This window comes from Python bivittatus, unplaced genomic scaffold, assembly GCF_059951505.1.
Source record: "Python bivittatus isolate LINGU-HERP-01145 unplaced genomic scaffold, Pbiv_v1 ctg000700_np1212, whole genome shotgun sequence".
NCBI lineage: Eukaryota > Metazoa > Chordata > Lepidosauria > Squamata > Pythonidae > Python > Python bivittatus.
Window position 1 is genome coordinate 103,872,143 of NW_028277098.1, and position 128,698 is coordinate 104,000,840.

At 53.8% G+C, this 128,698-nt stretch overlaps 3 protein-coding genes across 4 annotated transcripts; 1 reads left to right on the forward strand and 2 right to left on the reverse strand.

Moving 5' to 3' along the window:
* Positions 1 to 7,172: 7,172 nt before the first annotated feature.
* On the reverse strand, positions 7,173 to 30,934 carry RPRD1B (regulation of nuclear pre-mRNA domain containing 1B). Its single transcript, XM_088153902.1, has 7 exons — positions 30,538 to 30,934; positions 23,751 to 23,880; positions 21,663 to 21,796; positions 18,269 to 18,381; positions 15,972 to 16,098; positions 14,771 to 14,946; positions 7,173 to 8,843 (listed from the first exon to the last, which is right to left on the reverse strand). The coding sequence occupies exons 1-7, from the start codon at positions 30,686 to 30,688 to the stop codon at positions 8,694 to 8,696; spliced, it is 981 nt and encodes a 326-aa protein (XP_088010028.1). The 5' UTR covers positions 30,689 to 30,934; the 3' UTR covers positions 7,173 to 8,693.
* Positions 30,935 to 31,200: 266 nt separating this feature from the next.
* TTI1 (TELO2 interacting protein 1) lies at positions 31,201 to 50,234 on the forward strand. Of its 2 annotated transcripts, none has more exons than XM_088153899.1 (8): positions 31,201 to 33,607; positions 36,217 to 36,399; positions 36,611 to 36,753; positions 37,301 to 37,441; positions 39,567 to 39,771; positions 40,347 to 40,434; positions 46,902 to 47,130; positions 49,584 to 50,234. In XM_088153899.1, the coding sequence occupies exons 1-7, from the start codon at positions 31,348 to 31,350 to the stop codon at positions 47,086 to 47,088; spliced, it is 3,207 nt and encodes a 1,068-aa protein (XP_088010025.1). In that variant the 5' UTR covers positions 31,201 to 31,347; the 3' UTR covers positions 47,089 to 47,130; positions 49,584 to 50,234. The 2 variants fall into 2 exon arrangements, with proteins under 2 accessions (XP_088010025.1, XP_007433450.2); XM_007433388.3 differs by having other exon boundaries at positions 31,333 to 33,607; positions 49,566 to 50,234.
* A 6,865-nt stretch (positions 50,235 to 57,099) lies between these two features.
* Positions 57,100 to 107,480, reverse strand: VSTM2L (V-set and transmembrane domain containing 2 like). Its single transcript, XM_088153903.1, has 4 exons — positions 107,218 to 107,480; positions 69,519 to 69,688; positions 66,034 to 66,084; positions 57,100 to 57,815 (listed from the first exon to the last, which is right to left on the reverse strand). Exons 1-4 carry the CDS (start codon positions 107,327 to 107,329, stop codon positions 57,477 to 57,479), a joined length of 672 nt encoding a protein of 223 aa, XP_088010029.1. The 5' UTR covers positions 107,330 to 107,480; the 3' UTR covers positions 57,100 to 57,476.
* Positions 107,481 to 128,698: the final 21,218 nt, after the last annotated feature.

Genomic DNA, 128,698 nt, shown 5'->3' on the forward strand with positions numbered 1-128,698 from the left:
GCGTCTCGCCCCTGCTCTCAAACCTCCCAAGGTCACCGCCAGCCCTGCATTGGGAATGGGGAGGGAGGAGCAGAAGAAACCAGCCTGGCGCAAGGTGGAGGGGCGGGTGGGCGGGCCAGGCAGCGGTAAGCAGGCCCCGCTTGTCCCCGCGGGATCTGGCCCTGAGCTGCCTCACCCTGCCCAAAGGGGCGAGAAATGTTCTCTGCCTTTTTGCTTGGAAGGGGAAGGAAATACGGCACGCGCAAGCTGGAGCAAAGGCAGAAACAAAAAAACCAAGGTTCAGTTCTTCACACACCTCGTGCACTCCCTTGACAGAATTTGATGGAATTGTGTTTGTGTGAGTGTTGTGGGGGGGTGCACTTATTTTGGCTACCGAAGGGGATCGGGGCAGAGGAAGACAGTCCCCAGCGCCAAGCCCCGAGAGCAGCCTGTTGAATGCCCGGGCAGAGTGGGGAGGAATAGCAAGAAAAGGCTTTCGCTTCTAGGAAGATCACAGGCAGGAGTCGGCAGCAAGTGGGGACCCTGCCTGAAAAGGGGGTGCTGGATCCAACAGGCCTCGCTGACCGTCCAGCACCACCTCTGTTGCTCTACTGCAGTGCTCCGGAACCTTGGCGGCTGGAAGGTGTGCACCTGAGGGCCCCACAGGGAAGGCTGCAGGCCTGGATCTGCCAGTCTCCAATGCAGAGGAGGAGAGAGGCTAAAGAGGCCGCAGACCAGCCTCAAATAGGTCTTGGCATGTCATGGGAACCAACCTGGGTACTTGGTCCCAGGCACCTCAGCCACCACGGAAATACATCTATTGCTTTGGATACAGCCTGTGCGACTACAACAGTGTTTTGTTAACCTGGGTTGAAACTTCTTCGTGCAGCTGGCCAGAATTGTGCAAGCTTTCCAGGCCCGTGCAAAGGGGCATTCCCATGGAGAGGCAGGCCTGCCAAGGCCGTTGCACACAAAAGCCTTTCCCATGAGGAAGCATCAGTGCTGGGGCTGCCTTTCAGCAGGGCTGGAAGCTTCTTCTGATGCAAAACGGGGCCCTGGTGCAACCCACGGACTCAGGCTCCTCTCCGTGCAACGGGGCCGTGCCTGCTGGTTTCTGTGCTCAGTTCTAGAATCTGCCGCATCGAGTCCAAAGGTGCTTCCTTGGGGCCTTCGGAGGTAGGAGCTGATCTGACCCGGATTCTTTCTTCCGCGGATGGGACCGCTGCCTGTATCCGCTGCATTCAAGGGCCTTTGGAGAGGTTCCCAACCTGCAGGCGCTTGAAAGTGGAAAGCCGCCTTTCTCATACTGTACTATACAAAATGTTGTGCTTGACGTTACATCGCCAGCCCTGAGACAGCATAAAAGCTCAACACGGGAGCCGCTGGTTTGGAATCAGCCAAGGGAAAAAGGGGAACAGGCCAGTTCGTTCAAAGCAAAAAGACAAGCAGGGATGGATTTTGCTTGGCACTTGATGGCAGGCAGTTTCACGCCGCCAGCCAAAAACCAGTCATGTTTCACGTTTCTGCAAACAACTTTTTAGCTCTCGAGCAAAGGGCTCACGGCTCCTAGAAATGAGAAAAGATAGCAGAAACTGGCAGAACTAGCACAGCCCGTTGGTTGGAAAACCGGCTCCTGGATATGTAACTGATGTGCCTTCATTAGCACTGCTGCGTGCAGAGGGCATCTGTGGGCTCTCATGCCAAGGGGGGCCTCCTGGGGTCCCCAGTGGGCTGCTCTGGGCAACGAGAGGTAGAGAAAGCAATGCTAAGTGAGCTGGCAAAACCACGTATTGCACGTGCTACTTCTTTGAGTTGGGTATCACAAGAACATGAAGGAGGCCCAGAAGTATCAGGGTGGCCTACTGCAACTCAGCAAAACGCCAGATTTCATTCCAGAAAGAACTGCACGCGTGGGGACCAAGAGGCACGCTGGGCTGTTCGCCTGCAAATACCTCCCTTCTTCTCTCAAAGCACATCACTGTGGGAACAGGCATGTTTTAGGGGAAACGTACCAGGCTTGTGCTGCTAGGGTTTCACTTGCGAAGATTTCTTCCACGGCCAAGTGACAGAGCAGACGCCTTGGCTGTGGAATGACAGCAGCACGCCCAGGCGTTGCCGCTGCCAGGGGTCCTGGGCTGGCCAACCCCTTCCACACGCACCCTTCGCAGGGCGGCAGAGCTCCATTGACACAAAGCCTTAACCCAGGACGGGCACCTAACTGTGAGCGGGTTGCAGGGACATCAGCAGCTCAGCCTCAGCTGTGACCGGCCCCAACCCTTCACCCTCCAGCTGTGGCCACTCAGAGTAGCCCCCCCCCACCAGCAAGTCCAATCCTGCCCTTCTAGCACCTCAGCCAGCCAGCAGCAACGCTCCGCAGCTCCTTGCCCAAAGTCTCATCACTTCTGGAGCATGTTAACAAGGAAAGCAACTCTGAACATAGTTTCCCCTCGCCCCAGGGGAATGCGGATACCTCCGGGGTCAAAACCGCCCTGCCCTTTCTTAAAACAATGGAGGCAGCCTTTGGGGTTTGCGTGTGTGGAACGCCACCTCTCCGTTTCGGCCCCCAGAAGCCGCAAAAGGCCCGTCCAGCAGAAGAGCAGCAGCAGCAGCGCAGACCAGGAGCCCTGGGGCCGGGGCTCTGGGGGAACGGGACAGGATTTTTAAGGAGGGGGAGGGAGGCTCTGGTTTTCAGAGGCCTACCGCAACCAATTCCATCCTTGGCGTCCAGGGACATATCGAAGCTCCGAATGTCAATCATTTTGCCATGGTATTTCAGCAGCTCAATCTTGGGGCTTTGGGGGAGTTTGGAATTTGGGCCCAGGGGTGCTGTAGGTGCTTGTGGGCCAGAGATGGCCCACCAGTTTTAAGATCTCAAAGAGCAGCCCACCATTCCCAACAGACCGTAGCATTACTTTCCGATGTTCTCACGGCAAAGGTTTAGTGCTCCAATTCCCTGTCTCCCCACAGGGTTTCAGCTTTCGGATAGCCCTCTCCCACGAGCCTGGGGCCCTGCTCCTGGAGCTCTTCAAACCCACCAGGTTGCGTTGAAGCACTTTGGTAAGCATCAGGAACACCCCTCACCTTCATTTAAAGCACTCTGATTGTGCCCTTCCGTCAAAAAGCGTCTCGGTCTGCGATCAGCTGCTGGACTTGCTTGATTAGTTTCCTGGAACACGAGAGTTGGCTGGGTTTGCCCACACAAAGCCACCAAGCGGGGTTTCCAAGCCACAGTGGCTTGGGTGCACACAGCGTGGTAAGCCAAAAGTATTTTGCTCAGCCTTTGCATCCAACCGGCCGCCTCTGCTAGCACAAGACCCACGGCATCTCAAAGACCCAAGACCGAGTGGGAAGGGATGGCAGAGGAAGGACGCGAAGCCAGGCACCGATCCTTAAGTAGTCCTCAGTCGTTCTGGGAAGCAAGTGCCAGCTAGTCGATGCCCGAACCCAGTTCTTTCTCCATCCGCTGCAGGCCCTGGAATGGGGATGGAGGAAGATCTGTATCTGCTCTGCGTGGACGTGCCTTTATGTCCGTCATATGCACGTGGCAGAATATTATAGAGGGCTGTCAAGTCCTGCTCCGGCTTTGCTTCACACACACACCCCAGCAGGGAGAGCTCGGCGCAAAGTGTGCTGCTTCACCTGCTCCTTATTGCCTGGCATTGACCTTGCCACAGCTAGTTCACCCACCCAGCGTCTCTGGAATTGCATCGGCGCCTCCTGGCCTAATTAAGAGGGAGTATAAAGGATGGGAAAGCGGCCCCAGGGTTAAAATCTATGTGCATGCCCACGGGGAAAGGGCAGGGATTTCCGCGCACCTGAATCTGTTGAGAGGGCAAGTTACAAAGGGCAGCGTGTGAGGCCAATGCGTTGTGCCCAATAGCTTGACGCATTGTCACTGGCCAAACAAACCAACAAACCACATCTTCAGGACATGCTTCCAAATACTGGGGCCATCCTCCAAGCTCGGGCGTGGTTCTTCCTGGAATGAGGGTACTGATCCCCAAGGGATCCATTGAGGGCAAGAAGAATAAGGGCCTTTCCCCCGGTGATCTCTCCATGGCTTGGCCTGGGACGATGGGGATCATGACCACACACGCCTAGAGGGAACCAGGTTAGAGTGTTTTGATCTACGCTGCCCCGCAGCAGGATGGTCCAGAGGATCGCTGCTTCCCTGCCTTTGACGCTTTGAAGAAAAGTCACGGGGGCTTTAGGGACTTCCACCACCACCACGTTCTAAACCACCGTGCGTCAACCTCAGCAACTTTGAGGTGGGTGGATGTCAACGCCCAGAATTCCCCAGCCAGCACAAAGTCCACACATCTTAAAGTGAGCAAGGTTGAGAGACACCGGTCTGGGACTTAACTAAAGTACCTGGTGGCCAACAGGGACGAGGTTAGCGGGGGGTTAGCGCTCCCTTTGCGCACCTGGCTTCTGCTGGCCTGGGACCGTAATAAAGGTGGATGTGTCTGATTCTGCAGGTCCTGCAAAGCCAAAACCCCCACAGAAGCAGGTATCCCCATCTTACTCCCTCGACATTCCTCACAACCACATGGGGGAGTAAAAGAGGGTGAGGAGACCCTCTAGCGATTGCTGTGATCCGGCCAGGATTATTAGATGAGATAGGCGGCCATGCAAGTCCCCTAAAGTGAATAAATAAATAAATCCAGTCCACAGCAGTCTCGCCAGACCACATGCAGTTGTTTTCTTTCCCCCCAAAAATGGCTTCAGGACCCAAGTGGCAGGAAATGACCATCCTCCAGCCTCTCCCCCCTCCTGTGCCGAAGACCATCTTCCCTGATCGTGGGAGGGCTTCTCCCTGGGTCAATCGCGCCCTGCAAACCAGGAGGAGGCCTGGAGCAAACGCTCGCTGGAGGGAGCCGAGGTCGAAGCGGTCCATTCCAGGGTCCAGAGCCCCACTTCTCAATCCCCCTGGAAATGCTTGGCTTGAAGTAAAATCATTACTTTAAAAGACCCGCGGATTTCTTCGGACTCCCTGAAGAAAACAAAAACGCAGGAAAGCCAATGGAATTTTGGGAGAAATCAAAGACAAACGAATCAACAAGTTCAGTGCAGCCATTCAAAACTCCTCCTTTAAGTGGTGCTGATGGGCAAACAGGATGGGGGAGCACAGAAATCAGGGGCCTTACCTTTGTCTTCTTCAAGAGACATCACCGTTCCAGCTTTCTCTCTGGAGAAAGCTGTGATTTCTAAAATAGGCTCTCCCCAGGACAGGCCCTTCTTTCCGTTAGAAACTTGTCCTCCCAGGGAACCAGCAGCCCCCTCCCACTTCCAGCTCCCCACAGCTAAATGCAAAGCCTATGGGATTCCAGCAGAGCAGCTGAGCCACAGACTCTCCGTGCATGCTCAAGGAACACCTTATTTCGCATATCCCAAGCTCCAAATCGCCACCTTTGAAGTTCTAGAGGAAATGTAGTAGAAAAAAATTAGGAATAACAATGCCACGCTGAGATAAGCTTATAAACGACTGTTAAAATGATGGCTGGTTTTTTGGACTTTGGCTGGAGTTTTGACGCCAGAGCCCCCCACATGGAGCACGTTAAGGAATACAAACAGTGTCTGGACAGATGTGGCACCTGCTATTTCTGTGCAAGATCAGAAGCCAAAATCCTGGGTTTTCTGACCAAGCTTCCCAGAATCGTGTCTGTGGCCGTGGTGGGAGACCTGCTTCGAGATCGGAAGACACGCTGCGATCATGAAGCCCAGCCCAGACAAGGCCAGAACAAAGTTGGGGCGTGTTTGTGGAACAACCAGCACATGCGTCGCCCCCTCCAGCGCATCTGAGAAGCCGTCAAGCAGCTGGGCTGACCCCACAGGTGCAAAAGAAGGCTGAAAGCAGAAGAAAAGTCCACGCTCTTCGCGAGGTAGAGACTTCAGAGGAAGCAACAGGCCATTTGGAGCCTCTCGGGCAAGGCTGCAGGACGTTTTCTGGTGCGAGGGCTGGGGTCTCGGCCCTTGGCTAAGGAAACTGGGCCTCTGGGCAGCCAGGGCTGTGGTTTCTGGTCAGGGTCATGGAAGAAAGGAAAACAACTCCTGGTTCTGGGCAGCTCCTCCCTAATAAAATAAGCATTTCATAAACACTGGGATCAAAAGGGTCACGTCATCCTGGGCACAGAGAGAACTGCTCCTGTCTGTGCTCCTGCCCTCTGAAGATGCCGATCACAGATGCTGGAGAAACATTAGGAACCAAAACTTCCGGAATACAGCCACACAGCCCAGAAGACCCACACCAGCCACTGGGATTTCTTTGGAGATGGGAAGGCCAAGTTCAAATCCCCACCACACACGGAAGCTGTAACTGCTAGTGTGAAAGTGAGAAGATCTGGTGGAAGTTGGGAGGTCATCTCCCTTGACCCACCTCCTCCTTCAGATTTACAACTGACATCACGTGGAGATCAGGTGGACCCCACCGCTCTGGCCTACCAGCAGCTTCTGAAAACCGAGTTGTCCCGCAGGGTCCAGAGGGAATGTCAGGACATCCAACTCAATTTAGTTTATATTGTCTACAGTTAAAACATTTTCTGTTTCAGTCCTACAATGGCTGGCTTACTTTAATGCTGGTTGGCTCATAATTACTGTAAACCATTGAGGGTTTTGCAATTGCAGTGGCTAATTATGTGATAAATAAATGTCCCCTCTTCCCCCCCGCCCAAGCTTTGTATAAAACACTAAGAAATGGGGCTGGCCTTTCTGTCCAGTTTGGCCCCAGATGGAGAGAGGGGACATTCTTACTCTCGCCACCCATGGCAGCCGAGGGCTACTGGACACTCTTCCACTAGTGGGAGGAAGCTAATCTCAGCAATGCAGCGGCCGTGGGTGCATCTGCTCCTGGGAGAGGACAAGGTAGGCCCCTGAACCATGGGCAGCACAGGGCTTTGAGGCTGAGGAAAGATGAGCCACATCGAGTATCAGTCAACCTTTTAGGACGGGGTTTCTAAATCCTAGCAAATTTAAGAGGTGTGGACTTCAACCCCCAGAATTTTCTAGCCAGCATCTTAAAGTTACCAAGTTTGAAAAACACTGGAGGAAATGCTCCAGACAAAGAGCATCCAGTTGCTGAACTTCAAATACAAAACACCGTTTAGATTCAAACCTGTATTATTTCACCTCCAGGGTCTGCTTTGCCCAAGGAGAAAATAGCCCTCTACCACACAAATAAGGAGCAACGCACCCACTGAATGACACCCTCTTTATTCAAAAATATATTTATGAGACATTTCAGAATATACTGCTGCTAAAATGACAGCCTATACCTCTAAATTTCTAGAGTGATTCATATACAGATTTAAGAAAATGCCTCAGGGGAGGAAATGGACTGGATCTTAGCAGAAAGACCACACAGTGCGTGAGGCGGCTCATCACAGGTCCTGCCTCAATCCAACCTCTGAAAGCAAAGCAGATTTCAATTTCATTAAACAAAAAATGGAATACACGGGCGGCCAGAGTTGTGCTGCTGTGACTTGAACACACACTTTGTCTCACACCCACACTCATGAGAAGAGGTTCCTCACTGCCTGTGGTCTGTGAAGGAGAAAAGGCCGTCACTTAGAGGCTCAGCCTTCTCCGCCTGGCACCGCCAGATGTCTGGGGTCATGTCTGCCAGCGCGGGGTTAGGGTGAGGGACGCTGGGGCTGGCAACGTTGGGACTGGCAGCCCAAACCATCCGCAAGAGGCTAGCCTGAGAGGGGATTCCTGTGGCTGGATCTGGGCACGAAGCAGGAAGCCAAACCCTTCCACGTGAGGAAAGCAAAGGAATTCCGGGGGGGGAGCAAAGGGAAGGGCAACTCCTCTAAAAAAGGGGCAGGGGGATGTCCCATATGGCCACCAAAAACGCAGCAGCAGTAGATTTGGTAACTAGGGTTTTCTTTCGAAAAACAGCAGGGAAGCCCACACCGTCAGCAGTATCAGTGCAAAGTGAACGTTTGTTTGCACTGCTAAGAACAAAGCCTGCAATGCTGCGCCTGAAGGGCAGAGTGCCAATGAGCAGGGGTTAGTCCAACCTGGGTGTAGATCCACGGGCACCTCCTCGGGTGGGGCTCTGTTCATGTGAAGGGAGCAACTTTGCTGCCCTTCAGAGAATGTACCCATTTACAATCCCCATCCCTCCCACTGATTCGGGGCCAAAAAGAAAATTAACTGACAAAGTTTCACAGCTTTGGAGATTAAGGGAAGGATAGGGAGGAAAAACCCTTACTAAAACCCACTGACTTGAACCTTCAGTGCTTTCCATTTTCAATGCTGTGGAATGAGAGGCCCAAACAAAAGAGATGGGGGAGCAGGAATGGCTTCCACTGATCCCAGGTCACAGGGCTGAAAACACCTCGAGCTGAACCCCCAAACAATCCAGTTCTTTTTTGTAGGAGGGAAAAAAGCAACACAGGAATCAAAACTCTTCGGAGGCTCTCGGCACACATGATTTGCATCAGCTGGAAGTGCCACCAGGAAGCAAAGTCAGTGTGGACTTTCATCAAGAAAGACGCCTTCTGCCTTCCTCCGAAACAGAAGCGATGCCCTTCCGTGCCCGTCCCAACCCCCCAGTCACCAGACTGGGCAGCAGGCCCAGCGGAGATGGTCCCTGGCGGGTCTCTGCACATCGCTTCCAAGGTCAGCTTCCCGCGAGAATCGCCCATCCTTACGAAGTGGTCTGCTGCTATTGCTGGAACTGGGGGAGGTGGGAATGCAGACCCCCTCGGGTCCTAGTCAGTTGAGAAAAGGTCCCCAGCAGACGGGAGAGGCGCCAGCCCTCCAGTGACGTTGGGCAGCAGCGACAAATCTGGCAGGCTCTGGATGTGGGACTTGAGCTCTTTGCGGACCTGAGTTACTCGAGCAAGTTTCTGCTTGTATTCCTGGAGGAACAACCAGAGAGAGGAATGGGAAGCTGAGGCCACCTCTTCCCCACCATCCCCTCCTCCTTGGGGGAACCGGGGTGTTGGCTTGCAGCCTTCCACCCCCAAGGACAGGTGGAGGCCCACAGGAAGCAGAATGTTCCACCCCAGCACAGAGCAATCCCTGCAGGGCCAAGACCGGCTTCACAGATCGAGGAGACGAGGGAGTTCTCTCCCTGGGGCCTACAGTACGCGTTCATCCAGCCACCTGCCCTCTTGCCAGGACCACAGAGCCCAGATACCGAGGCACTACAGTGCTCTTCAATGCCTTTCCCCCCCAACTAGCCCTCGCCTTGCCCCAAAGAAAATAAGTGGCATCGAGCCACTTTCAATTTTAAAGGCTTCCTAGGGGCAGTGCCTCCTCAGCAGGTGGCACTGCGAAGCAGAGCCAACTCCTCCATCAGGCAGAAGCCCTTGGCTCCACTTTTCTTTTGCATCCTACAGGAATCCTTCAAACACCATGGATCGGGCTGCCATGCCCCCCCTCCCCCCCCGCTACTTCCCACAATGTGTTCACCAACTGCAGCCAATGCACAAACGCAGATGTCCTTTAACATCCAATTTCAGTCTAGGCTGCTTGGCGTGACGGAGGAACACAACAAGCCACCCCTTCACAAAGGCCCATGAAAAACCACGCAGCCCCAAACGGATACAGTCACTGCAGAAAAGGCTCCCTGCTGGTTTCAAACATAAACAGCCTTGAAGGGGGGCTGCAGAGGACCAGCCCAGGAGTGTCATCTTGCAGGGTTACAGCCTGCATATCGACTGGGCCAAGACCCTGCTTTATTTCCTATGGGTACCACAGCACCCAGTTTGGGCTGAAGGACAAGAGCTACAGACCCCTGGGGCGAATCGCCAGCCAGGCCTGTGGAAGAACAAAAGCAAGTTCCTCTCCTTTGCCAGCAAGAGTTGGTGCTATTTTAGATCCAGCTATCTGGACCGCTGCTAATTTGCATTCAGGGCGCTCCGCTCTCCACTGACAGAGACTGGGAGGGGAGAGGAGGAGGAAATGAATGGCCACCCCTTCAAGCCACACACGCTGTCCTTTCTGTGGACTAAAGGCCCCCTCCGATCATGTGGCTGGAGGGCCAGCGGAGAAAGAGCACACGGCTAGAGCGCGGCCCAAACGCAGCACAGCCAAGCTACGCTAAGGATGGGAGCGCCCCTCAGAAGAGCAGTGAGGTTCTCCCCAGCTTTCTGAAGGAAGGCCTCACGCCAGCCAGGAGGGAGCCAGGGCTCCAGAAAGGGAAGACCGGAGCTCTTGGCCCAGAGACGAGGCCGAGGAGCAGCAAGAGGCACACACCGGCCACTTCCGCAGGTCTGGAAAGGAAGGGAGAGGATCTGGGGTGCTTCCACTCGTTGACGGATGGGAAACCTTCATTTCCAGTCGCTGTTTAGGACTAGTGATACAAAGTGGAAGAAACTCACCGGTTTCTTAAAACTAGCGGCAAAATATACAAATACACTTCCAATTACATTGGGTGGTTTAAAGTGACTGAAGGTTGGTTTGGTTAAGTAACTAATTCCTAAGAAGCATTTAACCTTCAGACATACACCGGCCAAAATAAGTATTTTAATGACAGGTCTTAAACTATTTATAACCACTGCAACATATACAGTTCCCAAGTAATTTGTCCAGTTCTATTTTGGCTACTGCAAAGAAACTTGAAGGAAAGGTAGGGGGAGAATGTGGGGAGCATTGTTCAGAGTCAATACTTTCAGATAATGCATCGCCCTGCCTTTGAATCACTTCCCATTATCCTGCCCTTCTACTTCTATCAGCCACTGACTCTGACCGACGGTGGGCCAAAAACAGCTGCTCCTGGCACAGAACGGCTTATGCGCAGGCGGAACAGGAACGAGTTAAGAGTTGAATCAGGAGTTTTTCTTGGGAGAGAGAGAGAGAGAGAGACAAAAAGAGAAACTTCTTGCTCTTCCTTGTCCAAAATTCGGAGATTAAGAGAGGATGAGGAATAAATCAGACACAACGGATCTAAAACAACAGCAAGGATTTTACTTTTATGTGTTGGTTAAATTTGCGTTCTGTCTTTTCTCCAAGAGCTCCCTGCCCCTGCTTCTCCTCACAATAGCCACCATGCAGCGATTTCACCCAGGGTAAGAGAGGGTGACCTACTGCGAGTTACCCAGAGAGTGTCCAGGGCTAAGATTGGACCCGAATGGGTCAGCCTCTTCCTCCTCATCTCGTAGAGTGTAAATGGTTGGGGAGTGCAGGGCAGGAGCTGGTGGGCTGACTCAAGGGGGAGGAGAAGGCAGGTCGTGAAAGGCCTGTTTTAAGCTCCTCTCTGCTCACCACCCAGTCCGAGGAGCTCCTCCCAGGAGAAGACACTTTAAACACCCATCCCTACTCGGAAAACTGGAGGCTGCTTTGCCTTGTCTTTTGGCTTAAGCCAACTGCCAACTCCCCTCCACCTGAATATTTCAAGGTCCCAGAGGGTTTCGGCCTACTGCTTAAGTAGTCCCTCATTCCAAGGCTGAAAAGGAGATTTCAGCTAAACCGTACAAGAAACTTTCAAAGGGTTTGATAATGGGCCAGCCTCCTCTGGGGTGGTGGGCTCTCCTTTACCCTAGATAGATATCTCAACAGAGGCTGGACCACCCTATCCAAGTGACGACTCTCCTATCCTGAGCAGATGACCTCAAGATCCCGTTCAATTCTGCGCTATTCTTAAGGGGTGCCCCAGAAGCAGGGCCACGCTGAGGGTCCGGGAAGGCTGCTCTGGATCCAGCCTCAATCAAGAGGCTCTTGTGAGGTTGGAGCAGAGGAGCGTCACTCCATTTTGACCGAGGGAGCAGAGCTAGTGAGTGCAGAAAGTCACACTAAAGCACGGCACCATCAGCTCTACGGTGCTTCTGCGATTTCCCCTCCTGAGCTGGGTTGCTGCCATGCCATTACAAGAGACTGAAGGGGAAAAGAAAAAAATTAAGGTGCGTCCACACATCACAGGCGTTATTTAAGTATTTACCCTCAAGAAAAACGTGTTACATGCTCTTGTGCAATTCTTCAACTAGATATGGAAATGATTGCGGGACACACGTTAAGTGCACAGCCATATTCTGAGGGCCTCTCTTCCCCCAGATTCAGTTGATAGCCAGCAACACACAGGAAAAGCGGTTGTCAGACCCGAGTCTTTCAGTGTATCAGCAAAATTTCCAACTACAGAAAACACAGAGATCACTAGAAACCACATTGGCATCAATCCACCAACCAACGACTGATTCCTTGCCCTGACTCCCAGACTGCTAAAATAGTTGGTCTCCATCCACAGAAGATGCACAATCCCCTTAAAAGGAAGCAACTTAAAGGGAAGATTCAGCTGAAGCAAGAAATTAAGCGCCGCTAATAAAGGCAACACGTACCACGTGTCTGACAAACACTGCAAACACAGGTGTTACACCCAGGCTCCGTTCCAACATAACCGAAAGGAGAATTTTGACTTTTTAAAGACCCAGCTATAAATATAACCCACTCCTTTAAACAATCAGACCACCATACGGATTTGACACTCCACTCAGAGCTGTTATCTTTCTCAAACTAACAGGGGTGGAGCAGCTATCAGCAGTTGCTGGCGCAGTGACTTTATGTTCAGTTACCCAAAGCCCCTTCATCTAGAACATGTGCCTTCTTGTCCCTTTTAATTTCCCTCCTGTCATTTCTATCTCCCACTCCCACCCTGTCGCAGTGCCTCAGCCTCCTCCTTGCTCGGTATTCTCTATCCTCCAGTCACCCTGGCTCTGTTCTCACCCAACTCCTGCAGAAAATAAAGCACTGTGGTTAACTTTTGCAGAGTTTCATGGCAGACTAGCTAAGCCTAATATTTTAAACACTTCTCTGAAGATGCAGATTAAAAGATGCACTTTGGGTTGTCTTGCATCCTGCACTACAAAAAGGGCGTAGGAAGCCAACAAATATTATTGCTAAAGGGGGAGTTGCACGGCACACACATGAATCAATCAACTGACATTATCTCTTACTCCTTCTGGTGAGTGCCTACAGCGGGGTGTGCTATCTCACATTCTTCCTGATCTGCTTGTGCTGTTTGCACAAACAGCAAACTAGAGCTCAGCCTTTCCAGCATGTCCTGAACATGCCCTTTTCAACCCAGAGCCACTCAAAAGACAAAACATGCCTCTTCACTCCCTCTGTAGTGCATCACAGGACGCTCCCTTCTGCAGCAGTGAAAATGGCTGGAGTTCCTGAACTGCTCTTTGGCAGCCCCCCACCAAGCTGGGGGTGAGCTCGGGCAGGATCATGCCTTGGGAAAGGGACCCCAGCCAGGGGCTCAGCATTCAGGGGCAGCGCTATTTCAGGCCTCCGTGGTCAACAGGACACGATGCGTCCACGTGGGCCCTTTATGGGAATAACACCGATTCGCACTCTGCCACGGCCAATGAACAATCATGTCAATAGCCTCTAAATTTGAATTTTAGCATTTAGATCGCCAGCTCTGGTCCCAGAGACAAGAATTTACTATTTTAATAACTGGAGCGCTGAAAAGTTACTTGGAAGATCTGGAACAATCACAAGATATCCAGCCGCTGACCTTATTTGGTCAGGTCTTAACCAGCCTGACAAAATAAATCCTGGTCTGCTAATGCCTGCAGCGCACCCATCCCATAACAGACGCGTCCTGGTACCTTCACCGGTTCTACAGGCTGAGGACCAAAGGGTTAGGATGGCAAGTGGGCCTTTGGGCCTCGCCAAAACCACCAGGTGCCCTGGGGAAGATGGCGGTTCCATCTCCAGCACGGAGCATCCGTTCCACAACTGTGCCAGAGCTGTGACTTTCCAAACCCAGGAACCGCTTTGCCCAGTTTGAACAAGCCAACTACGGAAAAACAAGCCCACTGAAATTGCGGCCACAGAATACAATTTTCCAACTCTCAACCAGGGCCAAAATGAACGCACCTGTCTATCTGCAAAGCTCTGTGCAAGGCCTGGACGAGGAAGGAGGAAAGAGGACTGAACAACAAGAGCAAACGGCGGCTTCTAGGAAGCATTTGCATCTCCTCCTGGTCAACTCTTGCCATCTGTCATCGCGCCATGTCCCTCAAGAACATCTGCTCCAAACAGTCAACGCCTGACAGCAAGGGGCGGCTCTGACCACTTTGCCAAGGGACAACACAACAGATGGCAGAGGGACATGCAAGCAGAATCATTAATTATTCTCCCGTATCAGCCCCAAAGTGCAATGCAGACCAGGCTCCCTGACTGGAAGTGGCCCGTTTCAGACAAATGACTTGGTGATGCCCTATCCCGCTTGCCTCTACCTTCCGCCCACAGCAGAATTCCGTTCCCAGCCAAAGTCTATTCATAGCAGCTCCTTCCAGTTTAAGCCGCTTCTAGAAAAGGCAGCTGTGCTACCACCCACACGGACAGGTCCGGTCAATCAAGCACAATCAGGGCTTCAATCTTGTGGGCAACCCATCGACCCAAAAAGGGGCAGCAAGCCCTCTTATCTAGTTCATAAACAGCTTCCCTGTCCATAAGCCAAGGGGCCCGAAGAGACAGCCTTTAGGACTCCCTTCTTGCCAAAGGAAGTGTCCTTGAACATTAAGTTGGCCCCACCCCAATCAGAAACAACCCTGTGGATTGCTGGATTTTAGCCCCATTATGCTGCTGGGATTCTGACTCCAGCTCTTCCCTGTGGGATGGTGGGGCTTAGATCCTAGAAGTGTCTCACAGAATGTGGCCCACCCGCACTTCAAGCAGCCAGAGTTTCACCACACCCACGTGCTCCTAGGAGGAGTGGGGACGCTCTGCTCTCCTACAGCGCAGATACAGCTGCTCCAGGCAGGACCCGGCCCCGAGGCAACCCTCGCCTTGAGCGTTAAGGAGGCAAGAAGGGTGGATGCTGAGCAATGCTCACCTCCAGCTTCTTCTCCTTTTCCGTCAGCACATCCTTCTGGTTCTGTGTGTATTCGATCAACATGCGTGCCAGCTGGCGCCGGTCTTCCAGTTCCGCTGCTAGTCGCCCATTGTACTCCGCGAGTAGCAAACACGCCTCATCCACAGTCTTCGAAAGGCGCTCTGCTGCCTCTTTGTCTGTGTACAAAATTAGTAAACAATTTACAATGAGGCCGCACAACACCTTTTGTGTCGCCGACAAGCAGCAGCTACCCGCTAGCAGCCATTCATCTCGGGTGAATGACTCCAACCAAGGGAAGGCTTTGCAGTCCTGGTCAAGGATTCTCTACTTTAAGCAAAGCCTGAGAAATAAAACCATGGGCACCTCCCAACACAAATGAAATAGTTGAAGTGGGGGTGGTTTCCTTTCCACACGAAGCCAAGTGCTCAAATGCCTGAGGGCAGAGATGCAGGACTAGGGGCCCCAGGGCAGCTCCGTCTCCATCGGGAATGGGAAGCCAGGGCCGGGCATGGCCTGGGGGAACCCGCCTGGCCCTTTGTGCCTGCTGGCCCACGCTAAGCTACCTGCTGCAGTGCTGTACACAGAGACACCACCAAAGTACAATGGTCTGGAGCCCGGCAGAAGGGCTTTCTGAAACGCCGTCAGAATGGACTCAACTGCTAAAATGGCTCCAGAGAAAGGTGGGGGGGGGGGGGAGGTGTCTATAGACTGCAGCACTTCTTGCAGCTTCCTCTGCCTTGGTACTGTTACAAGCACCGCGGTCCTCCTCCCACTTGTAAAGACCAAGCAGAAGAGAACAGGGCTCTGGAGGTCAGAAAAGCCTCCAGTCAGATGATGCCCAGGGCCCCAGGCGCATTCACCTGACACAGCAGCTCAGCACCCCTTGTGGGGCTCCCTTTATGGGGTAACTCCTTGTTATTCTGGGATGGGATGGGATGGGAAACTGGGTCTCAGTGCACAAAGGTTCTCCCAAAAGGGGGAAGTGAGGCACACAGAACAAGGAGTGAAGGTACAAGCTGGCGGCCTCCAAATTATCCTGAACCAAACCAACAGAAAAGCTCTGTGAACACACACACTACTGTTCATCTCCCAGCTAAAAATCTCACACTCAGAATCCATCAGCCCAGCCTGATTTCTCTTAGCGCCCACCGAGTATGTTTGGGCTTCTCAGCCGACCGGTTCTGGCCCTTCAGAGACTCACCTGTAATCTTCTCCAACAGTGACACATCCTGAACCTCCTGGGGAAGAGAAGCAATTTTCTGCCGCACCGTGGCATCTCCTGATGCTGCGTTTTCCAAATCTTGCAGGGCTTTGATCAAGTCCTCTGCCTGCCCGGTTGAGACAGAAAAAGACAGCCATTGTTGTTTCTCAGAGCCTCCCCCCGCCACTTCTGATGCCTATCCAAAAGCTCTCCTGGGCTCCCAACCCGCGGGGGCCTCTGAGTGTAACATTCAGCTAGGATTGTGCTGCCAGGAGGAACAAAGGTACCAAGGCCTCTGATGGCAGATTGCTTTGCTGGCATCCCCAAGAATCCCCCTGGCTGCCTGGGCAGAATAAACCACAGGAGCACCAACTCTCTCTGATTGCACAGAACACCAGCCCAGGTGACCCTCAGCCAAGCTTTATGTGCTTGGAACTGGAACAGGTGCCTAGCTCAACGCTTGCTAAAACCTTCATCTGAGGAACCAGGGAAGCAGCTATGTTTAAGAATTCAGTTTAGGTTTTCTTGATCAGCTCTTTGAGGCTTATAATTTCGCTAGTATTAGTCCATAAAACACTAGCAGTGCTGAGCATGTGCTCAGGAGTCTTTAGAAATGGTTTCACATCTCACAATCAGATCATGAGTCCCTGCACAAGGCAGTACTGGCACCGCCTTGGGCAGCAGAAACGGGGCTGCTGTGTCCAGGGCCAGCAACCCCTGGGGCAAGTGTGGCCTTCCTAGAAACTTATGGCAGATCAGAGACGGGGCGGACCTAGACTGTCCCCAACTGGCAGGGCCCAAGTAGAATGTGCCCTCTGTCAGGACAGCTCTGCCCAAGTCCTGCTGACACAAAGGGGAGATCGAACCAGATGCTCATTCTGAATTCGGTGAACTTTCGCTCCACTGATAGCTTGCTTATAAGAATACATTAGAGAGACGGGGGGGGGGGGAAGTACCATTCTAATATTTAAACAAGAAAGGGTGATCAAAGACCCGGTTGGCCTGCTCAACTCCTTTGTCCAAAGGTCTTTATATCCAACGTTTTGCAAGCAATAGCAGAGCTTCCCCTGCCTGCTGTTCAGGAGTGCTGATTTCCGCTCCAATAACGCAAAGGCCACGTTTCCACAGGTGGAAAGCCAGCACTTCTGAGGGTACCAGGCTGGGAAATGCCAGATGCATGCGTTGACAATTCAAGGCAGAACTTATGCTTCTCAAAATCTTCTCCTACAAACAGATCCCTAATTTGAATGGCATCCCTTTGAAGTCCAAAATCTGCAAAATGAGTCCTCCTCCATGAAGAAAAAAGGATCTAAGGCCGCAGCACCAGCCTGGGAAGCCTAAGAGACCCGTCCAAGAGCTGCAGCAAAACTTGTAGAGCAAAATAAAGCTGCTCTTCTACTTCAAAGAAACACCTGTGGCCTTTCAAGCGCTTTGCCCTTTTACAGGGAGGCGGTGCCACAAGACCGTGGTGGGTTAAAGGCTTTGCTGCAGCAAGATACAGATGCACCAGGAACCGTGGAGCAGCCAGCCAGACAAGCAACCGGCAGACAGCTGTGCTTCTCCCGCCTGTTCCTGAAACTCTGCCCTCTGTTATTTCTGAGAAATCCCAGGACAGGGCTCTGCTGCCCTCACTCCTCACCCACCCAGGCTGCAGCTTTCCACAGCTTGCCTTCTATCACAAGTTCAGCCCTTGCAAAACACCCCTCTTCCCTCCACAGAGTGATTGGGGCCAACCTGCCCAGAGTTATCTACTCTGTCAAACGTCCCCTGAAAGCAAACTGCAGTTGCCAAAGGACCTCAGAGCAGGCAGCCCAGGGGCTTAGCAGGAGAAGAAAATGGAGTAGGACGTGCTTCCCAGAATCCGCTGCTCCTGCCCAAAGCAAATCACACCCTGCTGCTTGTAACAGAGCCCTATCTTGGGCTAGCTAGCTATTTATTTATTTATTTATTTATTTAACTTGGAGCATGGAGTGGAGCAATGCCATGAAACAGCCCTTCAGTTAAGGGCCAATTGTTTTCAGCGAACAAAGCACCTTCTCCTTGTTCCACTGCCCTCCAGGTGTCTTCAGCCAACTCCTATTACTCCCTGTCAGCGTCAGGGCCCAACACTGGCTGAGAATTAAGGGCGTTGAAGTCCAATCATCTGGAGGGCACCAGACAGAAGAAGGTGGAAAGAAAGGAAGGCGACGACGTTATCGGCCCTACTGCACTTGCTAATGGCGCCACCTCGTGGCTTGTGGCTGTTTCTCCAAGGGGGGGCTTATGCACTGCTCCGGGCTCCCATCTTCCCAGCATACCAGGAGGGGCCCAGCATTGGGGTCCGGTGGGGAGTAACTTCCAGGATAATCATCATCTTCCTCTTCTTGCATCTGCTGAAACGTCCGCTTCAAGGACTTCTTCTCCTCTGTAACTGAGAACAAAACATGCCTTTCATGCCCAGAAGCCATATTCTGCTCAGCAGATCCAGAGCAAAGAGGGGCTCTAACATTTTCTTTGGAAAATGAAAAATGCGCAGATTTGAAAACGAAGCAAAATATTGTGAGCCCCCCCCCCCCCAAAGATGTACGCCAAGTCAACCTCACACAGTTCAGTGGCCATGGATCTGATTGAGTTGCTAGGTTCCTTTCTTAAGAAAGGAGAAAAATATGCTGTTTCTTTTTCTCCATGCTCACTTCAACACTGCGTTAAAAAAAACCACCAGCAAACGTACAGCTGCAAGGAGCACAGGCTCTCCTTATCCAGAAACATCAGAAACTCAGTTTTGTGCCATGGAACTTTCCAATGCAAGCCTGGCACTGGTGTCTTGCCCATTATTTGAGCAGATTTCAGGCATAATATGCTCAAGGCAAAGCATGGATGATATTTACTTCTCTCATGAAAGCACTTGAAAGAGAAATCAGAGATCAGAAGGATGTACCTGCTGTGCTCCACTTGAAAACCAGCCAGCTTGAGAGCATCCACGCACTGCACAACATGATTTTCAAACCATAGTTTCAGTAAGCCACAACTGGCTGGGTTTATACAGAGTCCCCAACCAAAATCAAACCTTATTAGGGCTACGTAAACCCTGCAATAAGACATTGCAAAGCTCTCATGGCCAAGAGTCAAGACCAAGTAAGATCAAAGAGATCTCTGCACAACTGCGTCAAATCAACTGTTGGACTTCAGCTCCATAACCCAGTGTTGGGTTCACCTGCATAAGATAACAGGACACAGCAGGTAGGAAGGTATTCCTTGAGGGATGGGTGGCAGGGAGCGGGGGAGACAAAAAGAGGGAGGAATTGCTTCAGCCCAGTACCAACTCTAGAGAGAAAGAGCAGAAGAACCTCTTGATTCCTCCTGCTGAAACTGCTATACAACCATGCTTGGAGTAATCTTGAGGTAGCAACTTCAGCTACCTGCAATTTTCCCCATTGTCGAAAACACAAAGAGACACACAGGGAGCTGGAAATTCCAGAGAAATGAGCAGGTGAGTCTTCCCGTCATTATTTTAAGCCTCAGGATCACCCAGAACACAACACCCGCCCCCCCAAAACTGCATGAGAATTTGGATGTTTTTGCAGGTGTAAATGTGGATGCAGATGGCTAACAGCTGCAGGACAAGGGATGTCAGAAACCACGCCTAGAAGGGAAGCAGCAGCTGGCAGCACCAGGGGAAGACAAAGCACAAGCTGGCCACAGAGCATCTGCTGCCACCATCTACAAAAAGGTTTGGTGTTCCTGGCTGACTTCCAGAGCACAAACGGAAGGCCTCCTGAAACAGGCAGCTTCGCCTTTCACCAACAGAACAGGGAAAGCCAGATGTTCTAACACCATTCTCTCTCAAGCATTACTGGACTGACAGATGTACTGCAGAGGATAGCACATCTGGAAAGTGCTCTCTCACATCTCACTTTTTGGAAACAAAGAGCCTCAGCACCATAGCAGGTATCCTTCTAGACCAACCTTTCCCAGCCTGGTGCCTCCATAGCTCCAAAGCTGCACTAGATGGCAAAGGCGATCCACACACATACACACGCCAGACTTTAAATTTGCGACCTCCCACTCCTGTCTTAGGAGGGAGACTCAGTGAACGTCACATGACAGCTTATAAGTTATCACTGTCAAGTGTCCATCACCAATCCATTCACATCCCAAAAGCCACTATCAGTTCTTCATCATCTGCAAAGATTTTGGTTCCTATCTATGGTTGAAATGATGTTGGGGGGCAGGCAAATGCAATTGAGGACCATCAGATATTTCATTACTAGATCCCCAGACATACTGAAAGCTGTTTAAGCAGATTACAGCAGGAGCCAGTGGTTCTGATGTCTAATTTAAGTCCCAGGGTCAATTTGCTGCTAAAAAGTAGAAGGTAGCATGAAAAATTTGGCCTGCAATGCTCATTCAGAGTGGCCAGAATTCCCATTTGTTCTATAGCAACTTCCTCTGCTCTTAGAATTCTACCTGGCTTATAGGCATGTTTGGGATTTGTGTTTTCATTTTACTCTCCCAAGAACCATCAGCAGATGAAGAAGACATATAGCAGAGTAGTTGTATGTTACAGAACCATGGATGAACATGATGGGGTCCATGTGCCTCAGCCACTCTCACTTGGCTCTTCTGGCAGTGGGAACAGCTAAACAAAGCATACAAGATTCTCCTAAATTTGGTATAACCCTTAAACTAACCACAGGAAGTTTCCAAGGTTCATTGTGCAAACATAAAACCAGGTTCGTTCCTTTCTCAACCAACCAGAGTGGGTTTTCTTAGAGTCATGCCTTCTCATGAGGGGCCAGCACCCGAGCACATTCTGGCCTAGGACACAATTAAACTCACAGTTCCTTTCACATGAAAATTATTGTAAATTTTCGATTCTTTATTTCCACCTAAATTTGGTGGAAAAAACATTTTGTTGCTTTGTTCAACAATTCAGAATTTAACCCTTGGAATCCATCACCAATTGATCTCTAGTTTACCGCTTGGCCGTGACAGTCTTAGGTGCTGCCTGTCAGGACCTAGAAATCCACCCAGGATGACATACACTATCCAAAAGGAGACTGGGTTCCACATTCAGAACCACTATACAGTTCATTGGAACCTAAGCAGAGAGGATGCAAAACTGAACTGCTTAAGTTGTATATTCAATAATACTGCCAATTCACAGAAATCCATTACAGGTAGTCCTCGCTTAACATCAACAGGGACCAGAAAATTGGTCGTTAAGGAAGTCACCACATGACCAGACCCAATTTTGCGACCATTTTACAATGTCATTAAGTGAATCACATGGTCATTAAACAAATCACGCAGTCGTTAAGCGAATCCAACTTCCCCAATGGACATTTTTTGCCAGAATTTGTTTAAAACCAAGTGGTTTTAAACAAATTCTTAACAACCGTGGTGATTCGCTTAATGACCACAGTGATTCGCTTAACAAGAGTTGTAAAAAAGGCCGCAAATCACGATCACATGACCGTGAGGGCAATGGTTTGCAATGGTTGTAAGTGCGATTACAGGTCATAAAGCACTTTTTCCAAGGCCACTGTAACTTTGAACCATCGTTAAACAAACAGTCATTAAGTGAGGACTACCTGTAATGTGTTCGAAGTCCACTGGCACAGACCATATTTTGTTAAGGAGCAAGCTCTTACTTCATGATAGTTCAGAGTGGTAATCAAAACAGTTTTGAAAAATGAGCATATAATTTACCTTTGGGTTGGGGGCTATTGGAGTCCTCCATGGACAGTTTCAACTGCTGTATGAACTCGCTGCCATACACACTCCTCTCTTGCCAGATGTTCAGCAATCGTTCCAAGGGCTTCTTGCAGCCCTCATCTGCCTCCCTTGAAGGTCAAAGGGTTAAAAAGGTCAGCAGCTGGTTAAAAAGCAGGGCAAGGAACAAGCACTGGGATGTCAGTGGCAATGAGAACTTGGGCCTGCCCTGCTCCTCATCTTCCATAAAGGTGTGAGAGGCACCGTAGCCATGCAACCTGAACCAGCCAAGAGATATGGCCATTTGTACACCTGCTATGAATAACAGACACCTATCCCCCTTTTTTTTTAAGTGCTTTCAAAGTTACAAGCGTATCTAATCAACTGAAAAAGAAATCAAACACAGAGCAATCTTCCCCAACCCCATCTTCCTGATGCATTGGACAACATCTGTCGTCCCCAAGGGGCCTGATAGTCAAACACATCTGGAGGGCACCAGCTTGGGAAGGAGCTCCCCAGAACACGCTTTCCTATTCTTTTCCCTCTTGTTCTAGATAGAATCCCTCTGCAGGCATCAGGTCTTCTCTAAATAACGTCACAGCCTTTAACTAGCTAGTAATATATTAGATGCCAGGAAATGACACGGAGCTGCTCATTTATAGCTTGCCCCACAGTGAGAGAACAGTCACCCAATGACAGATGGAACAAGCCAAGCAGAAAGACAATCTGGAAAGGGAAAAAAATCTGATAAATCCCCAGCACTTGAGACGCTGACCTCACTTAAAATCGTGTTCAGATAGAGCCAAGGCATGTGGAATAACTAACAACTGCGCAAAACTGCCAACTGGGATCTGAAGGAAGCATATGGATATTTGTAAAGGGAATACTTGCACTGGTAATCTGTTTGCCACTCTTATAACTCTCCAAACATATCAAGGGGGAGGTAAATTTGCTGAAATCCAAAAACATTTTATGATGTACGGAAAGGTAAAATTCCAGGAAGCAAAAGTGAGGTTGTATAAAGCAAGCTCTTTCATGGCTTATGGCATCTGTGTAAAAATAAGAGACTTTACCAGCTGTGTGTTAACTGGTCTGTTCCAGTGGATCCCCCTCTCTCCCCCACTCTTCCCCAACATTTCACATGGATTTCTTCCCATCATAAAGAATGCAACTACAGATCCTTCATGACATCACCTGAACACGCAGCGGTCCACTGCTCCCCTCCCTGGAAAAGAATTGCAACTGGGACACAATCACGCTTTTGCCAAAGGGAAGACTGACTGGATGCCAAAGAAGAAATGAAACAATTAAAGGAATTAGGGATTGCTCCCCAAAACATATCTGTGATTTTATGGCAAACAGCAGCAAATTTACATGGTTGATAGTCAAAAAGATTCTTGTGATTATTTTTGGTTATTTTGTTGTACTGTTTTGTGTTTTTAACTTTGTACACCGCTCAGAGTCACATACGTATGTGAGATGGGAGGCTATATAAATATACCGAATGAATGAATGAATGAATGAATGAATGAATGAATGAATGAATGAATGAATGCCAATATATACGAATCATTGAGGGGAGGAAGGAAAAGGGTTTAATCAGGGCCTAGCTCTAGTCAAGTGCACCTTGTGATCCTGGAGAGAGATGTACCCTCTCCCTCCCTAAAACCTGCACCTTACAGTGTCAACCTGGTCTGCCAGAATATGGGAAATGCAATGAGAGCAAAAGCAAATGCACACACAGACATGCACGTTCAGCAAGCCTGTCCCCCTTCCCACGTCTACTGTAGCGTGGACAAAAGAGCATTTCAGAGAAAGCTCAAACAGAACAGGCCATCGACATTTCAGCAGGAAGAGAAGACCCCGCAACCTCCACCCACCTCCCTTTGGATTCCTTCCTTCAAAACAGCAACACGGCTATTCGCATGGAAAGAAGCAGTAATGCAGACTGTGTTTCTGGTAGCCGGCACAGCTTGTATAGAGAGCCCCCCAAATTAAACTAAAAATCTCTTCAATCTGTGGAAAGAGAAAGAGAAAGATATACATATCTGTATATATAAGCGAGGGAGGTGCTACAATACCTACCTGGCAACGTGTGAAAAAGCATCCACGAGCACAGATTCGAATTCCTTTGTAAATTCAGGTCCCTTCTTCTTACTGTTCTGGATAACATCATTAGCCAAGTATAGGAAAGTAAGTTTCCTACTTGATTTGGCTGGTAAAGAAAAGGAGAAACATCTACATAGCACGGCATTCAAATCACATCTCAGACTTTCATACTCGCTCACTTTACTAAGCTAGGATTTTTTAAAACCATAGTTTATTGAATTTATCTACTGCCTAGAATCCACCCACACTGAGGTGACAGATAAATCTCATTTAAAAACCACATTCTGTTTGTTTGATTTAAACAAGGTTTCAGAACGAACAGCAAGTCTATATCTGAACGTGACCTGTAGTTTCCATTGCAGGGTGTCAAGTACTTTGTACAACCTTCTTTAAAACAGCAAAGTTTAAAAGGCCTAGGAAAATGAAAACGCTAACCTAATGCCATAAGGGCATGCATGTATGTATACGTGTGTGTGTGTGTGTGTGTGTGTATGTATATGTATATGCGTATGTATAAATATTCATATATATAAAATTTAAAAATTTATATTCTGCCCAAATCTGCAAGGACTTTAGGTGGCTAAAAAGAAAGAATTTAAACCGTAAATATAAGAACTATTGTATACAAAAGAAAAAACCAACCAACCATATAAACCGTAATACCTCTGATGACCATTTGTAATGAACCAAGACCAAGGGCCACTGGAACAGTACTGATTTTGTTTCTGAACACAAGCAGTATAGGAGCCATGCGGACCTCTGCGGAGAGGGTGTTTCAAAGGGTGGGGGCTACCACAAAGAAGCCCCGCCATCCAGGCTGGGCCCATAACACTTTTTTGGAGATGGGGGAATGACTCTCAACAGGCCTTCTCTTGAGATCTTAACCAGACACAGATTTGATTGTGGCACCAATACAGCTCTCCAGGAAACAGGCAACACGTAAATTGCCCTGCCTGCACAGGTACACCCCTACTGAGAAGTCCTTTTCGCTTGGAGGTGTCTACTGCACCTCAGTAGATGTCCAGAAGGTTTCAAGAGGCAGACAGGAACAAATGTAAAGAGACACTCCTCCTGGTCTTAAAAGTCCCAAGCCACCAAGGGGCTTACAGATCAACACCAGATCTCTGAAGCTAGTCCAAAGACAGACTTCCCTCCCCATAAATGAAAAAAGAAAAGCAGGCACAACATTACCACACACCACTGCAAGAGGGGAGGGACACCTGATGCTAGATCCTCAGTATGTATGTTTGGCCGTGGTCTATCTGACCCCTAGAATTACAACTCTCAGAAACGTGCACCTTTTGAAGGAAAGATTTGGGTTCTTCCTGATTTTTGGTACACTGGAGCTCCAGGTAAGGAGATATAGCAATTATCAAAGAAGCCTTTTAATGTGCTTTTAGCTGGAGCATGGTAATTGCAACATCTGGACTGCATTATTATAAAATTATATTATATTAATTAAAAACCCTTAAAAACAAATAAAGCAGGTTAATGGGCCTGGGGCTGCCTGGGGGTAGCATAAGGAAGGCTCAAGAGCCAGTTTGGCCTAGTGGTGAAGGCCCCAGGCTCAAAAGCAGGAGACGGTGAGTTCATCCCGCCTTAGGCATGAAAGCCAGCTGGGTGACTTTGGGCCAGTCCTCTCTCAGCCCAACCCACCTCACAGGGTTGTTGTTGTGGGGAATACAGGAGGAGGAAGGAGTATTGGGTATGTTCAACAGCTTGAGTTACTTATTAAAATTCCACAAGGTCACCATTCAAGCGCATCATCTCAGCTCAAGCTTGATAGGCCACAGTGTCAAACCAGCTGAAACACAGAGCTCAGGAGCAGGACAGCCTATTAACAGGAGGGCCAAGCACAGCAGCGATGGAGTTGAGGCTGGCGTATTTGCAGTTCCACCAGAACCTTAGAAAGCTTGTTATCTTTAATGGTTATCCCACAGGAGCTTGTGCTGCTTCTACCTTGTGCAACACACCCAGCAGGTTCTACTAACACCAACAGCCTTTTGGGGCAAGCGGCAGAACCTACTGAAGGTTTTCTAAAACACATTCCACACAAATGGCAGGGCAGGAGAGAAACTTTGCTTACTTTCCAGATTTGACTGTTTCAGCTCAATTAACTCAGACAAACTGGACTGATCATTGTTAGGCATCACTCAGCACATTTAAGAACCTGAAAGTCAACACTGCCAGCCTTCTGCATCAGACTCAACACAAACACCAGGTACAACGGGCACAAAGCAGAGGTTTTAAGGCATTAGAACCAAATGCTACATTCCTGGAAGTATGCCAACTGCCAAAATCCAAAACTATTATTTAACACAGGAACATAATTGCTTTTTCCAGCTTCATTAATTCAGGAATCTTTCACTTACTAATAGACAAGAATAATTCGCTGCATTATATCTAGAACTATCATGACTAGATCAAGGAACAGTCAACAGTGTTGAGTTGGACATTACACCACAGAACAGACTGTGCAGCAAAGAACTAATCCGCAGTATTAGTGGGGCTTCTCCAACTGTATAAGAATATCATGAAAAAGATCTTAGTGAAAAATCTCAACATCCAGGCAAACTGAGGTGGTTCTTTAACATATGTAGAGCTACAGAACCACCCACTGAACTGGGTTGCTCTGATAGCTCCCATTTCTATGCCAACTGCAAGGGCAGTGGTCCAAGCAACAGATCATGAGGAAAAGTTATCAGTATGCAGGACACCGCAGTCATGTCATGCCTAGTCCAAAAAAAATTATCTAATACACCAGCTTAAGCTAGAAAAAGCATTTTATGCCATAATTGAAAAGTGGGGTCGAGGCTCTTGGGAGGAAGAACGTTGGCCCTCTCCTGGTTTCAACGCCAACATTTCTATCACTTCATCTGATTCAGCTGAGGGAGAAATGCTACGAAGGCCTGACCTAACCTTCTGACAAACTCTCCAGGGGCTTCAGATATAAAGGTGTGGCAAAGCAACCAGTATTACACAGGTGAAGAGTAATTACTAATGTGCCACATTATCCTCTGGCCCCAAAGTGGCTTCCATGCCAAAAACAAGTTCTGAAACCCAATTCAAGTAAGCCTTATTAAGATAATTAGAAGTTATGAGTTACCACCAAGAGTATCATGACAAAGAAAGGAAATATATCACTTAATGACATTGACCTAAATATCTGCCAAACACCAGCTGCCATTTTAAAAAATAAAGCAGACAGCTTATTTAGTGTTTTTGCAGTTGTTCAAATCATACTAATAATTAGGGGCTTAATATTAGCAGCCCACCTCTTTGACAGCCTTTTACTTCTTGGGTGGATACACCCACACCAAATGTAGAGAGTGCTCCATATGAACCACTGGATCATGAGATCGGATAGACTCTTGGAGATCACCAACACCAACTTGAGAAACACTGCCCTAAGAATTCTGCCAAGTTGCAACAGAAGGATGCCACATAATGGGTTACAGAGCCTAGGAAACAAACTTCTTCAATGCTCACGTGTATGCACTCGACCTCAGCCTCAAAGTGGAAGAACCACACCTGATAGCAAAACCATGGTCTTGTCTAGACAGCTACAGAATACGCACACTGGGTGTGTATACCTGTATATCATACTGGAGAGGGAGCAGGCCCATTTCAAACCTTTCTTGCCTCATCTACACGTAGACCTACCGTACCTGCCCTGAAGAATCTCACACTCTGCTACTTATACAACAGTGAAACTGGCGCCCATGTTGCTTTCATCTCCAGGCCTCTTTCAATGAGAACACAGGATGTACTTCCATGTATCCTCACCACGGAGGTCGGGGAGGCAGGGAAACTCTCCTGGTTCTCTACAAGGTTCTAAAGATGGAGCTTTTTCAGAGAGCCTTCCCCCGATTTGAGTTGCTGGTGCCATCACTTATTCTCTTTCTCTTCCTGTAGCATTGCTGTTGTGTGTGTGTGTGTGTGGGGGGGTTATATTGACTTTCCTATGTCCAAGGGTCATTTTTTAATGTGGCAGCATACACATGTGTTTAAACAAACAAAATATAAAAGTGTAAAAGAAAACTTCCTCACATAATAGTTCCTCTGAGGTCTAAATGCATATAAATATTCTTAATTTACTTTTGAAAGAAAAATATAAAAGCCATCATGGTACATTAACATGAGCGTCTGGGATGCTTTTCTTCCACAGCACAACTTGCATTCACTTTTTTTCCTTTACTTGGGAAAGGTTTATTTTTATTTATTTTATTAATCAAATTTATACACTGCCCATCTCACTGTATAAGTGACTCTAGGCGGCTTACAAGTAAAAAGTGATAAAAAAAACTATAAAAATCTTTACAAAAATATACAAAGCTAAAAGATGGAGAGAGAGTCCTCAAGCCACCAACCACCCCCAATACTGTAAACTCCCATTGGGTCCCCATGCCAGCTGACAGAGCCAGGTCTTCATGCTCTTCTGGAAGGCCAAGAGTGGGGGCCAATCTCACCTCAAGGAGCAAGATGTTCCACAGGGCGGGGGCTTCAGTAGAAAAAATTGCCCACTTAAACCTCCAAAGCTGTCTCTAATTCTTAGGGACTCCTCAGATGGGGCACAGGGGACTGCATTTGGGAAATCTGGGGTGCTTCAGCTTGCACAACTGGAAGCTCTTTTACTTTTAGCAAAGCTCAGTGTTCTTCAAACTGAGGACCTTGACTTTCCACTGGGCCTCAGAACTTCACGCGCCCAGTTGATGAGACCAAATGGCCTACTGGGGTTTTTAAAGATTAACTCCCCAGAGTGGCTAGGAGTTGGCGGCATATAAATTTAATATATTGTTGTTGCTGCTGTTGTTGTTACGGAGTTAACATTTTTGAATAACAATTGATTATTTTCTTATTAAAATAAATGCTTAAAATCTACCTTAAAATCAGATTAAGTATTTTAGATGTCTGGTGGAAGAAAGAAGAGAAAGACAGGAAAATGGCACATAAAACAATGCTTGCTCAAAAGTGATGGTGAGAAAGATACTCTAACAATATAAAGACATGCTTTGATGGAAATAAAAAAAAATATATTTTAGAAGGAAGAGGGCTAAATTAGCATGGGGGAGAATAAACAGAACAGTCTGCAAATAGTTCCGCTTCTAGCATAGAATAAAACAAAGGTGTCTAACATCTCCTTGGTCATTTAACATATTTATGGATAATGAATGACTGCATGTTAGAGAGATATGGAGAAAAAATGCATACCTCGACAGAATATTTAAGAAAGTGGGAAATTCAATGACTGAAGTTCATGAACAAATGTTGAAAGAAGTAAAAATAGTTATGTCTCAGCCTGTACTTCTGACTGTTTTGCTTTGTGCAAATGAGAGTTGGGAGAAATAGAAAAGTTGAATATGGTGGGAATAGGCCTCTTAGGAAGGACTTTTGGGTGGGGGGGGGGGGAGAGAACAAGAGACTGGTCAAGAATAAATGGGAGCTGAGTGAACAAGACTGAATACAAAAGTCCCCTACTGAGGTGGCCTGGTCATAAACAGAGAATGAATGAGAAGTGAGTACATTAATTGAGAGTTGAAAGGAAGGGGAAGAATGAGAAAGGAGGACTCGCCAGGTCCTCCTCCGCAAGAAAGGTGAGAAGTTTAAAGAATACAGGTAGTCCCCAGTTTAAGAACAAGTTTCGTTCCCAAGGTCTGTCCTTAAATCGAATTTGCATGTAAGCCTGAATGGTAGGATTGTATAATGTTGTATAAGTCTGTTTCTCAAGCTTGGGTGCTTGAAGGGGGTGGACTTCAACTCCCAGAATTCCCCAGCCAGCTAGCTGGCTAGGGAATTCTGGGAGTTGAAGTCCACCCCTCTTCAAGCAGCCAAGCTTGAGAAACACTGGCACAAGTAGTATTGTGTAATGACCTCGAGACCGTTGTGCGCTTGACTCGAATTTTGCTACAACAGGCTCCGGCCTTGACTAGGGGTCGTCCTCAAACCGGGCCTCCTTCGCCGGGGGACTCCCCGTAAAAGGCCACGCAGGACAGCGGTGGGTGGGAAGGGAGGAGGATTTACAAGGGCGGGAAAAGCACAGAAAGAGCCGGGAACGGCACCGGTACAAACCAGGCTTCGCTTTTGCGTCCTTTCCTTATTTCGTGTCTTGGGGGCGGGGGGGGGGGGTCGCGCTTTCCTCCTCCCGTCCTCTCCTCAGCCTACTGGGGAAGTGGGCGGCATACAAATTTAATAAATAAATACTGACTGACTGACTGACTGACGGGTTAGGCGCCCTGCGGCCACGCAGACAGGCCTTCTCCGGGGGACCCGCGCCCAACCCGGTCCTCCGCCGACCCCCTCCCCCGCCCCACGCATGCTGCCGGACTTCCTCTGCTACTCGCGCCCGGCGGGAAAAGCGTCTCTCGGCGTCCGTGCGAACGCGCGGCCGGGCCCAGCCTAAGCGGCGGGATCTTTTCCTTCGAGGCCTGAACCGCCGGCAGGGCCCGTAGCCTGCGGGAGGGACGCGGGCTCGGGGACCCGGCCAGCCGCGGAAGCGCCGCCGCCGCGCGCGCCCGCTCCCGCGACCCCCCGACGCGCCTCCCCGCACTTCGCTCCCGGGTCGCGCCGGGATCCGCTCGGAAGCTAGGCCGATCCGCCCCTGCCCCTGCCCCGCGGCGTCCGACGCGCCCGCTTCCAGCTTCCCTCCCGCCCGGAGCCTCGTCGCCCGGGGACGATGGGCTCGTGGCGGACCGCCTTGCGCGGCGGCGGCGGCAGCCCGCGGGCGGCCCCTCCCGGGGCCAAGCCGACCCTCCTCGCCACTCACCCTTGCGGAGCTCGCGGTGCCAGACGGTGACGATGGGCCCGGCGTGCTTGCGGTGGTGGATGAGCCACAGGCTCAGCGTCTGGACGCTCTGCTGGGAGTTGCTCAGCTCCGACAGCTTCCGCTCCAGCGCCGACTCCGAGAACGAGGACATGGCGGGGGCGGAGCGGGACCCGCAGAGGGCCCCGGACCCGCCCGGCTCCGCGATTCGCCTGCCCCGGCCTGGCTGGACCGGACCGGGCCCCCAGCCTCAGGGGCGACCAACCGCCACAAAATGGCCGCCCGCCCTTTCACCCCGGCGCCGCCGAGGGTCAAAGGACAGCATGCTACGGGTCGCCGGAGAGGCCAAGACGGAGAGGAGGAGGGGCGCCGCCGCTCTGCGCTACGAAGCGACCACGGAGGCTGCGGGCCCGCCGGGGCCGCCTGCGCATACCGCTCCGGGAGGCCGCGCCTGCGCACTCGGCGCCGCGGCCTCGCGCCGGCTCCCGGGCCGCCGCCTCCGGGCATGCGCGGCCGCCCGCGCAGGCGCCTGGCGGGTCGGGAAAGGTGAGGGGGCGTGTCTCTGGCCGGGCGGGAGTCCGGACTCGGCGGGGGGCGGGAGCCGCGGCGCCCGGCCTCGGGTCGTGTCCCCCCTGCGGGCCTCCCGGCAGAAGCGGCGAGCGGCCGTCCTCCGCTCACGGCCTGCCTGGCCCGGCGCCCCGAGGGAGCCCAGCCGGCGAAGGCCTCTCCGCTCGGCCGCCCCGCGTCTCTCCGTTGGGACGGGCGCGCCCCTCCCATCTGCCGGCGGGGCGTGAGGGCGGCGGCGGCGGCGGCATGGCCATCTTCGACACCCCCCAGGAGGCCTTCGGGGCCCTGCGCCCCGCCTGCGTCCGGCTGACCAAGGCCCCGACCGCGGAGAACGCGGAGCGCCTGGGCTCGCGGCTGCGCGCGGTCAGCGCCGCGGCCCTGCAGGAGCTGCAGGAGTACGTCCTCTTCCCGCTGCGGTTCACGCTCAAGGCGCCCGGGCCCAGGCGGGAGCGCGTGCTGCGCAGCGTGGCGCGGAGCCTCGCCTTCGTGCTCTCGGCGACGCGCGTGACGAAGGCGGACCTGCTGCTGGAGCTGCTCTCGGAGCTCTGCGTGTGCCTGGCGCCCCCCGCCAGCCCCCCGCGGCCCGCGCCCTGGTCGGAGGAACTGAAGCGCGAGCTGGCCGAGGCGCTGCTGGCCCTGCTGCGCTCCGCCGGCGGAGAGGCTGTGCCGGCGCTCTACCGGCCCGCCGCCCTTCCCCAGCTGGGCTTCGCGGTGTCCCTGCTCTTGGCGCTCGCGGAGCAGGAGAAAGCCCGGCAGGTTAAGATGGCCGCCCTGCAGTGCCTGCGGGCTCTCGTCTTGCAGGGTGACTGCCCGGAGCCCCACCGGTCCCTGGACAGGGCGGAGACGAGGCGGCGTGGGGATCTCTTTGCGTCCTTCCTCCCTGGCATCTCCGTCGCTCTCTCCAGGATTATCACGGGAGATGCGAAGCAAGGCCAGGCCGTCACTGTCTCGGCCATCGAGCTCTTCTCTAGGGCTGTCGGTCTGGTGATGGCGGATGAACAGCTAGCGCAGGTCCCTCCGGAGAAGGAGACGCCAGTCTTGGAACAGAGTAAAATATTGGAACTCATGGTCCACCGAGGCCCAGACTGGACAAGAAACACTGCAGCCAAACTCTCCATCCTTATCAAGAAGGTGGTTGGATTTGTGTCTGTTCATCCCCACTGGAAGGTGCGACAGGCGCTGGTGGAAATGGCTCAACTCCTCATGACAAAATGTGGGCGGTCTTTGGTGGACTCCGCTGGCCAGTTGTTAAAAGCCTTAGTTGGCCTCGTAAATGACGAGAGCCCTGAGGTCCAGCATCAGAGCGAGAGGGTGCTGCAGGATATTGCGGCACAGGAGAGAGTGGCTGGGAATAGGCTCCTTGCTGACGTGCTGTCCGAGGATCTTCACTCTCTCGCCACTGCTCTTCCCCGTTTAATGAACTCCCAGAATGACCAGGGCAAGATGGCTACCTTAAACTTGGTCTACGGGTACTTGAAGCTCTTGGGGCCAAAGGTGAACATGGTTCTCAACTCTACCTCCCACCTTCAGCGTCTGTCCAAAGCATTGATGCAAATCCTGGAGCTGGATGTGAGGGATGTGAAGATTGTGGAGGAAAGGTGCTGCGCCCCAGAAGCTTTTCAGCAGCCCTCTCTGGGCAGTGTCCAGAGGAAGTACTTCCGATTCTTCACAGATGACCGAATTTTTTCCCTCCTGCGGCAGATTTGCCGGGCTCTAGGTAATTATGGGAACCTCTATTTGCTTGTAGATCATTTCATGGAACTATACAGAGAATCAACTGTGTATCGGAAGCAAGCTGCAATGGTTATCAATGAACTGATAGCTGGAGCCACAGGGTTGGAGGCCCAGGAAACTTTTCTGAACTCAGAGGATCTTATGGGGATCATAACTTCTGTACTAGAAGAATACGTGGACTCAGGAAATTGGCATTTGGTCACCAGCCTGGAAGCCCAGGAGTCCAGGGCTGAATCTGCAGTGGTGGATTCCAGATCTCTTGCTATTCCATATGGAGCACCTAACCAACCTCTTCTATCCTTGGATCCGGGCCCCACAGTCCGCTGTATGAATAGCAACATTTGGCAGATCTGCATCCAACTGGAAGGGATTGGCAGCTTTGCCTCTGCCCTTGGAAAGGACTTCCATTTGCTGTTAATCTCGGCTTTGTACCCTGTTCTGGAAAAGGCAGGGGACAGGACGCTCCTGGTCAGCGAGACGGCAAAAGGGACCATGGTCAACATCTGCCAGGCCTGTGGATATGTCTCTGTCCCTGAGCTCATCAATCAGAATGCTGATTACTTGGTGAACGGGATCTCCTTGCACCTGAGGCACCCAGCCAGTGAGCCCCATGCCTTGCAGGTCCTGGAAGCCATGCTCCGACACTCAGATGCCAGGGTGGTACCATTGGTGGAGGACCTGGTTGAAGACGTTTTGGCCAGGCTGGATCAATGTCACAGTGAACGAGCATCTTCATTCCTGGGGGCTCTACGGACCCTGATGGCCTCACTAGGTAACTAAAGGCAGCAAATGAAGTGTCAAGAAGCGTTTTCTGACCTTCTGTGCTTCAGAATTTGCTGGTTGTGCTTGGCTACCAGTTTTGCCCTTACAGTAAACTTACGTGCCAGCCATCTCCAGCCCTGGTAGCCTCCAGATGCGTTGGAACTAAATTCCCGTGTTTCCCCAGCCAGTATGACTTTTAGCCATGCTGAAATCCACCACTTCTGGAGAGTATTGGGCGGGGGAGAGGGGCCAGCAGTAAGCCAATGCAGCAGTTTAGCCTGCTTTTATGTCTGGCTGGGTTTACAAGAGGCCAGGCCAGGTTAGGACAGCCAGTGTGGGGTAGTGATGAAGGCACCAGGCTACAAACCGGGAGACAGTTCTAGTTCCACCTTAGGAACGAAACCAGCTGGGTGACCCTGGGCCGTTCACTTTCTCTCAGCCCTAGGAAGGAGCCAGTGGCAAACCACTTCCAAAAAGCCTTGCCAAGAAAACTGCAGGGAGTAGTCCAGGCAGTCACCAGGAGTCAAAAACTGACTTGAAGGCCCTCCCCAAAATATCATGTCTCAGGAATCAGGTTATCACTTTACATCAGAACTTATTTTATTGGTTTGGGGATCGCATGTGATGCGAATGTAGCAATTGTGTTTTGTTAACTTGGGCTAAAGACTGTTCATTTGTTAAACCAATTTATATGGCTGCCCATCTTAACTAATAAAACTCTGGGCAGTGAACAGAGGGGTGTGACATTGCTGCTGTGTAAGCTGCCTTAGTTGCCAGTTGGCTTCCAAGTGCAATTCAAGATGCTGGTCATTACCTATAAAGCCCTACATGGCATAGAGCCTGGTTACTTGAGGGATTGGCTGTCTTCCAGTTGTTTCTACCTGCCTGGTATGTTTGGACCGGGGGAGGGGGGTACGCTCCAGGGCCCCTCAATTAACTGTTGTCTTGTGGGAGTGAGGAAGTGTGCTTTCTCTGTCGCAGCCCCTGCCCTCTGGAACAACATCACTCCTCACCTGGGTGAGGTCATCCGCTGATTTAGGCTTCCAAATCAACAGTACGATGATACCCGATTATATCTTTCAACCAGGCCAGCTGAATGAGGCTGTTGAGGTTCTGTCCCAGGGCCTGGAGGCTATGCGGGTTTCAAAGGGGAGGACCCATCTCCAACTCAGTCCTCCCAAGACTGAGTGGCTGTGGGTGCTTGGACTGCTTGGATCTGGGGATATTCCATCCTTGACCTTGAACAGGATGGCACTTCCCCATTCAAGGATGGGATGCAGTTTGTGGGTCTTGTGGACTCACAGCTCCTGGTTGATGAGCAGGTGGCAGCCGTAGCCAGGAAGAGCTGCGATCAGGAAGAGCTGCATGGTTTTATTGGGTGCGCAAGTTGTGCCCTTGCCCAGATCAGGGACCCTTCAGACGGTCACTCAAGCTCTGGTCACCTCACAGTTTGACTACTGCTATGGTCTCAAGATGGGCTACCCTTGAAAACCACCCAGAAGCTGAAACTGGTCCAGAATGCAGCTGCGTGGGCAGTGATGGGCATGCCTCAGTATGCCCTTGTAACACCTCTGCTTCGTGAGCTCCACTGGTTGCCAGTTTGCTTCCAGGTACGATTTAAGGTGCTGGTCAGTACCTATAAAGCCCTACATAGCATAGGGCCTGGTTACTTGAGGGACCGCCTGCCTCCCATAGTATTTGCCCAGCTGATTCAATCCTGCAGGATTGGCATGCTCCGGGCTCTCTCAGTTAAGCACAGCCATCTGTCAGTACCCCAGAAGTGCACCTTCTCTGTAGCAGTGCCTTCCCTCTGGAATGAGATTCCCCCATGATTCGAACAGTCCCACCCTGCCGGTGTGTCAAAGGGCCCTGAAGACCTGGCTCTTTGCCCAGGCCTTTGGCAAGGGGGATTGAAGCCTCCTTTTCTTCTTTTTCTTTGTTCCCATCTGGGTTTGTCATCTCTCCCATCTCTGTTCTTTTTTTGTGTAGTTTTCTTAAATGTTTTAATGACTTGTAAACTGCCCAGAGTCACTGGGAATCAGATGACATATACAGTTGTTATTACCGCTACCGTTGTTGTTATCATCTGCAGGAGAGCAGAAAGCAAGCAGCTGCTAACTACAAGCTTCAGGCTAAGTGTCTGTGTCTGGGTGTGTATCAGCATCAGCCTCAAACCTTGCGTCTCCTTGTCCAACCTGTGGGTCCTGGTGGCCTGAGAGCAGGTGGTTTCCCAGCAGAGAGACTGGACAACTAACTCTGCATCTATTCTGATGCAGCTGTCTTTGTTCGCCCTGTTTATATGCGGCCTCGGTCCTTGTAACCCTCACACAAGAATGATGTTCAGGGTGGTTTTTATCACCAATCTATCTAGGGGCCAAGCTTGAGCTTTTGAAGCAGGAGCTAATTGAATTGAGTGAATTTCCTTCCGTTTGCAGCTTTACTCTCATAGCTGCAGGGAAGGCAAAGAGCAGTTGTATCTTGCCTCACTGAGGAAGAAAAGAAGAGGCACAGCTTCCCTGAACTTAATCTGTTTTCACCAGCAGTTGGTTTTAAATTCTTGCTGCTCTCCATTCCATCTTTGATCTAGGAGGCCCAACTGCGTTTTCCTCCTTTTGGCAGGTTCCTGGTTTGGGCTGGAGCAGCAAACCCAGAAGAAACCAGAAGGTGGTTCTTCCTGCCCAGAGGCACGGAGACCTGTCAACCTGCCCACTGCAGCACAAATGGAAGAGTTCTTTTTGGCATACGTTAAGCAGAAGCGGATTGCAGAGGGGGATATTGAGGATGAGGAAGCGGAGGAGGAAGGTTAGTGCAGCCTCAAAATGCCCTGGTCTGTGGCTGGACAGTAGGACGGGCAGCTCTCACCCATGGAGTGGCTGAATAAGCACTTTGTCTCAACACACACAGCTGCTAGGCTGACTTCCTGGCTCTGTGGAGAGCTGGCAAAGCTTGTTTCTCTTTCGCCCCCCTTTGGGCCCTGGACCATGCCCACAGCTGTGCCCTCTTGCTTCTCCAGAGGAGCCTGCTATGCAGCCCGAAGTGACAGAACAGCCTCTGGAGGCAGAGAGCCCGTTGCCCTTGCAGGCCAAGATGGCTAAAGACGTAATGGAGAGGAGCACACACTTACTCCCCAGCAAGAGCCTTGCAGTTCGACTGAAGGTAAGGGCAGCCATGCCATCAATGCAACCCACCATTCTCTGGTGCTCCAAGGGCCCTGCCCCCCAGGGGAGGCAGCCTCTCCTTGCTTTGGCTGGTGCAAGGTGGCCTCTTCCTCTAACCGCCCTGGCTCAGTTTTCTAAGATTTGCTCCAAAGCCCAGACCCGAGTGGCGTGCTCTTGTGCGGCTTGGCCCAGGAGAAGAGAGAGTCTTGAGCAGAACCCCAAAGCTTCCCTTATCCCAAGCCTAGTTCGCCTGGCCTTAGGAAATGAAGCCCCTTCTAGAGCTTTGTTCACCTTTTACTGCTGCAAAAGGCTCTTGTTGAACTGGGCCTGGAGCTGGAGGAGGACAGTTGGCTGCTCCGTGTGTTGCACTAAGACATAATATGGCTGTCTTCCTTCTTGCTTGGTCTTTGCTTAAACCTGTTACCGTCCAAAGGGGCCAAGCACGTTTTTAATCAGAGACTCGGTCCTCCGATTCTCCAACATCACCACTAGCCCTTTTTAACTCTAGCATATTTATCCTCTGACTCTGAGACGTCTCCTGCTAGGTCCTCGATGTTCTCGAACTCTCTGTGATGGTGCTTGGGTCACATGAAAACGTGCTTCTTCCATTGGTTCATCAGGCCTGGCCTGCTCTCGTCTGCCGCTTGACTAACGATGACCCCTTGGCTGTCCTCAGAGCCTTCAAGGTAATCCTGGTTAAGGCCCCTCCCCACCTATGTCCCAGCCCCTGATCCAAGAGAAGACCTCAGTCTCAGGACAGCCAGAATCGCCTTTGTCCTGCTTGAGGCACAACTACCAGCTTTCCCTGCTAGTGATGGGGATGGAACAGTGGGGCTGAATGGCTGTCTTGGGAATCCCAGGCGTATTTGGCTGGGGCACCTGCTTTCTCTCTGTCCACCAGTTTTCCAGTCTTAACTGGCTGGATTCTTATACTGGAGAGAAAGAAAGAAAATAAATGCTTCCAGCAAAGTTCACCTGTGATTTCTAATGCCACAAATGGACAAAACTGTTGGTGAAACTTCTAAAAAAGGCACCAAAGTACCACAAATCCTGTGCAGCTGGAGATGAGTTCTATAGTGTGTAAGCAGTTTTGCAAACACAGCATGTTTCTTGTCTTTGCATCCCACCTTTTCTGCTACACATTGCTGTAGAGCAAGGCTCTCTAAGGAGTTCACGGTAAAACTGTGAGCAAAGTAAGAACAAGGTGTTAAATGTCTTAGAAATCTCAGGAAGAAAAGTTTTCCCAAGCACCCGAAAGCTAGTTGGAATTACATCAGGTGCCTTGCCCTTCACAAGCGTATGACAGCTCTGTTGGAGGGCACCTTTCCCAAACTGGAGCCAGTGATGGGGCTTGTAGCCCCAACAGATCTGGAGGCCACCTGATTGAAGAGCATTTGTTTGGACCTTTGCTTTTTACTTTCAGAAACAGCCTTCCATTTTTTTAGGAAAAAGCTTGGTGGCAGAACAGAGTAAAGTAAATGTTAGCCCAGTCCTAGACAGACTTACACCTTGGTAAGTGTATGCAGATGGCCAGCTGTCTGACCAAAAGGAAATTTAGATAGTGCGGCCTACTAAATAAAGGCCTGCCACAGCCCCCTCTTCCCATTTGCTTGGTAGCCCCCTGCAGAGCCCTCTCCTTGTTCTGGCAGCATTTTCATTTAGGAAGATGGCGCCTGGGTTTCTGGTTCTGAGGTCCAGGCCTAGAATTGTCCTCCAAAGAGCTTTGAAGTGTAAATGGCTTGGCTGATTACGCTGAAAGCAAGAGCAGCTCAGCTTGCCTTGCCTGGTCAGCCTCTTAGCTTAATGCCAGGGTGGCTCATGGACAGATCGAATGGCCCAGAGAGCATTTCAAGTGGGGAGAGGAGAATTCATTATGGAGAAACAGTCACCTTCAAGGATTGGGGGATAAGCTTTCAAAGCCAGTAGAGAAATGCAAATCCCGTTGAAGGCGGCTTCCTTTTCAGAACAGCGGAAGGTGAGAGAGAACAGCTGACTATGGCAGGTCTTGAACTCTGTGCCCAACAGAGGACCTGGACTTGCACAAAGGCAGCAGACCTTGGCTGGAGCCAAGACGGCTGGCTGGCTGAAGCTGCTGGTTTGCTTGCTTGCTAAGCAGATGGCCACTCTGAACCTGGTGGGGCTCCTTTGATGAGTATGGGAAGCAGGGCTCAGTTTAGCCCCGATGTGTGAAAGGTGCTAGGGAACTGTAAGGTGTCCGGTCTGTGGGAGGGGAGGGCTAATCTTCCCCAGGAAGCGTGTCTGAGGGAGGAGCTCTTACCCAGCTTTGAGGCTCAGGCAAGAGACCTCCTCTGGCTGAAGTGCTGGAAGGGGCTGCATTCACCACAGGGGCTTCTGCTCAGAAGCTTAGCATCTCGTGAATGCAGCTGTGGGAAGACGTGACATTTTCTGTTCTCTGGGTAGAACCCACTCCTGCATTTTGAGCCTGGATAGGGGGCATTGTGGTGGGTGCTGAGTCCACCAGGCACCTCCAAGGCATGGTGCCACGACATGAGAAGAAGTGTTGCTGGAGAGCAAATGCCCCATCGTATCATGTAGTTGCAACTCAGCTGTAAACTGGGGCCACCGAGAAATCAGAGGGAGGCTCCTGCAGGATTGAAGGGACTTTTGCTGAAGTAGAAAACGTGTTGGGGTGGGGGAAGACGCTTCCCCATCCGCAAGGAGGAATGAACCTGGGGGAACAGGGAGGTGAATCGCAGAGCCCTGGAAAAAGGCAGGGTGACCTGGGCCCCGGAGAGCTCTCGTGGGTCCCGCCTCTGAGGATGAGTGACCATCCGGTGTGCTTCTTGGCAGGTGCTGTGCACTTTGGGAGCCTGCAGTGGGGATTTCCTAAGGCACCGTTTCTCCAAAGACGTCTTGCCAAAGCTGGCTGCCTCCCTTGTTGCCCAAGCATCGGGCAGCGCCCATGCTGGGCCCGTTTACAGCCACACCCTGGCCTTCAAACTGCAGCTGGCTGTGCTCCAGGGCCTCGGATCACTCTGCCAAGCTCTGGATCTTGGTGAGTACCAGGAGGGACGCAGTGCTCCTAGTATTGTTCCATGCTGAGATTTCTGGCCTGCATAGTTCATGCTGTTGGTTTAGGGGAGGGCAGGCCAAAATGATCACCATGTCAGTTTTTGACAGGTTCTATGCTGGCGTCACCTTGGCTGAGCTGCTGTGCCATAAATTCTGCCCTCTCAGTTCCTCTTCCCTGAACTTGCCTAGCAACACTCCTCTTCTGCTGCTACCTTTCTGCCAGAGAAGGGCTGGCAGAGGCAGGATGGGTGGGCTGAATATATAAATGTATTATGTATAGCACTAATGCTGGTCCAACTCTTTCTTTGTTCCTTTATCAAGTGCACATACTGCCAAGTCCTGGGGAATCCAGCCCGTGCTGGCAAAGCCACTAGTTGACTCGGAGGAGGGCCTGGCTTCTGCCATGACCCTCCCTGCAGCTCTGCTGCTGGCCAAGGCCTGGCCTGCCCAATTCACAGCCAAGGCCTGGCCTGGCATGCCTCTGGTGGGGGCAGGTGCAAGGGGGCTGTGGCTGAGTGAGCCCCCTCCTCTGAGCTGCCCATCTTGCTGTTTCTGCAGGCGAGAATGACCTGAATACAGCAGTGGATGCCTGCCTGCTCTACCTCAGTGCCAGGCAGCCTGGGAGACTGCAAGAAGCTGCTCGCAGGTAAGGCAGGTGCGCCCACAGGCTGCAGAGCCTCAAGGCTGCTGCAGGAGCAGGTGTTCAGTCTGTCCTGGGTTGCAGTTCACTCTCTCGCCCAGTGTTTCTCAACCTTGGGAACTTTAAGATGTGCGCACTTCAACTTCCAGAATTCCTCATGGCTGGCTGGGGAATTCTGGGAGTTGAAGTGCGCACATCTTAAAGGTTGGGAAACACTGCTCTAGCTTCTTGAGTCCCACTCTCACTCAGGGTTGTCTGGTCACTGGAGGCCCTTGCAGACCTGTCTCTAGATCAAAAAGCGTTGCGTGGCACTGTTGTTCCAGAGTGCTCAGGCAAGTAATTCAAGGTGTAGTGCAGGCAGGGGAGAAACAAACAAATTCCATAGACCCAGATGAGCTGGCAGCAAAGCCATCACACAAAATCAGTGTGTTGGCTGGGGATGATGGGTGGATGGAGGCATGAAACTGATAGTGGAACCCTCATAGCCAGAAGTAGTCTGTTGTTGAGTGATGCCCAGGATGAGCCGCCTGCCCCGTCTTCTCCAGGTCAGGGTCCGCTTAGCAGAAGGCATTCCCTGGCAAGTGCTGCCTGATTCTTACGGCTGGAGATTGTTTTCCACTTTTTTCTCGTGTGGAATCTGCGAGCTACTTGCTGCTGCAGCTTTTTGGCGGTCTCCTCAGGCACTTCTGGGAGCTTCCACAGAAGTCTTTCTGGATGCCAACACAGGATAGTGCAAACCCATTCCTTCTGATCTAGCAGAAGCGTGCTGATGGTCTTGCAACTGAGCTTTTAGACCTTTTTAGAATGTGAACTTCATCAAGCCTCCTTGCTTCCCGCAGTTTCTACTGCCCATTTAAAAAGGCCCTCCTTTCTTGTGTTCATGACTTTCCTGTTAACCCACTCACCAAAACAGCTCGTAGCACAAATTCTCCAAGAAGTTTGGTCTGGTTTCCGTTGCTGCCCTAATCTGGCTCAGTGAAACTGCTTCTCTTACGGAAGAAGGAGTGTGCCCCAGGACCCATCCGAAGGAGAGAACTGTGCCAGGTGACCATTGTCCTGCCAGGCAGCTTGATCCCCTCGGGGCTGGGGAGACATTGGGGTGCAGCAGCCCTTGCCCACCCACAGTCGCCTCCCTGTTCAGTTGGGGCCAGTTTTAGTCTTGGCAGTTGTGAGCGGGCTGCAGCACACTGCTAAGCAAACGCCAGCTAAAATCAATAACCCCTCACTGAACAAAGCAGATGCTACCAGAAGTGCACTCTGAGTTAACCCTGGAATCCTTTGCCATGGAAACACAGGTTGCTTGGAAACTGCCAGAGTAATTTTTTTCAGAAATAAAACGACCAAGCCAACATTCTCTTTAAGCTTCAGACTCTTCCAAGCTGTTGAAAGAACAGTTGGTCTCTGATCCCTGCAAGCCCTCAGCCCCTCCTTGGCAGGGCTGCGTCTCATTCCTCTGGACCAGAAGGCAGGCGGGGGCAGGATTGGAAACACGGAGTGAGGCCAATGCGTGAACCTCAATGGCTGTTTGGTGCAGGCTGCTTCCATGTGTCCCCAGATGGTTTTCTTTGTTTTGTCAGCCTAGCATCGAGTTCCCCTGGGAGATAAGCGGTCGGTGGGCCAGGCTGAAGGGGCTGGGCTAGGCTGAAATGGCCCGTCTTCCCCAGGTGGCATAGCAGGCAGGAGACCCTACAGTAGAGCAACATGCAGGCTAGGCCCTCTCCAGAATGATGGGGTCTCTGCTAAGAAACTCTGAGAACTGCAGCCCATCTCAGCTGGGGAACCTCAGCATGGGGAACTGGCCCAAAGGCTCCCCTGGTTGAGGGGGGCCCTGAACCTGGGTCTCCCCACCCCTACTCCAGCCCCTTCACCTCTATCCCACCCTGGCTCTGGGGCTGAGAGGGAGGGACTGGCTCAAAATCTCCCAGGGAGCTTCCATACTGGGGGGGGGGGACCAAAAACTGGATCTCCCTGCTCTCGGTCCAGCATGTTCCCCACTGCACCACAGTGGCTCTCAGAGAAGCCTTTTCTGGGTGGGCTGCTGCCCCACAGCAGTCAAGAGGTTGCACTCATTGGAGAAGCCTATTTGCTTTATCTCTTGTAGGGTCACAGTCAGCAGAAAATAGTTGGCAGGATGGAAGATCCATGAATGGTTCATGCGAAGGACATCCATCTTCTAGGACAGTGTTTCTCAATCTTGGCAGCATTCAGGTGTGTGGACTTCAACTCCCAGAATTCTCATCAAAGGCCAAGCTGGCTGGGGAATTCTGGGATTTGAAGTCCTCGCATCTTCAAGCTGCCAAGGTTGAGAAACACTGCTCCAAGTACAGAATCCTAGTCTCGTCTGTTGGGGTCAGAGCCCTGACCCATAAGGAGGTGGGGGCCTGGCTTTTGCGGTTCAGGAACCGACATTTTGTTGACCGGGCTGCTGCTTCAGCAACTGATAGTTCTTGCAGCCTCTGTTTGCATCTTCTGTAGAAGCCAAGGGAGAAGGCCCCTGCCGTCCTGGTTCCAGCTTAATCCATTGGAACTCAGCACAGGGAGACTTGAGGTCCCGAAAAGGACGGTCTTCTGTACCCAGTGCAAGTTAAATCGTAAAATTAGACTCCATCCAAGCGTGCGGGTGCTGATTGCTTGAGTGGCTGGCTCTAAAGAGGGACAGAACAAATTTCGGGGGAGGACCAGGGGTCTCTTAGATTTGATGGTGCTCTGCTGCCTCCAGAATCCCAGGTGGTGCGTCTTGAACGCCAGCGGCTGGGGAGCAGCAGTGAAGGAGGGAAAGAACCCCCCTGTCCGCAGATGGGAGCTCCCCAGCCGCACCTGGCTAGCCCCTGCGTGGCCCAGAAATTGGGCCAGAGGACTCAGGGCTGATCCAACCTCGGGGCTCTCCTTACATTCTACCTGCAGGAACTCTCGGGTACAGGCGCCTCCAGTGGGAAAGAACAAAGCCTGTTCTCAGCATTCGGAGCACAGCGGGTAGAATAAGGGCTTTACGTTGCAGGAATGAACATTAGAAAAAGTCAGAACAGTTCAGCAACGGAAGCTGTGACCCCAAGAGGAGGCGGGCTCCCTTCACTGGCTGTGTTCAAGCAGAGGCTGGACAGCCCTCTCTCTGGGTTGCTTTCAGGGGCAGGAGGGTGGGCTCCATGATCTCTTGGGCCCCTTCCAAGACCAGAAGTCGATACCTCCCTGAAAGGGTTCCCTGCCCCTCTAGGACTCTGGATGGCCAAGACGGCAAGGACTTTTCCTTGCCTGAGTTCCTGGGCAGATGCAGCCGGTCAGCACTGCAGGTCCAGGCCGGCTGGATAGTCTGTACAAGAGTCTTAGGTTCCACCAAATAACCTCTGAAAGGGAACGAGAAGGTGGGCTGCCGGAGGAGATGCCTTGCGGAGGTGCCTGGGGGAGAGAGAATGAAGTGGAGGGGCCAAACAATCAACAACCTGCCTGAACTCCTGCTGGCGTCGTGGGACCATTTGGCAGGTGGCCCCGAGACAAAACAGTGCAGCTAATTTTGTTTCTGTATCGGTTCAGTTTTAGTAGAAGTGGTGAATGGAAACTGGGCATGTTTCAAATGCTGAGCGTGGGCTTTCTACCCGGCGTGCGCTGAAGGGAGCCACGCAGCATGTAAGACGTGCAGGTATAAGAAATAGTCACGGTGAAGTTGGAGCCAGAGGAGAGTGGGACGGGGCTGAAGGCTGCACGTTCAGCACCGTGTGCCTAGATTACAAAGCAGCCCAGCCAGATTTGCATCTGACAACATCATTGATTGGGCTGCAGCAGCCTGACAGGAAACATCTTCCATGGTCCCAGTTGTCCAATCAAGGTTAGAAAAGGAAGGAGATCTATCTGGCAGGGTCACAAGATGCAGCCTGATTTAAAACAGGCATCCTAAGATACAGAGGTTGGGGGCGGGCGGGCGGGCTGGCTGGCTGGCTGGCTGGCTGGCTGGCTGGCTGGTTGATTGATTGATTGATCAATTGATCGATTGATTGATTGATTGATGATGTTCCATCCAGTCATTTCCGACTCCTAGCAACCACATGGATGGATTTTCTCCACGGCGATCTATCCCTCAGCTGGTTTTTCAGATCTTCCAACTGTGTTGGGGGCTGGGGGCAGCCCTGTTTAAGAGAAAAGTTGGCGATGTAAACCTCAGCTTGTTTTGCCATGGCGGCATTAGGTGGTAGCACCCTGCACCCACTTTATAAAACACCCTTCCTCTAAAGCAAGAAATCTATCAGGCGCTGCGTGGTTTGAAAACACTTCACTTCCCTGCCAGAGCAGCTCTTTTCTCCACTTCTTCTGTTTCCAGGCTGAGAGAGGATCGGAAAAGGGCAGGAACCTTGAAGAACACACAGAGTTTGTTCTCTAAACCCGAGCATTGTGTATTGGTGCAGTGCTTTTTAGTGGGTTGTGCTTATTTCTCTTGTGGTGTGGCCTTAGCAAACTGCTCGATTTATATGCATTTGTATACATAGAGGGTTTTGACTGTCTCCCTTAGTCCTTCTCTAATTTATACACTTCTCACTACACTAATATGCTCACTCATTTATGGCAGCTTAGTACTTTCTTTTCACCTAGAGAGGAGGAGGAGAAGAGGGATAACAACTGTTTCCTGAGCCTCCTCAGCCTCCTCCCAGCCTCCTTCCAGCCCCTCAGTCAAATTCTTGCTTGCTCTTCCTGGTCTATCCTTCCCAAATGTTTCAATCCTGCCCCTGCCCCTGCCCCCCGGCCAGTTCTGATCTTGCTTGCTCCTGCTGGGTCTTCACTGGCAGATTCCTCCTCCCTCCAAGGATCTTCCCTCCAACTCTCTGCCTGCTTCTCCCAATGGCTGCCATCCTGCTCCTCCAGTCCACACAGTGCAGACCCATCAACAATGTCCTCTGTTGTCTAGCAGATCTGCTCTTTCATATATTTTCACCAGAAGGTGGACATGCCTACTCACAAGTTCTTTGTGACTCTTTGTGTGGACCTGGGGGCGTGGGGTGGACCTGGAGACAGTAAATATTGCTCCCATGTTCAAGAAAGGGGAAAAGATGGGTCCAAGAAACTATGGATTGTTCAGTTTAGTGTTGCTACCAATAAGGATTATAGATCAGGTAGTTATGAAATCAATAGTGTTTTGATTTGCTAAGACACCCATGCGGTCAGAGTTAAGGTGTGCCAAATGAACCTCATCTCACTTTTTAATAGAGTGCCTAGTGATCATGAGAATGCAATAAACATAGTATATCGATTTCAGCAAAGCATTTGACATTCATTATATCTTCATTAGCCAGAGGATAAAATGTTGCTTGGATGCTACCACCCTTAGGTGGATCAGGAACCAATACCAGTGTCTTTGAGAGCATTAGGGAGGTTTCAGGTGTATCACTGTCCTAGGTTCTTCCAAGGTTTCATGGAAGATCCAGGCTGCTTATCAAATCTCGAAATGAGATAAAGCAGACACGATAGAAGATTGAAACACAATTCAGAAAGGTCTTGACGGCAAGGTGAGATGAACCAGAGATCAGCGTAAAGTCTTGTGTTTGGGTACAAGAACTCCAAGACACCCCGTATAAGATGGGGCAAGCAGGACATGTGGAAAGGTTCCAGGGCCTTCAGGGATGGCAAGGGCAGTAGGAACTAGGACCACGATGCAGTTGGAAGAGAAACCAAAGCAAGGATGGGCATAATTATGTCACAGAAACAGTGAGAGGCATGTTAGGTGCTTTGGGAATCTTGTCTTTGCTTTTAATGGAGGTCGTCCAGTTGGAGTGAGTGCTGAGGAGGTGGGAAGTGACCTGAAAACTAGATCCTGGGGGGGAGTTGAAAAGGGTGGTGTTTTCAGCCCAGAGAAGAGAAGAGTTTCAGGGGAGCACGGCAACAGTCTTTAAGTACATGTCCGAGGGCCATCGTGCATCGGTGGGGCAGAGCGCTTCTCAGGGCTCCAGGCTGGAACCGGTGGGTTGAGATGGCAGGAAAACAGATTCCGGCCGAGCGTTAGGTGAAGCAGCGCAACGGGGACCGCTTGGGAAAGACGGCTCGTGGGATTCCCACGCAGGAGACCCCTCGCCCCCGGCACTGAAAGGAGCTTGATGGCTTGCCGGTTCAGCTGCTGTGCTCCACTGCCTCCAAAAAGTATCTTGTGCATCAGGGAGGAAAGCCAAAGGTGAGGAATTGAAGCCAAAATCAATATTCCTTAAGCCGCCAGGCGTTGTTTGCGTGCACACACACACACACACACGTGGGTGAATGGATAACCCATTTTGGGGGTTCAAATAATACACTGACTCACAGACTTAATGACATGCACTGGATTTGAACAATACATGGAACCACACAAAAAATTAATCTGTCTCAGCACGTTTGGGGAACACAGTCTGAGTCCAGGCGGCCAGAAAGGGGGATTCCCCAAGCATTGGGGGTGGGCCCTGGCTCTTCTTGCAAGCCACAGCCCTTCGGCCTGCATCTTCTCCCTCCTCCTGCTTTTGCAGCGTTTTCCTCCACCTGATGGAGGTCGATCCGGATGCCATCTGGCTCTTCCTCTGCAACGTCTGGTGCCCCTGGAACTTGGAGGCCCCCCACCCCAGCCTGCACCCTGTGAAACTGGGGGGGAGCGAGAAGACGCGGAACGAGTTCACGGACAACGTGCAGCGCCTCTTGGAAGAGCTGTGCGGCTGAGGGAGAGGGAGCGGCCCCTGGCACCGTGCTTGAACTGTGGAGGTAGGCTTGCCAAGGGCTGCTCTGGGTGGGGCAGAAAGGGAGGGTGCAACAGGTGGGTGATAATCCTGGACTAGCCTACAGGTTGGGGCAAACAACGCTGAGGCTGCTGCGGGGGGTCATGTGGAATGGGGCGGGGGAGGAGAGCCTGCGTTACCATATACGCCCAAGGGGGGCTGCCAGAAAGCCACCGTTCCCCCGCTGAAGCTGACCTTCCTTGCGGTGGAGTGGCCTGGTTTGCACAGTGCCCGTGTTCTCTGTGGAAAAGGTGCCCGGTGGCAGCTTGGCAGCCACTCCGAAGGGGAGGCTTTCCTTCCTACCTTTCAGGTTAGGGCTGGAGAACAGCCCAGCTCCTTCTGGGGAGATGAAAGCAACCCCAGGTTCTGGGTTTGGAGACGTGCCTGGGGGCCGGCGTGAGGCATGAGTAGAGAACTTGGTTTGGCTTCAGGTTCTAGCTGATCGCAGGCAGGAAGTGAGCCAGTAGCAGGGTGTACTTGACAGGCGACCTAGCCTTAAACGATTAACCCAAACATAACATCCGGATCACGAGAAGGATGTTCCCGACGGATTGGAGGAACAATGGCTGGCCCTGAAGGCCTCATTTTAAAAGCTATGTTGAGAAGCGGGTTTATGTTCCGAACCCAGGTCCGTCCATCCATCGTTCCTCCCTCCCTCCCTTTCCATCCATATCTATCATGTACAGTGGGGCAAAAAAGTATTTAGTCAGCCACCAATTGTGCAAGTTCTCCCACTTAAAAAGATGAGCGAGGCCTGTAATTTTCATCATAGGTATACCTCAACTATGAGAGACAAAATGGGAAAAAAATCCAGAAAATCACATTGTCTGATTTTTAAAGAATTTATTTGGAATCATGGTGGAAAATAAGTATTTGGTCAATATCAGAAGTTCATCTCAATACTTTGTTATATATCCTTTGTTGGCAATGACAGAGGTCAAACGTTTTCTGTAAGTCTTCACAAGGTTTTCACACACTGTTGCTGGTATTTTGGCCCATTCCTCCATGCAGGTCTCCTCTAGAGCAGTGATGTTTTGGGGCTGTCGCTGGGCAACACGGACTTTCAACTCCCTCCAAAGGTTTTCCATGGGGTTGAGATCTGGAGACTGGCTAGGCCACTCCAGGACCTTGAAATGCTTCTTACGAAGCCACTCCTTCGTTGCCCGGGCGGGGTGTTTGGGATCATTGTCATGCTGAAAGACCCAGCCACGTTTCATCTTCAGTGCCCTTGCTGATGGAAGGAGGTGTTCACTCAAAATCTCACGATACATGGCCCCATTCATTCTTTCCTTTACACGGATCAGTCGTCCTGGTCCCTTTGCAGAAAAACAGCCCCAAAGCATGATGTTTCCACCCCCGCTTCACAGTAGGTATGGTGTTCTTTGGATGCAGCTCAGCATTCTCTCTCCTCCAAACACGACGAGTTGAGTTTAGACCAAAACGTTCTACTTTGGTTTCATCTGACCGTATGACATTCTCCCAGTCCTCTTCTGGATCATCCAAATGCTCTCTAGCAAACTTCAGACGGGCCTGGACATGTACTGGCTTAAGCAGGGGGACACGTCTGGCACTGCAGGATTTGAGTCCCTGGAGGCGTAGTGTTACTGATGGTAGCCTTTGTTACTTTGGTCCCAGCTCTCTGCAAGTCATTCACTAGGTCCCCCCATGTGGTTCTGGGATTTTTGCTCACCATTCTTGTGATCATTTTGACCCCACAGGGTGAGATCTTGCGTGGAGCCCCAGATCGAGGGAGATTCTCAGTGGTCTTGTATGTCTTCCATTGTCTAATTAATGCTCCCACAGTTGATGTCTTCACACCAAGCTGCTTGCCTATTGCAGATTCAGTCTTCCCAGCCTGGTGCAGGTCTACAATTTTGTTTCTGGTGTCCTTCGACAGCTCTTTGGTCTTGGCCATAGTGGAGTTTGGAGTGTGACTGTTTGAGGTTGTGGACAGGTGTCTTTTATACTGATAACAAGGTCAAACAGGTGCCATTACTACAGGTAACGAGTGGAGGACAGAGGAGCCTCTTAAAGAAGTAGTTACAGGTCTGTGAGAGCCAGACCTCTTGCTTGTTTGTAGGTGACCAAATACTTATTTTCCACCATGATTTGCAAATAAATTCTTTAAAAATCAGACAATGTGATTTTCTGGATTTTTTCCCCTATTTTGTCTCTCATAGTCGAGGTATACCTATGATGAAAATTACAGGCCTCTCTCATCTTTTTCAGTGGGAGAACTTGCACAATTGGTGGCCGACTAAATACTTTTTTGCCCCACTGTATTTGCTATCTCAGTCATGAGCCCTGGGGACTTAGGTGTGAAATCCATACCAGCGCTGAGAAAGAAGCAGCTGGTCGGGGCCTGTCATGTCCTCTCCAAATGCTCTTTAAAGAAGAATCACTTTACCCTCCTGACTTCAGGGGGCGACTGTTTCATAGGACCAGGGCCGCCACAGAGAAGGGCAGCTTCCAGACTTCCGAGCATCCGCAGGAGACCCTCCCGGATTGTCCACACAGGTCCAGTGGATTCTACCTGGAGTGAAGAGGCTTTTGGACATCCAGGACCCAAGCCGTGAGGGGTGCTTGTGGGCAGTGCCCGGCGCTGTTGCTGCAGCGGCTTTTGCCCGTGAGCAGTTGGGCAGCTGCGTTTTGCCCCTTTGGGGCTGCATGATTCTCTGGTGGGCTTACAGCAAGCCACAAAACGGTGACCTTGCGCTATCCCTGGCTGGGCCCAGGATGGAGACGGGGATCCCACGGTGGCTCCTTTTCCTGGTTTGCGGCATGTAACGATTGCTGCGGCTGATTAAGGTGCAGGTGAGGATGGGGCTGAGGACTTGCTGCCCTCCTTCTGCCCCAGTGCCAGAGTTTGAGGCGCAGATGCCAGCAAGTTCAGCCTCGGCTGTAGGTATCCCGAAACTCTGCAGCCCCAGCTTCAATTTTGCTGATGGCAGAGAGAGAGAACTTAATATGCAAAGCACCAGCAGAGAATAAATAGGCAGTGCGAAAATGCCATTTCCCTTTTCTGACCATTATGTTGTTTCAGACAAAAGCAATTTACTCTGCCTGTAATAAAGCCAAGGTGATAACGAAGCTCTTGAGTCTTTTGTGTCTCCCAGCGCGCGCACCCCCTTCCCCGCTACCTTAGTCTCAGCCAGACCCCGGGTAAAAGGAACCGTGCACCATGCCTCTTCTCTCAGGTAGCCATAAGCGTAGAGAAGCAGCTTCCTTCCGGGACAAGGAAGGCCAGCCAGGATGGGGGAGTCGATTCCCTCATGGGTCAGGCAGCTCTTGTTGCTTTAAAGGGCAAGACGGGTGGGGGGCAATCCAGCTCGGCCCAAGCCATCCTTGGGGACCCCCAGCAGGTGCTGCTCTGTGTAAAGGGGGATGACTGGGCTGTTGGAGCCCCCTCTGCAGCCTGCCAGGCAATGGATTTAAATAGCCCCTTTGCTGCAGGCCGTGCAGGTTGTCTGGGGTCTTTGCACATGCCTGAAAGGAAAGCCTTTCCAATAAGAACACCCCCTGGGAGACTTCAGGAGAGTAGTGGGGGGCACACACACAGACACCCCATAGCAACACTGGGTCAGTGTCATTTTTCCTCCATTGCTGCTGCTCATTGGAATCAATAGCCAGGAGTTGGGGGACCCTGAAGTAGCTCCTATTGTAATGCGCCAGTGCCGTGGGGAAGAATATGGATCCCTCTGAGCATTGCAAACCGTGTAGTACTTTGGATGACCGCCCCGCCCCACATTTATGTGCAGATCTGAGAGCCTTTGCCCCCCCCCCCCGTGGGCTCCCTTTGGAAAGGCCCAGCAAGCAGAACTGGGGGGCAGCCCCTTGACTAGGAGGGCCTGCTTTACTTCCTTGCATCTCCATCTCCTCCAGAAGGGATGGGGTTGGGGGTGGGCAGGATGGCCGGTTTCCTCCCCTCCCTCTTTTGCTGGCGAAGACAAACAGCCGTGAGGAGGGAAGACAGAGAAATACACCAGCGGTTGGTTGGTCTGTCTGTCGGCGGAGATAGGCAGGAAAAGGATGATCGTGCTCCCGGTTCTGGCTGAGCAGACCCCCCACCCCACCCGGAGCTGCCGCATATTTCATTTGTGACAAGACAATCAGGCTACTTACAGGGTTCTGCACAATTTAACCTTGTATCCCATTGCATCTGGGTGATGGCGGGGCCGGGAGAGGGATGCAAAGCGGTCACGACCAGCGGCACGTGATGCTCTGCACATTTGTCTGTTCCTCTTAGGAGCGCGGATGCGGAGCCGGGCGGGGGATGCGCCCCTTGCCGCTCCTCTCCCGCCCTGACGGTCCTGCCCGCCATGTCTGCCCCACTCCCTCCCCCAGGAGCAAGGGGCCCATTGCGCCAGAGAAGCACACAGGATGCTGTGCGGGGCAGAAGACCCTGGTGCTGCTCACCGTGTCTGATCGAAAGGGCTGCCCCAAGGCCGTCGGACGAGGCATTCGGGACCAGACCGGGGCATCTCTGGTCCTGCATCCTGCTTCTCCCTCGGCGAGCGCAGCAGCTCATCCCACAACTGAAGTAGCCCCTCCCTCCCTCCCACAGTGGGTTTTCAGCAGGTGGGTTTAAAAAGCAGGAATCGGGAGGCAGAACAGAGCCATCGCTGGGTCTGCTAGCCACCACCAGCCGAACTCTGGGACTCAATGCCTCTTAAAGCCCTCCAAGGTGGAGAGCTATGGCCCTGGTGGCACTGAAGTCCACGGGCCAACCATGTTCTGTGAAGAAACTGGTCCTACATTGGCCCTACTTCCCCCACGGATCAGTCTCACTGGAGAACCTGATGGTGTTGCGGGAGGCCTTGAGAACCTGGCTCTTCCCCCAGGCCTTGGCCTAGGGTGGGTGTGGCCCCCCTGTTAGCTTTTCTTTCTTTCTTTCTTTCTTTCTTTCTTTCTTTCTTTCTTTCTTTCTTTCTTTCTTTCTTTCTTTCTTTCTTTCTTTCTTTCTTTCTTTCTTTCTTTCTTTCTTTCTTTCTTTCTTTCTTTCTTTCTTTCTTTCTTTCTTTCTTCCTTCCTTCCTTCCTTCCTTCCTTCCTTCCTTCCTTCCTTCCTTCCTTCCTTCCTCCCTCCTTCCCTCCCTTCCTCCCTCTCTTCTTTCTTTCTTTCTTTCTTTCTTTCTTTCTTTCTTTCTTTCTTTCTTTCTTTCTTTCTTTCTTCTTTTCTTCCCTCCCTCCCTCCCTCCCTTCCTTCTCTCTTCTCTCTTCTTTCTTCTTTCTGAATGGAGGTTGTTTTTTGTATATTTCCTATTTGCGCTATTGTTTATGTATTTGTTTCTTTATATTGGGGGCAGCCCAGAGCCACTTTGGAGTTCTGCAGCGTCTAAATCTAATGGGATAACTTGAGTAAACCTTGGATCGTAATACTTTGGTGAAAAGAGAGACCTCTCTCTCTGCCCACCTTCTTGGACCCCACTGTACGGTATCCATCTACCACGTTCCTCCTTAACCTGCAACCAGAGCAAGGAGAATCAAATGAGTTGCAGCCAGCTACCATACTCCATGGTTATGTTTCCTGTCTGGCTATTTCCCGTCCCCAAATGAACTCAAACTCCAGCTCCCTTCCCCCTTTTTTTCTGCAAGGTCTTTCAGTCGCCCAGCCAACCTCCGCCCTGCCCTGCCCTGCCCTGCCCTGCCCTGCCCTGCCCTGCCCTGCCCTGCCCTGCCCCAAGGGGTTCTGTTCATCAGCCTCTCTCTGGCAGGAGCTGCCTGTTGGCGACCAGACGAGGCACCCGGTTGGCTCAGCCAGCGCCTGGCAGCAGGGGCTCCTCCTCTCCTCCCCCTGCTGTCATATGCCAGCATGTTCAGGGGCTGGGTGGCAGAGTCTTTGCGAGGCTCCAACCCAGAGGATACAGGAGGGGCTTACAGTGTTGGTCTTTGCACCACCTGATTCTTTTCCAGGGCTGCAGATTCAAGTTTCCACCAGACCTTTAGTAGCTGGGTGGATTTAATAAAGGAGATTTTTCTGTATCCACTCTCATGACCTGTCTGACCTCTTCCGTGATTTCTCAGCTGTAAGAATGGGTGCCCAGCTCTTTGGGATGTGTTCGCACATCCTGCTAAGCCAAACTCCACTTGTAGCTTAGTAGGTGAGCTGTGAACTGTGTTATCATTAGCAAAGAAAAGCGGCCTTCTTCCCAGAGCTATTAGCTGCTGTGGAAATGAATTATCTCACTGCACTGATCGTGGGCAGGAACTGCAGAAACCTGGCTTCAGGGCATCTGCTGCCGCCTGATTATTCTTTGTGGCCTGGCTGATCTGAAAAAGTGGGATCAGAACTGGTCGATGGATGGGAGACCATTAGGAGTTTCTGATCTTTAGGCTAAACCGGGGAGTTGAGAAAACGTCCCTGAAGAAAACAGTGCCAAATCTCTTCTGCGGGGCTGTCGTGCAAACTACTTGGCGGAGTCTGATGAAGTGACTGGAGGAACATCTTGCCATGGGATCTGGGATTCTCCTGAACCTGTGGGATTTCGTGAGAAGGATGCAGTCCCCTGTAGCATGAGCTCTGCCACTGCTGTTTGGACCCATGCCCAGCCTGGCCTGCACCTCCGAGTGGCCCAGGTGTGGGTATGTGTGTGTGCACACAGCTGGAATAATTCCTCTTTGACAGAGGGTGAGTTATCACTTGGCTTGAAGGAGACCATGGTGTGCTCTCTGCGGAAGAAGCCATCTCTCGGTCCAGCCGCACTGGACAACTGCCCAGATCTAGAGGCAGCTGGGCATGTGGTGAAAGAGCTTTGATAGATCGCTTTCACTGGGACCTAGATGGCACAGGTGTTCCCCCTCTGGTTGTTTTAGACATCTCAAGAGCATCCAGCAGCATTGACTAGGGTGGCCTTCTACAAGGGCTTGGAGCTGGAGGTGCCCAATTAAGCTGCTTCCTGTCCCTCTTGGCAGGGGGGCGGGGGGGGAGGCAGTTCAGGTCAATGATCTTAGCAAAGGAATTTTGATCCCCTGATCCTCTCTTGTTTACCTAACATTCACCTGTCTGGAAGATTTGAAAGATTTGAAATGTACCTGACATTTACCAGTCATCTGCTGGTTTGGAAGAAGTATGCCAGCGGTGCTGCATTGTACATGGCCAGCCCAGGCCAAGCCAGAGAAGTCTGGAAGCTGCGAGGGACGGGACGGGATGGGATGAAAGCGGGTCCCGCTGAACCCCACAGGAGCCCTGCCATCTAATTTGGTGCCGGCTATTGCTCTTCACGCTCCCCCTGCAGGAACGGGTCTGTGAGCCAGGTCCACTTATGGCCTTTCTTGGACCAAGAAGCCCTGGCCAGGGTGGCTGGCCTCATCCCCAGGGGCTTAGACGGCTACAGTGTACTCTGCGTGGGGCTGCCCTTGAAGACAACTTGGACACTAAGTGATACTGAATGCAGTGGTCAGGTGGTGGTGGCCGAGAACCACAGTTGCCATATACCACCAGGGCTTTGATTGCTGCACCGGTAGCTGATGTGTTTCTGGGCTCAGTTCAAGGTGTCAGTTTTAAGTTATAAAGTGCAACATGATGGAGCACGCATGTTAGGAACCATGTCTGGGGGGGGATCCCCAACATTTTCTATTGGCCTGCCCCCCTCCTTATCCATCTTCCAGAAAGGCACCCGAACCATTTTGTCCAGGCATGCTTTTAATTTATGTTTGCTCATGGATATTGATGACTGTTGGTTTTTATCCGTGACGCTGGGCGCTTGGTTTTTCTCCTTCCCATTTTTATTAGTTTTTCTGGTTTCATTGATTTTTATTTTATGGTGCTTATCTTTGTAAACTGCCTGGAAGGGGGCGAGAAATAAGGGGGGATATAAGTAAATAAATGAAGCCCTGGGGGAGGAGCTGGACTCAAGGGTGTCTTGGCGGTTCCTTCATGAACCGAGGCATCAGAAAAGAGCTGTCAGATTTGGGCCCAAGGGGGTCGGAGGGAGGGAGATGAAACGGACATCATTTGCACCATTGCTATTTCCACACCAATACCTGTGTGATGCCATTATGACACACGTGACATCATGTGCCCCTTCCCCAGTAGTCCCCTCTGCTGTCCTGCCCTGTTGCACAGAACGGATGTCATTTGATGCAACTGATGCAGATTACCGAATGTGGGTCGTTTGTGCAATGTCATGACAGCAGGATGCCTCTCTGGCCTTTAAGCACACGTGCACTCTTTGGAGGCCGAAGGACCCTCTTAAACGGGGATGCCCTTGAGCCCAACTCCTGCCAACCCCACCTGGCCTGGGCGGGACGACGGGAGCCACAACCTGAGTGCGGGAAATGCTTCCCCTCCGCCAGGCGTCTCCCGTTAGGCTGTTGAAGAAAGAAAGGAGATTTGCCCCCAGCAACTGATTTCAATGCATGGAAACACGCTGCTGTCTCGTCTTGCGCCTCCCCTAATCGGTGTGTGAGTTACCGGCTCCTTCTCCAAATGAGCAGTGGTTCCTGGCCATGTCCAGAGGGCTTCCAGACTCCAGTTCACTGCCCTGACTCTGCAAGTGGGACATTGATTTGCAGGGCTCCTGAAGGGACAGCTTTGAGATGGATGAGAAAGGAGACCAAAAGGCAATCTCCACTTAAAGATCTTTATTCATGTTCAGCTGGTCACAAACTAGTTCACATGGTGCCAGGGTGTTTCGCAGCCTCCCCGACCCCCACCCCACCCCTGCCAGCTTCCATGCTTAACCGCCAGTGCAGCATTTGGGGCTCTTGTGGGACTGCTGCCGCAGAGCTGGACAGGGTCTCTCTTGATCCCTGAGGCAGACATCCTGCCCTGTGGGGTGCTTGTCTATCTGCCTCGTAAAAAGTTCAAGAAAAGGGACTACTGAGCCATTCCTGCACCAATCGTACCTGCTTGTGGAAACAGCCACCATCTAGACCCGTTTCCCAACCTCAGCAACTTTAAGATGGGTGGACTTCCACTCCCAGAATTCCCCAGCCAGCAAAGCTAGGAATTCTAGGAGTGGAAGTCCATCACCCATCTTAAAGTTGCTGGGGTTGGGAAATGCTGATTTAGACGTTACCCCAATAGAAATATGTACAAGGGGTGCAGGAGGAAGGAAGGCCAAGAGGGGGCTTGTAGAATCAATCAGATTGTCTGCTTTGGGGTCAGCTCTCCCTCCTCTGCCGGCCAGTGGTCAGGAGCCCCTGCGAAGCCAGCAAAACGGCCCCAGCGAAAACAAGGACTTCCTTAAAGGACAGCTGTGGGGGGAATCATCTGCACCCCTCAATCACCTTTTCCACCCCCAGGAAATGTGCATGGGAAGGGAAGGGCGGGTCATCAGAGAGCGCCCTTTCCATAGATGGCGGGGGGGGGGGGCGGTGCTCTCCAAAGGCCTCGCTCCTTGCAGCCATGCCGGGGGCCCTCCAAAACCCAGCAAAAAATGCAGATGGGACACAGTCGCTGTGTGAACGCCGAGTCTCTGGGCAGAATGCACGGAAGCAGATTCCCAAACCGCAGGCTCCTTTTTGTAAAAATGAATAAATAAACCCTAATCATACAAAGCAGCCCTGAACAGACGACCCCCCCCCCCCGTTTGCCCTCCTCCGGAACATCCCTCCTCCAGCGGGTTGGGTGCGCCCGCGGCTCGTCTTGCCCTCAGGTCCGAGAGGGTAACAGAAACACGCCACGTGTATAATAATATCGGGAGCATAAATATTCCTTTAAAAAAGCACAGGCAAGTATGAAACTCCAATGCAGGCTTAATGGCTTTGCTCGCACAACATGCTACCCCTCCTGCGTCGGGACAAAAGATACTGAACCATCCACGAACCCCACGGGGGGGCGCACACAACACACGGAGCGACGAAAACTAAGGAAGCCGAGCACCAGCATGTTGTGTGAAGGCAGCCGGGCGCTCTGCCGCGGACCTGCTGGGCACCCCGCCGAAGAGGGCGCTCCCAATGGTTGGAGGCGTTCCCAGCCCACCGACCCCCCCCCCGCTCCCCCCCGCCACCCCCGGGGTCCTGCTGGGTCCCCGACCTCACGCGAAGCCCCGGCGCCCGCCGCCGCCGCCGCCGGAGGAAGGTGCGAAGCGGGGCTGGGCCCCTCGGCGGGCCCGCGGGCCAAGCTCCGGGTGGGCGGCGGGAGCCTCGGGGCTATTTACAGGCGAGAGCCCCGCCGGTCCAAGCGATCGTCCGCGCGGCTTCGTCGCTGCCGCTCCGGGTGGCCGAGGCCGGGCTGAGGCCGGCCCAGGAGGGGGCCATGCCCGAGGGCGCCCCGGCCCAGAGAAGCCGGGCGGGGCCGCTGCGCGGGAGACCCCCTGCGGGGCGCAGCCAGCCCGAGGGCCCCTCCGCGCGGCCGCGGCGGTCCGGCCCGGGCGGGCGGGCGCGGGCTCTAGCGGGCGCAGGCGGCCTCGTCCAGCGAGCGCTTCTTCAGCTCCTTGGCCAGGCGGGGCGGGTGGGGCGCGCGGGCGGCGCCCGGCCGGCCGCGCTCGGGGAGCTGCCCGGCCAGCAGCAGCAGCTGCGTCTCTTGCAGGGGGCGGCCGCCGGCCGGCGCGGCGCTGTCCTCCGCCCCCGCCGCCGCCTCCACCCGCAGGTAAGCCTTCGCCTTGTGGTGCCGCGCCTGGCGGTCGCTGAAGTCGATCACGCGGCACTCGTAGGTCCCTTCGTCGGCCGGCTTGACCCGCGAGAGGCGCAGCTTGTGCGAGATGTTGCTGCCCGCCACCTTCACCACCTGCGGGCAGAGCAGAGCAGAGCGGGATGGTCGGGGGAGCGGGAGGGGAGGGGAGGGGTTGGGCTGGATGACCTCCAGGCTCCCTTCCATCCCCATCCTGTGGTCCGGAGGAAGGCTCCCCGCCCTCCGGCGCGCCGCGCTTGGCCGCCCGGACACACACACACACACACACACACACACACACAGCCTCCTCCTCTGGGGGGGAGCCCAGTGGGGGGTGGAGACGCCTACCTTCAGAGCTGCCCCGTTTCTGCGGCTCAGCAACCCAGGGGGGCTGCAGGCACACCCCGGGGCTTGGCACCTGCTAACCCCCCCCCCCCCAAATGTCCTGCATTTGTGCATTCAGCTTCTAAGGCAATCCGAAGGGAAACCCAGTTCTCACTTGGTGGATTTGTGACTTTGCAGCTAATTGTGTTGCTTTTTTCTTCTCTCTTCTGCAAAATGATATTTATGGATCCCGGTGACTGAGGCAGGAGGCCCCTACACACACACACACACACACACACACACACACACACACACAAACACCCTCGGAAGAAACCCTGGTGCAAACCAGGGGATTCGCCCAGGACTGAGCAGGGCTGGTTTTAAGCCACCTTCAGCATTCCTAGGTGGGGGATGCATCATAAAAGTGTCCAGTAAACCAAGCGGCGTGTTGCCTGACCCCCGGGCCTTGCTTGCCATGTACCCTCACCTACAGAATTGCTGCCAACATGCACAGAACCAGCATCATCAGGGAAAAGACAACCTCGCAAACCTCACCAGCTCGGGACGTTCCAGGAACAGGAACGTGCAAGGGAGGGCCAGAGCAGAGAGAAGGCCCAGATGTGCATCTTTTGTCTACAGCTGACAGCTTCGCAGCAGCGATGCAGCATGGGGGGGGTGCTCATTTCCTTTAGCTGCCAATTCAGGGGTGTGTGCAAGATATGGCCAGAAAAATCAAGGTGGCGCCATCTTGACTTTTCTGACCACACTCTGGGGACACCCCTGGCTGCCATGAACTACCAGGCCAGCTCCCATTATGTGACACTGTGGAATTTTCCCTGCAACATCTTCCCACGCTGGCCCAACGGCACCTGACGTAGCTCAGGTGGCTCTCTCAAGACCACCTCTGTCCGTTGTGAGTTAGTTGCCGGGAGGGCCAGAGCACGGCCCCACCCAGACTGAGCCAGCCCCCCCCGCTGCCCCCCCAGTCCTTGCCCCTTTCCCTGGCCCCCACCTTCACCCCGCCAGTCCCTATCCATCAAGGAGGCCCTGGGGCACTCTCCCGGGCCTCGATGCGGCTCACGCGAGCTAATTAGCTTTCCTACCAAGTGGTTTTGCTGTTGGAATTTATCACCTAATGAAATTTAAGACTGGCTCACTAGCTGCAGATGCTGTTATGGGGCCGGGTCAATAAATCAGGTTGATGACCCACCCTGAGGCCACTGCCTCTGTTCCCGGAATCACAGCGGGTGGGAAAGGCCTCCACCGGCTCGGCCGGCTGAGACAGTCACCCGTTTAAAGAGTAGGCCAAGGCCACGGGCAATACCGCCCGCTTCTGCAAACGCCAAGCAGGAAGGAGAAGGAAGGAAGGAACTTGGGAAACAGGTTCTGGAGAAGCCCTAGGGAGCGAGAAGGTCGCCCACACCTTTGCAAATGGCCAGGCCACTCTCAAGGGCTACGGGGCCCCTGATCTGCTGTCCATCACCAGCAGCCCCCGGTGAAGTCCTGGACTTCTGCAGTGCCCAAGCTGGCACCCTCTAGAAAGGGCTGCCCCAGGAGGCAGGGGGTGGCTGCAGCTGCCCGGCCTGGGGGGCTCCCAGGTGGGGAAGGCAGTGCAGGCCTTCCCCTTTGGCCAAGGAGAGGAGGACAGGAGAGGGGACGGGGGGGGTGGCGAGTGGCAGTGCCTGCCTGGGGGCAAGACCAAGACAGCCGCTCCACTTGGTTGGCAATGGAATGGCTGCATCTTTTTCCATATGTCCATCAGGACCACCAAAGGACTGTGGTTGGGTAACCCAGGATTCCCCTGCCAGCATGGTTTAAGATGTGTGGACTCCAGCTCCCAGAGTTCCCCAGCCACACATCTCAGAGTTGCTGAGGTGGAGAAACCCTGGCATAACCCATCAACCTGCTCTGCAGGCACGTAGAGCTGACCTCTGGGAACGTGTTGGGTGAACTCAGCCTGAAAGCATTTGCGTGCCCCAAGGCTTTAGATTAGAAAAGGGCAGTAAAATTTGAGTTAAACCACAGTTACCTTTTAGAAATAAATATTTTGTTGTGCTGTAACTCAAAGCAAGTTGGCATAAATTTAGCACGGAGACTCTGGAAAGCCAGCCAAGATGCTCATAGCTGCAGGGTGGCTTGCTTTCATCAGGTGCCCGGGAAGAAGGCCTAAGGAGCTGGCGCTGTAGGAGCTGACTGGCCGCCTTGCTGGGTGAGGGACCAGCCCCAGTTTTAGGACTGGGTTTCCGACCAACACGCTTCATTTGGCCCCAGCCCAGCCAGATTCCTGGCCCGCCCAGAGGAGCTGTGTCCTGGTGAGGAGGGTGACGTGTTCCTGCGCATGTGTGTTGAGGCTTGGGTTGCACAGCTGTGGTGGCATCTGGGCCGTATTGACATACACGGTGCCATCCCACAGGTAAACCCACACCTCTGCCCAGACTTCGCTCATCCTGTCTGGCCACTGATAAGGAGGCTCCTCCTCCACGGTTTTAAATTTCTCAGTCCCAAAAGATCTGCTCTTACTTTTACCTTAAAGCTTTTCTCCCCCTTTCTAAGCTGTGGTTAGAGCCCCACAGGCTTTCCTAGGGTGCGTGAAGAAAATGGGCAGCTATTAGGCCTCCGCTGCTGGAAAGGTGGGCAATGGCAAGGGAAGGGAAGGGAAGGGAAGGGAAGGGAAGGGAAGGGAAGGGAAGGGAAGGGAAGGGAAGGGAAGGGAGAACCTGGTTCGAATCCTGCCCAGCCAGGAGACTCCTGCGGTGGCCTTGGCTGCCTGCTGAGGCACAGGCTGGCCATGTTTACTGAGTGAACGTGGTCCGGCAGTGTTCACATGACCCACTAAACCCAAACCGTGATGGCTTCAGTGGCTCATGTGCCTATAGCGCTCGCCCTGGCATCTCTTCAGAGTGTTGCCCTAAATGTACCCCTTTCAGTGTCCCGCAGGCCAGGGCACAGCAAAGGCCCTTTCCCAAACCTCGGTGGCCTTCCCAGAAGGGCTTCAGTGCTGGTGGGAAACCAGCCCCCTCCCATTTAAACACCCAGGGAGGGCCACTGCCTTCCAGGGCGTGCATGCACACACACACACACACACACACACACACACAAAAACAGTTGGCCAGCTCCTCCTCCGGCTCAGAGGTCTGGCAGAGGCTTTTAGCCGACTTGCCCCCTTCGCCCTCCCCCAACTGCCATTTGCCCAAATTGCTTGAATGGCTGCTGAGCCCTTCAAAGGGCAGCTGGATTTCTCAGAGGGAGCCTCTCTGCAAGGGGGCACTATTAGCCAGCTGCTCTGCGTAAAGTTGCCCGGCCTGCCCACTGGCTGGCCCTGGGCAGAAAGCGCGATCTCCCGCTCTTTTTACGGCCTCCCGCCCTCTGCAGACCGCAACCATCTGCATTCCAGAGCCCCATTTCAGTCATTTCAGGCCCAGAAATGTATTTTAGGGGACCCTGGAGCCTTTTCCAGTGCAATTGGCACAAAAGTTAATTTCACCCTTGGCAAGGATTTACAGGCTGCTTATCCCCAAGAAGATCCTGGAGCCGGCTCTCTTGGGTGCAGCAGCCGGCGTTCCCGAATTGGCGCGTGGGCCTCCTGCAAGAGGAGAACGGCTGACTCTACAGATGGCTTTCCCATGCACGGATGCACGCCGTTCAGCGCGCGTGGCTCCTTCCCCAGCAAGGAGATCCACGCTCTCCTCTGCATTGGTTCGGGCTTCAAAAGCAGCGCAAACGGTCAGAAAACGATTGCTTCTGAACCCTCTCCAAGGGACTCCTTCAGCAGTCCTCCCCTCGGCGGGTTCACAGAACAAACGTGCTTTGCTGGGTCAGGTCAGATGTGAGCAGCTGCATCAGCACATCTGGCTTGGACAGCTTTAATCTGGTCAGGTTTCCGGGTGGCTTGAAAATACCGCCCAGGCCAGCTCCTTGGGTCGGGTCAGCACTCGGCTCAGGCCGCACAGTCAGAAAGTGGGTGGACGTTGTGATCGGTTTAGGGTTGTTGTAAGAGTGCCGTCAGAGAGGGGGCTAGCGGGGGAGGCCGCTGCTGGAGGAAACACGCCTCACGCCAGATCGGGAAAAAAGAGCGAGGTTTTCAAGCTGCACCAGTTTGGCTTTCACTCAGTTTAGTTGGGTGCCTTGCTTAGGTCAGAAGCGCCCTGGCTGGGGAATTCTGGGAGTTGAAGTCCACACACCTTAGTGTTGCTGAGGATGAGATAGACTACATTATAGGAATCTGGGCCTGATAAGCCCGTATTAAAATTACACAGTGTCAGAAGCAAGCGCTTTTAAAATATTATTCTATATTTATCTCAAGCAAAGCCCTCTGCTGAAATGAGCTGAGAGATAATTGCAAAAGCGATAAATGTCCCTCCCCGTCAGAGCCAAGCACGGCGGGAGCCTTGAGAGGCCAGGAGAACATGTATTTTCTTAACTAATTAGCCAACGGCCTCACTCCGTTCCCAAGAGCTTCTCTGGCTTAAAACCTGCTAAGGTAAAGGGGAGGAGAAGGGAACAGGGGATGGAAAAAATGGTGCCTGCAGAAGAGCCGTGAGCCAGCAGCAGAGTCTGGCCTAGATGTTGCGTTAGCTCTCACTGATGGACAAGCCGCCCTCAGACCTTACGGGGAAGCGAGAAGTCAAATCCGGGATCGCGGTTATAAAGTCTCGCTCAGCAGAGGCTGAGCATGAGTCTCATTGTTAAGGCTGGGTGCCCACCTCGATGCCTGTTGCTCCTCTGGGGGGGCCAACCGCCAGCAGAACTGGGCTGACCTTCCTTGCCCTCTAACCAGGCTCTAAATTCAGGAGTCCTGGAGCCCCTTTACTCCCCTGCACTCCCAAAAGCTTCTGCCTTTTCGTAAAATTGGTGAGTCAGAAAAGGGGCTCTGATCTTTGGACCCCACAGACTAACCCGGCTCTCCTCTCACGAGGTCTAATCAGGGCCTGTCGTCCCCATCCGGTGAAGAACCTTTTCTGGCTGAGCACCGGGAGAGCTGGGTGAAGCTGGGGAGTCCTGAGAAATGGACGCGCAGGTTCTCGGTCCGGCCTGAGCGTGGGTCGCCAAGCCGGTCTGGCTCCATGAGGACCAAAGATCTGTCACTTTGACGCTTCTCCCCTGAGCGGGGGGATCTCAGCCACCTCCTTTTTCTCAGAGCCAAGAAGCAGCGCTCAAAGTTCACGGCCCCGGGACTGATGGCTTCTGGCGCTGAAGGCAGTCGGCCTTCCACGCGTCCCCAGGAATACATTTTAGTTAGTCCCATGCTGAAGCATCCTTTCCTTAACCTTTCCCTTGCCACGCAACTCTGTTTCGGCTCCACTGCTTTAGACCAGTGCTTCTCAGCCTTGGCCGCTTGAAGGCGGGTGGACCTCAACTCCCAGAATTCCCCAGCCAGCACGGAGTTGGAGCCCACCCATCTTCAAGCGGCCCAGGCGGAGCAGCACTGCTTTAGCCAGTAACTGAAGTACAGCCGGGTCTGGAGCGACCCAGCACCGCTCAAGGGCTGGATGCAGCCGGGGTCGTTTTTCTTCCTTGCTCCCCGAGGGCCCCCACACCTCTTTTTGCTGGAGTCGGCAACCATCCTGCTGCCTTGATGGATGCCTCCCTTCCCTCCTCCAAGACCGTGGCATTTTCAGACACCCGGCCATGAAGTCCACCCATCTTCAGGTTGCCAAGGCTGAGAAACACTGCTTTAGCTTCTTTCTCTGTAGAAACTCCCTGTGGTGCCCATGGCCATGCTGGCAGGGAATTCTGGGATCTGTAGTCCAAGCCCTTTGGAGGGTCCCAGGTTGGGGAGGACTGCAATGGAATACTTGACTTCTCTAACTCCGTATAGGTGAGAAACGCTACCCCAGTGTATTAAATAAATAAATCAGTGCCAAAGAAGCTGGGCAAACCGTGCCCGCAGCACAGAGGGTTCTCCCACCCCGGGCAATCTGAAAGATGCAAAGCCCTGAGCTTAAGTTGCTCAGTTGGTCAGAAACGAGGTGCAGGTCCCTGAATTTCTGGGGGACAACGGATCTCATAGCACGTGCTTTGCAAACTGCGTAATTTGCCTCAGTCATGAATTCATCACTTGTGCTTGGACAAATGGGGTTCTACGCCAGAGGCCAAACCCAGGCAGGACAGGGAGGGCTCCCGCACCGATACTGTGCCCTGAGGGGGCTTCTGCAGGCTTTCTGGCTCAGCAGCACAAAGAGAAGGCAGGAGAGAAGCAGGAGTCCTTGGCGCGTGCAATTTACTTCTCGTGCCGCCCTTGCTCTGACAACGGACGTGGGCTGTGATTTATCAGTGGGGGGAGCAGGAGCAGGAGCAGCTGTGGATCCAGCTGGGCCCTGGAGCCAACTCTCCAGAAAACGTGAAATGCCCAACCCAGTTTACTCGGTCACATCAGCCCTGCTGTGACAAATGGGGACACCTCCGGCAGGAAGCAACCTCGGAAGGGGGCCTGGCTGCTGGAGAAATCGGCGTGGTCCAGGCATGGTCTGAGTGGAAGTAAAAAGGGTGGCTCGAAGGGGATGGCTACTCCCCCGAGTTGAGGGGGGCTTCTGGCAGGACCAGAGGGCACCAGTTGGGACCCTTCAGCGGCCTTTCCTCAATGCCAGTGGGGCGGGTTCCTGCTGTTTCCAGTGGCCAGGCAGACCCTTCCCTTCCGGCTGCCAGTCGCCCCCCCCCCTTTTGTCCCAACTTAACTGCTGGCTCTGGGGAGACAAAAGCAGTGGTGGGAGCTGTCTCTAGCAGATGGGGGTGGGGGATGGGAGAGGCCGACCTCCAGGCTCCCCAACTCCTGGGTTGTGGTCTGGCAGGAAGGCCGCCTATCTCAGAGGCTTCCGCCGTCCCGTGAAGGCATCTTGGGGAAAGAAGGGGGGCAGGCTTTAGGGGGCCGGGGAGCTGCTCCTCAGACTGCATGCATTGCAGCTGCCCACCGCAGCAACAGCAGCAGCAGCAGGAGAGACTCCCGAGTTATTAGGATTATCCCGCGCAGAGCAACTTCAAGGGGCGCTCAGCGGCCTTCTGCCTCCGGCGTCTTTTCCCGCTGGGCTGTCTCTGAAATGGCTCTTTCAAGCCACAGAAGAGGAGGAGGAGGATTGGCGCCCTTCATCAAAGGCCGCCGCGGGATCAGAGGCAGGGCAGGGTCTGAACGGGGCTTGGAGACGAGGGAGTGTTTTTTTTCCAATTTGGGCGGGGGGGATGAAATAGGGTTTTTTCCCCCCAGCCCCAATCCAAAATATATCGTTGGAGGGTTGTCCCCCCCCCCCCGCCCCAATTCGTTGCCGCCTTCCTGTCCTTCGAGTCCAGGGATGCTAAGAAATGGGTGCCCTTCCAAGCCCTTCAATCAAGGCGCGGGTCGAAGGCCCCGCCCAGGGCGGCTTCGTGTGATTCCTGCGCTGAGCAGGGGGAGGAGTCCGGGCCCTCCGGGCCCCACCCGCCCCTGGACGCGGCGGGAGAAGGGCCATGTGCCGGAGTGCGTAAATCTTCCCCGGCAGAAGCAACGAGGCGGATTAACGGCGGCGCTGTCATTCTGGCTTGAGCGAGCCATCCCTCATGGGGAGGGGCGGCGGGGGGGCCTCTCTCCGGCGAGAGGCTGCCGAGGAGCAGGCAGAGACGCCCCGCGGATGGGTCCCGCTCGGCTGCGAGGCGGACTCAGAGGGGGACCCATCCCGGTGGCGCAGGGGGCGGGGGGGCGGCTCCTGGGGGGAGGCTCCGACGAGCAGGAGCAGAAGCGGGGGCCCTCCTTGGTGCCGCCCCCGGGGGGGGGAAGGCGGGAGGGCGGTCCGAGGGGCAGCCGCTTCCCGGACGGACGCACGGACGGACGGGCAGGTCTCTCCTGAAAAGCCCAGGCGCCCTCTTCTCTCCGCCCGCTGGGGGGCAGCGGCTGGGATGTGGGGCGCAGAAGCTGCAGACCGCCCCCGGCCCGGCTCCCCCCCCCCCCCCGGCCGCAGTCCGGCGCCCGACTCTGCGAGAGAGGCGAGCGGCTGCCGCGCCCGGCCTGAGAGCCTTCCCGGGAAGTCGCGATCGAGAGACTCACGCTTATTTTCGTCGCGTCCTTCCCGGCTTCTTCCTGCGGAGATGGTTTCAGCTGCGGGAAGAAGAGCGGGGGGAGGGGGGGGAGAGGAGAGAGAAGCCATTAGTTCGGCTCCGGAGGCGGGGGGGAGAAGCCCCCCAGCCCGTTCACTTCTTGGCCTTTAATGCGGGCTTCAAAGGCAGGCACTGGGGAGGGGATGCGGGGGGAGAGCTGAGAGGGGCTGGAAGTAGAGGCTGGGCGGGGGGGGGGCGGTGAACCCGTGCAGGCCTTCAGGGCGGGTCCGGCCATTTTTGCAGCGTTTCCAGGGCTCGACGCGCTCTCGAGGATGCGTCGCCGAGCACTTCCACAGGCGCGCCAGGATCTTTCGTCTGCATCGCGGTCCAGGAAGGGAGGCTGGGGTGAAAGCTGGCTTGGTGCCTTGGGAAGCGTGCTTTGGCCCGGCTTCCCTCTTCCGGGCGGGGAGGCAAAGAGGGGCAGCTCCTCCCGCACCCCCAGGCTGTCCTCAGCCCCATTCATCCCCATGGGATCTGTGCATGAGGCCGCCCCGGGGGACCGTGGCGCTTAGGAAGACGCCTCTCTGGCTGCTCTCTGTGGTCTGTGCTCAGCTCGTGAAGCCAGTGCTCAGATATCAGTGGCGGCTTCATCCCTCCCGCTGAAATTCCTACCCCCCCCCCAGCTGACTGTGCGAACCCACCAGGCTGGGAAAGACAGCCCTAAGATAACGGGCGACCTTTCGTGTTCCCTCCCCCGATTCCTAAGAGAGGCTTAACATTTGCTTTCAAACTCAGCGGTCAGAGACTGTCAATAAAACAAAAGCGAACCCTGGGTTTGGAAGCAGAGGCTTTCTGAGGAAGGCAGGGAGGTGCAAGCCAAGTGCTTTGAAGCCTCCCCAGGCCCAGAAGGCAGCAGCTCTGGCAGGGAAAGGGGGTGGGGGGTGGGGGGTGGCTGTGTTTCATGGAGCAATCCATCTGCTTTCTTAGCAAGACCACTACATACCAACAACCAACCCCCTGTAGAATTAAGGTACAGGGTTAAGAAATGCTGAAGGGGGGGGGGATAACTCCACTTGCAGAAAGCCGCTCTACTTCTGTGAGCCACGAAACACACCCAGCAACACACCCAGCGCCTGTCTTTGGCCGCTGCAAACGCGCCTATGGACAGATCTGGTGTCACCGCATGAGCACATGGTTCCTGTTTCCTGCACAGGTGCAGCCTCCTCTCAGAGCTCAAGAAAAGCGCCCCTCTTCCCCTCTTTGCCAAGCCTGGCAATGCCCAGGCTGGACTGGCCATTCCCACGGTTCCTTCCTCCCATTCCTCCATTCAAAAACAAAGGGAGGGAGGGAGGACAGGAGGAGCGCTCCTATAAGTATGTCTGAGGACTGGGTTTTACAATCCTAAACATGCTTTCAACGGGGACCACCAGAAAACACTTTCAAATTGTTGGCCAAGTTACATCTGCCGCCTGCAGTGTGAATGTTTGTGTGGGTGTGTGTCTGTGTGCGCGGTGCATTCCACAGGGACTCTCCTTTTCAGGAATATCAGAAACTCAGCAAATACAAGCATTCCTTGAAGGTTGCTTTCTCTGTCTGCCAGTCATAAATCTTTCGGCAGAACTGGATTCCGCTCTTCGTAAGTAATGACCAGGAAATCATTGATCCGCCCTTCCCAGGGAGCTACCATTCTGCAAAGGGGGGCTGGGAGTCTGGGGCCAGCCATTCTCACGCCCTCACCAACTTGGGGGTGCGGCTGCGACAGCAAAAGGGGGAGCAAAACAAACTTGGCTCCTCCGACAGATTCAGGTTTTGTGATGGCTGGCGTGTCCCGCTTTCCTCTCTCAGTGGGGTCACTGGCCGCTGAGCATCAGATGACGGGATAGCGAGAGAAATGTCTGGAGCGCCTGGGAGGAGCAGGGCAGGAATGCTCAGCAGAGATGGGGGTGATGGAGGGCAGAGCAAAGGAGGCTGGAAAATGCCACGGTCTTGGAGGAGGGAAGGGAGGCATCCATCAAGGCAGCAGGATGGTTGCTGACTCCAGCAAAAAGAGGTGTGGGGGCCCTCGGGGAGCAAGGAAGAAAAACGACCCCGGCTGCATCCAGCCCTTGAGCGGTGCTGGGTCGCTCCAGACCCGGCTGTACTTCAGTTACTGGCTAAAGCAGTGCTGCTCCGCCTGGGCCGCTTGAAGATGGGTGGGCTCCAACTCCGTGCTGGCTGGGGAATTCTGGGAGTTGAGGTCCACCCGCCTTCAAGCGGCCAAGGCTGAGAAGCACTGGTCTAAAGCAGTGGAGCCGAAACAGAGTTGCGTGGCAAGGGAAAGGTTAAGGAAAGGATGCTTCAGCATGGGACTAACTAAAATGTATTCCTGGGGACGCGTGGAAGGCCGACTGCCTTCAGCGCCAGAAGCCATCAGTCCCGGGGCCGTGAACTTTGAGCGCTGCTTCTTGGCTCTGAGAAAAAGGAGGTGGCTGAGATCCCCCCGCTCAGGGGAGAAGTGTCAAAGTGACAGATCTTTGGTCCTCATGGAGCCAGACCGGCTTGGCGACCCACGCTCAGGCCGGACCGAGAACCTGCGCGTCCATTTCTCAGGACTCCCCAGCTTCACCCAGCTCTCCCGGTGCTCAGCCAGAAAAGGTTCTTCACCGGATGGGGACGACAGGCCCTGATTAGACCTCGTGAGAGGAGAGCCGGGTTAGTCTGTGGGGTCCAAAGATCAGAGCCCCTTTTCTGACTCACCAATTTTACGAAAAGGCAGAAGCTTTTGGGAGTGCAGGGGAGTAAAGGGGCTCCAGGACTCCTGAATTTAGAGCCTGGTTAGAGGGCAAGGAAGGTCAGCCCAGTTCTGCTGGCGGTTGGCCCCCCCAGAGGAGCAACAGGCATCGAGGTGGGCACCCAGGCCAGAATTCTTCAGCAGACAAAATGGTTGAAACCCACAGAAAAAGGAGAGGAGAGATCAAGGCCTGGCTAAATGTTGGAGTCAGGAATAAGCCAAGCTCCCAAAATCAGCAAGTACAGCTATCCAGTTCTATCTCATCTTTGCAGGGCAAAGCCAGAAATGACCCGTTCTCAAAATTTCCAGAGGGAAATGTCAAGAAGGTTCTTCTTAGGGTTTTTCAACCTTGGCAACTTGAAGATGAGTGGACTTCAACTCCCAGAATTCCCCAGCCAGCCTTGGGCGGGGGATTTGGGGAGCACTAAGAGAAATGTGCTTTGCACAGAGGCAGCGGCCAAAGGAGAAGAGGTGGGGGGCATTGAAGGGAAGGGAAAGCCATGAGAAATGGAAAGTGGGGGCATTTTGGTCCCCAGTGAGGCGGGGAGGGAGGCCCCACTCCTGAGGATGCATGGCCAGCCCCTTGCTCTCCCCAGCCAGCCCGAGGAGCCAGCAGGGCATGGGGCTAGCCAGACCTCCCGGCCAGAGGGGTCTGCCTGGAAGCAGAGGAGGGTCCGGCTGGGATGGAGGGGGAGGCAGCCACGGGCAGCAGTGGGCAGCGGTACCTGGTTGGCGTCCCAGTTCTCCTTCTCCGTCCAGTCCTTATGGGCGCGCACGTACCACCACTGGATCTCCAGCGAGTAGGAAGGGGAACTGCTGCCGCGGAAGGAGCAGGCCATCTCCACATCCTCGCCGGCCCGGGCGGTCATGTCGTGAGGAGTCTCGGTGAAAAAGGCTGCAGGGAAAACCAAGATGCATCAGGGGGTGCTTGGAGCTGCGATGCCCGGGGGGCTCTCGGTGGCCTTGGAGCACCCAAGCAGCCAGGGCTGTGGGGTGGGGCGGGGTGGCGGGCCCCAGCTCCTTGCTCTCTCTCGCACCATAAGCTGGAAGCAAGGCCTGGGGATTACCTTTGGGGTGCTTCCCCTGCCTCTTTCCCCATTTCTCAAACAATAAAAAAATCAGAGCTGGCAATCTATTAAAAGTCCTTCAGCTAATTAGCCATCTTCTTTCAAATGATTAATCAATTCGCCAATTAAAATAAATACTACAGTAACTCAATGCAGGTGTTATCTTGAGACTATGCAATTAAGATGGCAATTGCTCTTGACTAAATAACACGGACAAGCCATGCATTGTTGGGGAAATCATTTCCAACACGTGGCCTCAGAGAGATTGTCAGAAATTGGTCCCGTGATCCCCTCGGTGTGCCTGGCTGTGCCGGCCAGCAAATGGCCGCTGTTCTGGCCCAGACGGGTTCAGGAATAATAGACTAGGAAGGAATGGAACAAAAATGGCTTTGCTGCCCCACCCAACTGCAAAAGGATGGGCAGCTGGTAAAGAGAAGCGGTGTTCGCGTGATGAGTTCTCACAGCAGGCTCGGCTTGGTTAATGCTCACTGGGTTACTTTTTTCGTGACTCAGGAGAGGTGCAAACTCAGCCCGTTTGGTTAGTTTTTGAGTTGGTCATTTGCCTGGCTCCAGGAAATGGTGCAACTGACCGACACAGGTTCAGTGTGTTGTCTGAATGCAGCCACATAACTGGAAGGGGCCATTTAGAGGCTATTTGTGTGGAAACAGGGCAGGGTTCTGACTGCACAGTTGGGGTCACCATCTTGACCTTTTGTCAATCCCACCTTCCCAGTGGATGCCCCGATACAGCCATCAGCCAACCCCCTGCCCTGTTCAGGAGCTGAATATCCAGGGAGGGTATTCTGAGTCCATGACTCCACCTCTAGGAGGGATTCATGGTCTGCTGCTGCTGCCAGTGCCCCCTTGGAGGTGGGGAGCAGCTGCTCGTGCCCCAGCCGCCCGTCGGCCCCTTCATTCTTCCTGCCGCTCTCAACCTGATCGGCCCTTCTGGGCATCTCGGGGGTCCCTTGTGGGGAGCAGAACCGCCTGGGCTTCCAGCTTCCCTTGTTCTGGCCCACCTCAAAATTTGGTCTGACTCCCACCTGTCCTCAGCGCAGCATTGCTGGGAAATGCAATCATTCCTTAGCTTGGTTTTGAAGTGCGACTTCGTTGTATTTATTTCTTTATTTGTTGGCCTTTCCCCCCCTTTCTTTACAGTATTGTTAAATGCTTAGTCCACCTTTTCTCCAGGAGGTCAAGGAAGAATCACAGCCACTCTTGGGGGAATGGTCTACTCAGCTGGGTCATAGCCCCTGGCCTGAGGGTCACTGACCAAGCAGTTCACACAACACACACACACGCACAGCTTACAAAGCAACCGCTGGTATTCACCAGCTCATCCAGCTGGAGCATCCAAGAAATAAAACAACCACCAGGAAAACGGGTTCTGGATAAAGCATAAATAATCTGCCATCTCTGCTCCTGAAGCCGTGCGGCCCTTGCTGTTTTGGGCAAGGAACACTTAACTGAGATTAGTCACATGAGCCCCTGGCCAGAAATGCCTCATCACCCCCCAACACATGCAGAAATGGGTAAGTATGTGGGGGAGACGGAGGGGTAGTTCGGGAGGCCTGCAGGGCCCCTCCGCCTCCTGCTGCCAGGAGGAACTCAGCTCTCTCCCTCTCCCCAAGCAGCAGGAAGATGCTGCTCTGGCGAAGGGTGCAAACCTCGGCCCCTGCTCCTCATCTCCTGCCTGCTACTTCCATGGCATCCTTCAACTCCATCCGTCTTCTGGTTGTGCTGACCGTGGAGCAAAGCTACAAGTGACTGTGCGCTCAGGCTGGCACCTGAATCTGTTGTGGGGGGGGGGGGGGTGTCCATTTTGGTGAAGGAACCAACTTCCTTCATGACCATCAGACCTGTCCACCGGCCACCCTTGCTGCACGTATGCGGCCCTGCTCCTGCTTCAACTCCTGCTGGTCCAGGAGGAAGCGAGCCACGGAGCCACGGACTTGTGGAGCTGGAAAGAACCCTCAGGGGCCACCCAGTCCCGTGCCTGGCCATTTCCAGGGGCGCAGACTTCGAATTCCAGGATTCCACAGCCAGCGTGACCACGGATGAGAATCCTGGGGGTTCTAATCCAACCCTCCACAACGTGCAGGACAACGAATGAACGCGTCTGTCGAAGGTGGCTGTTCAGCCTCCTCTGAAAAATCACCAGGGATGGAGAACCACCATCTCGACGGGTAGACTCTCCCACCCTGGAACAGATCTCATGCCAGCAGGTTCTTCCTTGCATTTGCCTGCAGTCTAGGTAGTCGACAGTGTGCTTGGGCATCCACAAACCCGCTCACCGCACACAGCCGTCCCAAGCATAACGGCTTCCCCACATCCCCATGGCGCCAAGCCTCTCGGGCCCTGGGGGGTGGCGTTTTTCCATGAGACGTTTGGAGGCTCAGAATTGAGAGCCGCGGCAAAGCCGGGGAGAGCGCTGGCACAGCAAGGGCAAGTGATACCAGCTTCATTGGAGCCTCCCGTCCCCCCTGGTGACCCACATCTGTCATTCTGGGAGGAAGGTGGGGGTCCCGCTGCCTGGGCGATGGAGCTGCAGCCTCCCCTGAGTTTTGAGCTGGTCCAAGCAGCGAATTAACATCAAGCTAGACAGAAAAGCTAATACCCTTAATATGTCTTTGTCCCCTGGAGCCTGAGGAATCTCAGACACTTATCGCTTCCCTTTAATCCGTCTTAACAGGGAGCAGAGGAAAATACAGTGTGAGGGCTTAACGAGGGCCTCCCTGTCCCCCGGCTGGTTTTACAAGTTATTTTCTCTTGCGCCGCCGGGAAGCCACCCAGCCTGCTTGCCAATGGAGAGGGGCGGGCAGGCTGCTCTCCTGGGGGTCTGGGGCCGTGGGAGCAGAGGTGCCCTCGAGCAGGACTCTGGCACGTAAGTCAAGGTCCCAAGGGCCGAGGGGCTCCCTGTAATCGCTGCAAAGAGGGGACGAGGGGGGGATTCGCAAGGCTTGGACTTCTCCAGTCACCCAGACCTGGGAAAGCTTTCACGCAGCCCATCCCGCACCCCTGGGGGAGCCACACCCCCTCCTGTTAGCCTTGCGAGGTAGTCCAGACAGGAAGCATGGGCAGACGGATAATTCTGCTTTACCGTAAGGTTACATTAAGGGGACCTTGCAAGTCTGAAGGCGCATCTCTCCCCCACACCTGTCTCCTTTACAGCCAGAGAAACTAGGGAGGGTCCCTTCTGAGACGCTTGCCAGGCCCCCATTCCTTTTGCGGGGTGGCTCAGCTGCCACTTATCTGACCGGTGTCTAGTCAGTGACTCTTCCTCCTGTCTCCCAAGGCCATCCCCACGGACCATTACTCCTCCTTGACCCTCCTCCCTTGGGCAGTTTTGTCCCAAAGGGGAAACGTTCCTCCTTCCAGCAGCTGGGCGTGGGGCAAAGCACCAGGGTCCCAACTACTACCCCCCACATTGGGGTTAAGCCTTCAGTGGCTTCAGGAGTGCCGGGGGGGTGTCAAAGAAGGCAAGATGGCGGGCACAACCATGCGATCAAAGCCTGCCCTTTTTTATGAGCATTGCAGATGCCATGGGTTGTGTCTTGCATACATGACACACACCGCAGGGCAGCGCTTTGATCGTATGGCTGGGCCCGCCATCTTGCCTTCTTTGCCCCCCTCTCCGTGGACACCCCTGAACAGACTACAGCCAGCCTACAGGGCTGGGATGAGGCCCCCCCGCCATAACCGGGCGAAGTGTGCCTGGACTTTCTAAGGCAATTTAAACTGGAGGGACCCCCACCTCCCCTCAGCCACAGGCCTGGCCCCAAGATGGATGCAAGCAGGGCAAGAACCCGAGTTCCCAGCCCGGGCAGAGCGGTCATTGGCTGATAGCCCTGCTGGCTGGGAGTTCTGGGTAGAGTAGTCCCAACACAGCCGGAGGCACAGCTTAGGGAAAGCTGCCTGGCTCCTTATCGTCCTTCCTGCTTGCCGGGGAATGGATCTGAACCCCATCCGCACGTGCTCAGAGGCACTATTTTCAAGAGCTCCGTCTCCAGCAGAAAGCCTGGGTCATCAGCCCGTGTGTCTGCGTTGGGGGGTCTCCTTCCAGTCGCCCACCCCTCCCTCTGCCACGTACCCCTCGATTCCTCACGCGAAGCTCCCTCTGGGGAGGCTGCTTTAATTACCGAGCTGAAGGAGCTCACTTCAGAAGCCCCCGCCCCAGGTCTGGAGCCCGGGTCTAAATGGCTCGGAAGATGATTAAGACCCGCCCCGAGGACGAGGAGCAAGGCTGGAATCGAACATCTTCCTCCGGGCAGGTTTAATCGGGAAGCCACCGTATTAATTAACCTCCGAGGTCGGCCTTGCAAAGGGCGGCTCTGGGGAGACCCAACGCGGCTGAACTCAGACGCCCCCCTAGGTGTGTGGGGCAGGTGGGGCGAGGGGGGTGTTGGGGAAGCACTTTCTCCTGCAAAGAGTGAAGGGCCTGGGGAAGGCATCTGGATGGCGAGGCTGGTGGGGGTGGGCTAGGATGCGTTTGGCGCCATGCTCGGGTTTGGGGCCATGCTTGACCCCCCCACAGGTGGGGAGGACAGATCTCTCTGGCCCCTCAGCCACAGGCTCCCCCCCCCCGCACACCCCCAAGCTCTGTTTCAAAGAAAAAACCCAAAGCCCATGGGTGGCAGGAAATTGGGCCACAGCAAGGGTGCCGCCCCCCCCCCCGAGAAAATGGTGAGAGCGCGGAGAGGTTTTCATAACTGCCTTGGAAACACTAGCCGGAAAAGCTTGAACACAGGGGAGGGAGAGGGGCGCGCGTGTCCCCCGCATGTGTGTGTGTGTGTGTGTGTGTGCGCGCGCGTGAGTGAGTGAGTGAGTGAGTGAGTGAAGGGCTGTGGTGGCCAATAGCCTTTCTCCGCCCGGCCCGCCCTCCTCGTACCGGGGCATCTGCTCGCCACAGCGGCCCAGATCAGCCGGGCACGGCCGAACGCGCAGCAGCCGAGGCGGGCGAGGAGGAGCCAGGAAGGCAGACGCGGCCACGCTGCTTCGGGGCCCGCCGCGGGGCCACGGGCGCCTCAGACCCGCTTCTCGAAGCGAGACTGGGCCCGCCGCGGGGGTGGCCCTGGAGCCCCGCGGAGGAGCCCGTTCCCGCGGCGGCCGGGCGGGGAGCAGCGCCGGTCCGTCCCCCCGGAGGAGACCGCTGGGGGAGGCCCCTGCCCCCAATTAACCTGCCCTAAGAGCGGCGCCCAGGAGATGCCCCTCGGTTCCGGCTGCCAGCTTTCAGCCCGCGGGGCCGGATTCATTCCTTCCGACGCAACAGGCCACTTCGCACGCTCGGCGGTCGCTAAGCGGCGGCCCCGGAGCGGCCCTTCCCCGCCCTCCGAGGGGAAGGACCCAGCGCGTGGTCGGGGGAGGCGTCTTCCTCAGGGCAGGGGGAGGAAGACTTTCGGAGACTCATGCAGTTTCAAGGGGCGGGGGCTGGTAAGAAGACAGCGCCCCCCCAGGCCGCCCAACGTCTCCCCCTCGCAGCGCGGGTGGGCTTGAAACCGGGGAAGGGGCGCAAGAGCAGCCAAGCCCCGTCCCCCCACCGGCAGAAAAGAGCAGCCCCGCAGGGAGCCGGATGAGAAGCGAATCGCGCGTCTGCGTGGCCCGCCCGCAATACACGGGCCGTTTCGTTCCCTTCCCCACTTTTTTAGAACTTAATATTTTCCTGATGAAAAGGAAAAGTCTCCATTACTCTGAACGCTCAGTGGCCTGACAAACAGGTCAGGATGAGAAACGGGAGCCCCATCTGGTGAGGTCTCTGCCTGCCCCCCTCCCCAGCCTGAAAGGGATGAGTGCAGCAGAGGAGGCCTTGGCCGTGGGGCCTGGAGCTGCCTGTGCCCTGCTGGGAAGAGTCTTCTGCCAACGGCCCAAGGAATAGCTCCAAGTGGCACGGGAGGGGCCGGTCCTTTCAGGTGACCCAGCCAGGCACGGCCCGCAAGTGGCAGATAATGGTAAAGATGCCACTAAGAAGCAGCTCTCAGCCACCGCCCTGCCTGGGTTGGGCCAAGGGTCTGTCAGCCCTTGAGAAGCTCTGAGGCTCTCCGCCTTTCGCCCTTGCCCCTTGTCTGGTTTGTTTATTTATTTATTATATGTACATGCCACCCATCAGGAATGGCCAGCAGGGCACCCAGGCAATCCAGGTACACCTCGCCTTTTCCAGACAGCCATCAACCCCCCCCCCCTTTGGTAGAAGAGGAGGGAGTCAGCCTCGTTCCAGAAGGGCTGGGCTTGGATTTCTGTCCAAGTGTAGCGCAGCCATAAAATTCTGAATATTAAATTTGATTCCGTCTTGCGCTAGAGTCCCCCGAGGAGTTTTGGAAAATGACTCCTGTTCTGAATGAGAAGAGGAGCAAAGCCGGGGCCGTTTTGCAGAAGAAAAGGCTCTCTGCTCTTCCTGAAGTGCCCTTTGGCCCAGACTGCACCACTCCTCCTCGTGGGTGGGTGTAAACCCAGTTCCCCAGGACAGCCCCCCCACCACAAGAGACCTTCCCCACCTGTCTAATCAGAGAGGGAGGAGAGAGCCCAGAATTTGGGGAAACCTTGAGAAAAGCCAAGGGGGTGGTGGGAGAGATCCAGGTGAGGAGACACCCCCCCCCCGCACTGGGTCAGGAAATGGCCCCCAGCCAGAGGAAGGTCTTGGTCTATCCATCTGGAGCAACTTCTCCCCTTCCTGCCATTTCATCTCCCCTCCCAGGACCATCCTTCTGCTACCCTGAGACGTGGTGCTGCGAGGGTCCCCCCCGCCCCCCTGTCCTGTGGCTGGCGGGGTTGGGTTGGGCATCGGGTGAGAATCCCACCTTTGTGGCCTCTAAGCCGTGTCTTCCCTCCGAGGACAACGTGGGAACCCAGCCAGAGAGTAACAGGGACATAATCTCTCAAGAAGAAGGCTGGGGAGGGGGACCTTCCCTCCCCTCCTCACAGCAGCGTTTCCCAGAAGGGACCCCTGAGGCCACCTAGTCCAACCCCTGCTCGGGCAGGGATCCCAGTGAAAGCAGCCCAGCCAGATGGGGCTCCGAAGCTCCGGTGAAGGGAGATGCTCCCGCCTCGCTGGTCCCTCGGCCCCTCCGCCAAGCTGCTCTTACTGCCAGGAAGTTTTTCCTGGCACTGGGTCAGAATCTCCCTTCCTGCAACCTAAATCCTCCATGCCATGCCCTGCGCCCTAGAATGAGGGCAAACCAGCTTTGACCCCAAGTCCCCCTCTGGGAAAAACATTTCTCGAGCGTAGGTGAGGGAGGGGTGCCAAACTAGTTCTCCTGGCAAAGATGCCCAGCGGGCACACAACAGGCAAGCGGTTGCGACCCCCTTTGTCGCAGACTCCCAACTGCAGCCACCTCCCCGCCCCTCTGATGAACATCCTTCTCCCTCAAGAGCGGCGGCCGGTGTTCCTGGCAGGCCTGCGGGCACCACCCCGTGGAGGGCTGGCTGGACGGTCTTTGATCCTTCCCTTCGAACTCTGCAATTCTAGGATGCCTTGAGAACAGCTGCCCCCTTCCCCAAGGCGGGCAGCGGATCCCACAGCCGGCCCTCCTCTTCTGCCTGGTGGGCTGTCCCTTTCCCAGGAACAACAGTCCTTTGCACAATCGCTTTTTTCCCTTCATCCATGAACTTAATTAAATTGTCAGCTTCTAATACCCCCACAAAGAGCCTTTCCCTGCGCTTGATTTTCTGCAAATACGTGGAAGCGGAATTACAATGGACCTTCCACACCACCCTTAACAAAACATTGTATTAATTAGCAGCAGTGGCTGTTTAAAAAAGAGAACTGTAAAAACAATAGGAAACTGACGCTGAACATAACTATAACCGCCTTTCAGTAAGACAACATTTTCCCACCATCTCCACTTAGTAGAATACCTTCAGCTCAAAAGATTATGCTTTGAAAATTCTATTCTTAATTCACAACCTCCAGTTCCATTGTCTACTTCTTGATCTTGTATATGGCATGAATTTCCTATCTGCAGGAGTGTCGGGGGTCAAAAAAGTCAAAATGGCAGCCACGACCAGGTGGCTGAAGTCCAGCTCTTTTTACGTGCTTTGCAATGTGCACGGGGCAGAGCTTCAGCCGCATGGGTTTGGCCACCGTCTTGACTGTTCAACCCGCCCCTTGCCTATGTGTGTGTACATAATTACAAAATTAAGAAAGAACCCACCTTGGATTAGAAAAAACCCCCAAAACATACAATATAAGCAACAGCAAGTTGGAGTTTAAAGTGTACCACATTTGAAATATTAGTTTGATCCCTTTCTCTTAAGACAATTGCTTCGTATCAATTAGAATTCAAGTCATGATCAATAGGTACAAATTCAATTTAACCTCGGACTCCCTATTGGGGTGGGCAATGCCATTCTTCTCTGACATTAAATATATATATTGGCTACTGTGCCTCAAATCCATACTTGCAACTAATTTTAAAAGTTTCCCCATTCCTTGGCCTTCCTCCTTTCACACGTGATAATAAATTTGTTTAATACCAGGAGTGGGAAGAGAGAGGATTTTATAGAATGAAGGATGTGATTATTAATGGAAATCTGTTCCTGCTTAATGTGTTTTGCAAAAGGATCAGTCACAAATTCAGCTTGGCTTCAAATAAATTCAGTAATTTCTTCATGCAATACAAACTCCTCAGTATGATAAGACATGTATATTAAGCCCAGAAGGTTGTTTTGAATTTTTTTAAAAATAAAAACTGGGAAGATGATTTAAGATATGAACTGACTATATCACGCTGGAATTCCTTTTGGCACGGAATTTCTTTTAAATTTAGTTCAGCGATTCTTCGAGAACTAGCCATGAAAATATTCTATTTCTGGCACTACGCTCGGCTAAAATTATACTACATAAATTACCACATTTCTAGTTGGGTTTGTCAGTATTATAAGCAAATTGATACATATTACCATCTTTCCTGGAAATGCCCAATTAATCATTCGATTTGTTAAAAAGAGTCAACAATCTTTCATAATGAATCCTTCAATTGGTTTATTGTCCATATCTTCTAAGGCTTATAAAATGATGTTGCACAAGAAAGAGATTAGATTCGTGATTAGAAAGCACTGGAAGAGCAAAATGCCATGTTCATTAGCTCTTTGGTATTTAAAGATCTCTCTGCCTGAAAAATTAACATAACAAGAAACAGATCTGAAAAATCCTGCAAACAGATGAGTGTCATCATGGGGGGGGGGGGGGGTGTCAAAGTAATATGGCAGCCTCGATTTTCATCCTAGAATACTGAGGTTTCCAATTTCCTGAACATCATGTATGGATTCATAGAAACTCCCCCAAAATCTCTTTTATTTTATTTTTTCATTCACTTGGGGGATGGGGGGGGGGCGGAGGGAAGTTAGGCTCGTTTTAAACACAGTATTTCAGTTCTGTTGTACAGTATTTGGTTGGTTTAGAAAAAAGGCAAAAGAAAGTGAAGTGCTTAACGTGACTGCTGTCCTGGGGGAAACCAACTTTGACTAGGAGATTCTCAGATGCTCTAAAATATTCAGGGAAAATCTGCCCACTGAATTCAGTGAGATGTGATAGAATGGCATGGGCTGAACTTGCACGCAATAAACATTTTTAAACATAAGCAGGATAAATTAGCAAACTGAAGCACACAAGATTACTGTAGCCCAGTGTTTCTCAAGCTCCGCAACTTTAAGATGGGTGGACTTCAACTCCCAGAATTCCCCAGCCAGCCTTGCTGGCTGGGGAATTCTGGGAGTTGAAGTCCACCCATCTTAAAGTTGCGGAGCTTGAGAAACACTGCTCTAGTCAAAAAAATAGCAATAACAGCAAATACTCATCAGCCATTTCCAAAGGCATCAATGCTTGCCATAACAAAAACAATAGCAGAAATTTTAATGCAAACAGTATCATTATTCTACCAATGACCAGAATAAAGACAGACGTGCCTGTGATTAATGAGCACCAAATTGTTCCGTGCCAGAGGTTGTGGCTCCCACCTCCTTCCAATTATTGTACCCCCAATGCTCAAGGTCGGAGGCATCTCCCTGGCTTGGCTGCCCTCCAGAGCTTGCCATTCCCATACTTCCTGGCCACCAAGGTCGCCGTCTATCGTGGCCGGGAAGGTGTGGAAATTGCAGTCCCAGCCTGTCATCAGATACGATGACCGTCAGATCTGTTGGGCCAGTGGCTTCCACAGGTTCCAGGAAATCCTCCGGATCGGCTTTGCTCCAGCCAGGCCACCCTAGAGGACCACCGAGATGACCCTGGAGAAACTCTGCTGAGGTGGTTTCAACCACATGAACGTCAACACTGATGTCACCCAGATCAGGAAACCAAAAATGACTGGAACTCTACTAGTCTAAGCCTACATTATTAGGATCTTAAAAGCCCACCTGGGTTTCTCCTTCGCTCCCTCTTATGCCCCAGGACGTTTGGGTGAAGCCAGTCTGGGTTTCTTCCTAATGTTTTCTTTGCTTCCTGGTCTTTGAGCGCGTTGGTGTTCATGTTGCCGAAACCACCTCTGCATAGTTGCTTCAAGGTCACGTCTCCAGCCACAAGGGAGAGATGAAAACAGCCCCGGGAGGCAAGCCGGAGCCAAGAGAGACGCCATGTCACCTCCCATGGAGAGAAGCCCAGCTGGGGACCCCTTGGAAGAACAGATGTGCCACCCCTGCCCCGCCCTCCGATCCCCGCTTTGGCTGGACGCGAGATTCCGCCCTCCGCAGCCCGCCCGGCCTCGCTGGCCTGCCTTGGTCTCGGGCACCTCGCCTCTCTTTCCGCCTTTAATGATCGCTCTGGTTTGGAAGATTACAAATTAGCTCATTTGGAAGAGGTTAGCATTCCTGCATTGGAGTCAGATAGGAATTGATTTTTCACATTCACAGGAAAAGCTTAAATTATGTTCCTTTTAAAATTTCATGTGTTTGCACAAGGGCACCGCGCTGATCCGCGTTAAGCTTGTTCAAATGCCATCCCTCTTGCCTGCTGCTGGAGATCCTTGCTGAGCGAGGGCCAGTGGCAGGCGGGGGGGCGGGGGCTGATGCCCCAACTCTGCCCGTGGGAAACGGCACGTTTATCTCAAGCTCGGCAGCAAACAGCTTTGCTGGTGTCTGAAACACCAAGAAACCGGCGGGACCCCTGTGTCAGAGAGCGGGGAAGGAGGAGAAAGTGGTCTGGCGTCTTCCGGGCCTCCCTCACCAGCACTTCAACGGAGGTGGAAGCACTCTGAAAAGGGCCCGTTTGGACCGTCCTGCCCTGCCTCCAATATAATCTACTTTTTAACTTCCTGGCATACATCACCATCACCATCCTCTGTTATTATTGTAACTGCATTGTTATTGTTTGCTCAGCCCTGCCTTTTCGCTAACCGAGATGCTTAGGGCCGTGAACAGTCCAGGATGAAAATAAAATAAAGGAGTATCAGTAGAAATCCAGGCAGGTCACAGCTAAATTCCATCCTCCTCCGATGCAAGGGGCTTGGCTGAAGAGGGGGAGTTTGTTTTTTATTTCTCCAGGGGCGGGAGCCACCGGCACGGAATGAGTCTGCGGGAAGGCCGCTCGGCACGGCCGCCGCCTGCTCCTCGAGCCGGAGCCGCGAGTCCAGGAGGAGCCCCCAATGGAGCACCAGCTCCGTCCGGGGAGTCCGAGGGGACTCCTCGGCAGCCCAGAGGCACCCAGCCACATTAGGGCTGAGTGCAAGCTGATTCCTTCCACCCCAACCCCAGGAGAGCTGAGAGGGCCAACCCCGGGGAGCGGCTGGACCGCTGGGAGCCGAGGAGGAAAGGGAGGGGGTCTAGCAGGGCGGCCCTCCCCCACCCCCTGCAACGTCTGGGGCAGTCCGGTCATTTTGGGGAGGGACCGCCAGATGGTCATCAAAACGAAGGCTGTGGCTGTTTCAAAGGACAGACAGTGGGCAGCCACCGGAGGATGGGGAAGGCAGGGACCATCAGGCCGGCCCCAGGAACCTGCAGTGGGTGCGTAAGCCGGGATCCTGGGCTTCGAAGCTCCCCACGACGGTTTGAAAGAAGGGGCCATCTGGACCCCACCCCTTCGTTCAGGGAAAGAAATGGCTTATGGAGTGAACCCCTCTGATCAGCCTCCAACGAGGCCTCTGCACACGTACCGGTCCCACAACGTGACGCAAAGCAGAGAAAATGAGTAAGAAATAGTAGAAATAGTTAAGGCCATTGGGTTTTAAAAGAGGAAAAGGAACCGCAGATAAACGCAACCCTAAACCTGCTCAGTGGTTTAGAACTGACATCAATGGCAGAGGAGAGGGCCCTTCCCTAAATGATACGCCCACCTCCCATGGAGGGGGGCTGCAGTACCCAGTGTTCCCGGCCAGCCAGCATGGTCCACAGCTGTGGGAGCCACTGTGCGCCCTGCAGGGGAGGGTCAAAAAAGTCAAGATGGCAACTGGGGTTATGTGACGGAAGCTCCGCCCTTTTAGACAACGCACATCTAAACAAAGTGCAGGCTTTGATCATCTGGCCATGGCCACCATCTTGACTTTTTTGACCCCCATGGATGTCCCTGCTCAGAGGCGTTTTCTTTCTCACTCTGATCTGAAATCCAGAAGACATCAATTGTGTAAGTGTGCGTCAGCCTAGAACTTTGCTCCCCTCAGTGGCCAGCCAGGTGCCTCGGGGTGCTGGAGCCGGAGACCCGTCCCTCTCGGGCTGTTTCCCTCCAGCAGCTGGGGTGGGGAGGCAGCTGGGCTCCCCAAGAGAACCAGCCTTTGACATCTTTCTCCTCCATGAATTTACCAGTCCCCTTTCAATGCCATCTGAGCCAGCAACCTTTGCCAGGTCCGGGCCCAATAAACCCCCCAGGTTAGCTATGCACCAGCTGAGAGACGCTTCCATGGTCTGTTCTCACTCTGCTTCCAGCCAGCACCCCTGGAGGACCCTGTCCTGGTGTCTGGAGGGGAGGAGAAGGCTTCTCCCATCACTCGCTCCGGGCCCTCTCCCAGATGTTCCAGCCCTTCCTCGCAGGGAGATGCTTGAGATTCCCAATCGTTGGCATCTGTGCTCCCAACTCTCTGCCAAATACGGTGACCAGAATTGTCCAGATGTGGACGTGTCGTAGATTTGCAGAAGGGCTCTACAAAGCGGGCAGTCCTATTTTCCACTGGGGCTTGCCTTTTCCACCGCCACCACGCGCAGGGGTGGCATCTCTGCGGAGCCACCCCAGGAGCCCAAGATCCGTCTCTTGGCCAGTCACAGACAGTTTGGGTCCCGCCTGCACACAGGTGAAGGGGGGGTTGCGCCAAGGGGCGTCCCTTTGGCTCCCTTAAGTTGAACCGCATTCGCTAACCCAGTTTGACTAAAGCCTTCTGGAGCTCTTCGCGCTCGTGAAGAGCTGAGCGTGGTCTGCAAAGTAGGCCAGCTCACCGCTTACCCGAGTCAAAAAGACCTCGGAAGAAGCTAAAAGCAGAAGTCCCAGCCCGGGGCCTTGAAGGACTCTCCTTCTTCCCTTCAGAAAATGGCTGATCTTTGCTTTCTGCTTCTGAACCGGTTGGCCATCCACAAATGACAGTCCTCGTATCCTACGGCCATTACATTTACTCAAGAGTCTTTGATGAGGAGTTCTGCTAAGGCTTTTTGAACATCCAGGTATCCAGCACTGACAAGGTCACTCCATCCCTGTCCTGGGGATCTGCTTAAAAAAACTCAAAAAGGTTGGCGAGGCACGATGCACCTTTGCAGAATGCCTGCAAATTGTCCTCCCGCAAGGCTCATTTCTCTATGAGCATGGGGGGGGGGGGAGGTTATTACCATTTCTACCAATTTGCCTGGAACAGCAGTTAAGACGACCAGCCCATAATTTCACGGCTCTCTCTGGGTGCCCTTTTTAAGCCCAGGTGCCCTGCTGGTTACCCATTCCAGTCCCCTGGCACTGATCCTCATTGGAGGGATGAAGCTGCATTTTCGTCGATACATTTCAGCTGGCAGAACAAGATCTTTTCGTCAGAGACACCCAAAAGGGACTCTCTCTTTAATGACCCCTTTCGGCTTAATAGGGCTGCATCAATTACTGTAGTGTTCCACTCCTGGTAACTCACGTCCCTTGACCCCGACCCTTCAGCACCCACACTCCTTCCCTCTGTGCTTCCCCTATTTTTCCCTCTCCCTATTAGCTTTTGATCACACATACCTGTGGGTGTATCTGTGTTCAGATTCTGGTCAAAAAAGTCCCTTTTCCCCTGACAGGTTGCACTGCAGAAAGTTGTAGCTGAATGGCTGTGCTTGCCTTCCCACCCAGGGGCCCACACACATACCTATAGACGCACAGGCACACACACAGAGCACCCATCACCTCGCCACTCCAGCCCAGCACAGGGCAACTTTGGCCTTCTGCAAAAAGGGCCGCCTTGCTTCGACCTGCCCCCCCCCGACATTTCCTGCTCTTTGATTTGCCTAATTCAAATTGCCCTGGACAGCATCTGCCTGCATTTCAGAGGCTTCCTGGAGCGAAGATTGATAAAGGAAGCATTGCCTGGAATGGCAGATGGGCAGGGGGATGCTGTGGCAGGCATGTTTGTGAGTGAGCAACTGTGCAAAGCTGCACTGGGGATGAAGAGCAGGATGAAGGCCGGCGGGATGAAGGAGCCATCGCCCAGCAGCCTTCTCCGCGGACCCCGTGGCTCTTGTGATCGGGCACTGCTCAGGAAGTGAACAGGATCCTCTCCAGTGGAACAACACAAAATGCAGGCTAACTGCAAAGAGGGAAGAGAACTCACACACATTCAGGTGCGCACACACACACACACACACACACACTCTGGCTGCAGATGCGAATCCCAGCTGCCCAATTCCCCAAAATTTGGCTACAGCTCTTTAGCACCCTGTCCCCAGCCCTGCTTCCGGAGCTGGAAAGACTTTCTTCCTCTTTTCTTGCTGCTTTTCTTGAGGCTTTAGGAAGGGGGAGAGGTCAGCACACATAACATCCCCCCCAATACACATTCTGCATTCTAGCCCCCCAGGATGCGGCCTGCTGCCACACCCCCACACACACCTTGAGCATCAAAAAACGCATCTCCAGGGGGTTGCCGGTGCCTTTGAGCTTTTGGGGTCCATCCCTGGTGCAAATCCAGGGAGAACTGGATGCAGAAAGGGGCTGAATGGAAGCTGGTTTCCGCTGGGGCAGGCAAGGTGGGCAGACACGCTCTGAGCTGCTAGCTGGTGGGGGGAGCCCCCATAACCATGGATTTGCCCTTCCAATCCCACCTGCCGGGTACAAAAGTTCTGCTCCTTCAGGACCCAGCTCTCCATTGGGGGAGGCTCCCTGTGCAGCTCTGCTCGAGGGTTGTGTGTGTGTGTTTGTGTGTGTGTGTGCACGCGCGTGTGTGCACACGCTCTGGCTGGCATCTTCCATTTGGAACGGGGAGCCAAATTTGGAGGTGCCAGCTATTCTTTGTTACAAAGCCTGCAATGGCTGAAGCTGGGGACCACGGAAGCTGAAACAGGACCTCTTTGGCTGGAGAACAGCCCCGCCCCGCCAGCAGGGTGTGTGAGTGTGTGTGTAAAAAAGTCACATTGATAGCCACAATCATGTCAGATGGCATGGCTGCAGCCGCCATCTTGACCCCCTCCCTGCAGGCAACCCTCCTTTGGCGCAGTGGGTCACAGCTGTTGAACTTGTACTAGAGGAGGCCAAGCTGGGGGGACCCCACTGAGCATTCAGTCCTCGGTGGCTGGTGCCCCCCATGCAGGAGGCCCTCAACTTGGATTAGCAGACCATGGTTACTGTATGTAGATATTATATTATACCCAGCCCAACTGACCATCTGATGCCCCCATGGGATACCCCCTGCCACCTGAAAGAAGGGCTGGATTTCCAGAACACGGGGACTCCCCCCCCAAATACCCAACCAAATTGGAGTCTAAATGCGCCAACCCAGCCTATAAAACTTCTTTCTCTACAGAGCTCCGGGTTGCCCTCACTCCCCGTTTCTGTACTCCCTTAACTTCTGCTTTCTAGGTTTGAGTAAGTCAATTATTTCTTGTTCGGGTCATTTTAATCGTTGTTCTGTCTCCCCGGCATGGTTTGAGGTGCAGGATGTAAATATTTTCTTAAAAATAAGAAAATAAAAAAATTGATCAATTGAATGACTGTCTGCCTTCAAGTTGGCATCGACTCTTAGCAACCACCTAGATAACTAACACTTTTAAAAATTATTATAATTATTAAAAGAGGAGAAAAAAGAGAATCAGACTGGTTGGAGTTCCAGACCAGAATGGCAGAATTTAAGTGGAAATCTTACGACCGAGATACTAATAACCTGCTCCGTGAAATCCCACTTTTTACAGAACAAAAATCTAGCCCCGGCAGGTGGCCGAGAGAAATGGATTCCGCCTGCGGGGTCTCCTTTCCCTGCCCCTTTCTGACCCCCATCGAAGACAAAGGCCGCCCCCTTTCAGACCTCGCAGGGGAGCCTTCCGAGGGCTGAGGAGAAAGGCAGGCGGGGGAGGGCTGCGCACATCTGAACCGGGGCAGGGTTAGCAGGGTGGGTTTCCCCCCTCCAGGAAGAGCGGAAGGCCGGCTTCTCAGCTGAGCCGACGGCGTCCAACCCACCGGATAGATTCCGTTTCTCCGCCCTTCAAGGAGGGAGCCGGCTTCCCTCTGCCCAGCTCCAGCATCTGCTGCCGAGCCTGAAAAATGTTGCGTTTCCAAGAGGAAAATGTGGCCGCAGCCTCTTTAAATATTAATTTGCCGCTTAACCTTTATTCAATATTTGCAAAAGCTGAGTAGATCATTCAATAACGGAGGCGGCCCTGGCGACGCAGGACGGGCCCTTGGCTTTCGGGGAATTGATTTCTGGCAAGGAGAGAGGGAGCCAGCCGGGCAGCGTCGGCTCCGCAAAGGGGAGTTGGCCCTCCGCAGCCCGGCTCTCCTTCTCCTGCGGCCGCCCGCGGGTCCGCAGGCGCGGAGAGAAGGGCATTCCGGCGGCATCGCCAGTCCGCCCTCCCCTTGCGAAAGGGACGCGCCCCAGCCGGCAACGGCGCTGCCGCCCGGACGGCCCCGGCGGGTCCGGGCAGCTCCCAGCACCAGAACAGCCGAGGGGGGAGAGCCCAAGGGGAGGAGGGCTGGGCACCCCAAGGCTGGCACAGCCCGGCCAGGCTGCCGGCCTGCCCTCCCGCCCCCACCTTGGGAACCCAGCCCGAGGGGCCGTGGGCGCGTCCGGCTTCCTGCCCCCGCAGCCGGCCCCTGGGGGTTCCCCGAAAGCCGGCAGAGGGAGAAGCAGGGAGAGGCGCCGGGGAAAGTCATTTCGAGCAGGAACTGGGAAGCGGCCTGTCAGGCTATCAGGCTAGCCTCTTTAGCCAGAACACACACACACCCACACACACACACACACACCCCTCTCCCTTGGAAGCGGCTCCCGGCGTGAGAGGAGCCTTTGCAACGAAGAGGAGACTCGGGAGCGCCCCGGGAGAGGGACCCGCAGCTTTACAGCCCCCCGGGCCAGGCAGGGCGGAGCGCCAGACAAGCCACCGCTGGCGTGAAACAGCACCGCGACCGCCTCGTCCCGGGAAGGGCTTCCGCACTCAGCTACGGAGCGAGGACGCTCTCCTTCGCACCTGCGGCCCGCAGGTTGAAAACGCTTCAGGCGTCTAAAGCGGTCTTGCGGCACGGATACCTGCCCATCACCCCCCCCCCGGCCTTTGCCATTTGGGGTCTTTAGGCAAACCTGCTCTCTGCCCCCCCCCCGCCTCCCCAGGCAGGGCGATTGAAATGGAGCCAGTTTCCCGTTTCCATGGAGCAGCCTTGCAGGTGAGGGCGGGCCAAGGAGGGGACATTTTCATCTGGCTGCAAATATTTGCTCTTGAGGAAGGAGTCAAGGCTCCTTCCCCTGAGAGTCACTTTCCAGAACTGCTGCGGGCCCAAGGGAGCTAAGGGGGGAACCAGTCCACAACCTCTCCTTGGCTAAGGGCTACAGGCCAAGATGCAAGATGTCCACCGCTTCTGTTTCGGCACCAGGCATCATCAAGGGGCAACTCCTGCCTGCTTTTCCCCCTCAAGTGGCCTCAGCCCACCGGAGGGTCCAAGCGTGCCGGACCTTCTAACTCAGGAGACTTTATCTTCCGTCCCAAGGAGAGCAACGCTGGGCATGGCTCTCCCCCAGCAATGTTTGGGGGAAGGGACCTACTTCCAACCGAGCCTTGGTTTTGCACCGTCTCTCTCTCTCTCTCTCTCTCACACACACACTTTTGGAGACACTATTTTTCCCCTGAACAAAGCCAGGAGGACGGATGGACCAAGATCTGATGTTCTGGCAGAAACCTTCCCACCAAGGCTTGTGCGCTTGGGGAAGGGAAGTGGAAGTCTGCAGAAAGTTCAAGAGCTGAGAGGTATCAGGGCTGGTGGGCAGCTGGGGGGGGGCGGTCTTCAGCAGACCTCCTCCTCTTGCCCACCCTGCCAATCTCCTGGAGGAAGACACACTTCCACATGCAAACTATTTCAGGGGAGATGTGCGGTTATTCGATTTTTATTATTACAGTCACTGACTCTTAAAGATTTAAACTCTGGAGCACTAAACTGCTGACGATTACCATTTCAAGGCGGCCGGGGGGGGGGGGAGCTTGATCATTTGGTGTCCTGCTTCAGGATTCTTTGCAGTGCAAAACAGTATAAAAATACTTCAGACAATAATGGATCTTTTCTTTCTTTCCTCTCTCTCTCCTTTCTTTTGCTGCTAAATTAATAGCTGCAAGCACCCTTGCATGTATCAGTCATCCTAATTTGGTGGGATAACGAGGACTAGCACTGAGGGCCCCGGAAAGCTGTGGTGAAGGAGCGTCAGGCTCACCAGGACCTCCCTCCGCCAGCCCTGTGGGAGCAGCTTCTCTCCCGCGCCATCTTTGTGGTATGTGTCCTGTTTGAAGCCCCCCACCCCCACCCCTCGGTCACGAACAGAGAAAAACAGGACGAATAACTCTTCCTGAAAACAAAAAGCGAGGAAATGAAATTTGCTCAGTGGGGAAACCCAGACAGAGGGCATCGAACATGCCTGCTGGGCCCGCTTGGCGCTCTCTGAACATGAAGACCGGCAGGCTCACGGCGGCTTGGCCAACCGCAGCAACGGGCCGTGAAGGCCAGGCCAGGCCGGGCCAGGCGAGAGAGGAGCCCCGACACCTGTGCGAGACAGCAGAGAGGCGAGCGACCTTCTCCCCTGAAACCCAGCACACCCATTGCCTCTCTCTACCTCGCGAGTGCCCGCGAGCCCCTTTGGAGTCCCAGCTGCTGCTGTGGCTGAGGAAGAGCTGGCGCACCAGCCGGGCGGCCGAGACTGCCTGCAGCGCCACCAGCTGAGGGTGGAAGACCGTTTCCAGCCACAGCCCTCAGCTGGGCCCCAAAGCCTGCTTCTCCCCACAGCTCCTGGACCCCGCTTGCAGAGGCTCCCATTCCCTCTCCTGCAGCTAAATTGGGCAGCTATCGAGCCAGCGGCCCATCCCTCGCCCTCGCCCTCCTCCCCAGAGCCACCTTCCCATAAGGAACCCTGTGAGGGCTGAGTGGCTCTGAACCCTAGTGGTTAGAGAAGGAGAACGCAGCAGCAGCAGCAGCAGCAGCAGCAGCAGCAGCAGCAGCAGCAGCAGCAACCGAGCCTTCCTCTCCTGGTCTCAGCTCCGTCCTCCCACCCTTTCGCACCCTGAGGCCCAGCTCCAAGGGGTGACTGTGCTGGGCGCAATTGCAGGGAGACGGGTGACCCTACTCCCTCCGCTCTTCCGACACCTCAGTCTGCGAAGGGACCGGCCCGGCCTTGGGGAGCCACCGCTGACCGCCTTTCTCCTCCCAGCCGCTCCTTCCCAGCCTTGGGCCCTCCATGTCCAGCCAGGAGGCTCCTCGCATGAGCAAAGAAGCTACAGTTCTTCCCCAGATAGGATCACCCCTTCTCTGGCTGGGTTCACGCAACTGACTTCACTCACTCACTCACTGAAAGATCTGCTTGGGAGTTCACCAAACAGGGCCATGAACTCTCTAGATTTTTTTTTTCTGGGTGGGGGAGCGCAGGTTCGTTCAGGCTGCATTAAACCCACCAGAAACTTGAACCAGCAATTTCGTTGCCTGTTCTGCCATACACCACGGGCAATAATACATCATGCATTTTGCTTTCTTTGCCGCTGAGTTTCAACAGTGTAAATTTGGGGGCTTGGGAAACTAAAAAAAAAGAGTCTGGGGGCTGCTTGCTCACTCCTCCTCTATGCTATGTGCCACATAAATTGCAAAGAAAGTAAAGTCCAACATGAAGGTGGTGGGGGCGGGAAGAAAAGGGAAAACCTTTCCCACCTCCCAGTTTAAATAGTCTGCATCCACAAAAGGCACTGAACGTTGTGAAACGTTGCAGGTTCCTTAGCTTGGACCACCCTGGACTCCCTGTTTTTCTCATAACAAACACACACAATAATATTGAAGGGAAAGTACATCCTCTGGGGGTGGGAGAGCCCCAAACTGGAAAAGATGCCCACATGCACAGGGCCTCCATGAAACACGTTGGCCGCGGTGCCCTGAAAAGGTGCAACTTCACCACCCAATTTCATCCAAGTCTTCCAGGGCATTTTTAAAAAAATTTCCTCCAGTTACAACCTACTATTGTGGGTGAAAATTTCATCCTATTCTGTCAAATGAGTGAACAAAAATGGTGGAAGTTTATTGGTTCCTGGGGTTCGTGCCAGGGAGATAAAGAGACGCTGGAGATCTTGCTTTTAAGGGAAATGAAAGCCGTGTCTAGCCAAACACGAGTCTTCGACTTCAAGAAAGCAGATTTTAATAAACTCAGAGCGGTGATAAGTAGGGCTCAGCAGCCAGAGAAGCTAATGAGGAAATAAGCTCAAGGTGGGTGGGAGGTCCCAAAAAAGGAGGTCCTGAGAGTCCGTTCGCAATCCCGGTGAGGAAGGAACCGTGGAGACGGCAGAACAAGCCAGGGCGGATACGCACGGAGCTGCGTGGAGACGGAAGAACCGAGAAGGCGCCGACGGGGATGGAAGAAGAGCCGGTCGACGGGGAGGAGGAGGAAGGAGAGAGAGCAGCCCAGAACTATCGAGAGGTGAACTGAGACTGACGAAGATGCCACGAACCACAGAAAGGACATTTTACGTATGTTCAGAAGGCAGCAAAATATTAAAGGGTAACAATGAAAAGACAGAGCTACAGAGCTTCTATTTGGGTTCCATCTTCTCCGACAAAAAATGCCTTGGTCCCCTCAGGGAATCGTGAACGGCAGGGCAAAGAGAGCGTGGTCGGGAAGCTTTTCCCCCTCTTCACCTTGAGTGAGTCCAAGCCCCTGCCTCCGAGTACTGACGAAATGCTCGTCTGCAGCAGCTGCAAATCACGGGGCCTGGGGAGGCCTTTCTTCCGGCCATCGCAGTCCGCCTGGCTTTGGGGCCGGGGCTCCGTCTGCAGGAGGGCCAAGGAGCCGAGGGCCTCTGCTGCCGGGCCCCAGAGTGGCATTCGCAGCCCTCCTCCCCAGGGCTGAAAGCCACCTTATCCCGGGCCGGGTGGAGTGTTTGCTATCTGGCGGCGTCCCACGGGTCAGCCCCAGCCCTGGTTCACTGTCTCAGCCACATCGCATCATAAAGCGGGGGGGGGGGCAACGGCTGAACCGGAGCCCTTCTGCATGAAGAGCTAACCTCTGCAACGGAGCTGCGGCCCGCCGGTTCTGCCCTGGCTGCCTTCTGGCGGAAATAGGAACATTTCTAAAATTAGCCTTGAAACTGGAGCATGTCTGATTTGCCGTTTTTCAGTTCAGTGGCATCTTTACTGATCGTGCTTGCATATACTTTGATAAAACTCTGCCCAAAAATGCGGTTTAGACGTGAGCATGCATGATCAAGACCCCTTTCGCGGCAGGGTTCGTGGCTGCACATCTCTTCACCGGCAACTGGAAAATGCCACGTACCGTAAGGTAATTTCACAGAGCAAATGTCTGTCTCTCCGTTTCCGCTAAAAACAGGGGCCAAAATGGAATTTGAAGCAAACAACATTATGAAAGCAGGCCAACGATGTAGAAGAAGCTTTCTTCAAGTTGGAGTGCACAAAACATGTTGGATTGCAGATGATGTCATCTAATAGCTAAGCTATGAGAAAAGGAGCAGAGAAAAAGGAGGGAGAAGCGGTGACCATCTTTGCGCAGCTCTTTTGCACAAAACGTGGAAGTAGCAAGAAGAGGACGGGGGATCCCTAATGGCCCCAGGAATTCAAAATGCCCCAGTGAGGGGTGGGAGGAGGAATGGAGATGAGGGGGAAAGTGGGGAAACGACCCAGCCCTTGGACCCAGTTGACCAAGACCCCCCCCCCCTTTTTGAGATGAATACACTGGAGAGGAGGTTGTGGTGAAAAGCTGAAGTGGAGCGTACAACTTGTACAATATTTGTTACTACAAGATGTGGAATGATCATTAAATGAAGTGGCCTTTAAAAAGGAGTAGGTATATTCCTGTTGAAAAGGCCTCCCAACTGTAAGACCTCAGTGAACCCTTCATCGGTTTCCTGGTTGTCATTCACTCATGCCCAACACACACAGACATCATTTTATCAGGATTGTCTGTCAGTAACTGCCTCTTTGAGTGTTTGTAAGTTCCTGCTTCGGTCATCCGTGAGCGTCTCCAGCCCCCGCGCCTCCCGCCGGCCTCTCTCTCGATCGCCGTCCAGGCACCGGGGTCTTCCCCATGACCTGGCCTTCGCCTTCCGGGCCGGAACATCCGAGCTTTGCCGTGGGCTTCCACGACTTCCATCTGGGACGGAGCGGCCCCTTCTTCTCGTGGCCCACGGTCCCCTCAACCCCTTCCTCCAGCCCCGTGGTTCAAAGGCTTCGGTTTTCCTCCGCCGGCCTGATGGCCCAGCTTTCGCACCCACAGCTTACATCTGGGGAAACCGTGGCTTTCGCTATGCGTACTGTGTCTTCGTAGTCAGCGTGATGCCTCTGCACTTCAATACTTTGTCTAGATCTATCACAGTCTATCTCTGAAGAGACTGTAGGAGGAGAACTCTGTTAGTCTATGGTAGCCAAAACCCAGAATGGGTCTGGTAAGCTACATCAGTTGAGCCACACTATATATCCAATGAAGTGAGTTGGAGCTGACCAAAGGTGATGCTTTTTTAAAAAGTTTGTTAGTCTAAAAAGGCACTACCAGACTCCAGATCTTTCCCCCAAGTAGAAGGTATCTCTTTATTTCATAGCTACTGTCACTATCCTTGTGAAATTTTGAGCCTCAGAAGATGAAGTCTGTTCTTCTCCACCTATTTTCATTGGATTGGCATTGCCTCTTGACATAATCTTAATTTAATTTAATTTTTTTTAAATATTGAACAGCAGTTTTTGCATTCTCTTCTTTCACCTTCAACAAGAGATTCCTTAAGTCTGAGGCTGTTGATATTTCCCCCGGCAATTTCCATTCCAATTTCTGTTTATTCTAGTCCAGCATTTTTCATGATATATTCTGAATATAAATTTTAAAAAATTAAATAATAAAACACCTTGGTGCACTCCTTCCCCAATTTTGAACATTTAGTTGTTCCATATTCCATTCCAACTTACACTTCCTGACATTATACAAATTCTTCAAGAGGTAAAGGAGGTGGATCATAACTCTCATATTTTTAGGGCTATCCACAGGGTATTACGGTCTGCACATTCCAAAGCCTTTGTATAAGCCAGTGTTGTCCAAACTTGGCCCCTTTAAGATGAGTGGACTTCAACTCCCAGAATTCCCCAGCCAACTCTGGGAGTTGAAGTCCACTCATCTTAAAGGGGCCAAGTTTGAACAACACTGGTTAAAGCAATGAAGCACAAAGGACTTGCTTTTCGGAACTCCTTAACTTTCCCATTAGCCATCAGATCAGAGCAACGTGTTCTCAAGTGTTTCTGTCTCTTCTGAATCCAGCTCAGTGTGTGTGTGTGTGTGTGTGTGTGTGTGTGTGCGCGCAATGACCGAGTGGAAGGAGAAGCCACTTGGGCCACCAAGTCCAGCCTTCTGCTCCATCTGGAAACTCAGATTAACGCCTCCGTGAGTGATGGCTCTACAGCCTCTCTGAACACAACCAGCTCCAGGGGTTCCAGGTCGTTGGTTGCACTGCTGGAACTGCTTTTTTCCAACACCGAATCAGAATCTAACGTTCTGCAATTTAAATCCTTTATTCCACAACCTGCTTTCTGGGATCATACAGAAGAGCTCAGATACTTCAGTAACGGGCCATCACCTGCTCCTCTTCTCAACCCGACCAGCTCCTTCAATCGCTCTTCGTACGACCTTGTTTCAAACCCCTGTGCATCTTTTTTACCTTCCTTGGACCCTGTTCTTTGAATTCTTCGTAAAGTTGGATGCCCAGAACTGGTCACAGGATTCAGTGGGGGGTCTGACTAATGCAGAAAAGAATGGAGCCATTCCTTCCTGAGATTTAGAAATTATTCTTCTGTTGAGGCAGCAAGAAATAGCTTTTGGGGGGGGGGAGCCCCATCACATGCTGATTCATATCTAATTGTGAATCAACTACTATTCCAATATTTTTTTCATAATTACCATTGCCAAGCCAGGTATCCCTTGTATTACACTCACGCCTTTGATTCCTATTTTCAAGTGAGCAACTTTGCATTTATCTCTGTAAGAATTCAGTCTGTTATTTTCTCCCGCTGCTGCCATGACCCGCTAGTAAAAAAGCCAAAGATTCCAGGTGTGTGAAGAAGGGGTGGGAGAGGGGGGAGGAAGCCCACTGAGAAAGCAGCGTGTGCCGGAGAAGGGTGCGTGCCTTGCATTCCGCTGCCCAGAGACCCCAGGGCAATTTGGGCTAGAAACAGCCTCCTTCAGCTGCTTATCCAAAGTGCCCAAACAAAGACTCTCATTCTGGACGGCCACAGGAACACCCCTTTGGAGGCAAGAGGAAAGAGGGCGGGCATCGTGCCCTCTGGGCCCTGGGACACGGGGAGACGGACGTGAGCAGCCAAGAAAGGGCTCTTGTCGGTGGCCCTTTGGGTCCGAGAAGCACGAACTGGACGCTCACTTTGTAGGAATGACCCCTTCGCTTTCTTTTCTCAGATCCTCTCTGATGCCCCGAGATGGCGAAAGAATGGTAGCCGCACCTCACAACGTCCACCACACCCTGAAGCATTGCTGGCCCTTTCAGAGAGAGGCCTGTGGGGTGAAAGCTGAACAGGACAGATGCTCAGAGCCTCTGACATTGCTAAAAATGGGACTTGGAGTGAAAGGAAGGCACGACCCTGCCTGAGCACATTTCAGCACTACCTCCTGACCCAAAGCCTTTGGGTCGGGCGCAAGGGCCGGTGTTCTTCCCCGCTTTGGCCTCTCGGGCCCCGGCAAGGGTGCACGAAGGCGTCCCTCTGTCCCTCTATTCTCTTTTACAGTACGGAGTTTGGGATTTTTGCAGCCACCGCCGAGGACCTCTCGTGCTTTTGCAGAGCAGCTGCCATGCAAGCGTGACGCTTCCCGTCTGAAGCTGAATAAAATCTCAGCCTACGCAGTGGACAATGCTTGTGTTAATTATGGAAAGCGCAACAGCTTGTATCAGAAACTGAAAAATGCCCCCCGCGTGGTTGTTGCTCCAGCTCATCTTCTGCACAACGCAAGAGGGTTGGTTCTGATGCGGAGACAGCGGCCCTCCAGGCGCACCCCAGCCCAGAATCCCCGCTGGCGGAAGAGAGCGTTGGCGGGAGGTCTGTGACTTGCTGGAGCGGGTCGTGGCAGTCCGTTGCACCACACTGTGACAAGATGGCCGCTGGCCCTTTCCCCGGCCCTAACCCTTCTCCGATTACTTTCGGAGGGCAGGGAGGACAAATGCCCCAGAACACCGTGAGAGCGCAAGACAAAGGCCCATCGTTTCTCTGAACTTTATCCCTTCTTGTCCTTAGTCATGCGGTGGAATTGTTTATGGATGGTACCGAAGTAATGGAAGCACCAATGAATTGCTCCAATTATCTCAGTGCATGAGCTCAGAACTGCATGTGCCGGAAGCCTGAAGGAAGGGGGGCCCTTTGGGGCAGGGGCCGCGACTGGGATGCTGGATGGGCCAAGAAGTGTGGGTGACCGCACAATTCCCTGTGACCGCGCCAAGAAGCACCTGAGTGTCAGATAGGATTTCTCTGGAAGCGGCTTTCCTTGCCAGGCATTCAGATTGATTCTTGCGCCCGCTGTGCCTTTTGAAGCACTGCCAGGCAGGAGAGGCTTGCAATAAAAAGGAAACTGGAATATGGCCTTTGTGGGGAAGGTTGTTCATTCCCCTGAGCTGGGACGTTGTTGGAGAAGAGGGGAGCGTGTCCAGATCCCACTGAAGACCATAAGGCTGATCAACTCTTCCACGGTTTCTGTACTGTATTGCGGCGTTTTTCATGGCTGGCTGGGGAATTCTGGGAGTTGGAGTCCACACACCTTCAAGTGGCCAAGTTTGAGAAACGCTGCTGCAGTGCAATGCTGACGTGGCCTAGTTTTTCAGGGCTGTCCACCGTTTGGAGAAATGAGAGGTGCAGACCAGAGGTGGGCCTGATTAAAGGCAAATCCTAATAGGGCCCCATTTTTCACACATCGCGCACAGTTTTGCTAGAGAACAGGAGGTCATGAGGCAGTACCAAGACGGGGCACGGATTTCAGCGCTGGTCTAGATGGGATTGGCGAGAAGAGACCTGGCTGTATTCTGCTGTGGCACCACATTCTCCTTTCTTAGGGCGTCTGAATGGCCACCGAATGGCAGCAGCCGGCCAGGCCAGGCCCTCCCCCTCTTCGCTTCTGGGAGGGCTGCCTCGCCTCCCCCGCCAGCCCCGTGGGTCTCTGGCCAGCAGCAAGCAGGGCTGCAGATCTTCCCACCCGCCATCTGGCCACTATTGTTCTGCCTTTGTGAAACAGGAGAGGCCTCTGAGCTGACGATCAGATACCTTCCGGCAATTATGCAGGTGCCCTTTTCCAATGAAAGGATCGGTCTTGGCAGCCACGGGCAAGCGTGCCGAGTGCCAAGAGCGGAGGATCGTTGCTGAGTGGTTCCCTGACCCTATTGTTGTCATATTAGTGGCAGAATTATCTCAAACTGGCGCCGCCAGTTAGCGCAACACCAGGAGAAGTCCAGTTCAGGGACCATCCACTTGCTGAGGAACTGAGTTAACCTTGAATCTGCCCACTTTTCCCAGCATCCGGCAGTGCCAGTCTGGATGGAGCAGAGGGACCGAAGCGGGGAAGGACAAGAGCCGCATGAGCAACCACAGCCCAAGTTCCCAGGTGTTCCCGGGGGAGGAGGGGTCAAAAAAGTCCTTGATCAGGTAAAAAGGAGAGGCTTCGACGGCATGGTTCTGGCTGCCATTTTGACTCTTTTGACCCCCACCCCACCCCCATGGATGCCTCTGGTGGAATGGAAGTAGGGTAAAGCGGGGCTTTTCTTTCCCGCTCTACCTCCGGGGCGCAGGCAGCTGGAGCCCAGCCACTCTCAGGCCCCTTCAGAGTTCGCTGAATCTCACCAGCACGTTTGGGCCCCCTTGCGCCGGCTTCCCGTCGGGAAGGCTCGCAGCGTACAAAGGCGACGGGTTCGAGCCACGCTGGCCTTGCAGAGGAGGGGCGAGAAGAACGTGGCGCTGTACAGCAGAAGAGTGGCCCGGCTGCTTCGGACTAGAATACCCATCATCCATTGAGACTGGCGGGGGTTGCAGTCCAAGGCGCCGGAGGCATCGGGTCCCTTCCGTCCAGTGGCAGAAGCATCGCTGCAGGGCGGAGACGGGCAGCCACGCCGACCGCTTAAGCGAACCGGTCGTACGGTTTCTGAATGAGGCCGCAAATGCACAGGGAGCCACCAGGGGGCGCGGCAGCCTCCCCGGTGCGGGGTCTCCGGGGACGTGGCTGCGACTTCCATCACCCCGGCCGGGGCCAGCGGACCGGCGGGCAGGCTGCGCCGAAGCTGCCATCCTGCCAGGCGCCCAGCGGCAGCGCGTGCGCTCTCCTGTCCTCGCCGGGGCGGGGGCGGGGGCGGGGGCGGGGGGGTGAAAGACCCCCGCGGGGCTCGCGGGCTGCCCCAGCCCAGAACGCGGGCGTGGGGCGGCGCTCCCCTCGGGCGGCCGCGGCTCAGGCGTCGCCCCGGCTGGCCGGCCTCTCGGAGCCGCGGTTCGGGTTGCGGAGCCGCGGCCGCCCGGAGAGGCTCCGCAGAGGAGGAACGTCCGAGGCCGTCCCTCTGGGGCGCGGCGTGTCGGCGGCCCGGAGCGATGGCCGAAGCCCGGGAGAAGTTTCCCGGAGGGGGTTGCGGGGCCGGAGATCCACGTTCGGCTGCTTCGACGGCCGGCTGTGGCCACCATGCTGCCCTTTTCGGGCCCCCCCCGCCCCCCAGGATGCTCTCTCGGACGCCGAAGGCCCGAGCATCGCTTCCCCCATTTGTTGCTTTGCTGGTTGATCGAATCTGACCTTCTGCATTTTAATCTGCATTTCCCACTTAAAATTCCTTTGAGAGGCTGCCAAATGAAGAGAGGGGAGCTTGCAAACATCTCCGGCGCACAGCAAATGCACCCAGCCTCTCCACGGCTGTTCACACCTTCCTGCCGAAGTGTAAAGCCCATTCAAGGATGTTAGGAAAAGAGGAGAAATATCCCCATTGCCAAGGCAACCAAGCTGATGCACCAGCGCCGAGTTGATTAGCCGGAACAATACATGGATGCCCTGCTTGTTAGTGGCACCTGGACCACGGCCAACCCCCGCTCAGCCCCTGGACACCCAAGGGGCTGAAGGGCAACGGAGCGGTGAAGGCCCCAGGCTCAGAAGCAGGAGGCGGTGAGTTCGAGTTCCGCCCGAGCCATGAAAGCCGGCTGGGTGACTTTGGGCCAGTCCCTCTCTCAGCTCAGCCCACTCACAGGGTTGTTGTAGCAGGGAGAATAGGAGGAGGAAGGGGCATTTACAAAAATAAATACTCCTTGAGTTACTTATAAAAATAAGAAAGGCGGGATAAAAAATCTTTAAAAAAAAAGGAGGCTTCCCCCTCCTGGCCACTCAAGGCACTCTTAGGGATAATGACACCATCGCAGGGCCAGAGGTGACCGGCTCTACAGGCTAATGAGAGGATCCCAGATCAGCTGGGATCAGCCAGTGGAGGAGTGCCCACGTTCACAAGCACCCAGAGCTGAAGCAGCAGCAGGTCGAGGGTGGGGAGGGAGGAAGAGCAGCTGGGAAAAAGGTGTGTGAGCACGTGGCAAAGGGAGAGGGGGCACTGTGGGCCTCCCCTCTGAATCGTTTCAGGGTTAGGTATGATGGGGGGCCGGTGGGGTGTCGTGGCGAGGCCCCAGGCTAGCCGCTGGGAGACGGTGGGCGCTGGTCCCGCCTTAGCCACAAAGCCAGCCAGGTGACCTGGGAAGGAGGAGGCCAGGAAACCCCTTCTGAAGAGGCTGCCAAGAAGACTGTGGGAATCAGCGCTGACACACGCACCAGAGTATTACCCAGGCTTTGAAGCCACTCCAATCTGTCAACTCTGAGCAGCCTGCAAAATCTCAGCGCAGGAATTAAGGATGAAGCATGCAACACAACCAGAAACAAAGGCCCGTGAACTCAGCTGCTCATCCCCCGGTGCCATGCCTTAGGGAACCGTGATTTATCTCCCCCCCCGCCCCCGGGCCCAGATCTCCCTGACCCTTTGAATACGAACAGAGAAGGGACTGTCTGTGTCTCCTCTGTTCTAGAGGGGGGGGCCATCCCTGGCAAGGCTCGCCCCCGCCATCCCTGACGTCAGTTGCCCCTCCCTCACGGTTGGGGCCTGCAGGGATCCCTCCTTGCTGGATCTCCCTGGATGGGGAGATTCCACCCAATGCAAGCGGCCTTGCAGGTACTGAATTGCACCTGGACACCTGCCAGTGACCGGTGGAGCCGCTGTGGTCAAGGCGCTATCTGTGTGTCCCGGCCACTGCCTCCTGGACCAAGGCCCTGCCGAGTGAGTTGCAGTGGTGCAGGCTGTCCACAGAGGGGCAAGGACAAGGAGGGCGGCGCCCTGGGATCAAAGCTCCACCCTGTTTTTACAAGCGTAGCACACATAGAAAGGGGCGGGGCTTAACATGCAGCCACGGCTACCATCTTGATTTTTTGACACACGCACCCCGCAGGGACCATCATGATACCACCTTGCCTTATAAATCTCAAATCTTCTGTAATTTACACTGCTTCTCTTAAAAAGAGTAATATATTGAGGTCTGCTTAAAAATATAGTAAACTATATTATCGGGACTGGAAATGAGGGACCCCCCAGACTGAATACACAGCGTCCTTTGCTGGTAAAAAGGGGGGGAGGTTGGGCGGTTTTGTAAAAGGCGGTGCATTTCTGGGGAAAGTTGCATCATTTGAGCCTGTCTCTCGCTCTGGCTATTGGAAAAGCACAGGCGTCTCTGAGAACATGAGATGTTGGCAACTCTGATGTTCCTTTGAGAAGCTAAGAATAGACATCCACAGAGGAATGCAATAATTACGCTCCTCTCGAAGACAAAGACAAGCTGTTCCTAGCGGAAGCAGGAATTCGGTATAGAGGAGGTGGAAGGGGGGAAATCCTGCCCACCCCCAAATTCTCCACGTCTTGTCTTGCACACACACACACACACACATGCACGGGCACACTCGTCCTACTGTGTGGACAAATGCTGAGAGAACTATCCAGCAAGACTGTAACAGCTCCTGTTTCCACAAAAAATACAACACCCTTGTCTGTGCACAAACCTACGGAGAGAGCCGGCTGCGAGAGCGAAAGCGTCCGACCACTTTTGGGGGGCAAAATGCTAACCTCTTTGGATGCACCGCTGGGAAACAGCTACACCAGACACTCAGTCGTAGCCTCACACTTACATCCATGCACCAAGAGATGGGTTGAAATACTACTACTACTACTACTACTACTACTACTACTACTACTACTACAAACAAACAGCATTCCAGAACTCCAGTCCACCTCCTTGCCAGTGTGGACTTAAACTAATAAAGGAATTGGTTCCATTCCTTCAGATGAAGGAAGAAGAGATGACTGAACAACAGGAGATGGCAGAACCGAGCATCTGGGCTGGATCCAATGGGATTAAGTTACAGAAGGAGGCCTTTTGGCTGAACAGGAGGAGGAACAATGGAGAGTGGCTGGAGAACAGAACCAGTGACCAGGAAGGAGGAGAAACTCTGCTCTGCAGGAGTCTTGGCGCAGAGGTTCAACAGCCACCTGGCAGCAGGTGTCCAGCTCTGGACTTCCGGTGTCCAGCAGGACCTTCCAAGGATTCCTCAAACTCTAGGATCCAAAGTCCTGGCTGGGAAAGCGAACACAGTCACACTGAGCAAATGGTCCGCAGCTTTGATTTCCTGCCTGTGGATCTCATCAGACGTTCCGGGTATGATTAGCAGGGCACCCTGGAAAGCTATAGCTGGCAAGGTGAGCTAAGGAGGGGCATCATGAGCAAAGTCCTACTTACAACAGCTTCCTCCTTTCCTGCTTCTACCAGCGGTAGTCTTCATTTCAAAAAACGAGGGTGGGCCTGAAATAAAGGGGTTCCTTCGTGTTCTGTTGATTGTTTGTAGGGTTAGCAGGAAGAGCAATTGTACCCAATGGTTATTACTGGGGAAACACCCTCCACTTACTCCACCCTGTAAAAAAGTAAATTACCCTTCCATTCATCCCAGGAGCATCCATAGGATTTGGTAGAAACCAGGCAGAGCTTTGATCACACTGTCACAGCTACCATCCTGACTTTCTTGACCACACCAAGCAGACACGCCTGATTCACACTTAACCTTGTCTTCACGGACGTGGCTGCGTGGCTGGGGGGCAACAGCAGGTAATCGGCTTGCTCCTGCTTTCTTCCAGCTGCAGCCTGCACGACGTAGCCAATCCAAGCCTTTAAACCCAGAAGACAAACCCAAAGCTGAGCAAATGCCCTCGATTTCGAGTAAGCAAGGATTCGGAGTGGCAGGCAGGCCCCTCCTTAAAAATCCCTGAACAGAGACGGATTTATCAAGAGTGGAAGAGCATCTAAGGTGATCAATGCAGCAGGCATTGCTTGAGTCCTCCGCTAGAGCTGAGAGGGCTGCTGTGGGGCAGGAGCTGGGGGTCCCGCCCTGATGGGCTGCTCTGCTGGACCGGGTTGGCCTCCCTCTTCCAGAGAAGGATCCGGACCAAGAAAGAACCAGCCCAGGTGTCCAGTCATGCTTCCTCGGGGACCTTGGAGGCAGGGAACAGGCGCAGAGGGTGCAGCCAGTGAGGCGGGGGGCTCAGGATGAGCCCAGGTCAGCCTGAGCAGCAGCAGGAGAAAAAGGAAGAGCGGAGAATCCCCACCAGGGAACTTGAGGGAATCCAGCTGAACGTGACCTCTTTCAGGCTGGGGCGATCTGCAGAGGCCGAGACGAGGCACGCTCTGCCTGGGGACAGAGATCTGGGCAGGGTGTCATTGCCCGGGGCCGCCATCCTTGGTGGCTTAGCCACAGTATAGACAGCTCCCCTCTTTGGCAGCTGTTTACCCAATTTCTCTGCCAGAGCTGGCTGGGACAGGAAGCCTTTGGCTGGGTAGCAAAGGAGGTGGGGGGAGGGCACAGCCTGGCCTTTACAAGCAGCCAGAGTGGGAGCAAGGATGGCTGAAGGTCTTCCCTTGGTGAGCAAGTTGGAAGGCAGGAGGAGGAGCAGCAGGAGCAGCAGCAGCAGGAGGAGGAGGAAGAGGAGGAGGGAGGCAGGCTAGACCTGGGCCCCGCGGTGTGAACTGTCCCTGAGGGATGAGCAGCCAGGCAGGGCACTCCGTGCCCGCAGAGAAAGGGGTGCACCTGGAGGCGAGCGTGGCTGTCTGGTCCCACGTGCAATTGAGGGTCTGTCAGGCACACAAGGGGAAGCGGAGCGGAAGGGACACAGCTCTTGCTGGCCCTTGCTGGGTTAGGAACACGGTGGCATTCTTCAGGACCAGCACATCACCCTGGCAGAGAAGAGAGACCGAGGCCTTTGAGGAAGGGGCAGGGGAGGCCGATCCTCCAGCTCTCCGAAATGCCACCAGTACCTCCTCCCAGTCAGGGCCAGGCAGGCTACTGTTTTGTGGTCGAGGGACACGCTTAGGACGGGGGGTGGGGGGTGGAGGGTCACAATGGAAGCAACGTAATGAAACCAGTAGAATAGGAAGGCCATGATTTGAGGGCAAAAGCTTTGATTTCTGCCAAGGCACTGAAGTGCTTTTGTAAAAAGCGAAATGAAAACTTACACACCCCTTTGTGTTGCATTTCACCCACAAAAATAACCTGCGGGAAACTGTGCTGCTGGTTTGGATCAGTCTCCCACCAAAATCCAGGGATAGATATTCTGGAGGCCTTAGGGACCTCAGCAAAAGGGGGATGGAACTCCAGGCTGCCCCCCCACCCCACCCCCGATAACTTTGCAGACTGCCATCATGCTCAGTAGCCTAAAGACGCCACATCTGATTTTTCTTTTCCGCCATTAATAAAGGACGTAAAGCGGTTCAAAGGGCTCGCTCTTTTTCAGTCAAGTGCACAGGATTCTTCTATGGCAGGGTGGGGGCACAGGTTGAGTTGTTGACTAGATGACTGACACTAGAAATGGAAGATATCTCACAGTGGGAGAAGAAAGAAAATGTTCTCTGTTAAGATTTCCATTGAAATTTGCTTCTCTTTCTGTTGGAAACTTCCTTACATATCCACTTTCCCTACAATGAATCCACTACATTCTGCTGTAGTCGATAACATGCTCCATTACTACCGATTGTTCCATCTGGAACTCTGTACCTTCCCTTGTTCTGTTTTCCATACAGAGATAGCGATAGAGGTGATAGAGATGATAGAGATGATGGAAGCGATGACAGAGAGATTCTTCGGCGTCTGTTTTGTGAAACAGATTCCACTGTGTCATGCGCATCACCTGGACCACGCATCTTCAGACAATACCTTGAGGTGTCCTCAGAGCAGTTGCAAAATGAGCGAATGCAGAAAGTGGCCACACGGACCGCCCGCCGTGTGGGTGGCCTTTCCCCGGGGAAGAAGGGCTGATCCGGAGCTCCTGACGCCATGGGTGGGAGCACACCGCCACTGGCTCTCTTTGCCCTGGTTAAGAGCCCCGGTGGGATCAGAGAAGGGGGCAGCCGACGGAGCTTGACTGGAGGGTCATGCCAATGCGTGGTGAGGGCGAGGGCAGGAAGGAGTGCCATCTGAAGCTTGAGCTGAAGGCAGCTTTGAGCTCAAGCTCTCCAAAGCCTGAAAGAGCAATTTACTCTCTGAGCATGTGTGGTGGTGCTACTCCAGAGTAGGAATCAGGGCAGGAGCTGCTCCTGCTCCCCAACCGTCCTGGGGGGACAAGGGGAAGTGCCCGCACCTTCCTGTCCCTGCTGCAAACCCCAAGACTTAGTTGCACTGATCTCAATAGTTCAGCCCCTCTGAGGTTGTAGACTTTGGGGGCTGGAGATGGCTTTCAATGCGATGCTTCCTTCGGTTTGGGAACGGCCTGCCCTTTGAAGCATCGCCTGGTGCTCTCTGCCTGGCAGAGCAGCTCTTTCCCATCAAGGTCGGTCCTAGAATGCACCCCTGGAAAGAACCTGCCGAATTCAAACCACCTTTCCTTCTACTGTATAATGATCATCCCTACAAAGAGGCGCTCATCTGGTGTCACGGGGTCGGTTCCAGAACTGCTTTGGCAGAAAATGACAGAGACTTTGCAGTCACAATTGTATTTCACGCTTCACGGTTAACCTTAGCGGGTTCCCGTTCCTAGCACTCACTGCCACAGCCCTTCCTTTCCAGAGCACACCGCTGAGCACAACAGGGAGCCAGCCTACAGTGGACTGGGCTCCAGTAACATGAGGCCCCTGCAAAGACATATCCCCCCCCCCCATTAGAAAGACATTTAGGAATGGCCATGTTTAGCACGCTGATATCCCTGGAATTTTCTGCCACAAGTTTTGGGGGACCCGTCCCTCCCATCTTTGAATGCAGGGTCTCCTGAGCTGTTCTCCTCCTTTTCAGACTGTTTGCCCCCAACAGTCTGAAAGGGCCTCTAGCCTCTCCCCTGCCCACTCACCCACCTGCCCACCGCCTTGGTCTTGCTCTTCCTTGTCCGGTATTGAGCTCAGGCCTCTGCTCCTCTGGGCAGGGCTTGGTTTTCCACCTTCTTTCCATGAATCGCTGACCTGCCGCTTTGCTCATGACCTCCATGGCCCCGAAGCTGGGCTCCTGCAAGGGGTTCGGCTTCTGAACTATAGAACCTGAGGGTTGGTGGTTCATCGTGCGGAGGCAACCCTGCCTGCTTTCTCTTTGCACGCTGCAAGATCTACCCCATCACCTGAAGCCATCAAAGGGTCTATTGGTTTGGGGAATGACATCCTATGCAAACATAACCACTCTGTGAACCCAACCAGTGTATAATGTGCCCCCTGCCAGGTCACTGGATTCTATCCTAGACGATTCCCTCCCAACGCATCCATGGTCAGAAAAAGTCAAGTCGCTTCAACATCCAGCAGAGATCTTCATTGACGGACCAAAGGGATCGATCGGTTAGAACCACAGCCAGCCTCCATTCTACCTCTTTCCTTGCACCCTCCTCGTTGCCTCACTGGACGGGGAGGAACGCGGACCAGCAAGCTATGAAAGGATTAAGCACCAATCTGCTAAACGTCCACTGGTACCAGTTTCCGGCAAACACCACTTTTATCAAATTGGCATTTACCTTCTGAACGCAAATAAGCAAAGCTTATGATAGACAACCCAGTTACTCACTGCTTCTTGGCCTCATGAATAAATAGTGCTGTTGTGTTTAAGCGAGCTGCTGCAGAACTACACGGAGATGAATGCATTGCAACATTCAAGCTCTCATCAGCCCATGCTGCCCAGGCAGAATTCGCCCTCCTCTGAAACCAGCCCTAAGTAAGGGTCTCCAGGTTGACTGAAGGAAGGGTGGAAGGCTACTGGATGAGCCCCAGAAAAGTTGGTGCACCCAGGAGGCAGCCTTGGCCTGCAGGAGAACCCAAGAATGCCATCTCTTCCCCTCACTCCGCAGCCAGAGAGAAACAATTGATCTGGTGTCTCTGAACAGGCTGTGGTTAGGTATTCTGCTCTCTCGCTCTCCCCCCTTGGCATCAGAAGCTTCTGGAGCAGTCCTGGCCCCTCAGGGGTGCTAAGGGACCCACCAGTTGCTAATCCAACTTCCATCTTCTTCCTTTGCTAGAAGGCGGCATTCATGCAAGGGGGGAGAGGCAGGAGAAAGCCACAAGGGATGGGGGAGGAAGAGGGTGCCTGTATGTGCGTGCACACGCACATCATCGGTTCTGTGTACTCCTTTTAGTCCTTCTCATCAATTCCATTTCCACCTGTCTGTCCCAGAGATGTTACAGAAGGAAAATAGGCACAAATGACTCACATTCTCACACAGGAGAAGGAGAAAGAAAGTCCAGCCCAGTGTTTGGAAGCACATCTAAGGAAGATCGGTGAGAAGGCTTTGCTTGCCCAGCTCGCCAAATGCCCCCTCCCCTCTCCAAGGGGCTCCCTGGCAGCGCGGAGCCTCCTGAGGGCAAGCGAGGGAAGGGGGCTCTTCGTCGGCAGGCAAGCCCCGCCGCCGCCCTCCGGAGCCGCCCTCCTGAAGATGCCTCTGAAAGCCGGGGAAGATGGAAGACGGGCAAACCGCTCCCGGCCAGAGCTTGCAGTCCTGAAGCCGGGCATCGAAGGCGCCTCGCCTCCCCTCGCCTCGCCTCTCCTGGGAGACCGGGAACATGGGAAAGACCCCCCTCAAGGAGGAGAAGAGCTATTCAGAAGTCCGGGCGGGAGCGAGCTGGGGAGGACTGCCGAAAGGCTCGGGCGGTTACGCCCAGCCCTTCCAGGCAGGATCCCGGAGCCCGGGCTGCTGGCCCCGAGGCGGGGCGGAAGGGCGAGGGTCGCTTCGCCGCTCTCCAGCAGCAGCCTCGCTCCTGGTCCGCCCTGCAAACTCCGACTGGCCGCTCCCGAAGCCAAAGCGAGTGAGGGGGAAGCGCTTCTCCCCCCCCCCCCGCCCCCGGGCAACATGGCCCGCTCCCTCCCCGGCCACACGCCCGGCCCGGCCCAAGCCAGCCGCCCTCCCTCTCGGCAGCTGCTGGAGACCCGCGAGCCTGGCCGGCTCGAGCCACCGCCGGGACGCCTGCCGTGGCCGACGGGACACTACCCCCGACGAGCACACGGCCGTGCGCCAGGCCAAGCCGTCTCCGCGGCACCTGGGCATTCCCGCAGGGAGCCGCCGGGAGCTCAGCCCAGCCGAGCCCGGCCGCGGGGCGCCGCAGATCGCCGTCGCAAAGCCCCCCCCGCCCCAGGGCTGGGAGGGCCAAGGCATGCCCCGAGAAAGAACCCAGGCACCGGGAGGGCCGGCCCCCTGGAAGGGGGGACCCGGGCCCCTCATAGCAGCCGGCCGGGCGAACGATCCGCTGGCGCTCCTGGAGGCGACCCGCCCCTTTCTTTCCCAGCCCCCCTCCCCGACTCACCGTTGCCCGAGATCTGGTTCTCCCACTGCGGGGGTCGCGAAGAGGCGCCGAGCTGCAGGTAGAGCCCCAGCGAGTGGCAGAGCGCCAGGGTCAGGCCGAAGGCGCCCCCCATCGTGCTCCCCTGGCCGCCCGCCTCTCACATCCGGGGGGCGCCGAGCCGAGCAGCTGCCGCCCGCCTCCCAGCCCGCTCCGCCGCCGCCGCCGCCGCCGCCTGGCTTCGCCCTGGCCGCCTGTGCCTCCGTTCGCCAGCCCGAGACTGCGGGACTCTTCCCTACGGCGGAGGGCGCCGCCGTGCCGCGGCTGCCACTCGCTCGCGCGCGCGCCCGCTCGCCCGCTCGCTCTCCTGCGCGCCGGCGGAGGGATCCGAAGCAGGGCTTGATTGATCGCCAAAGTTTCTCCGAGGGGACCCTTTTAAAGCCCCGGCGAGCGGGGGTGGGGGGTGGGGGGGGCGCTGCCTGCCCGTGGGGGCGGGGAGGAGCGGGCGCGCGCAGCCCGGGATCGAGCAGGCAGGCAGAACCTCCCCTGCTTTTTCGGTCTTTTTGGGGGGCCGGGGGTTCCAGCCTGCGAACGGAGGCGGCTGAGTGTGGGCTCCCGCCTTTCCAGCAAGGGGCGGGGGTGTGGCTGCCCTGCTCCTCCGGGCCAGCCGCGGCCGCCGCCTTTCCCCCCGGGCCCCGCGGGGAGGCCGGCGCAGTCCCTCCTGCGGGCCGGGCAAGCGCGGGCGCCCCGCTCCCCCGGGCCCAGCCGGCTTCTGCTCGAGCCGCGGGCCTCGAGCCTCGAGCGTCCCTGAACCGGGCCGACCCGCGCAGCGCTCCGAGCCCCGCCGCGACCCTGCTTGTGCCGGGCGGCCTCGCCGGCCGGGCCTCGCTCGCCTCAGCCTTGGGCGCCCCATCCCGCGGACGGACTCGCGAGTTCAGCACCGCGCCTCCGGACAGCGCCCGGCGGTCGCTGGAGGTCGCCCCGGTCAGGCCGGCTGCGTTCCCACGGCGGCTGCTGAACGCGTGACTGAACTAAGCGGCTTTCCCCGAGTGCCAGAAGAGGCTGAGCCGAGCCTCCGCCCGGCTTCGCTTCACCTGAAGCCCCCAAACGCCTAAGCCAAGGCGGCCCCGAGCAGGCTCGGGCCTCCAGTGACCTGACCCGGGGTGGGAAGGAGATTCCCTGACTATTGGCGCCGGGCAGGGCGGCCACGCGGCCTGGGAAGGGGCCAAGCGGTGGGGCGATCTCCCCTCCGCTCCAGCCCAGCGAGCTGCTACTGCGAAAAGGTGCTCTCCGCCTTTTCTCCAGGGGCTGATGCTTGTAGCCCAATTTATGCCAAGCCCCGGTTCTGCCGGGCCAGAGGGAGTGGCCCAACGTCTCTCTCCAGCCCACTGGGGTTTCTCTGGTGGGGTGCAGGACCCAGGTCTCTCTGCTCTGCTCCCACTGGTCTCCAGCCACAGAAGACACCCTACCAGCCCCAAGGCTGGCACAGCCTCAGGAGAGCTGTGAGGATCCCCCTGGGAAGGAGCAGGCCCGGGGCTGGGGGTGCTGCTATTCAACTGTCTCATGGATGTTTTGCACCCCAAGGAGTCACGGCTCAGCCTGAGCCCCAGCCAGGCTGGAGAAAAGGTTTGGCTGGTCAGCAGGGATGATGCCAAGCTAAGGGGTCTCTGCTTGGGACATTTTCTGTCCTTTTGCCAGTTGCATGTGACAGAGCACATCTGCAGCCCTCCCTGAAGCTGCCTGGGGTGGACCGAGAGGGAAGCCCCTTGCCACAACGACAGCTGTCCTCCACCAAGGCGACTGGCGGTTCTGAAACAGAGCACTCCACTTCCTGCTCTTTCGCCCAGGTCCGTTCTCATGTGCAGAGCAGTGTAGGACTCTCGCAGTCTTCAGTGCAGCCCACAGAAGACAGGGAAGTAACGAATCCTGGCCAGAACCAGGTCACGGTGCAGAGAATGGCTCCTCAACCTGGAGCCCCTTCCCAGTTGGGTTAGACCGCATCCCCCTGCCAATGGGGCCCTCTTGGCTTCCACCTCAGCTGCTGAGTATCAAGAGGCCCAATCCCAGAGAGAGGCCAGTTTGCTCACGTGGACCGAAGGTGCCCCCTCCTCAGTAGGAGCTCTGCTCAGCGGGAGGCTTCCCTTCCCGGATCCTGAGGGTGGTTGGAAGAGCTGTGCAAGGCAGGAGCCAGCCCACGTCCGTTCTGGGCAGGACCTCTTTGGCCGCTGTGGAGCCCAGCTTCAGCACCTCGGTCTCCACCAGGGCAGGAAGGAGGGGCAGCCTGGGTAAGAAAGAGCACCCCAGGGTTGGCCCTTGAAAAGTTAATTTGGAAGGAGGAGAGCCAGGATCTGCCGTCACCCACCTTGCATTTCAGGGTAGGTTTTCTCCATGCCCTAGAAAAGTGCCACGTCCCACCGCGTGGCTTCCCTCACAGTGCTGTCAGTAGTAACTGCTCTAAGATTTGTTCTTTTAATCCAGAATCAATAGCAAATTTCATTTAAAAATAAATTAAAGCCGGCATTGGAAATCATTCACCGCGTGGTTGGGGCTGTATGTGGAATGCCTTAATGGCTCCCTTTCACTCATCCATCACTGCCAAAGTTGGAGGAAGAGGGGAGTGACTCCGTGTGGCACAGATTCATGGGAGACGGGCTTAAATGTATCAGCTCTTAGCCACAAGCAAAGCAGGGCAAGGGACCAAGCTCTGGGCACCAACCTCGCACCAGCTTCTCCAGGTGGACCAGTCACTTCAAAAAAACAGACCCGCTTTTTAAACAGAAGCGGTGGTGCTTCCCTGGCACAGGCCAGCTTTTTGCAGGCTGGCCAAGGCTCCATGCAGGGTACAGTCCTGAGCAATCCCCGGGCATCGGCAGGGGGCACATGGCTTCTCCGAGGCCCCACACGTGACGGCACCTTCCTTCGCGTCAGTTCGGCCTTCCAAAGGCTTCTCGGAAAATGTTTCTTGAAGCCGGGAAGACCTCATTGCCAGGTGATTCCCTGCAGATCCACAGACAGGGGCAGTGCACGGACTGTCTCCCACCACTGCGCCTTCTCACACTGCTCCTTCTGGTGCATTATCTGGTGCATTGTAGAAGCTGCGGGGGGCACAGAAGGGGCTGTGCCTTAGGCTTTGTTTTCCTTTCCCGCCCACAGTTCATTCGCCCAATTTTGCTGGGTTCAAAGTAGCGTCGTCGTGGGTAGCACCTTTGGAACAACCTCGGAAGCGGCCAAGGAAGTCATGTCCTCTACGTGCGCTGGCAGTGCAAGACGGCGCATACGGATCTGCGGAATTTTCTCTTCCGCAGTCAGGTCGAAAAAGTCAAGACAGAATCCCCGCAATCATTGCCGCTAGTAAGCCCACGAAAGCGGCTCCATGCCGGGCGCCCCAACTGCCCTCTGGGCAATAAGGAGAAGCACCGGGCCTGTCGGGGGGAACCGCGTTAAACGCGGGGGGCAGACACACCACGAAACAAGCCACTCCAAAGTTCCAGAAGCTTTAGTACATGTTAGTCCAACAGGCGAGGAAAGTTCAACCAAAGGCACACATGGCACTCACTGAGATTCACATTGCGATGCTCGACCAAAATGGTCCCGACCCCTCAGATGCAATCCCTTTCATCCTTTAAAACCGCAAACCTCAGACACGACTCCTAGGTTTAGCAGCTGATTCGTAACGCCCCTGGTGCTAATTTTACCGTACCTTCCTGTTCTGTTCCCATCAGCAAGTTGCTTAGCCTTGCATTTGACGTTTCCTGTCGTTGCCCTACAGGCCACAAGAAGCTAACCTGGCTTTATCAAACGCAGTCAAAACTAACATTAAAGCATATAGAAGGCTACTGAAATTTTCCTCTCACAGGCCCTCCTTGCAAGCCAGGATCATGGGCGATGCAAGGAACAGACCAGAAAATGGCCTCTCCTTCGATACAGCACCGAGATGGAGGATTCCTGAAGGACAACCGGAGAGCAGCGGATGGCATCCTGGCGCTGCTAAGGGCAGGATGGCCCTTAGAGCCCTCTCTGCCCTTCCCCTGCCTTGGGCCAAGGCGTGAAACCCCACAGGGATGGGACAGTCCTTGCAAGACAAGATTGTTGGGCGGGTTCTACCCATCCTAGCCAACCTGCAGGAGGGGCACGCTCTGGGCCCCGTCGGCTAAGGAGTGTCGGCTGGCAGAGGAGAGCCTTTTCTGCCATGGCACCCGCCCCCCGTAGCACCCTCCCCCTGTGATCAGATTGGCCCACTCCTGCTGGCCTTCCATAGGGCCTTACAGACACGGCTCTGTGCCCAGACCTGGGCCCCATTTCCTGATTGTGCTGATTGACGTTGTGTAATCTCCCTCGGCTGCTGTGTGTTTTATCTGCTTTGTATATGTATTTTACTATTTTCAATATTCTTGGCCACCCAAAGTCACGCACAGGAGATGGGTGGCCATGTCATAACCCTAATTAATTCATTCGGTGGAGGGGGGCCTTGGTCTGAGCTGATCTTGCCGCCCAGCAACGGCTTGGCGTCGACAGCCTCCCCACCTTCCCCATCTTTGGCATAATGTTCCTGCCCTTGCTCCCCACAGGACGGACCCCCCAGCCCAGGAGAAGAAGGGGTTCACCCAGCTCCGGATGAAGAAGTCAGTGAGGGGTAGGCCTGGATGCAGAAGCCAGGTTAGCTTTTCTATCAATAAATACAATCTCGTTCTGAAAATATTCAGGGTTGGTCCCTCTCGACACTCGCTTTTTATAACCTGGGCATATTTCACTCACGGCAACCGGGAGGCAGCCGGCACCTGTCTCCTCCACAACTGCAATTAAAAGGTGAAATGCAAATTATAATGGGACGCTTGACTAAAATGAAATAGTTATGGCTAATTGCCGCTGCCTCTTTCCTGCTGCCAGATGCAAAAGGCATCACTTATGAGTTACTTATTTAGCAACGACGGATGTCCAATCCAACAGCCCCAGCAGGATCAGACTTTGACGGGTCCACGTGGTGGCGACAGACAAGCAAGCCAGGCCTGGGGGGTTCAGGCTCATCCTGCACAGCGTGGGTGGTGCTGGAGGGGAGAGGAATCCGCTGCACGGGGGGCACTTAAAAATAATGGGATCCCTCTACAGACTGGCTGGTTGGCTTCAGCGGGCTTAACCAGGTTACTGAATTAACGCATTGTCTGGGTCTGCACAATACGCCAGGCATCAGCTAATCAAGTTGTCATAGAACAGCTTGCTGAGTGCAATTCAGATGGCAGCAGGTGGGATCTTCCGGCGTGATGGGCAATGGCGGCCCCCATTCTCACGGTCTTCCAGAAGCTGGTAGAACCTGAATCTTCTGGAGGGTGTCTGGGGGTGGATCCTGGGGCCCTCAGCACCAGTATTAGCTTTAACCACCTAAAGAAATGTGTGTGTGCAATGCGATTCTGTATCAGTAACTATTGTGGGAGCATCTGTAAACCACGCAGAGTCCATTCACGTACTGAGGCTGAGATAAGTCTCATAAATAAATAAATAACCTAAGCAAAGTTTGCAGATCCTGTGAATACATCTACTAGGTTGTTCACTGACCTGGTTAAGTGTGTTGTATGAACCAGCCAACAGCATGGGGTGACTGGGATAGGTCCTACCTGCGGGGTGTGTGTGTGTGTGTGTGTGTGTGTGTGTGTGTGTGTGTGAAAAAGTCAGGATGGCAAGGCTCTGGCTTTCTTGACATGCCCTGTGGATACCCTTGGTTGATGTGTTCTCCTCGCATTGAATGCCAGTGTCTCTGAAAAATCTGCAGGGCCCCGGACCTCAGACCAGGTAGCTTTGGTGACACCGTCTTAGCTTCAGCTTCTTATGTGCGCCATGCCTCACTCGCAACCATTGTTCACACACATACAGGGTTGATGGGGCGTGTTGCCTACACTATTTATCCAACAGTGTCAAGAAATAATCTTATCAGATATTCCTGTTTTAAAGTCAACTTTTAAAGGCACCTTTCACAAAATCCCCTTTGCATCTCAATTTGAAACTGGTCGTATTCCATCATCTTATGATGGTTTGCTATTTCTGTAGATTCCCTGAAATTTGAACCAACAGGGGGAAGAAACTGGGACATTGGCTGATCTGTGATGGTGGACACAGATTCAGATTCTGAAGCAGAGATTTGGAGACACACTTTGAAGTAAACTGAGGTGCTCTTAACCAATACAAGGCGAATGAGGCTGCTTATTAAATCAGGATTTGCATTTAATTTTGTTGCCAAAGTACCCTCTGAGCTGCATAGGAGAAGTTGCAGAGGCATCGCTCTTCCAGATAATAAATCTCACAGCAGGGGACAATTTCTTTTCCATCACCCAGAATGAAAGATCATTAGTGGTTTTCATCGTTGCCTTCCACGAAATCCAGGAAGGACGCAGCCCGACCTTGGCAGGGAAAAGTTGCTTCCACGTCCCCTTCGGAGTCTTTCAAGGACCTGAGAGGTTAGGCCAACATACAATTTCTCACAAGGACATTTGATTAGATAAACCACAGATTTACTATTGGTAGAGGTGAATTGTCTTCGCTTCTCTTATTTATGGCCAGCCCGTTTGCAAAGGCATGCCCCCTTGATGGCCAGCATACAAGACTGACTGTGCCTGCAGAAAAAGGTGGTCCACCCAGGCAAGGGACGCCCATCAGCACACAGGACAGGCCTGGTTGTACGGGTCTCGGCAGGCCAGCCGGTCTTCGCCACAGGGGGAGAGCAGCCTCCTCGAGAGCCGCCACGGCTCCTCCACCACCCAGCTGGCAGAGCAGCCACCATCTCCCGGAGGCCCCCTTGCCTTCCAATGGAGGGGGGGATCAGCAAACGCAGCGACGGGGCCTGCAGGGTTCCAGAAAACCTCCCCAGCTGCAACCCGCCAAGGGCCGGTGGGTGACAGCATTTGCTTTCTACAGACAGACCGTGGGAGCTATTTAGTTCTTGCCGTTAATGTCCTGAAAGCAAAATGCAGTTCAGCTCTTGCGCACGTTTTCGGGTTTCACAACCCTGTTTCTCCACTGCACTTTGCAAATAGTAGCTAATGGAGGGTGCAGATCATGGCTAGTCGTGGTTAAGCGAGGGTGTGCAGGGACCCGCTTCTCGGTTACGCTAGCGATTTGGGTTGATGTTGCTCGGCCGCTGGGTATTTTACCTTTTGTAATGCTTACAGTTGTTTTTATTCTATTTTAACTCTGTCCACTGCCCAGAGTCACTTGTTGAGATGGCCAGCCATATGAATTGGACAACTAAATAAATAACCAGTAGGTCCTGAATTTGTCTAATTCGCTCTTTCCCAATTGGTATCCTCTCCACCCTGGTAGGGATGCTGGGAGTTTAGTCCGACACATCTGGGAAGTCTGGATCTCAGAGGGAAAGCCGTCCCTGTAAATACCCCAGACTTTTGGGGGCAGCAGATTGCAGGTCTCCCTGGAAGGCCAAGCAGACCTCCATAATTCCAGTTTATATGAGTTCCACACGTCCTTCTGTTTGGCTCCCTCCCACTGGAATTTCCCGGGCAGAGATACACTCACAGTTTCAAGGATGTAGATTTTATAAAGGTCAGATAAATCCCTAAACCCATTTCCTCCCTGTTTCCCTATTTAGAACATGCACTTGGTGTTATTAAAATGCATTCATTCCTCTCCCTGATTTTCTGGTTAAGTGCTCTAATCTCTTTCTGTTAATAGGGGAAAATAAAAATGTAAGAATGTCGCCCATGAAATATAAATGGTGTGAACCCATAAATGCTGCACTTGCCAAGGCTGTTTGCATACATTATGCAACATATTGAGGAGAGGAATTTGTCCCTCCACAAAGTGTGGGAAATGCATTGCAAATCAGTGCGTTGCTGAGTTCCCCTTCATAAGAGAATACAATAAAATCAAAGCTTAATAGTCTCTAATATGAGACTTGAAGGCTCCGTTACCTAGTCTGCACCTGCGAAGAGCAATAATCTATGCAAATCCAGTTGGGTCTGCGGTTCTGCAGTTGGTGTTTGCAAAAGGAGGGCTGGGGCTGGGGCTGGGGCTGGGGCTGGGGCTGGGGCTGGGGCTGGGGCTGGGGCTGGGGCTGGGGCTGGGAGCGCGCCTTTCCCCCCTTCCCCTGGGAGCAGAATGCCAGAATCTTGAGCTGGAGGGCATCTCTGAGGCACCCCGTGCCCGCCCCGCCTCCCCAGGGCAGGGACCCAACTTGAAGCACCCCAGATAGGCGGGGGCTGTCCAACCCCTCCGTGACCACCATCAATGGAGGGGTCCCACCCCCACCCCCCACCTCCAGACTGTGGATTGCACCACCCACCGCTCTTACTCTTAGGAAGTTTTTCCCAACATTGAATCCAAATCTGCTTTCCTGAAACTTAAATCCATTCTTCTGCATCCTGCACTTGAGCAGGCGGGAGGACAGTGGCGAAACACAGGACCTCCCTTGATCCCTCTTCCTAGGATTTCGCTTCTAGCTCCCTGGTCATCTCCACTGCCCTTCCCAGAACATGCCCCAGGTTCTCTGGTGTCTCTTTGGGAGCTGTGCCCGGAACCGGCCCAGGAGCCAAGGTGGGCTCTGCGCAAAGCAGAAGAGGACGGAACAACGCCTCCCCGCATCTGAAAACTGCCCGTGCCCTCGTTTCTGCTCTGCTTCTTCTCCTTCATGATTTCCTGCTGGGACACCTCCTTCCTTGCCAGGGGCTGGACCAAACCAAGAGCTGAGAAGCTGTTCCTGCTCTTTGTGACCTGCTTGCATTTTGGCTTCTTCACCAGCAGTTGCTTGGCAGATGCCCTTCCACACCTTTCATCCTGAACCAGCCGCAATTGCCACCAGCCGCAGTTCATGCTGGCCTCCTCCCCCTTTCCGACAGCTGCCCGGCAGTTCTGGGCTGCCTCCTTTGCAGCCTGGTTCTGCTTCCAGGCCCCCAGTCTGCCTTCTGTGCTTTCAGATCTTCTTGAGGGGCTTTGGGCAGCAGTGCTGGCTTCTCTGCTTGTCCCCTATTTTTACTCCCCCTGGAATTGTTGGCGGCTGCACCTTTCCTTCTTCAGGAAAGCGCATCTCCCCAAAGAGCCTCTGCTGGTCAGACCCAGGTGGGTCAACCTGAACCAGGGAGGTCTGAAGAAACTATCTTCTTGTTGGGTTCATTTTCACTAAAGAGCTCTCGTTTGATTATTCAGTCATTAACATTACATTTGTTTCATTAGTCATTCATCAAGAATACATTGATGGGGGGGGGGGAATCCTGCCCCGTCGGGGTTGAAAGAGCAACATTAGAGATGAGTTTGTGCCAGTTAGTAGGGAAACATTTCTTCTTCTCCCTGGAATACTCCAGAATTGCCTCAGTGCAGGGTCTTTTGAAAGGGGAGTGCCCGCAAGACCAATGAGAAAATGTGGGGCCGTTGGGCTCCCAAAGAGCATTCAGCTGTGCCCCGGGGGATGGCAAGACTTTGCCGGGCTTGGAAGCTAAGCCAGTTCAGGTCCAAGGGGTCCTCGCATGGGAGACCATCGGGCACTCTTACAACTACAGGCTGGGCTGGGAAGTTGAGAAAACGTTTTGGAAGAAGACTGTGGCAAAGTCTTCCTTGTTTTCTGCTAAGGAAACTGTGTGCAGAACAATTCCACTCAAGGACAGAAATAATGCCATGTGTCGTGTCTGGGTGTTAATGGTATATCCCTATTTTTTGAGTCCCGTGACTGCAGTGGGGTACGCCTTTGATAGATCAGTCAGTCAGTCAGTCAGTCAGTCAGTCAGTCAGTCAGTCAGTCAATCAGCCAAGGAGAGCAGCGGGTAAATGAAATTGCAGAGTGAATCTCTATAAACCACTGCCCAGCCCCTCCTTACAAGGAAGTGATGGGTTAAGTCACAGGGAATTGGGGCTCTTCAGGTGGGACTGGAGAGGAATCAAGGTCCCAGGGGATCACCTACCGCAGGCCATGGAGCGAGACCAGGACCCCAAGGGCCTCGCTCTCCTGTGGGCACGGCACGCCCTTCCGCCTCCCCTGCCAGGAGGAGCAGGGAGCAGAGCCAGGAGCACCCTGGAAGGCTCCTCCCGGACAGGCCCCAGCGCGCCTCCAGCCACTCCTTCTCCTTGCCCCGATGATACTCCTCTGCTGGTGAACAGGGCTAGCTGGGCACTGTGGGACTTCGCCCCGGGCGCGGCTGTACATCTCCGCTATCCAGGGGCTCAGCCTCGGATAGAAGAGTTGCCTTACTTGGCAGGAGGCCTCTGACACGGCCCAGTTTGGTTGCAGGCAAAGGAAACCTTCTCCGCACTGAAGAGGGGCCGAGGAACCAAAGCCTTGGGCTTCCCAGTGGGAGTCCAGGCTGCTTCTTCCTGCTCTCCTGCGTTAACGGAACCCGGTCAGTTCACTTGCTGGTCCTGGGAGGCCCCGGGCCCTGCTGGCCTCATCGCTTTCCCAGCCGGAACTCTGCCCGTCTAGTTCCTTGCGGGCTCCCTGGACGAGGGCCGTGGCCCCTGAATGCGGGCTAACTCGATGGACGCACAGTCCCTGGGACTCAGCACCAGCCCCGGGCTGTGCAGCTCCCCACTAGGACCCAGGTCCCACTTGGGGCAAGGTGCTCAACGGCCCCCACTTCTGACAGGATTGTCGCCTCCTCTGCCTGAGGCTGCCAAGAAGCGGCTGCCTCTCTAGTAGACCAGCCGGTCTACTAAACCAGTCAACCCACCAAGGGATGACCAACAGCCTTTCTTCTTCCAGAAAGGATTGGTAGTTTCCCATTAAACCAAGTTCAGAGAAGGAAGCAGTGACACAGTGGGGCTGCTTGCCTGTGGGCTCTGCTGGAAGGAGACCCAACAGGAGACCCCCGACCCGCTCTTCAAGCTTCCACTCTAGAGGTCCCCGAGCACCAACTAGCAGTCAGAAGACACGATGAAAACTCCTTAATCTCACAACACGTGGACAGACACAACCAGAGCTTCAAGTGGGAAATTGTCAGCATCTTAGACCAAGCTAGATCCAAAAATGCAAGGGAATTCTTGGAAGCCTGGCATTCAGACAAGGCAGCCATCAACAGGCACATAGAGATAAACAGCATCTACACACTGTTCAAAAGAGACAATAGAAAGGAAACAAAAAGACCAGCAATCAACACCCAGATAAGCAGAGATTAACACCAGGATTACCACCAAACTATCAAGCAGAAAACAGCGCCCTAACTAAGGAGCTACCAAGAAAAGAACCCCCCCCCCCCCACCAACACTGGCAGGCCAAGCTGCTGTATATAAGCAGGGAGAAAACCCCTAGCACTGATGAAGTTCCCTAGTTGGGTGATGAAATGTCTGCGAGCAAAGCGCCAAGCTCAGAGAGCCCCAAGGACCCCACAGTCCAGGAGAAAGCCTGGCTGCTCCCGCAGGTCAGGCCCTTCGGGCGGGAGGCTCTCGGGCTCCGGGGCGCTTCTGCTTACCCCACAGGAGCTGCAGAAGGGACAAGGGGCGTCCCTTGATTTCTGTGCGCGTTCGGAAGGGGACCCTCTTGGAGGAGGAAGGAGAGGGCTTCCTGCTGTGATGCTCCTAAGAACAGCATTTGGGTTCAAGAAGTCTTGTCGCATCAGCAGTTCCCAGAGGAGGCATTCAAAACCTGCTCCCCCCAGCCCGTCAAAGAGGAAGGTGGGAAACCCTTTTCTTCCTCACCCTTTCCATAACATGGCGACTTCCGTTCCCTCCTGCAAGACAGAGGCCCTCGCCCCGCAGCATCTCCTGGCCGGGCTTCCTCATTTAGCAGTTGCCACGCGGGCAGGGAGCAGGCCGATTAATGATCTATCTCTGGAATCCGGAAGCCGGCCTCACGTAATTACATGCAAATGGCTGAAACCTGCTAAGATCTTTTACTGTATAATCAGATGTATTTAAATCATGCTAAGAAGAAGCAGGAGGGCATAAATTTCCCATCACGTTTAGAGCTTCTCCAGGTGGGAAGAGCTCAGTCTACTCTGCCTTCATCTCCGTCTCCGGAAGATTCGCCCTCCTCGGCCTGGGGGCGAAGGCCAGGCGCGCGAGCCAAGCGCAGACGGGGACTTGCCTGCCGAGGATGGGGCTGGACCCGAAATTAAGGCATTGCCCGCTTCACACCTCCAGCGAAGCAAGGGGGCCTGCAAGTCAAGACGGCAGCCGCGGCACCGCCACGGGTAAGGGCAGAGCTTTGATTGTACCATTGTGGCTGCCATCCTGACTTTTTTGCCCACCCCCTGTGGCCACCCCCTGACCCCACTCCCTCTCTGGGCCATTGGCTGCAGGGCTGAGCTGAAGGTCTGTCCCGAGAGTCCCTCCGAATCTGTCTTCCTGCGGCTGAAGACCCGACTCCATGACCCACCTTCTGGAACCACAGAGGTCCAGATCAGGGGTTTCTTCCCATCAGCCCTTTGAGGTAGGCCAGGTCAGGAAACAGGCATCACAAGGACAAATGGAATAGCATGCTGGCTGGGGAATTCTGGGAGTTGAAGTCCACTCATCTTCAAGTTGCCAAGTTTGAAAAACCCTAGCCCAAGAAGAACCTCCTTGACATTTTCCTCTGGACATTTTGAGAACGGATCATTTCTGGCTTTGCCCTGCAAAGATGAGATAGAACTGGATAGCTGTACTTGCTGATTTTGGGAGCTTGGCTTATTCCTGACTCCACCATTTAGCCAGGCCTTGATCTCTCCTCTCTCTCCTTTTTCTGTGGGTTTCAACCATCTTGTCTGCTGAAGAAATACCAGCAAATACTTTGTAAATCTCCAGTCGGCTTGAAGAAAGACGCTGGGTCTCTGCGACTTGCACGTTCTCCTCTTGATGCAAAACCACCACAGTAAGACTGCAATGGATCTCGTCATCGCCAGGTGGAAGAACATATTGGAACCCACCAGGTAGATTGTAGCGGATGCATCTTATGAGAACAGGCCTGGCACCATCAGCCTCTTGGGGAGGAAACTCTTTGCACACTCGCAGATCAAGCAAAGGACAGGGCTTTACATAAAGGTTTGAAAGACAAGTGGCTTCCTTCTTAAGTTCTGGGCGTGCCGTGTAACATCTAGCTTCCAAACAAGCTCACGCAGTTTCATCCTTGATATGCCGTGGCATCAGGATCAAACTTCAGCTACAGTAACAGTGTGCTGAGGAATATCTGACCATGTTCAGCCTATACAGTGTGCTGAATATATATTGAGAGAGGCTGGATTGGAGGAAGATGAGCACGGTTTTAAAACTGGAGGAAGAAACACCAATAACCTGTGTTATGCTGGTGCCTCTGCTTTGATAGGTGAAAATGCAAGTGATCTGCGAGCTCTAGTAATAAAAGGAGCACACTGAAGAAATGGGACTAAAATTAAATACAGGCACTCCTCACTTAACAACCACAATAGGGACCGGAAAATAGGCTGTTAAGCAGGGCTGTTGTTAAGCAAGTCATCACATGACCAGACCCGATTTTATGACCGTTTTTACGATAGCCATTAAGCGTATCATGTGGATGTTAAGTGAATCATGTGGTCGTTAAGTGAATCCAGCTTCCCCAATGGACGTTTTTTGCCGGAATTTGCTTAACAACCACGTGATTTGCTTAACGACCATCATAAAAAAAGCTTGAAAATCACAATCACGTGACCATGGGGAGTGGTGCAGCAGTTTGTGATGGTCATAAGTGTGAGTACAGGTTGTAAAGCACTTTTTCCGAAACCATCGTAATTTTGAACCATCATTAAACAAATGTTCATTAAGTGAGGACTACCTGTATAAAGACCAAACTAATGCCAAGAGGTACAAGAACCAGCCTTAAAATCGACAGTGAAGATATCGGAGTGGCAGAGAGCTTCTGACTTCTAGGATCAACCATCCACAGTCAAGGAACCAGCAGTCAAGAAATATGCCACGGACAAGCACTTGGCAGAGCAGCCAGGAAGGCCCTGGAAAAGATATTCAGATGCGGTGATGTGTCTGCACCTACAAAGATCAGAACTGTGCCAGCCATGGTCTTGCCTGTGACCCTCCGGGGAAGTGAAAGTTGGACTTTGAAGAAGCAGGAGAGGAAGAGTATTGACACCTTTGAACTTTGGTGCTGGAGAAGATTCCTGAGAATATGTGGATGCCCCAAAAAACAAACCAGTGGATCACTGAACAAATCAACTCAGAGTTCTCACTCAAGGCACAAATGACCTACTTTGGACACATTATGCAAATATCCATCTCTTTGGGGAAGGCTGTAATGCTGGGAAAGGTGGAAGGAAACAGAAGAAGAGGACCAACAGCCGGGTGGAGGGACTCCGTTACAGGTGACAGAGGCACCTTTGGGAGACCGGAAGGACAGACTGGAGACAGATCGTCATGGAGAAAATCTATCTAGGGGATCACTAAACACTGACACAGACCGGATGGCACATTATCAATCAATCAAACATACTTTCAAAAACATTTATATATTTTAAAACAAAAAAGCAGGATAAAAATGGAATAATACTAATATTAATATCCTCAAGAGACTGCAAGAGAGCCAAAATAAAAAGCTTACGTTCTGTGCATTCAGATTTGAATTTTTTACCCAGAAAGCTGAAGAGCACAACTGACAAATTTAGGGAAGTCCACCTATTTTCCAGTACTAACTGTAGCTCTGCTCCTGCCACGGCAGCTTTCTCTGACCTTCAGAACCAACAAAGACGGGACGGGACAGCCACTGAAATGGGTGTGGATGCCGTGTTGCCGCGCGTGTTTAACTGCAGCCGGGAAAAACGTTTGCCCCTTCGCCCTGGAAGGGCACCCAAGGCCAAGAGCTGCATTCTCCTAAGACTCCACCTCGTCTGCTGCCCTGGCGTTGGCACCCGGCGCCGGGGAGAGTTTCCCAGTAATCTCGTGCTCCAAGAATTCCGGTGCACCACGAGATGACAATATCACCAGACGCCGGCTATCAAACAAAAGGCGACATTTTATTAGACAAGCAGGTTACAGCAACGATAACGGTTCCACCGAGACAGCTGAGGGCAGATTTTTGATATAAAAGGAATAATCAGGAGCAAGGCTGTGCCTCCAAAGATTTATGCTCGCCCGGAGAAAACAACCCTGTTTCCTCCGTGGGAATTCAATGGGAGGCTGAGGGTGGCTTGAAACTCTGGCCAAACGGTTGGGGGGGAAACCGGAGGCCAGGCAGGCACCAGGGAGTTCCCAGCAGGGACACCCCCAGACCTGGACCTGCCGTTTGACCTCGGGCCCCTGCCTGGGTCGGGGAGGCAGCTTCAACGGGCGTCTTGGGAATCCTCCTGCGGTACTGGAGGCATTTGTTTAATCAGGAAATTCATATGCCACTCATGCCCTTAATGGCTCTGGAAGGCTTACGGAGATACGATAAAACCATCCATAAAAAGAACTTAAATGCATAACAAATATAAAACACACACAAACACAGTAACATTAAAAGGCCTGGGTAAAAGTGGGTGTTTTCAAACTGTGCAAAGGCGGCGGCCAGCCCAAACTCCGACAGCAACGTCTTCCTCAGGAAGTCCGTCCTGTGGAAAAGCAGGGGCTGCTCTCCTCGGCAGGACCTGCAGGAGAAGGCGCAGAACAGGGACAGGCGGCGTGGAGGAGGGGTCTGCTCAGCCCCGTGGGGCAGGCCAGGCCAGGCCAAGAAAAAGACGGCGCGGGGATTCCAGGGATGTCCTTTACTGCTCTAGGGTAGAATAAGAGAACCTGGGAAGCCTGGCGGTTTCTCTCGGTCCCGCCTCACGCCAAAGAAAACCGAGGTGGGGTCATTTTGAGTTTCTTCCTCACCCTTCCCTCTTTCCTGAAAGCCCCCCTTGAGCTTCCATCATTCCTTCCCCCTTCCCAAGGCCAGATCTATGTTCCTCCACAAAGCCGTACAAAGGGAGGCATCTGATGATGTCACATCGTTTCGTCATCTTCCCGCAAATGATTTGTGCCGTTGGCACGATGATATCAGACATATGTGATGTCACTTGCCCTGCATGAATGCCCATGGGTGTGCATTAAGTTGTACACTAAACTGAACACCTTGATCTGGATATGGAAAGCAGCCCGACCTCCGGTTCCCTCACATGCTCCAGAGGAACACCTCGGTCACGCATCCCCTCCCCTTCCGGCCATGACCCAGGCCACCTCCGCACTGGACCAAGGTCCAAACCCAGGTTGGAGAGGGCCAAGATAACCTGTTTCTCCTAAGAGCAACGGCAGTGCTGCTTCCAATGAAGAACACTGGAACTGGTGAAGGCTAATGATGTCTCTTTAGGGGCCTCACTAGGGCTTCCTTAATGCGATGGGGAACAGCGTCTGCTACAGAGAGGTGTTAATAATTGGCAAAGGAATGACTGGCGGGACAGAGTCCCTGGAAGCTCTTGTGAGCTCAGCCAGCGAGGCAGGAAGTGGAATAAATTGATTCCAGAAACTTACCCGCTTCCTCGGGAGACAAGAAATGAAACTGGTTCTGACGGGTCTTGTGGGACAGTGCACCGGACGCCCGAGGTCTAAGGCTGCTCACGATCTCGAGCAGCCAAAATCCAATGACTTGATCAGGAAAGAGCTGGGCCAGCTCGGCTCACGCGGTCACACCAAGGCTTTGGCATCTGCTCGACAGGCTTGAGGAGCGTCACTGGTTAGCTCTTCACAGGTACAACAGGCGGGAGGAAACCTCCCCCACGTGGACTGCGTAATGGCACCTATTCCACGCCTGGTGAGATGAATGGATCAGGCAAGTCTGTGAGCTAAATAAACTCATTACGAGTGTTCATAGGGGGAAGCCAAACCCAGAAGCTGAAACATTTGACTCCTTTAGCACCTGAAATGCTAGCAGATTTATTACTGCATAACATTGGCGGTTCACAGACCATTTCTTCTGCTGCATGGCCTGTAGTCTGGAAGGAAAAGGACTCCGCCTATAATACACCCGGCCCGTCTATCGAGCCGGCTGGCTGGACTGCGGATCTCCAGGAAGGGGGATGACGAAAGAAGAGGTCAGAACAAAATGAAACACGGGAAATGCCAACGTTCAGAATTTCCTTTCAGCCATGGCCTGCCTGGGTTTGAGGTGGCACAGATTTTCTTGCCTTGATGAGCCACTTAACACACGTACCACGATAAGGAACTTTGGTCTCCGTTTAATACAGGAGAAATTAGGTTAGACGTTCTAATGAATTTCAGTGCAGTTATTGAGATAAAGCCAGGCCTTTGTCATTCCTTTCCTCAAGGATTCCCACCTCGATGCCAACGGGGAGCAGAAATACTTCCTCTGATCTGAGGAATGCCGGTCGGTATCCACCTTTTCCTGGCAGCAGCACTCTCCTGCTTTCCCGCAGAGCATTGAGGAGCCGTTATATGATTTATCTGAAGGGAGAAGGAGCAGGTGAGTTTGGTGGCTGCATCTGTCTGATTTCTTTAAACACACGCTTACAGAGACTCGGGTTTGGGCACTATTTGTATCTGCTTACGTTGTGGGAATGGGTGGCATGCCAGCATCATGAATAAAGAAAGAAATAACATGTTCTGAGTAGTGCTGTTAAAAATCAGGCCTGCGGTCAGAATAGAGGCGATGGGCTTCTTTCTATGCCCAGCGTTTGGTACCGTGGTTCCTGTGCTGGCATCTTGTTGGGTTCTTGCATCCTGCTGGGGAGCAGCTGTGTAAAGTCGACTGGCCCTCGGCAAGCAAGGGCCAGGTGTCAACTCAGGGCTGGGGAACTCCTTTGCCTGGAGACTCTGCTGCCTGGAAACTATGGCTGCCTGGCCAAATGAATTCGTTTGTACCTCCAAGGATAAGCAACGCTTCAGATTCAGTTCCCCAAAGGAGCAAACATAGGCCTCGTCTGCAGCACTTTAAAGCAGCTGCATCTTTTCCTGGGATCACAGCCACAGCAGCTGCCGTGGGATCCCAGGGAAAAAATGCCTCTGCTTTAAAGAGTTGCAGACATGGGTTGCATTTCTGCCCCCGTGCATTCTGGTGCCCCTTTGTGGAACTGAATCTGAAGTATTACACAGCCCCCACTGGGCCGTACAGCACAGCTTTAGGCAGGGATATGGTTAAATGGCATGGGACTGGGCTGTCTGAGGGACCACCTCTCCCCGCTTACAGGTAGTCCTCGCTTAACTACTGTTCGTTTAATAATGGTTCAAAGTTACGATGGCCTCAGAAAAAATGCTTTACAACTTATACTTGCACTTACAACCATTGCAACCCCTCCTGCGGTCACGTGATCGTGATTTGCAACCTTTTTTACAATAGTTGTTAAGTGAATCACTGTGGTTGTTAAGCAAATTCCAGCAAAAACGTCCATTGGAGAAGCTGGATTCATTTAACAACCATGTGATTTGCTTAACAACCATTGTAAAAATGGTCGTAAAATTGGGTCTGGTCAGTGGTGACTCGCTTAATGACTGCCCTGCTTAACAACCAATTTTCCAGTCCCTATTGTGGCTGTTAAGTGAGGACTACCTGTACATCAGCCCGGCCCATCAGATCTTGCAGGGAAGGCATGTTGCAGGTACCATCGTCCAGGGACCTGCATTTGGTGGGTCCCAGGAGATGTACCTTCTCAGCTGTGACATCCCTCCTTCCGAGATTAGATTAGCGCCCTCCCTTTTGCTCTTCCGGAAGACCTCATGACCTGGTGATGCGATCAGGCCTGGGGCTCCCAGCGGACCAGAGACCTGCTGAGATGGCCCCATGGCTGAGGGGGCCGTTTCATTCTCCCTCCTGTATGGTTTGTATCTTGGTTTTTATGAGATTTATTAATATGGTTTTTATATTTTCCATGCTGTTTTTATATTTGTTTTCTATCTGATTGTTGTACGCCGCCCAGAGTCGCTTTTGGTGAGATGGGCAGCTATATAAATTTGCTCAATGAATAAATAAATATAATGGGATCCAGTGTGAACATTTGCTTCGTGCAGACGGATTTGTCGTCGTGTCTCGGTTGGCTTCAGGCTCCGTCAAGCGCAGCTGCCCGGTAAGCGGTTCCCCCCAGGGACCCTGAACGGAAGCCGCCCCACGGGGCCTCTCTCGGAGACAAGCAGGGGCTCGGGAGAGGCCCGGCCAGCTCACGGCCAAGCCTAAGCAAAGGGCACCCTCAGCCTTCTCTGCCGCCCCCGTGGAGTTCTCCACCTGAAAACCAGACGCTCGCTGTACCTCCCGCGGCTGAGCCCCTACAGGTCTGGCCGCCTCGCTGGGGCTGCCCAGAGGCCGAGGCCCCTCCTGCCCACGGCCCCGGGTTGCAAGAGGGCGCTGCCCGGGAGTCCCGAGCAGAGCGGGAGCGTTCAGCCCGGTGGCACGTTCACTTCATGTCACGATTTGGTGGGGCCAGAAATCAACCCCAAAAGGAAAAGAAGCTCGGTCTGGTCTGGGTTTGGGTTTTGCTCCTTGGCCCAGAATAAGCCATTCAGGAGAGAGAAAGAGCTCTGCAGCAGCAGAAGGGAAATCAATGGCCGGAGAAAGAGGATCTGTGTTTCTGAAGGCCTCTCCCCAGTTCTGGCAGCCCCTCTTCGCGTTTAGCAGTCGCCGAGGGATGCCAGGGAGGGTGCTTCCCAGTTGCGGCGGATCCGGGCCCCTTCTGCCTTGCTCACAGGCTCAGCGCATCGCTCGAGTTGGAGCAAGCCTGGAGATGCCCAGAGCTCTTGCGATGAACCCGCAGCCCTGGCCCCCTCTGCGGTGCAGCAAACGTGGAGGGCTGCTTTGCCCGGCTTGATTCTTCAGGCAGGGGGTCGCTCAGAGCGCCTTGGCAAAGGGCCTTCAGCACACCGACACGTCGGCTTCCCGGCTGCTGCCAACTCCCTCTAAAGCAGTGTTTCTCATGCTTGGCCACTTAAGGATGTGTGGACTTCAACTCCCAGAATTCCCCAGCATCCAAGTCCACACATGCTGGCTGGGGAATTCTGGGAGTTGAAGTCCACACATCCTAAAGTGGCCAAGTTTGAAAAAACTGCTCTAAAGGGATTTTCCTGGCACCGCCTGAGCGTACCACAATCCAGTGTCATCTCAGGCATGTAGCGCAAGAACAGGAGCAAGGACTACTATTGCGTTTTCCAGCACGCCAACAAAAAGCACAGAGTAAAGAGGTTCACTTGTTCACTAATTTAATAGATTTGTGTATCGCTTCCCAGTATTGTAAATTAGAAAGCAGATATGCAATAGAGACTGTTGAAAAATGAGCAGGGGAATGAGAAAGAGAGAGATAAATGCAGAGAGTTCTGGTACCGGACCTCCGAATCAGCTTGGCACTGCCTTACAGAAGGGGCATCTGAAACACCTTTCCCAGACCTTACTGGCCCTGCCTTGCCTGCCCGTCCCAGTCAGTGCCCAGAGGTACCAGGGGAGCCCGCTGGGGAACCCCGAGCCTCAGCCCACTCAGATTGCAGCAGAGGCCCGGGCCCCATAGGGCCCACCCACCCCCAGAGAGAAAAGAGGGGGGCAGCAAAGCTTCCCCACTTTGGCCTGCATTGGGCAAGGGACTCAGCAGCTCAGAGTGAAACCTTCAGGCGAGCCCCGTCTCGGCTGACTTCCCCGGCAGTTTTTCAGGCAACGGGGCAGACGGGGTTTCTCCCGGGGAGATCGTTGACTTCTCACTCTCGCCTCCAGCCCTGCTTTCCAGGCCGCAAAGGACCCGCCAGGCCGCGGCTAATCCTGCTCAGCTTCCTAGATCGGCCAAGGTGCCAAGCCAAATCACGCTTAAAGCAGAGAGAGAAATATTCGCTTTTGCAGGACAATCAGCCATTCAAAGCAGCAATCCTGTAACTGATGTGTGTGTGTGTGAGAGCGAGCGAGCGAGCGAGAGCCATGCCCTTCGGGTGCCCAGGAGCGAAGGGAGAAACCAGTTTTCTCCCCCGACCCCTCAGTCCCAGGGAGAGAGAACCCCTGCAGAGCAGCCAAGGTCAAGCCGAGCCTTTCTCGGCTGGGTTTGGAATTAGCTCTCCCGTTCTGGGAGAATTCCTTTCCAGAGCATCATGAGTGCCGATGGGAGGCTGGGCCTCTGTCTTATTACGTTGCATCTGGAAACTAGGTTGCACCTGCCAGCCGGAGAGACGTGGGGAAGTACAACTATCCCCTCACGTGAAGCAAAGCTACCTAAGAACAAGAGGAGGCTCAGTCCGATTACAGAATAAGGCTGTTGGAAGAGACACGTAGGGAAAGCTGAAGGAAACGGGCAGGAAAACACGCACGGATGCTTCGAAAAGCAACTTGCTCCTGTGCTTGGACCATCTCCTGTTCTGCGCTCTCTGTGAGTTTCACAAGAGTAAAGGCTTTGATGTTAGGAACTGCCATCGTCTGCATCACATGCTGGATCTCCTTAAGCTGGAATCGCTTGTTCAGGGAGGTGGATCTGCAGTCCCCTGACAGGGAGCACCATGTGCTGGCAAATTCATCCTTTAAATCAGGCAGCTACGAACAGAGGCGACTAGTCAGAAGTGCGTGCACGCCAACAGGTCCCATCTGGCCTCCCCCTGGCCTGCTTGGGGTGGGGGGAAGGAAGGCGTTGCTTGATGAATGTGCTGCCCCAGCTCTGCCAGCCGGCCTTTTCTGTTCGCTTCCGGTGCCAACACAGAAGCCCTCTCTGTCTCA

Excerpts from the sequence above, each read along its gene's own strand:
- VSTM2L (XM_088153903.1), bottom strand. The coding sequence starts at position 107,329 with ATGGGGGGCGCCTTCGGCCTGACCCTGGCGCTCTGCCACTCGCTGGGG. Across the intron at positions 69,689-107,217 it reads GAACCAGATCTCGGGCAACG|CCTTTTTCACCGAGACTCCT; the intron begins GTGAGTCGGGGA and ends TTTTCCCTGCAG. Across the intron at positions 66,085-69,518 it reads AGAACTGGGACGCCAACCAG|CTGAAACCATCTCCGCAGGA; the intron begins GTACCGCTGCCC and ends TTCTTCCCGCAG.
- TTI1 (XM_088153899.1), top strand. The coding sequence starts at position 31,348 with ATGGCCATCTTCGACACCCCCCAGGAGGCCTTCGGGGCCCTGCGCCCC. Across the intron at positions 36,754-37,300 it reads GCCTTGCAGTTCGACTGAAG|GTCCTCGATGTTCTCGAACT; the intron begins GTAAGGGCAGCC and ends GTCTCCTGCTAG. Across the intron at positions 37,442-39,566 it reads CTGTCCTCAGAGCCTTCAAG|GTGCTGTGCACTTTGGGAGC; the intron begins GTAATCCTGGTT and ends GCTTCTTGGCAG.
- RPRD1B (XM_088153902.1), bottom strand. The coding sequence starts at position 30,688 with ATGTCCTCGTTCTCGGAGTCGGCGCTGGAGCGGAAGCTGTCGGAGCTG. Across the intron at positions 16,099-18,268 it reads CCAATGCTGGGCCCCTCCTG|GCAGAGGACTTGATCAAAGC; the intron begins GTATGCTGGGAA and ends TCAACCGGGCAG. Across the intron at positions 14,947-15,971 it reads ACTGTTGGAGAAGATTACAG|ACAAAGAGGCAGCAGAGCGC; the intron begins GTGAGTCTCTGA and ends TTTTGTACACAG.